Raw genomic sequence first — 144179 nt, 5'->3', positions numbered from 1 at the left:
GTAACTTGCAATCCTCTGATTGATCAAGTAATACACTGCACTACCATTGTAGTATGGTATATTATTGTCAGCATTATGCTGACGGGCAATCTGACAGGGCCAGCTGTGTGTTGTTGTGGGTGGGGGTTGGGGATAGGTTGTAAGTATTTAAGTAATGCTATGTTTTGTTATTTTGTATTAACTGGATGTATGGTTTTATAAACTTAACTAAAAGAAATAAATAATAAAAAAAAAAACAACTTACAGAATCACTGTCGACCCTGTCCGCCATCTTGGGACGATCACGTCACTCTTCAGGAGGCTGGCCTGACTGCTCCAGCCCTCCCTCATGCCGGCCCCTCTCCAGCACATCATCAGCTGCTCAGCCGTGATTGGCTGAGCATAACAGAAGCCCCAGACATCTTCTGGTATGCTCAGCCAATGACTGATGACGCGCTGGAGCAGCTGATGACGCGCTGGAGGGGGGCTGGCATGAGGGAGGGCTGGAGCAGTCAGGCCGGCCTCCTAAAGAGTGACGTGATCGTCCCAAGATGGTGGCCAGGGTTGAGAGTGATTCTGTAAGTATACAGTATCACACTTCTAGGTCCACGGTCAGGGGGTGGAAACATGGGGAAGGGGGCCATTCACATAAATAACACACATTACAATGTTGTATAACTTTGTAATGTGTGGTATTTAGTGAAAAAATGTATCACTGCCAAGGGTAAACTAAAACTTAACTTTTAATGTATCTCCAATAAAAATTGTTCACCCAATTGATGCAACTATAAACACAAACCAGCACCAAAACAAGTCGATTAATCAAAAAAGAAAAAGAAAAAATGCACTAAGGTATATACACACTGTCACAATCACATTATCCAACTGTGACATGTGACATCATGCCAGCTTGTTGGCTGGACTTACTCCACCACGACCCTGTGTATACAGGAAAAAGAGAGAGGGGACACTATGGATGGGGGTCCCTACTCCTACTTGTGGCGTGGTACTTGATGACTCAGGACAGGTAAGCTGGGGGCGTGTAGGGCATCTAGATTGGACGTGCCTAATTCACCCTATGTCTGATATGCTATTCTAACCTGCCCTAGGCAGAGTTAGTGTCCTTAGAAGGACGCCCCCCCGCACCCGATCCTAACCCTAATTCCCCTCGTACTGCCCCTAAATAGTGTGGCTAACTGTCTCACTGATGTTCCCTAGGCTGACTTATCAAGCTAGTGACAGATATAGCCTTCTCACACAGGATAAATTACTATGAGGGGTCAGAGAGAGAGAAGTGCGGGATATTCAAACAGATGGTTGTAAATGTGATAGACGCCTGGTAGCCTCCTTTAGAGCAACATGTCTATCACGGTTACAGATGTTTGGCATTAGACCCCCTACTAGGTCTCCTGATGATTGTTGGGGATCAAGAAACGTGTTGAGACCACTCTGCCATCCGGACCATTGATGAGTATTATTTTTCCATCAACATCTGATAAATAGTGTCCGGCTGACAGTTTGTTATATTTTTTTGCCTGAATTTATCATATAGGTCGTTATGCATCGGACTTTTTATGCTATGGCAAATTTCATCTGTATTTTGCACTAGTTTATGTGACATCTGATATCTTGAAAAAGTGGGATTCGATTACCGTGTCTAACCCCGTGTAAATATAATTTACATTTACAACCATCTGTTTGAATATCCCGCACTTCTGTCTCTCTGACCCCTCATAGTAATTTATCCTGTGTGAGAAGGCTATATCTGTCACTAGCTTGATAAGTCAGCCTAGGGAACATCAGTGAGACAGTTAGCCACACTATTTAGGGGCAGTACGAGGAGAATTAGGGTTAGGATCGGGTGCGGGGGGCGTCCTTCTAAGGACACTAACTCTGCCTAGGGTAGGTTAGAATAGCATATCAGACATAGGGCGAATTAGGCACGTCCAATCTAGATGCCCTACACGCCCCCAGCTTACCTATCCTGAGTCATCAAGTACCACGCCACCAGTAGGAGTAGGGACCCCCATCCAGTGGCGTAGCTACAGTGAAGGCAGGGAAGGCGACTGCTATGGGGCCCCTGCATGAAGGGGGCCCGAGGAAGCCTGCCCTGCCTTCATGGTAGGTACCCCGCTCCCCCAGGGGTCCAGAGATTAAGAGGGACCCCCACTGCACTGTTCAGCCCCCTCACTGTAGTGCCGGGTGAGCGGGCTGAACAGAGGAGCAGGACCTGCCAGACGGCACAGGAGAGGAATTAAGGACCTTTGGGTCACATGACCCTAAGGTCCTCAATACCTATGTGAAGATCAGCCCGGACTACAGGAGGAGGAGGGGGAAGCCTGGGAGCTGTAAGTGCTGTGTATGTGTGTCAGTGAGTGTATATATGTATCTGTGGGTATATGTATATGTCAGTGTGTGTATATATGTATCTGTGTATATATTTATATGTCAGTATGTGTATGTATCTGTGGCTATATATATGTGTGTGTGTATGTCAGCATTTTCTTTTATTTCTGGTTAGGTATTTCTTATTACACTGAGATGATTTCCCTGTGTACAGTCTATTCATGCTGTATACATCAGCACTAGTGTAATCACATTACAGCGTATATATGTGTGTATGTCAGTGGCGTATCTGTATATATGTTAATGGTGCCTCTGTGTGTATATATGTGCGTCATTGTCTGTGTTTGGCGGGGGGCAGGGGGGGGGGGGGTTTGTACAGGATTTATGGGGCCCCATACAGTTTTTTGCTATGGGGCCCCATGAATCCTAGCTACGCCCCTGCCCCCATCCATAGTGTCCCCTCTCTCTTTTTTCCTGTATACACAGGGTCGTGGTGGAGTAAGTCCAGCCAACAAGCTGGCATGATGTCACATGTCACAGTTGGATAATGTGATTGTGACAGTGTGTATATACCTTAGTGCATTTTTTCTTTTCTTGATTAATCGACTTGTTTTAGTGCTGGTTTGGGTTTATAGTTGCATCAATTGGGTGAACAATTTTTATTGGAGATACATTAAAAGTTAAGTTTTAGTTTACCCTTGGCAGTGATACATTTGAAATTAAAAATAAATAATAACAATATTACTGTATGGAGGTTCAGGGGCTTAATTACTGCATAGGTGTACAAGGGGCATTAATACTGGGGCAAAGTGGGGACATTACTACTATATGGGACACAGGGGCATTATGACTGTATTATTTAAGTATAGGGAACTGTTACTCTGGTGGGGCTAAGGGGGTATTATGACTGTATGGGGCATTAATTCTGTATATGGGCATAGTGAGGACATGATGCCCCCTTCACATGTCTGAAAAATTTGACCCATAGACTTACATTAGTTACAGACACCTTTCAGGATTTTTTCTGAAGGGTGTCCATTCCAGAAAATAGGTCAGGATTTTTTAAAATCCTGTCCTATTTTTGTCCGGAATTCCGGCATAGACACCCCCATAGAAGTCTATGGGAGTGCCGGAAAACCGGATGCTTTCCTGATGCACATTAGAAAAGCATCCGGAGTGCTGGATCCTGGCTCCTCGCAGGACCTCAGCTGCCCGGCCCCCCTTAACCCTCCCCCTGGATCCTGAAACAGCTGGATACTGGCTCTCTGTGTGACCTAAGCTGCCCGGATGCTTTCCTGATGCACATCAGAAAAGCATCCGGAGTTCCGGATTGGCAGCCCCACAGACGTCAGCGATGCCTGGCCCACCTCCTACCTGGTACTCAGCTCTGCAGCCCACCACCCTCTCCCCGGATCCTGACAGCTGGATCGCGGCTCCCTGTGGAACCTCAGCTGCCCAACCCCCCTTAACCCTCCCCCTGGATCCTGAAACAGCTGGATACTGGCTCTCTCTGTGACCTAAGCTTCCCGGCCCGCTGCCCAACCCCTGTTCACCCTCCCCCAGACCCTGCTAGCTGCTGCCCGCCCGCCACCTGACCCTCTATTTTGTCCCCCCCCGGCCTCAACTGCCGACTTCCCCCCCCCCCATTCCCACCCCCGGACCTTGGCAGCGTTAAAACTAGGTTGCAGAACTACAAGTCCCATCATGCCCTGCTAACAGTGCATAGTGGGAGTTGTACTTTGCCCCCTGCTGCCATCCATGTTGAAGGCCATGATGGGAGTTGTAGTTCTGCAACAGATAAGTGGATGACACATGGCATGAAGGGGAGACGGTGACACAAAAGGGACACAGTGGCACAGTACACAAGGGGAGGGGGCACGGTACTCAAGGGAGACATGGGGGCACGGTACACAAGTGAGTACTTGAAATGTATGTTAGCAAACTAGACCATATTGAACAGGGATGATTAGGGATCCCTAAAGGCATTTCCTGATACTTTCCTGATGATTTTCTGAAGGTGAAAACGGATTACTGACAGGAAATCCTGATGCTTTCCTGATGATTTCCTGAAGGTGAAAACGGATTACTGTCAGGAAATCCTGATGCTTTCCTGAAGCCTTTTGAGTTCTCTGATCAGATTTCCTTACAGTAAAAACTGACATGGACGTGTGAATGGGGCCCTACACAGGCACAGGGGGCATTATTAATTAGTGGGGGTACTCTTGAGGCATTATTAGTGAATGGTATTAAATCACTTATGTGTACTACAGAACTTCTATATTATATTAAAATCTACAACTGAGCGAGCACAAGGGAATACTTTTTTTGGGGGGTGGGGGGCATAGTTTGAGACTCATCCCTCAAATCTTTTTACATTAAGCAACGCCTCACCCTAAACCCCTTATTTAAATATATTTAAAAGTTACATTTTCTCCATAACTGCACAGTGCTCGGATATAATAAAGGTTGCATTATCCTCACTGCCCTATTAGAACCTATCAGCAGGATTGTCTAACCTGCTGATAGATCCCCTTTAATGGTTGGATAACCCTATAAAATTCTGTAAACTATCTAAAATTATACACACAAGGAAATACTATGGTATCCCCTCCGGCTTCTTCATTGATTTTTCCTGTTGCTAATTGTCAATATATCACAGCATGATTCCATCTGCCTATGCCTTTTCTATATAATAACAGTCACCCGAACTCCATGCTGTGGGTCTATGAGTCAGCATAAATGGCTCCTCTCACTACTTTTGAAGTATAAAGAATTGTATTAATAGTAGGAAAGGTCATACAAGCTTGTTTCTGTTAATAGCGGTTTATATTAAATTAATATCTATAAAATGCTGTTCTGAATAGGATATATATTTTAAACCTTAAAAACTGAGGGGTAGATTTATCAAAGGGTGTAAAATTTAGACTGGTGCAAACTGCCCACAGCAACCAATCACTTTAGGCAGTGCTGAAAGGAAAGCTGAGCTGTGATTGGTTGCTGTGGGCAGTTTGCACCAGTCTAAATTTTACACCCTTTGATAAATCTCCCCCTGAATGTGTAGAATAGTGTATGGCTGGGTCCTTACATTAACCTCTTAAAGGACAACTCCGGCGGGACCCCCCCCAAAAAAAAAAAACACAGACACACACAGACACCATACTCACCATCCCTCCGGTGACGATCGCCACTCCATTCGCCCGCCGTCCGCCTCACCGTCACCTGCGTCCGCCGTCCAGCGATGTCTCCTTCTTCCGGGTCCATGAGAGAGAAAAGGCTGCCAGCGCGCTTGCGCACCGGCAGCCTTTTCATTGGCTGGAGCGCATCACATGGCTTCCAGCAAGCTCAGCCAATCAGGGCTGAGCAAGCTGGAAGCCATGTGATGCGCTCCAGCCAATGAAAAGGCTGCTGGTGCGCATGTGCACCAGCAGCCTTTTCTCTCCCATTCACTCTCAATGAAGACGCCGAGGAGGAAGAAGACCCGGACCGCCCCCAGCTCTGACATCACCCGACACCAGAGAAGAGGACCGTGACGACCGTAATAGGTAATGTATATATTCTTTAACTTCCGGGGTAGGGGGTCGGGGGTCGGAAAGTGGGGGAAGGGGGCCAGACCGGGTATTTAACCACATTACAAAGTTATATAACTTTGTAATGTGTGTTAAATAAGCCAAAAAATTTTTTCGCCGGAGTTGTCCTTTAAGGACGGAGCCAATTTTTGTTTTTGCGTTTTCGTTTTATGCTGTGAAACCAGAAAAAATTTATATGCGCGGTGAAATTGAAAAAAAAAACGCACGTCTTTTTCTTCATTTTTTTTTGTTTTTACACCAATTGTCCTATGGGAAAACTAACATGTTATATATGTTCCTCAAGTCGTTACGATTAAAACGATATGCAACTTGCATAACTTTCATATTATTTGATTGCTTTAAAAAAATAAAACCTTCTACAGAAAAAAAAACTTTCCTTAAAATCGTTCTATTACCATGCTTATAATGCTTTTATCCTTTGGTCTATAGGGCTGATTGAGGTGTCATTTTTTGCGCCATGATGTGTTCTTTCTATCGGTACCTTGATTGCGTATTTGCGACTTTTTGATCGCTTTTCATTACAATGTTTCTGGATTTGATGCGACCAAAAAATGCACAATTTTTGCACTTTGGCGTGTCTTTGCGCTTACGCCGTTTAACGTGCGAGATCAGGAATGGGATAAATTAATAGTTCGGGCAATTACGCACGCGGCGATACCAAACATGTTTATTTATTTTTATTTCTAAAATGGGAAAAGGGGGTGATTCAGACTTTTAATAGGGGAGGGTTTTTTTTACTTATAGAAACACTTTTTTTTTTTAAACTTTCACAGTAATTTTCCCTGGGGGATTTCTAATACATATGTCATAAAGATCAGTGTAGCCGTATAACACCCCCCCGATCCATGAGATTGGTGCTCTATTGCTTTGACGAGACCATTGCAATAGAATACCGAGCCGGGATCAGCGTCATTACGACGCTGAGGCCCGGTAAGACCAAGGGATCCCCCCTCCGCCAGAGAAGGCTGCAAATAACACTGTTAGATGCAGCTGTCACCGCTGCATCTAACGGTGTTAATTAGCGTAGCAGCGATCGGACCGCTCCTGCTTATAGCCGTGGTCCCGTCAGAACCTCGTATGGGTAGGACGTCAGACAGGACACCTCTAACAGTTTTCTTCTCAGAAATGCTACACAACACTATGCAGTGTTAAAACCCATTCCAGAGAGGACAAGTCAGAGATAACCTCAACCCACGCCATGGACTAGGAGTGTCACAGAGCCGGACAGTATCCACAGACAGCAGTAAGCTAGGAACTGATCCGGACAGAGCAAAGTTGTGCAAAGCCTATTAACTCTATCTCGCAGTGTGGTTGTCAGCAGGGTACCCTCAGTATTCCGCTCACCTCGGGTAAAAAGGTCTGGGCCTTTTGTCACCCCCTAGGTCTGGCTGTATCTCTGCCATAAACCACTGGATTGGCGTCACATCCCACCATCTAGCAAGTGACCGGCCGATCCTCCGACACAACACCTCCGGTGGTCACCACATATATATATAGGGGGGTATTTAACTATCAGGGAGATTACTTACAGGGGGTATGGCTAAATGCCTAAGGGGTGGGAGCTAATTACTGTTTGAGGATCTAGTGTTACAGTATGGAGCAATACAGATGGGCACTTTGTATAGAGGTAAAGATGGTAGTGAAGTGAAGATCCTAAAATGTTTTGTCTGGCAGATTCTACGGGTACAGGTTATGGCTGAGATGTCTTCATGATGACCCGGCCAGATGAAGAAGAAGGAAAAGGTGAGCGACTCCAATCAGAGTAGTCGTCCCCTGTGAGTCATTGTATGTAATTGTACTGTAATCATTTACGTGGTGTGCAGAGCATACCATTAGTATCTAACTCTGTATGAGCCAATGTATGGGGGGGCTGCTGGTCTTTGTATCTTGTATTGTGTATTGTATTGTATTGTTATTTAGGATTGGTATGGTGGTATTAGTCTTTATGTGGTGGTAATGATGGTGGTCACGTTGTGGTGATAATGTGTTTTTATATAGTGGTTGTATTATTGGTCTGGATATACTTGATTTTAGTAATGGTATGGTGGTATCAGACACGTGATGAAGGAGTTGTGGTAATATTGGTTTCTTATATACTGGTATTGGTCTTGGTTTACTCAGTTTGGTCAGTAACAGTGTGACGTTATGGTGTGAATCCAGTTTTTGCTTCTGCAATATGTGGTGTTACCCTATAATGGTGGTTATGGGGGCGTGGCACGTTGCCTTGAATGTCCCTCTTTGCTCTCAGCAAATGTTGTTAGGTATGATATTCCATAGAATATACCAATATTATACAATATATAGGAAGTAATAGTCACTAATCCACAGCTAACCAAAGTCCTTTATAAGAGTAGAAATAATAAAAAAAAAAAAAATCTTCTACCATACAGTATAGTACCAGTTTTATACAGTCTAACCAGTGTAATAGTGCTACAGTGTAGTGGTGCTCAGTGAGTATACGCTTTTGTACAGTATACTGTTCTACACTTTGTGTCATGGTCGTTTCTGGAGGTGGACGGGCTGGGTGACCGCACAGGGCGCTGACAGCTTGGGGGCGCTGGTGGCACCCAGGGCCAGCCACCTGCCTTACCACCTGCCCCGGCCGTCCGCCTCATCACTGGCCCTGACCGCTGCTCCCCCCTCCCAGACCACGCTCCGCTCCGCCGAGCCCTCAGCACCTGTCAGGCCGCCGCCCCGCACATCCTCTCCCTCCAGCAGGCCGAGTGACGTCATATCAGTGCGCCTGCTAGAAGGAGAAAATGTGTGCGGGGGCGGCGGCCTGCTCCTCGCAGGCTGAAGATGAGACAGGGACCTGCTGTATGTTACTGAATTAAGGTGAGTATAATGTGTTTTGGTTTTTTTGGAGGGGGGGGGATGCAAAGCACAGGGGCTATTATTAATATGGCTACAGCATCGGGGGGATTTTTACTATATGACAGACTATGGGGGAGGGGCACAGGGGGATTATTACTATGGGGGGATCACAGAGGGAATATAACTAAGGGGCAGAGAACAGGAGGATTAATACTATGGGGGGGAGCACAGGGGGAATTATTACTATATGAGGGCACAGCAGGGGATCCTACATACAGGAGGCAACCCACATACTGTTGCATTTTTTTGTGTTTTTGTGTGTTTGCAACTTCAGCCATAGCAACGTGCTCCTGCCTAGTGTGAATGGTGTTCTAGGAGAGCTGACAAAATATTTTTTTTTTCTCTGTGTTCCAGATAGGGGAGTGACTGCCTCTACTTGGTCGTGTACTCCACCTACCCCACCCAGGTGGTGCAATTACTTGTGCCGGTATAAGACAGATCTTGCATGCCTAGAGCATAGGCGTATTTCATGCCATAGTACAGTGTAGGACTGCCCCGTTATGAGGCCACCGTAACGTGGTGGGGCAATTTACACCATTTTCATTTTTTTTTTGGGCAGTTGAGGGGGCTGCATTTAACTCTTTTCAAGTCTGTAGTGGGTCTGTATCTTGCCATTGCAGTGAGCTGTTGCATTTTTTTTGTGTTTTTGTGTGTTTGCAACTTCAGCCATAGCAACGTGCTCCTGCCTAGTGTGAATGGTGTTCTAGGAGAGCTGACCAAATTTGTCCTTTTTTTTCTGTGTTCCAGATAGGGGAGTGGCTGCCTCTACTTGGTCGTGCAGTCCACCTACCCCACCCAGGTGGTGTAATTACTTGTGCCGGTATAAGACAGATCTTGCATGCCTAGAGCATAGGCGTGTTACATACCATGGAGAGGCCATAGTACAGTGTAGGACTGAACCGTTATGAGGCCACCGTAACCTGGTGGGGTAGTTTACACCATTTTCAAATGGTAACCAAGAGCCTCATTATTTTTGTTAATATCACCGCTCTATGCCATAATACACACACTGCTTCTTCCTAGTAACAACCGCCGCTGCCCCCTCCCCCCTGCATCACTTGAGGGGGCGGGGGGCACTGTTTGCAAGATTTGCCCTGTAGTTCAAATTACCTAGAAACGGCCCTGCTTTGTGTAATTGTAGTAGGGATTAAAAAAGGAAGTTTACGTGATGTAGTCTCATAGAAATACAAAACACAGGCAAGACTAGCAAGAAAGGATGAGGATGTGAGTGAAGTGATGTGTTCAGTGGGTGTGGGGGAACGGCCCTTTGCCAGGATCCCTGGCTTTGTCTTGTAGTAAGCAGGGTGGCGTGATACACTGCCATTGAATCCACAACAGTGTAAACAGGTGGAAATTTACTAGAAAAAAAACTCTAAATATGTCATAGAGACGTGTCAAAAGTTTCGATCACTTGGAGTCTGAGTGTTTAGTGTGTAGACTGTGACTATTGACTATTATGGAACTCATTAACACAAGAAAAAATGACTAAATGAAGCCTAAAACCAAACTTTTAATACCGTAATAAAATGTCAAAGTTTAAAACGTGGTAGAAAGAATGTGATAATAACCCACAAACACCTATAGTGTTTTCATGTATTCACAAGGACTGATATGGACAAGGAGGGAAAAGGGGGAAGTGCACTCCAGGCTGTATACAGGTACACTATCCCTGCCTTTTAGGATGGTCACCTCCTTAATAGGGTGGCCCCAACCACGGAGACCCACATGAGACCCACATGAGCCCTTATTTTTTGCGTCACTAATTGTACTTTGCAATGACATGCTGAATTTTTGCATAAAGTACACTGCAGAACCAGAAAAAATTCAATGTGTGGTGAAATTGAACAAAAAAAACGCATTTTGTTTATTTGGGGATATTTGTTTTTACGCCATTCTCCCTGGGGTTAAACTGACTTGTTATGCATGTTCCTCAAGTCGTTATGATTACAAAGATATGGAACATGTATAACTTTTCTTTTATCTGATAGCCTGTAAAAAATTCAAACCATTGTTAACCCCTTCAAGACCAAGCCTATTTGCATCTAAAAGACCAGTGATGCTTTAACATATGCTAGCGATTCTGAGATTGTTTTTTCGTCACATATGGCACTTTATATTAGTTTGGTCATTTGGTCACTACTTTGTGTGTTTTTTGTGAAAAACATGAAAATATCATGAAAAATTAAAAAAAATTAGCATTTTATGAACTTTGAAATTCTCTGATTCTAAAAAAAGAAAGTCGTATCACATAAATTAGTTACTAAGTCACATAACCAATATGTCCTCTTTATTTTGGCTTCTTTTCATAAACATATTTTACTTTTTTAGGGTGTTACGGGGCTTAGAAATGTATCAGCAAATTACCACATTTTCATGAAAGTTTCCAAAACTGATTTTTTTAGGGACCAGTTCTTTTTTTAAGTTGATTTAGGAGGTTTGTATACTGGGAACCCCCATAAGTGACCCCATTTTGGAAACTAGACACCTTAAAGAATTAATCTAGGGGTATAATGAGCATTTTAACCCTACAGGGGCTGGAGGAAAGTATTCACCATTAGGCCGTAAAAAAATGAAAAATTAAAATTTTCCAATAATATATACGTTTAGATTAAATTTTCTCATTTTCAAAAGGAACATGAGAGAAAAAGCACCCCAAAATTTGTAACTCAAGTTCTCTTGAGTACTACGGTACCCCATATGTGGGTGTAAACCACTGTATTGGCACACAGCGGGGCTCAGAAGGAAGGGAGCGCCAGTTAGCTTTTCCATTGCAGATTTTGCTGAAGAAGTTTCCGAGCGCCAGGTGCATTTGCAGAGCCCCTGTAGTGTCAGCAGAGAGAAAACCCCCCATAAGTCACCCCATTTTGGAAAGTACACCCCTCAAAGAATTCATCTTGGGGTAGGATGAGCATTTTAACCCCACAGGTGTAAGAGGAAAGTATTCAAAATTAGTAAAAATGCAAAACTCTAATTTTTCCAAAAATATGTTCGTTTAGTTTGAAATTTCTCAATTTTTACGAGGAACAAGAGAAAAAAAGTACCCCAAAATTTGTAACGCAGGTTCTCCTGAGTAAAAAGGTACCTCATATGTGGGCATAAACCACTGCATGGGCACACAGCAGGGCTCAGAAGGAAAGGAGTGCCAATTAGCTTTTTCAATGCAGATTTTGCTGAAGAAGTTTCTGAGCGCCAGGTGTGTTTGCAGTGCCCCTGTAGTTCCAGCCGAGTAAAATCTCACCATAAGTCACCCCATTTTGGAAAGTGCACCCCTCAAAGAATTTATTTTGGGGTGTGGTGAGCATTTTGACCTCACAGGTATTAGAGGAAAGTATTCAAAAGTAGACAGTAAAAATTAAAAACCCGAATTTTTCCAATAATATGTTCCTTTAGTTTGAAATTTCTCAATTTCACGAGGAACAGGAGAGAAAATTCACCCCAAAATCTTTAACGCAGGTTCTCCTAGAACGGTACCGCATATGTTTGTATAAACCACTGTATGGGCACAGCAGTGCTCAGAAGGGAAGGAGCGCCAATTTGCTGGAGCAAAACCGCAGCTAGTAATAGTTATTAGAATAGCACAGTTACTAAAATAAAATAAAAAAATTAGATTACAGGTAATGTGGGGTGGTTAAGGACAGTCTGAGGTGGTTCCGGGTAATCTGGAGGTGGTTACGGGCAGTCTGAGGTGGTTACGGGTAATCTGGGGTGGTTACGGGTAATCTGGGGTGGATACGGTCAACATGGGGTGGTCATGGGCAACCTGCTGTGGTTACGGCAACCTGGGGTGGTAACAGGCAACCTGGGGTGGTTAGAGGCAACCTGGGGTGGTTACGGGCAACGTAGGGTGGTTACGGACAATCTGGGGTGGTTACGGACAATCTGGGGTGGTTACGGACAATCTGGGGTGGTTACAGACAATCTGGGGTGGTTACAGACAATCTGGGGTGGTTACAGGCAACCTGCTGTGGCTACGGCAACCTGGAGTGGTTACAGGCAACCTGGGGTGGTTAGAGGCAAACTGGGGTGGTTACGGGAAACGTGGGGTGGATACAGACAATATGGGGTGGTTACAGACAATCTGGGGTGGTTACAGGCAACCTGCTGTGGTTACGGATAAACTGAAGTGCTAATAGGTAATCTGAGGTGGGTACCTGAAATCTTGAAATCTGGCGTGGTTACGGGCAATCTGGAGGGGGTCACTGGCAATTTGGGGTGGTTAGAGGCAAGGTGCAGTGGTCAGAGGCAAGGTGCGGTGGTCAGAGGCAAGGTGCGGTGGTCAGAGGCAAGGTGCGGTGGTCAGTGGCAACGTGCGGTGGTCGGAGAGCATGGGGCTTTCATTCATTTTAACTTTAGATCACTGTGAACAGACATTAGTCTGTTCACAGTGATGGCGGCGGCCATCTTGGATCTGATGGCCGCCGCGGGGAGGGGGGTTAGTGATCGGGTTACTAGGGGGGCTGATCTGGGGTCTGATTTTACATATTTCATCTCCCCCCACCGTGGATTCACGGTGGGGGGAGATGAAATACAGCCACGGCAGCGGCCCATTAGTGACCACCGTTTGGCGGTCACTAAGGGGTTAATGGGGGTCAGCTGCGTGATCGCAGTTGATTCTCATTATCTCCGGTGCTGTACACAGATGAGAGCAGGATTGCTATCTCTGCAGCGATCCCGCTCTCATCATAAACCCCCGTCAAAGCAGGAACGTATATATACATTCCTACTGCACGGGGCATGTGCAATAGGAACGTATATATACAGATTGCTGACGTGAAGGGGTTAACAAATATGTTCCTTAAAATCGCTCTATTCCCATGCTTATAGCACTTTTATCCTTTGGTCTATGGGGCTGTGTCAGGTGTCATTTTTTGTGGCATGATGTGTTCTTTCTATTGGTACCTTGATTGCGCATATACAACTTTTTGATCGCTTGTTATTACATTTTTTCTGGATTTGATGCAACCAAAAATGCACAATTTTGCACTTTGGAATTTTTTTGTGCTTACGCCGTATACTGTGCGAGATCAGTATTGTGATTAATTAATAGTTCGGACGATTACGCACGCAGCGATACCAAACATGTTTGTTTATTTATTTATTTTTATTTATAACATGGGGAAAGGGGGGTGATTCAAACTTTTATTAGGGGATCTCTCATTGATCTATGCTGTATATAGTTATACAGCATATATCGATGAGATAGGCACTTGATTGCTTTCGGCTGCTGCAGCTGAAAACAGCCAAGTGCCGAGCCGGGATCAGCACCATTTTGGCGAAGACCACGGCAGGTATTAGACACGGAGATCGCTCCTCCGAGACAACGTCCTGGGGGGGCGATCTCCGCCACTAGACACCAGGGACGGCTGCATACAAGTGATTGGATGCAGCTGTCAACTTTGACAGCTGCCTCTGATTACTTAATTAGCGGGCACAGCGATTGGACTGTACCCGCTAATAGCCGCGGTCCCAGGCTACATGCGGCACCCGGGATTGAGGTGGTTCAGGCCCCGCTCACTGCGCGGCCCCGCTCTTAACACCACTTGCGGACGCATGACGTGCCGGTATGTCATGCGTCCTTAAGAGATTAAACCTGAAAGTACCAAAACACCACCATTAGGGGATAACGATTCCATTGATACTCTTGTTAAGGTAGTTGTACAGGCATTGGAGGCTGTGGATGTGGATCTTGAACGTGACAAATACTCTCTGATGATACTGACCATAAAGTTCTCCACTCTGATCCAACTGTGGTCTTTCAAAGAGAGCTAAAAGTCATATTGGATGAGGCCAAGACAAACGGCCTGATAGATCAAAATAAGTGGGCCTTTATGTATAATCATACCCCTCAATTGGCAACCTTTTATGGGTTGCCAAAAATACGCAAGGGGTTATCACCCCTCAAATGCCGCCCAATAATCTTCGGTATCAATAATATAATGCAGAACACTGTTATCTACCTTGACAAAATATGGAGAAATTTGTGACATCATTACCGCCATACGTGATACCACCGATTTGTTACTAAAACTGCAAGATATTTCCCTTGATCCAAAACATTGGTTTTGCTCAATTGATGTGGAAGCTCTCCATAGTTCTATACCCCATCATTTAGGACTCCACGCTATTGGACACTTCCTAAAAAGCCGTAGTGTCCATCTTCGGCCACATAATGAGTTTATTGTACAACTTCTTGAATTTGTCCTGACTCGTGAATACTTTGTCTTCTCCAAACGCATTTACAACCAGCTCAGGGGCATGGCTCTGGGTGTCCCTGTGGCACCCACCTATGCCAACTTGTTCCTGGGCTGGTGGGAGGGGACTATAGCGTTCTCTGACCTGTACAAATATTACCACGACTCCATAATATATTAGGGTCGTTATATAGATGATGTGATCATATTGTGGGCTGGTTCAGAGTTGGAATTTAATAAATTCATCAAGGACCTTAATATCAAATGGGCCTACATTTTACATCTGAGATTCAGAAACACAGCCTCTGTTTCCTTGATGTACTGTTGGAAAGGGGCACTGATGGCTTCATCCAGACCAGTGTGTATAGAAAACCAACGACAGGCAATAACCTGCTGAAATGGGATAGCCATCATCCCCTGGCCCTCAGGAGAGGTATCCCTAAAGGGCAGTACCTGAGGGCTAGGAGGAATTGCTCCTCCACTGAGTCTTTTAAAAAGGAAACCTCAATTTTAGGAGAACGTTTCACTACAAGAGGCTATCCTAAACCAGTACTAAAACAAGCCTACCAAACAGTTATACAAAGGGACAGACGAGATCTTATTGTTCCACAACGTAGGGTGGAAGAGGAAGGCAAGCTGCGAATAATCGGTACCTTTGACACGTGCCATAAGCAGATTAGGGACATTATCAGCAGATTCTGGACGATACTCACCTCCAATCCAATTGTATCAAAAATTGTCGATACAAACCCTATTATCCCCTATAAGAGAAGTAGAAATCTGGGGGATCGATTTGTGCATTCACATTTTACACCCCCTCCACCATCACCCATGTGGCTCAACATCAATACACCCTCTGGTACATTTAAATGTGGCAGATGCAAGTCCTGCAACTATATTAATGTGTCTAAGTCGTTTACTTCAAAAATCATTACCAGAAATTTCTGCAATAGGGAGTTCTCCAACTGTAGCAGTACCCATGTGATTTATCTAGCCACGTCATACGCGGGCAAGCATGAATTTTGTCGCTGGATATTGGAGCATGTTGGCGATATTACCCATTTCAGGGAAAAACCTGTGGCTCTCCACACGCGTTCACAACATGGCTCAACCCCTTTCGCCATCTAATTTCAGGCAATTGAAGTGGTACCATCTTCTCCACGTGGTGGAGATATAAATAAGATTTTGCTGCAGAAGGAGGCCAGATGGATTTACCATTTGAAAACGGTGTCTCCCCCTAGCCTTATTGAGGCATTATCGTTTGCCTCATTTATTTAAGATTTACATTGATATGTGGCCTCCATACCGTTAATATCTCCAGCTGCCTTACAACACTTGATTTATCGATTATCATTTTCCTATTATTTTTTACATTGGTTCAAGTTTGTGTTTATTTTATATCTATATATACTAATTTTGTACCATCTATAGTATTTGCTTTATTACATCCTTTACGTCCTCTTCATGTATTGCCATTCTTTTCCCTATTTATCCTGGTTATATTTATCAGATATACCATGGATGAGGGCGTCCACACCTGGCAACACGTTTGTGATTGTATGAATTTGTTCTGTTTATGGTTATAATAGCCCCATGATTAACATGGTTGGAGCGCAAGTATGCGTTCCACAGCAATAATGTGCGTTGCCAGAAGTTGAGGATGGAACGCAGTTTGCGTTCCAATTCTCCTGAGTGCGTTCCATAGCAGGAATGCGTGCCATGAAGGAATGCATGCCATGAAGGAATGTGTGCCATGAATATAGTGGGGAGAGAGCACAACTTGCATTTCAGCCCTCGAGCGGGCATACTGACACTGAAAGATGTGTTGTGATTGGATATAATTGGAGCGTAGCACGTGTCCCATTTCTCTCTCGTGGTATATGATCTTTTATCTCGAGGATTATAGTGGTTATCTCCTGTTACATAGAAGATTGTCGGCAGAAAAAGACCACTGGGTCCATCTAGTCTGCCCTTTTAGTATTTTCTTTCTTATTATCTTAGGATAGATATATGTCTCTCCCAGGTGTGTTTAAATTCTGTTATTGTAGATTTACCTACCACCTATGCTGGAAGTTTGTTCCAGGTATCTACTACTCTTTCAGTAAAATAATATTTTCTTACATTGCTTCTGATCTTTCCCCCAACTAACCTCTCACTGTGTCCTCTTGTTCTTGAGCTCAGTTTTTTACTAAAAACACTTCCCTCCTGAACCTTATTTAGTCCTGTAACATACTTAAAGGTTTCAATCATGTCCCCCCTTTCCCGTCTTTCCTCCAGACTATACAGATTCAAATCTTTAAGTCTTTCCTGATATGGTTTATGCCTCACACCCTCCACCATTTTTGTAGCCCGTCTTTGGACCCGTTCTATTTTATCAATGTCCTTTTTTAGATGAGGTCTCCAGAACTGGACACAGTATTCCAGATGTGGCCTCACCAGAGCTCTATACAGCGGGATCACAATCTCTCTCTTCATACTGGTTATACCTCTAGCTATACACCCCAGCATACGATTTGCTTTCCCCACCGCCTGATTGCACTGGTGACTCATTTTAAGGCTGTCAGAAATCATTACCCCTAAATCCTTCTCTTCTGAAGTCTTTTCCAACACATTATTTTACATTTGGAAACGTTGAACTTCAATTTCCACTGTTTGGACCACTTATCTAGCAAAGCTAAATCATTTTCCATATTACTGACACCTTCAGGAATATCCACCCTATTGCAGCAAACAGACAAACTTTACCTACCAACCCTTCTCCTATGTCACTTACAAACATATTAAAAAGAATAGGGCCCAGAACAGACCCTTGTGGCACACCACTAGTAACCAGTCTCTGCTCAGAATATACACCATTAACAACAACCCTCTGATATCTATCCTTCAGCCAACCAGAAATCCACTGAACTATCCAGGGATTTAGTCCAATTTTCTCCAACTTCTCTATCAGCTCTTTATGGGGAACTGTATCAAAAGCTTTGCTGAAGTCCAGATAGGCGATATCCACAGCACCACCTTCATCCAGCACTTTTGTGGCATAATCAAAGAAATCAATGAGATTAGTCTGACATGATCGGCTCTCAGTAAAGCCATGCTGGTTTGGATCCATCAAATTGTTGATTCTTAGGTGATCCATTTTCTTCTTTTTTAGAAGAGTTTCCAGCATTTTCACTACTACAGATGTCAGGCTCACTGGCCTGTAGTTACTGGGCTCTTCTCTATTCCCCTTCTTGTGGATTGGTATAACATTGGCTGTTCTCCAATCATCCGGGACATCTCCTGTTAGCAGGGATTGGTTATACAGATCTGTTGCACCATAGCAACGGCCATGCCCGGGAGGGAGCGGATCGCTTCATTTCCATTGATTATACTGTGGAACGCATAATGCGTTCCACTGGCCGGAAGTAGGTTTCTCCATTTCGTTCTACAGGTATACAGGTACCTTCAATAACTATACACTACAGGTATTCAACACCTTCACCAACTATATACTACAGGTACACAGAATCCCCAAACTATACACTACAGGTATACAGTGTCCCCCAACTCTACACTACAGGTATACAGCACCTTCACCGACTATATAGTACAGGTACACAGAATCCCCAAATGTTACACTTCAGGTATACATGACGCCTCAAACTATACACTACAGGTATACAGGACCCCCCAAACTATACACTACAGGTATACAGGACCCCCAAACTATACACTACAGGTATACAGGACCCCCCAAACTATACACTACAGGTAAACCGGAACCCCAAACTTTAAAATACAGGTATCCAGGACGCTCAAACTATAAACTACAGGTATACAGGACCTCCACCAACTATATACTACAGGTATATAGCACCTTCACCAACTATATACTACAGGTATACAGGACCCCCAAACTATACCGTACAGGTATACAGCCCCCCCAACTATACACAACAGGTATACAGGACCCACCTCAACTGTACACTACAGATATACAGCCACCCACCCCAACTATACACTACAGGTATACAGGATCTCTAAAAACTATACACTTTAGGTATACAGAACCCCTCCAACTATACACTACAGGTATACACGAATTCCACTGATTAACTCAGATGAAACAATATCTTTTAGACGATTACAGTTCCTGGTTAACCACCATTTGCAATGACAATAAACAAGGCCCAAGGCCGATCACTGCAGGTGGTGGCTTAAATCTGGATTCTGCATGTTTTCCACTTGGACAAATTGTATGTTGCTGCTCCAGAGTTGTATCAGGTAAAAATCTTTATGTCAATGTACCTGGCAATGTAACATGGCCAATGTTGCATATAACCAGGCTGTATATAACACTGCCAATGTTGTATATAACCAGGCTGTATATTACACTGCCAATGTTGTATATAACCAGGCTGTATATAACACTGCCAATGTTATATATAACCGGGCTCTGTATACAGTCTGATCACATAATATCTCAGTTTTGCTTTTAGGTATTTAGGGTGTTTAAAGTTTTTAGTTTATTTCTAATGTGCACAAGCTACAATATACATAAACAGTGCAGAACTGTCAGGTATATAGGGGTATATAGGGCTCCTGTCGATTTTCCCTTAAACAAAAAAGGGGGCATAGATTGGCCTCCTAGGCACCCTTGGAACAAATCTAATTAACATTCTGACACTTTATTCTCGGGCAGCGTCGGGTACATTTTCTAGTTTCTGTATATTTTCAAACAAATATATGGTGCAATTTTTTGTATATGTTATTATCCCTTATCTACTGGTAAAATAGATCAGTGTCTGATGGTTCCCTGATGAACCTGTATAAATTGGACGGGGGAACAGAATAATATACATAATGGTAATTGTCTGATCTTTTCATTGCACATAGATCACAGTGTGTAATTAGTGTGACACTAGGTGTTATTGTTTTCTCCCTTGCACTTATTTTTGGGGGAGGGACCGACACCGTGGTTGGGGATAGTGTACCTGTATACAGCTTAGAGTGCACTCCCCCCCCCCTTCCCTCCTTGTCCATATCAGTCCTTGTGAATACATCCCCTACTATAGGTGTTTGTGGGTTATTGTCACATTTTTTTGATCACATCTTTTACCACGTTTTGAACTTTGACATTTTATTACGATAATAAAAGTTAAGTTTTAGGTCTCATTTAGTTATTTTTTCTTGTGTTAATTACTTTAATCTGACTATAGGGCTAATTTATCGACGGTTGGCAGAAAACTGTGCTATTGTTTCTGCGTTGGATATACCGTTATGGAACTCATCTCCTGCAATAAGTGCCAAGCCTGTCATTTGCAATATGATAGATTAAGTGATGATCTAGCCAATGTTGGGGGTCTCAGAACTGAGACCCCAACCAATCAAACCTTTTGACATGTCTTTCTGACGTGTCATATATTTTTGTATAATGACAGTAACGCTTTAATGACCACTGGTGTACCTTTCATTTTGATAATGAAAAGGTCTTATTGTAGCCAGTCATTTTGATGTGGTGAGGCTAGAATAAACTGTCATGTACAGTGATTCTACACTCTGACTTCTGACTATGTCCTAATATGCTGCCCCAATATTAGGAGAAGAGGGCTGTTTCCCAAGACTAGATCCGGCTTTTCCTGGCACCCGGAATGGAGCAGCACGGAGATTAAAGTCAGCCGGCTGATAAGTCGTCTTCAGAGCAATCAAAGGGCTTGGTTTTTTTGTAATGTAAATTCGCCCATCACTACTTCTGTTCCCGCTTAGATTTGAAGACATTGCTAGGCTGAATTCACATGTGGGTGAATTTGCTATAGATTTTATCTGTGGATTTGTGCAGGTGATATCTGCAGCAGATTACAATACAATTCTTAAGGATGGCAGTTTAGAAATTTGTTGTTTGTTGTTATTAACCCCTAGACGACTAAGGATGTACCGGTACGCCCTGAAAGTTTGTGCCCAGATGACCCTGGGCATACCGGTATGTCCTTTCCTATGAAGTGCGCTCCGGAGCAGAGCACACTTCATAGGAGGTTAATGATAGGCTACAGCGCTCGTACTGCAGCGTCACTAACCCCTTAAACGCTGCGGCATTTAAGTTTAAGTGGCAGTCGCCTGTCACTTAAAGGGGTTGGCCACTTTATAGTTAAATTTTTCAGTGTACAGTATTGGTAAGTGTTCTCACTGTATATACTGACAGCAGCTCCCTGTGTACCTCATAGAGCTAAAATCAGACTCCCCTCCTCCAGGCTGGGCTGTCCTGCTCTGTGGTGTTTTGGTCCATAAGATTGCTTACATGGAGGATCATGTGACCATGCCCCGCCCCCCTATGTCCACCACTGAGCCTGTATGTGTCTATGGAGGACACAGGGGACAGGGCCTGGTCACATGCTTCTCCATGTCAGCCATTTTATGGACAGAAACAAAACAGTGCAGGGCAGCCCAGCCTGGAGGAGGGGAGTCTGATATTAGCTCTATGAGGTACACAGGGAGCTGCTGTCACTATATACAGTGATCACACTTACTAATACTTTGTACTGACCTGTTTTACTATAAAGTGGCCAACCCCTTTAACGATCGGACCCCCGCAGGGTCCTTATCGTTTTAACGGACTGCCGGAGGTCTCTCACCTGCCTCCGCACGGTCCGATCGTCGATCTGCTCACTCAGCCTGGCATAGCAGTGATCAGTGTGTATGATCTAATAAATGAATGTAAAAGTCCCTCAAAGGGACTTAAAATGTGTAAAAAAAAAAGTAAAAATCATTATTACACTACCCCAAAGCCCCTTCGCCTAATAAAAGTTGAAATCATCCTCCTTTCCCATTATATAAATAAAATATATAAAAATAAATAAACATATAATATATCGTAGCGTGCGTAATTGTCCGATCTATTAAAATATAACAAGCGTCATCACTAATGGCGAATGGCGTAAACGAAAAGAGGAAAAAGTGCCAGGATTGTCGATTTTTTTACATTATATTAAAAAAAAAGTTAATAAAAAGTGATCAAAATGTCCGATCTTCACAAATATGGTATTAATAAAAACTAGAGATCATGGCGGAAAAAATGACACCACATACAGCTCCTTAAAGAGAACCAATCACGGCCAAATGTTATTTTTTTTTTATTGCTCCATTTAATAAGGTTTCATTTTTAATCAATTTTTGTAAATATAATTAATCAATTTTTTTGCCGGGGTTTTAATATATTTGCATTTCCTTTCACTGTCGCGCGCCGGCTCTTTTCAAAAGAGCCGGCGCGCGACAGGAAACTCCCGGCATGCCGAGCAGCGGGAAGGGCTCCCATGAGCCTTTGCCCGCCGCTCTGTAAATACACAGTGATCCCGCGCTATACAGTGCGAGATCGCTGTGTATAAATGTCCTAACTGACAGTTTAGTTTATCTCTAAAGATACAGACTGCCTTTGCAGTCTGTATCTTATATTTTACCTAATCCATCCTAGCGGCGCACTAAGGCCGGGCGCGGCCATCTTGGTTATGTCCCTTGCGTTCCAATGGTGCGTTCCACCATCGGGCCGCAAGTGACGTCATCAAGATGGCGCCCAGCTTTACAGCACCGCTACAGAGGACTGGGTAAAGTATAAGATACAGACTGCAAAGGCAGTCTGTATCTTCACAAAGTTTATTACTGAAGATACAGACTGCTTTTGCAGTCTGTATCTTATACTTTACCCAGTCCTCTGTAGCGGTGCAGTAAAGCCGGGCGCCATCTTGATGACGTCACTTGCTGTCCGACGGTGGAACGCACCATTGGAACGCAAGGGACATAATCAAGATGGCCGCGCCCGGCCTTACTGCGCCGCTAGGATGAATTAGGTAAATTAGAAAGATACAGACTGCAAAGACAGTCTGTATGTTCAGAGATAGGCTTAGGGAGAGAGGAACTTTTACAACAGGGACAGTTAAATTTAGGTGATTGGTCCTCTTTAAGTGAAAAAATATAACTGTTATAAACATCAAAATAGGCCCCTTTTATCGATAGCTAATTAATAAAAAAAATATATAACATTAGAGAATCTGAGTAAACCTGCATATGGTTGTGTTCGGACTGACCTATAGAATAATAGTATCATGTCGCTTTTACCATACAGTGCATTACGTAGACACAGGAACCCTATAAAAGTTACCATTCTGCATTCTTTTTTTACGATTTCACCAATTTATATCTTCATAAATAATAATTTTGGAATTCTGTCATACATGTTATGGTAAAATGAAAGACACCATTACAAGGTACAACTACTCCTGTAAAAAACAAGCCCTCACATGGCCCTGTATATAGAAAACTGAAAGTGTAGAGCTCTTAGAAGGAAAGGAGGAAAAAAACAAAAACGCAAAAATGAATATTTGCGAGGTCCACTGGGCCATTTTGGGCCCGGTCCTCAAAGGGTTAATGAATTCCAGGGAACTGACTGTACAGGTTTACATCTGATATATAACATATGATAAGAAATAAGTACAATAAACATGAATGAAATACTGTAAATGACAGACTGGTACAGAGGGAGAAAGTAATCTGCTCTGGAGGGCTTACAGTCTACAAGGAAGTAGACAGTGACTAGTGAGAGTAAAGCTGTTCACATGGTAGTGCAGTAGCAACAGGGTTATTGTAGGTTGTAGGCTTTTCTAACAACATGGGTTTCCAGGTAACCTTTAAAAGTTGTAATTAGAGATAAGCGAACCTCGAGCATGCTTGAGTCCACCCAAACCCGATCGTTCGCCATTCGATTAGCGGTGGCTGCTGAAGTTGGATCCAGTGTTTTCTGCGCCAAGCTTAAAAATGTCTTAAAGATTTAGAGATTCTTGTGCCTAATCGCACTGTGTGTGTATAGTCCTGTACCAAGTACGCTTCACCTTGGTCAATCCAACATACAAAATAGAATGATCAGGACACTTTAGTCTTCAGAAACTTTTTTCTTATTTTACTTTTTTTCTTTTTTCTTATGCAATATAAAATAACATCTTGTACAAAAATGTAACATAACACATCACCACAGTGCGCAGGATTCGGGAGTTTCAGATGTTTAAGCCACGTTCTTGGCCGGCTCCATTCCTCCTCTGAGACTCTCACTCTCTTCAGACCGTATGACGACTGAGCGTGCTGCTACGTTTCGGGGTCCGCCCCCTTTCTCAAGCATAGTCCAGAGTGCACCCTTCACCAATTTATACTAGTAGATCATTTGCATATAAATTACTAAAAACAATCAGATACAAAAGTTGAAAGTTATACACTAATAAAGATGGCTACTAAACTTTACTGAAAAACTATGTTCTTTACTTTAGTAATCGCCTTCATTATTAAACGTCATATTAAAACATAATGACATACGCATTCATCTCACAAAAATACAGAGAAATTGCAAATCTCATTGAGTCCCTTGGGATATAGACTCTCTAGTAAGTATATCCAGTATGTTTCTTTCTGTAACAATTTCTTTTATCTCAGTTTTACTTATACCATGTACCTCCTCCAAAATGAGCCATATAAGATCATATACTTTATGATTAAATTCATGGAAATGACGTGCCGCTGATGTTTCTCCAAATTTTTTGGAATCATCTAACCCTTCATTCTTCTCTGATTTTTGTGCATATGTACGTATGGCAGACTTGTGTTCATTTAATCTCAATCTGATTTCTCTCGTAGTCTGCCCTACGTACACACGCCCACATGGGCAACGCAACATATAGACAACGTTAGCCGTCCTACATGTATACATGCCTTTCAACATGATTTTGTTTCCTTTTTGGGGATGATTCACACTATCCCCTTTGATGATACCATTACAATTCTGACAGGATAGACAAGCGAACGTCCCCTTGCGACAAGTTCTTAATCTCATTTGTCTAGTTTTTGATGGCCCTTTTATATCAGATTTCACTACCATATTTGCTATTGACTATCCTTTTCTATATACAAATAATGGTGGTTCCTTAAACAGTCTGCCATATTTGTCGTCATGTTTCAACATACTCCAATATTTTAAAATAGTTTTTCTTACTATCTTAGAGTGTTTATCATATTTGGATTGAAACATTATTTGTCCCTCTTTTTTTTATCTTTCTCCTGTGTCTTCATTAGTTTCTCTCTAGGTATTACTTTGACTTCTTCCCATGCTTTCTTTACTTCACTCTTTTTATAACCTCTTGCACAAAACTTTTCCACCATTTTAACCCCTTGTGCCTCACATGTTGTTTCATCTTTACAAATACGCTTAACACGCATTAGCTGACTTCTGGGAATTCCCTTAAATGTTATGGGGGCATGGTGGCTAGTTCTGTGCAAAAGGTTATTTCTATCCATTTCTTTTGTATATAGTTTAGTATCTATTTGGCCATTCTGTATTGTCAATTCTACATCTAGATATTGAACTGGAGTGTCAGGTATTTCTGCTGTAAATTCTATCAACTCATGTGCAGCATTCAGATGTTGATTAAAAGAATCAAGTTCCTCTCTTGTACCAGTCCATAACAACAGGACGTCATCCACAAATCTTAACCAAGTGTGCAAATGGATGCTATGCTCATGAGTTGAGAGACAGTCATCTTCTAGTGCAGCCATAAAGATGTTCGCAATACTCGGGGCCACTGGAGACCCCATTGAAACGCCTTGCGTTTGTAGAAAAAATTCTTCACCGAATCTAAAATAATTTTTTGTTAGTATAAGCTCCAAAAGGGATAGCAAAAAACCTATCGTAAAATTGTCCAATGTCGCATCTTCACATAATTTTTTACGTACTACTTCTAGAGCTTCAGGACATGGTATATTAGTGTATAAGCTCTTGATGTCAAGAGTGCCGACAAAAGTCACGTCTCTGACATCAAGAGCTTCTAATCGGACAAGGAGGTCGTGGTAACTTTTTAACCATTTCTTGTAAATATTGATCCACGTACGAAGCTGGAGCATAAAACAGGGAGTCTGTTCCAGATATAATCGGGCGACCTGGAGGATGATCTAGTCGCTTATGTATTTTAGGGAGTAGATATAGGACTGGAATCCTAGGATTTTGATTTATCAACATGGAACAGATTTCCCTGTCTATGATCCCCTGATCGTACGCTTCATTTATCAGATTTACTAGTTCATCGGAAAAATTCTTTGTGGGATCTGTAGACAACCTTTTATACACTACAGTTCAATATCTAGATGTAGAATTGACAATACAGAATGGCCAAATAGATACTAAACTATATATAAAAGAAATGGATAGAAATAACCTTTTGCACAGAACTAGCCACCATGCCCCCATGACATTTAAGGGAATTCCCAGAAGTCAGCTAATGCGTGTTAAGCGTATTTGTAAAGATGAAACAACATGTGAGGCACAAGGGGTTAAAATGGTGGAAAAGTTTTGTGCAAGAGGTTATAAAAAGAGTGAAGTAAAGAAAGCATGGGAAGAAGTCAAAGTAATACCTAGAGAGAAACTAATGAAGACACAGGAGAAAGATAAAAAAGAGGGACAAATAATGTTTCAATCCAAATATGATAAACACTCTAAGATAGTAAGAAAACTATTTTAAAATATTGGAGTATGTTGAAACATGACGACAAATATGGCAGACTGTTTAAGGAACCACCATTATTTGTATATAGAAAAGGACAGTCAATAGCAAATATGGTAGTGAAATCTGATATAAAAGGGCCATCAAAAACCAGACAAATGAGATTAAGAACTTGTCGCAAGGGGACGTTCGCTTGTCTATCCTGTCAGAATTGTAATGGTATCATCAAAGGGGATAGTGTGAATCATTCCCAAAAAGTAAACAAAATCATGTTGAAAGGCATGTATACATGTAGGACGGCTAACGTTGTCTATATGTTGCGTTGCCCATGTGGGCGTGTGTACGTAGGGCAGACTACGAGAGAAATCAGATTGAGATTAAATGAACACAAGTCTGCCATACGTACATATGCACAAAAATCAGAGAAGAATGAAGGGTTGGATGATTCCAAAAAATTTGGAGAAACATCAGCGGCACGTCATTTCCATGAATTTAATCATAAAGTATATGATCTTAAGTGGCTCATTTTGGAGGAGGTACATGGTATAAGTAAAACTGAGATAAAAAAGAAATTGTTACAGAAAGAAACATACTGGATATACTTACTAGAGAGTCTATATCCCAAGGGACTCAATGAGATTTGCAATTTCTCTGTATTTTTGTGAGATGAATGCGTATGTCATCATGTTTTAATATGACGTTTAATAATGAAGGCGATTACTAAAGTAAAGAACATAGTTTTTCAGTAAAGTTTAGTAGCCATCTTTATTAGTGTATAACTTTCAACTTTTGTATCTGATTGTTTTTAGTAATTTATATGCAAATGATCTACTAGTATAAATTGGTGAAGGGTGCACTACTGGACTATGCTTGAGAAAGGGGGCGGACCCCGAAACGTAGCAGCACGCTCAGTCGTCATACCGTCTGAAGAGAGTAAGAGTCTCAGAGGAGGAATGGAGCCGGCCAGGAACGTGGCTTAAACATCTGAAACTCCCGAATCCTGCGCACTGTGGTGATGTGTTATGTTACATTTTTGTACAAGATGTTATTTTATATTGCATAAGAAAAAAGAAAAAAAGTAAAATAAGAAAAAAGTTTCTGAAGACTAAAGTGTCCTGATCATTCTATTTTGTAAGCTTAAAAATGTCCCTGCATCGCCAACACTTCCCTGATTTATGTAGAGGCGCACTGCCTCTACATAAATCCCGTGCGCAACTGTGTGTGCGCCGAGGAAACTTACACCAGCTGAGAGCTGGCGTAGGTTTCCTTATAATTTTTCGCCGTGAAAAATGATAAATTAAGCGGACCCAGAGTCCGCGCCCGTTCCACCCCCTCCACACCCCCTTCTTGCCCCTGTGGCGCAGTGGGTGGAAAATTTACCAACTTGTATATGAAGTTGCCCGAAGGGGACATTTATCATCCAAAATGTATTTTGGCGGAAAATGGCCAAATGTGAATAAATTTATTGGCATTTGGCCATTTTCCGCCAAAATACATTTAGGATGATAAATGTCCCCTTTACAGTCCATTCGGGCAACTTCATATACAAGTGGTAAATCAAGCTCCTGAAATTGACAGTGTTTTCATCAGGGATGGGAGCCTTCAGCCATCCAGCTGTTGCTATACTGCAATTCCCATCATTCCTGGAAAGCCAGAGCCAAGCTTTAGCTGTCCAGGCATGATATGAATTGTAGTTCTGCAACAGCTGGTGGGCTAAAGGTTCCCCATCTATATCCCTACCAAAACCCCTGTAATGTAATAAGATGTAATAAGAAGAGGCTGACATGTTCCCATTTTAATTGCTGTAAGTGAATTCTGTTCCTACTTTATGCAAATAGAATTCTGTTTTCCTCTTACATTTTTACTATAATTTCATCATTTCTGCACAAGTAGGAACAACTAGTTTACTCTTATATAAATCCTCTGTATAGCTGTAATTACCTGATAAAAAGCACTCATTGAAGACACACTGTGATTAATATAGAAATGTACAGAACAGCAACATTTACAGCTTCACAATCTCTTTAGAAGAACCGCTTTCTGCACCTCCCTTCGTCTCAATTTTATTAGGATTTTGGAAGTCTAGAATAACAGTTTTTTAATGAACATTAACCATTTTAAGTCCAGGTTTAATTTCATGTTCTATTTGCCTTGTAAAAGCCATAACTTTTATTTTTGTGTATACAGAGCCATATAAGGACATGGCTTTTGTATGATCAAATTTATACCCTTGACCCCTTTCCTTTTACTATCAAATTTATAGCTAAATCCCAAAAATTATTCAAGTTTAAAAGTGTTTAAACTGACACGTTATGTGTGTTCGGTGGGTCACTATAACTGCCCAATTTATAGGGGTTTTTTTTATTACTAAAAGGGGGGGGGGGGATTTCAATCTGTATTATGAGGTGGTTTTTTAAAAAAAAATTATTGGAAAAAAGGGGTGGGGGTGGATTTCAATCTTTATTTTAGGAGGGTTTTTTTTTAAGTGTACCTATCATTTGATAGCATGGTAGGATTCTGTTAAAGGGGAACTCCAGGTAGAGGTTAAAAAAATTAAACTTCTGCAGAAACATAAAGCATTACTTACCTATCTATTCCAGTTTTGAAACTACCAAAAATCCATTTTTATTTTTTTTTCTGTTTTGTGTTTCTGCACTTCCTGGTTGAGCAGTTGTACACTGTACTACAGGTTCCAGAATGCAATGCTTTCCCTCAGCTGTTCATCACAGTCCCCCACCCTACCCATTCACCGCCCAAATCTGTTGCAGAACATCTAGGCTGTGTTCACACATTGCAGTTTCATTGTGTTACTGAATTATTTGCAGTACTTTATCATTTCATTTATCATTGTTGTCCCACCCACACAGCATTCCCAAAAAGTAAACAAAATCATGTTGAAAGGCATGTATACATGTAGGACGGCTAACGTTGTCTATATGTTGCGTTGCCCATGTGGGCGTGTGTACGTAGGGCAGACTACGAGAGAAATCAGATTGAGATTAAATGAACACAAGTCTGCCATACGTACATATGCACAAAAATCAGAGAAGAATGAAGGGTTGGATGATTCCAAAAAATTTGGAGAAACATCAGCGGCACGTCATTTCCATGAATTTAATCATAAAGTATATGATCTTAAGTGGCTCATTTTGGAGGAGGTACATGGTATAAGTAAAACTGAGATAAAAAAGAAATTGTTACAGAAAGAAACATACTGGATATACTTACTAGAGAGTCTATATCCCAAGGGACTCAATGAGATTTGCAATTTCTCTTTATTTTTGTGAGATGAATGCGTATGTCATCATGTTTTAATATGACGTTTAATAATGAAGGCGATTACTAAAGTAAAGAACATAGTTTTTCAGTAAAGTTTAGTAGCCATCTTTATTAGTGTATAACTTTCAACTTTTGTATCTGATTGTTTTTAGTAATTTATATGCAAATGATCTACTAGTATAAATTGGTGAAGGGTGCACTACTGGACTATGCTTGAGAAAGGGGGCGGACCCCGAAACGTAGCAGCACGCTCAGTCGTCATACCGTCTGAAGAGAGTAAGAGTCTCAGAGGAGGAATGGAGCCGGCCAGGAACGTGGCTTAAACATCTGAAACTCCCGAATCCTGCGCACTGTGGTGATGTGTTATGTTACATTTTTGTACAAGATGTTATTTTATATTGCATAAGAAAAAAGAAAAAAAGTAAAATAAGAAAAAAGTTTCTGAAGACTAAAGTGTCCTGATCATTCTATTTTGTAAGCTTAAAAATGTCCCTGCATCGCCAACACTTCCCTGATTTATGTAGAGGCGCACTGCCTCTACATAAATCCCGTGCGCAACTGTGTGTGCGCCGAGGAAACTTACACCAGCTGAGAGCTGGCGTAGGTTTCCTTATAATTTTTCGCCGTGAAAAATGATAAATTAAGCGGACCCAGAGTCCGCGCCCGTTCCACCCCCTCCACACCCCCTTCTTGCCCCTGTGGCGCAGTGGGTGGAAAATTTACCAACTTGTATATGAAGTTGCCCGAAGGGGACATTTATCATCCAAAATGTATTTTGGCGGAAAATGGCCAAATGTGAATAAATTTATTGGCATTTGGCCATTTTCCGCCAAAATACATTTAGGATGATAAATGTCCCCTTTACAGTCCATTCGGGCAACTTCATATACAAGTTGGTAAATCAAGCTCCTGAAATTGACAGTGTTTTCATCAGGGATGGGAGCCTTCAGCCATCCAGCTGTTGCTATACTGCAATTCCCATCATTCCTGGAAAGCCAGAGCCAAGCTTTAGCTGTCCAGGCATGATATGAATTGTAGTTCTGCAACAGCTGGTGGGCTAAAGGTTCCCCATCTATATCCCTACCAAAACCCCTGTAATGTAATAAGATGTAATAAGAAGAGGCTGACATGTTCCCATTTTAATTGCTGTAAGTGAATTCTGTTCCTACTTTATGCAAATAGAATTCTGTTTTCCTCTTACATTTTTACTATAATTTCATCATTTCTGCACAAGTAGGAACAACTAGTTTACTCTTATATAAATCCTCTGTATAGCTGTAATTACCTGATAAAAAGCACTCATTGAAGACACACTGTGATTAATATAGAAATGTACAGAACAGCAACATTTACAGCTTCACAATCTCTTTAGAAGAACCGCTTTCTGCACCTCCCTTCGTCTCAATTTTATTAGGATTTTGGAAGTCTAGAATAACAGTTTTTTAATGAACATTAACCATTTTAAGTCCAGGTTTAATTTCATGTTCTATTTGCCTTGTAAAAGCCATAACTTTTATTTTTGTGTATACAGAGCCATATAAGGACATGGCTTTTGTATGATCAAATTTATACCCTTGACCCCTTTCCTTTTACTATCAAATTTATAGCTAAATCCCAAAAATTATTCAAGTTTAAAAGTGTTTAAACTGACACGTTATGTGTGTTCGGTGGGTCACTATAACTGCCCAATTTATAGGGGTTTTTTTTATTACTAAAAGGGGGGGGGGGGATTTCAATCTGTATTATGAGGTGGTTTTTTAAAAAAAAAATTATTGGAAAAAAGGGGTGGGGGTGGATTTCAATCTTTATTTTAGGAGGGTTTTTTTTTAAGTGTACCTATCATTTGATAGCATGGTAGGATTCTGTTAAAGGGGAACTCCAGGTAGAGGTTAAAAAAATTAAACTTCTGCAGAAACATAAAGCATTACTTACCTATCTATTCCAGTTTTGAAACTACCAAAAATCCATTTTTATTTTTTTTTCTGTTTTGTGTTTCTGCACTTCCTGGTTGAGCAGTTGTACACTGTACTACAGGTTCCAGAATGCAATGCTTTCCCTCAGCTGTTCATCACAGTCCCCCACCCTACCCATTCACCGCCCAAATCTGTTGCAGAACATCTAGGCTGTGTTCACACATTGCAGTTTCATTGTGTTACTGAATTATTTGCAGTACTTTATCATTTCATTTATCATTGTTGTCCCACCCACACAGCACACTGTATTCTCTACCTGTGACGCTGATATTGGAATAAAGTAAAGAACTTTATCTGCTGCCGTCACCCCGTGTAACAGGAGCAGCAGCAGCAGACTGCTTCTATATGCTATGGGCTGTCCGGACGATCACCCGGGTAGCTGCCCCGCACCTCTCAGCGCCCCCCCCCCCCCCCCCCCCCCCCCCCCCCCCCCCCCCCGTACTCACCCGCTCGCTGCTTCCGCCGCATGTAATAGCAGTGGCATCGAGTGGGGAACGAAGGGCAAATGAGCGCTAATAGTGCTTGTGTGCTCCTCACAGTCGTCCTGTTAATTAGGGGCTTTAGAGTTTTTTTCTTTGTGTGTGAATTCGTCTGGAAGGACCAGCAGACGCACAATCTCTCTCTGACCTGATTTCCACACGTCAGACTGTGCTGCCAGGGAGCTGACACCCAGCTTCATACTTCTCCTGTTTTCTGTTGCTCGTGGCGTTAAGCCTTCAGGTGTTTCTCTTGAGGCTTGCTCCATGCAGAGCACAGGGTAGGGCTCCGTGGCTGCTATTGGTCTCCATCACAGCTCTCAGACTTCTTGTTCCTATCGGGCTGGGGCGGGTAGCATTTAGTCTGGACATTACTATCTGGAGTTGCTAGTGTATGTTTGGTCTCCAGCTACACCAGCGTATCCATTATACTGCCTGTTATTTGACACTTGGACTTGGCCTCTGTCTTATCCTTTTGCACCGCCAACATGTACTGTCTGACCTATTATTATATACCTGTCTGTGTGTTCTGTCTACTGCCCCGTATCCCTAGTTAGGCTAGGGACTGTTTCCCAGATGCTGCCCTAGGGTTAGCAAATAGGCAGGGGTTGCGGGTTGAGAGAAGGGACTGCCATCTTCCCGGACCCCAGGACTCCCTGACAGATATGTTGTCAAAATGCCAGAAGGTACACTGTCCTCTTCTAAGGTGAGCTGTCAACAGAACTGCTGGAAGCACTGTAATATGCATGGTCCGGGGTTGAAGTGGTCTCAATGCTGGGTCCCCAGACACTGTCAAGGTGTCATCACGTGTTGCTGCTCTCTGGAAGGGATGGTAAGGTGTGGTGCACCCTAATGGGAAATAAGTGGAGAGAGTCAGGTTTTGCAGTAAACAGTGTGCTTCTTAACTGAAGAAATTTCAGGTGCAACACAGTACAGACAAAGCACTGAGCTGGCTTCTCCAGTCTCTGACCTGTAGCAGAAGGTGGATTTTTTTGTGCAAGGGAAAGGCCTAAGCTAGTAGTCTTCTTCTGGGTCTCTGCAGGCTTGTGCTCTGGATGAAGGGCTGGTGGGTGCGTTAGAGTGGAGAAGCACAGCCTTAACAGATCTAATGTTTCTTTAGTCTGCTATAGACCTGTATTGAGTTCCCATAGAGGTCTATAAGAATAACTAAGCTGTTTTTTTCTAGACAAAAAACAACATTGAAAAGGTTAACATGTCTGTTTTTATCCCTACAAATGTTTACCTGCTCTGCACTTTATCACACAGCAATAGTGGAAAATAGTTTGGCTTAATACTAACCCCTCAGAGTATGGTGTAGGTATAGTGCAATTACATTACATACAAAGTTCAAGTGTGCACACCAGAACAACACAGTGCAAGTTAACCCTTGGAAGTACAATAAAGTGAGATAGTGTTGGCTTTCTATTATAGCAAATGTCTGCAAATGTCCATGATCAAAGGTACTCTTACTCCTAGACACTACAAATACATTTACAGTGCAGTCTACAGCGCTTCTGGCAGTCCTGTCAACCACTTTTCAGAAGGGGACAGCCTACCTGCCAGCTTTTTGATAATGCATCCTACCATGCCAGTGAAATCATATGCACACTTAAAATATTTTTAAACACTTTTTTATTTACACTTTTTAGGTCTTTTAGGGCAGTAAAAGGGAATCTTCCTTCGGCCATTCAGCTTTTGCAAAACTTCAATTTCTATGATGCCTGGACGGCCAAACATGTAGTCCAGACAAAAAGGTGATGGGCTCTATGAATATTTATCAAAAGAAACACAATGGTGCTCTTACTGCCACTACTTTTTGGGCATTGAAAGGGGCAAAATCAAGATATTTTAGATTTTTAGCACCTTATGGCCTTATTGAGCTATTTACCCAGTAGTTTGCCATGCCAGTCTGTGATGTTGGACATAGTATTACACAGGAAAATATTCTTCATATTTTTTAAATTATAGATCCTTCCTGGTGAAGCCATTGTGAAATGCGTTTTGGGAGCTCAGTCCTACATTTTCCATGTTTGTTATGCAGGGTATTTGGGTCTATGTAGATCATTTATGATTTATACACTTGAAGAGGGAGACTTATCAAACATGGTAAAAAGTGAAACTGGCTCAGTTGTCCCTAGCAACCAATCAGATTCCACCTTTCATTTCTCACAGACGCTTTGGAAAATGAAAGGTGGAATCTGATTGGTTGCTAGGGGGAACTGAGCCAGTTTCACTTTAAACCATGTTTGATTAATCTCCCCTTGGTCTTCACATTTTGGTATTAATCTGTCATGCCCATACCTGTCATTGGCGCAGTCCTCGGCTTGTGGTTTCCAGGTAACCTTTAAAGGTTGTGATGGTGTGTAAAAGCCTATGCAAGTAGGCAAGTCCAGGGCTCATGGTCCATGTCCTCCCCATATCCTTCCTGGTCATTCTGCAGCAGCCTAGCTGAGAGAATAGCTAGCCTAACCTATCCACATGCTGCTACCGGGTCGTTTCTCGGGTGACAGAGAAAAGTTAGAAACTTTCAGGGGGTCATGCCAGTTATACTTTAGGGTTAATCATTTTGATTCGAGATGGTAGGGCTAGTTATTTCCCTTCTACAGGGGGATCCCCAAGCTTGGGCCCTAAAATCTCCCCCCCCCCCCCACTCAGGCTAAGGAGTGGTTTAATGTGGACAAGTTTTTCCAGGCCCTGGGGCAATTTATTCACAGCCTGATCAGGTTGGGCTCACAGAGCCCCAGCTTTACCATTTGGCAAGACAAACGCCCAGCTGAAGATTACTGTATTGAATTCCGCTATTACAGTATTGTGTGATAACGGGTTGGTGCAAACCTGCTTTGAAGGCACTATTTAAAGCAAGGCCTCTCTAATAGTCTTAAAGATGCTTGATTAGATTGCCAAATGTTTTAATTAATCCTGTTTTAGTATTTTTGTGTTTTATTGTTGTAATTATATTGAACGTTCTAATTTTATTGATATAAATTATTTCTTTCTGAAAATTGAGGTCTGTGTTACTCTCAGGGGAGCTGTGTCAACTCTATCAATAGCTATATGAATGTATAAAAAATATTAAAAGTTATTTATGCAATTTTTTGTTAATTTGGTCACCTGGTCAAAATAATTATTATTAAAATATTTTTCAGCATAAATTTGTAAAAAAAAAATTAAAAACTTTTTTTTCAGATTTTAGGTATGACATGAGCCCGTGTAGTGTAGGCTTTTTGTTGGTTAGTCCAATTCATTAACCACTACCTTATTAACCATAATTGGTATGTGTTTTCTTTTTTGTAATGTTATAGATTAACATGTATAGCACCAATTTAAAATCTATGCCCAAGGGACCCCGCAACAACCCGGCAGGTTACTGTCTATAGGGGAAAAAGGTAAAGTCAGCCCATTAAAATAAAAGCAGGTGTGCCAGCATACCTGTGTGCCCAACCAGCACTGGCGTCACGACATAACACCAACAGGCAAGGCTATATCTCGGCCAACACCACAAAAGTGGCGTCACATTATTCCAGCTAACCTGTGACCGGCTGTCTGTCCCTGTTCACCAGCGGCACCCCTCCCCCTCTTACTGTGCAGTCACTGAATGTTGATAAGGCTATGCTAACAGGGATTGCTGTGTTCCTACGGATGCTGGGCAAATCTGCTGAAGCTAATACTGTGAATGCCCCTTACTAATGATGGAGTTGGATCTTTGTCAAGCGTGGGTTAATGCTGCAGTGGGTAAGGAGAGCGTTGCAATGATGTGGGTGACAGGAGTGATTTGCCTGTAGTGCCTATTCCCAAGCCTGGTGTCCCTGATGTATGCCTGAAGGAGGCTTTGTCCTGTAATATTTTACCTTTAGGATATCATTTAACCTCCGTTGTTAAGGATAAAATATGGTGGCTAGAGTATGTAGATTTATTTAGTTTTTAGGGGTATAGCGTGGTTAACTTTTGACGAAATGTTTAGGCAGAAGATGTTGGTATACTGTTATGTTACTGGTATGTTGAGTATTTAGGTATTGTTATTGATAGTAGCTGGATTTAATTTTGTCTGCCTGATGTAAAAATTAATAACATTTTTGTGTTATTGACATCTTTTTTTGGTTAGGAAGAGGGTGACGTTCAGGGAGATGCAGAGCCTATTGGGTAACCTTGTGTTTGCCATTCGGGTTATTTCAATGGGGAAAGACTATTGTATATGGCTACTCAGAGGCTGAAGTCGCTGAATTCTCATATACAGCTTACATTGTCTTTGAAAGATGATTTGTCTTTGTGGCATGCTTTTTTGTCAAATTTAAACAGGCGAGCGGTGTGGCAAGAAGACTTTGTGGAAGTTGGTGCTCTGGGCCTATACACTGACGCTGCTGGTAGTTGTGGATTTTGGGTGCTCTGGAACAATCACTGGTGCGCCTCTAAGTGGCATGAGTTTTGGATCACGGCGGGTGTAATATTGTTTTATTAGAGATATTCCCAGTGGTGGTTGCCTTTTCTTTTTGGGGTAATTGCTTTAGAAATAGAGATGCAAGATGTGAACCGGGGAAGGAACACTGGACCCAAGAGGCTCTGGCACAACAAACGGGCGCAGATATCTATATCTCCAGGTAGGTGGTCATCAGGTGGTGGTCGCAATAGACCAAATCTACTCCGCAGGTAAAGTAGGTGAATTTTATTGTGGAGATATAGATGTGGAGATATAGATATCTGCGCCTGTTTGTTGTGCCGGAGCCTTTTGGGTCCAGTGTTCCTTCCGCAGTTCACATCTTGCATCTCGTTATACCCCTTGGTTGGGGTCCTCCGCCCGGAGCAGCGATATTTTCTCCTCATATATGCTGTATAGAGTTGTGCCTAGACAATAGCACAACTCAATCAGGTGAGCCTCTTCCTTTATCATCGATGAAATCCCTTGCCGTACCTGATTACATCAGGAGGCGCCCCTGTCCCTTTTCTTCTCTCCCTGCTTTAGAAATAGACGCATTGTGGTGAATACAGATAATTGTGGTGTGTTGTATGTGGTGAACTGTCTTTCGTCTAGTTCGGATCTGGTAGTCAAATTGTTAAGGCATTTAGGGGGAGATTTATCGAACATGGTGTAAAGTGAAACTGGCTCAGTTGCCCCTAGCAACCAATCAGATTCCACCTTTCGTTTTCCAAAGAGTCTGTGTGAAATGATAGGTGGAATCTGATTGGTTGCTAGGGGCAACTAAGCCAGTTTCACTTTATACCATGTTTGATAAATCTCCCCCATTGTTTTATTATGTTTTCACTTTAATGTTTGGTTAAAGGCAAAATATGTGCAAAATAGGGGTATACATAATGACAAGCTTCGTCCTGTTACGTTTCCTCTACTTTAGAGTTTGTTGGAGGTTTGTGTCTCAGTGTGTTCGGATGATTACGAGGTACGTTTGTTTAGGGTGGCATTTTATTTAGCATTTTTTGGAGCTTTTTGTATTGGTGAAATTGTAGCTAGTAATGTTTCGAAATGGTCTCCTTTGGCATTGGCTAATGTTGGTGTGTTTAGGAACACAGTTAAATTTTCCTTAAAAAAAAAAAAAGGCAAAAAATTTTATTTTGCTGTGAATGACTGGTTTATACAGAAGTGTGGATCAGCAGAGTGTCTTGTGGAAGCAGGAGCTGAGAGTGCAGGGAGGAAGGCAGACCACAGCTAGCAGGATAAGAGCTGGAATTAACTAATACACAAAGGCCTTATACAAAGGCCATAGATGCCACAAAGTTTAGAATTTCTGTTTTATAGATTGAGTCAGAACACCCCTTTAATATTTTACTGTATACTGTCCTAGTATTGTATTTAATAATAGTGAGCATTCCTCTTGCATAAGATTCCTCTTGTAGTAGCTATACCCAGCAGGTTATCTTTCTGTGCCTTTGCAGTGAATTAGAAGCTCTAACTGCTACAGATATAGTAGGAAATATGAGGTGTAGATGAGGGTACTTCTACTTTACTATTATGTATGATAATTTAGACATTAAGAGACATATTTGTCATTCTTTTATGCCATTATTCTGAAGTATTTTGAGTTTTTGTGGAGGGCATAACATTTTTTGGACCATTTTATGCATCATTGCGCTATTTTTGTCTATATTGCCTGTATTTTCAATATTATATAAAGATAGGATATGCAAAATAGCTCTTACACCATTTAGACAAAGTGGTGTCCCTTCATTAGGTATACACTAAGGGTGAGTTCACACATAGTGGAATCGCAGCTGACTTTGCGATGCGTGTTTTAAGGGAAATCTGCTGCGATTCCTGTACTTCATCCCGCTGCAAGTAAATAAACGCTGTCCCCTTAACCGCGGCCAGGTGAATACTTTACCAGTCCTGGCTCCGGCCTGCTTCTGTGGCCAGTGGATTAGTGGATGCTGGGAGCCACAAAAGTAGACCGGAGCCCATTCACTGTGCTGCCACAAGTCAAGGGGGTTTACATACTGGCAGCGGGATGAAGATTCAACTGCAAGTATGTAATCCTGTTCAAACTGACAGTATCGTGAATCACAGCGGATTCTCTGTAAACACGCAGCATAAAACCTGCTGCGATTCCGCTTTGTGTGAAGCTACCCTAAAACGAGTTCAGATAGTTTATAAGAAAGAATTAAATCCAACATGAAACATTTATTTCTCATACCTAACAAGGAAACGTGTCACTTTGCTATATAGGAAAATTATAAAAGGTATTTATTCACTATTTCAGTATAGGTTTAAATCTCTTAATAAATTTTCTTTCTTTTTTTTTTTTTTTTATTTAAGAAGGCTCCACAATTTCCAATTGATTCAATATATGAATATAGACAAAAGGTAAACCCCCTCATGCTGCTTTTTTCCTTTAACAAAGTCAATGACAAAACCTGCCTACTGTTCGCAAGTGTTAGGGTTGCTTTATATTAAGGAGTATCACCCGCCCCCTAGTCTTTTGGAAATGAAAGGTATTGATAGCTGCATCTCACAATTCTCTAATCATCTAAATCAAAAGCTGAGAGAAGGAGGAGGGGGAGGAAAAAAGCAGAGGGAGGATGACTTGGTGGCAGTGTGGAGTGCAGTTACTAGCATCCTTTTCCACGCCTGTTTGAGTTTCAGTCTTTGTGCAAGCAGTGCCTCCTTTCAGCAAACCATGCAGCCTCCTCTATAACGCTGTGCAATGAGGGTGCTGCGTCTGTGCCCTCCAAGCAGCCTGGTCCAGGGGCTTGTGGCTTTGCTGGCTATCTGCATCCAGCCCCCAACCCTAGGATGGAATCAACAGGGTCACACTGAAGAGGATGTCTTCTTGCTCCCTATTAATTCCTCCAGCAGATCGCTGGCCAACCTGGGTTTTGATCTGCAAACTGAAAAGAGCACCACAATTGGGAGCGTACAAGAACTAAAGGTTACCCAGACAGGACATGCCAAGAGTCTGTCTTCTTCCTCTCCTCCTTCTGTATCTTCTTCCAGCAGCACATGGGATAACAGCAGAGAGACTTTGATTGTGTCTCCTCATATACATGAAGAGTTTCATGCCTCCCAGTCTCAGCATCAGGTGTCTACTCACTGCAACATCAGTGTGCATAGGCTGATGCTCACCTCACTTCTAGTCCGCTGGGGTCGCAAGCTGGGCTTTCAGTGTGACCTGTTGCTATTTTCTACCAATAATCATGGTAGAGCTTTCTTCTCAGCTGCCTACAATCGTGTTGTCTCCCCAGTAATTATTGAGCATCTTGGGGTCTCTGGGGCCCAGCAGGAATTTCGTCTCTGTGTTGGGTGTGGATGGTCAAGAAGCAGAAGAAGTGGACACCTTAGGCATCAACATGCATCTTCGGCTGCATCTTCTACATTTTCTTTCCTTTCATCATCCTCAACAGACCCTCATAATTCTGTACAAGGGGAATCCCTGAATTTCTGCTGCCTGGATTTTACTTTAGAAGAGCTTAGAGGGGAGCAGGGCTGGCGAATGAATAGGAAGCCCATTGAATCCACTTTGGTGGCCTGTTTCATGACTCTTGTTATCATTGTCTGGAGTGTTGCTGCCCTCATCTGGCCAGTGCCTATTATTGCAGGCTTCTTACCTAACGGTATGGAACAGAGAAGGACAAGCAGCAAATAGGATTTCCACTTTAAATAGCACTATCATTTATTACAGTAGTTATACTTTGTGTAATGTGCTGTGAAAAATAGTTTTGTATTACCTATGACCTATAACTTAATACGCTTTAGATAACATGTTGAAGGACAATCATCAGGTATAATCTATTTTGTTGGTTGTGTTTTTAAGTGAATGTAAGAGCATACACCATTATGAATGTAGACCTCTAAATAGACACATTGTATCTTAGAGTAAAAGGTTATTTGAAGCAATAGCTGAAGAATTGCAGACAGTAAACATTATTGCCCCATACTGTACACATCAAAAACTCCTGGAGCCAATGGTAAGAGGTGTCTGGTTTGTAGGGACAGTTTCAAGTTGGTTGTTGAAGTCAGTCAAAGGTTACAATGGCTTTCAATATAATCATATTTTACAGTTGTATAAATGTTAAAATTTGACATAATATTTAAATTTATAAATTTCATGACATATCAATTTTTTTTTACAAATTATTCATTTTACTAAATACCTTTAAATACATATTGATAGTAACCCTTCACAAGTGTACGCTCTCTAACCATACTGTATCTACGTTTTGTCTGTACTAAAAAGTTTGTTAACAATTACAATATAAATATTTAATGCAAACCATAGTTTGTCATCCAAAGTTTTCAGAACCTAGTTAGGAGCTTCCAAAAATACAGTAGTTTTAAAGTCTGCTTAAACATGCTACTCAAAGCATCTTTACCACAATATAAAGGTAGGATGCAATAGTACAGTGCTTTAGCTTTACTCTACATTAAGCATGTTTGTGGTGGGAATGGGAACATGTGTCAGATGCCCCCCAATAAGTAATAAGCTTGAAACTCTCTATTGTAGAGCATCAGAAAAACACCAAATATTTGACACTGCGCTTAGATTAAACATTGAGTTCTTCATGTTTACTGACAAATAGAGATGAGCGAACCGGGTTCGGTCTCAAGTCGATCCGAACCTGATCAATCGGCATTTGATTAGCAGTGGCTGCTGAACTTGGATAAAGCTCTAAGGTTGTCTTGAAAACATGGATACAGCCAATGACTATATCCATGTTTTCCACATAGCCTTAGGGCTTTATCCAACTTCAGCAGCCACCGCTAATCAAATGCCGAAAGTTCGGGTTCGGATGGACTCGAGCATGCTCGAGGTTCGCTCATCTCTACTGACAAATATTGCAGTCATTCAAAGTTTTTATAAAATGAAGTCAAATGTATTGGTAACAACATCCCCTTCAGTTGTGATGTTGTTTTTTTTTATATTTTTTGGGTATAATTCACATTGGACATAACTGTATTAGTGTGCTCACCTACTCCACGTGTGTATATTGTCCATAGTGTTCCCTAAATTCACAGGCGCGTGGAAGCCCCTCTGGCTCACAGGGCGGGCAGCTGCAAAGCATGAATGTAGAGTCAGCACTCCAGTAATAAAAATTCACCTTCTTTGTTCAAATGCCAACTACACTGCATTTAAAGATTTCAATAAAGAAGATAGATTTCATATTTGGATCTACATTTGTGCTATAGCATTTAAACATGCACATACCCTTAAAAGATGCCACCAGTGAACTTTAAGGTGCAAAGCTGCATACACACAACTACTGTATGTCCTAATATTAGAGCACTTACAGGTTGTGTCCTTGTAAACTGATCCTGACACTCCCTTCTCTGTCCTCTCTTGCTTTTAACTTATGGACAGTAGAATCTACATGGATATTACACTGGGCAGACTTAACTACATTGTTTCCCTCAGTACCATGTCAAATTGGTGGTTTGTGTGTCCATCAATGGTAGCATGATAGCATCTCTTACCCTAAAACTAAAGTGATTATGTTCTTCGGGCACTATTTACCCAGTACAGTAATCATATGCCTCTTGGTATTGCAGTCATTAAGCCTAACTCCTTACCTTGCCATTATAGAGATAGCGGACAACTGTGAAAATGAGTGAAGGTTTTTTAAACCTAAGGGCCCTATTACACAGAGCGATAGTTGGATGAATCAGGCTGATTCGGCCACTTATCGCTCTGTGTAATAGAGACAACGATCATTTGATGACAGTGATTATCAGCTGATTGTTTCTTTAGGTCCAGACCTGAAATCATCGGGCATGCACTGCTCAGTGTAATAGTGATCTGCAGCCAATGGCTGGTGTGTAAAAAAATAAATAAACTCCTACATACATTTCCATGCTCTGTGACCTGCTAGCTTTGGCCTGCTCCTGGCGCTGTCTGAAGTGACAGACCTTTCAGCTGAGCGGCCTGTGACTTCAGACAGTACCAGCAGGAGCAGGCCGAAGCTAGCAGGTCACGGAGCGTGGAAATGTATGTAGGAGGTTTTTTTTTTTGCCCTTGCCCAGTAAGTAATCTCCTAGATCGGCACTCACTTACAGGGTTATTGAGCAGTGTAATAGGGCTCTTAGAGGCTTTTTACACCAACAGATAATTGACAGATTTATCTAACAGATTTTTAAAGCCAAAACCAGGAATGGATTTGTAAGCAGGAGAAATCTCAGTCCTTCCTTTATGACCTGTCAGATATCTGTGTGTGTAAAAGGACCCTTAAGGACTATGTTAGTATTTTTCTTTACATGTGGGATTTCAGGTTTAATCTTTACACAGTACACTTGTCTGTTTTAGAGTATTGAATCTTACACAAGCACTGGCTGACAATGCTTTTCAGTTAGTCATTGTTACTAGGGATCACACATTTTACAGAAATGATTGGAAACCCCTAATAGTAGATTGCAAATTGCAAGTCAGTGGTCATGTTTCTTATGAACAGAACAATCTTCTCAGGATATTGTAACATTTTTAAGAAGCATTATAGAATCTTAGGTTGAGCATCTACACATATCAAGGAGAAGGTTCACCTGTAATGGAAATAGACTGAAGTCCATTCATGAAAATTTTTCTCTAGAGAACATTTTATCTCCAAGTACAATTCTCTTTAAATGTTGCCAACCCTCTTATTTATCAGACTAGCATATATCTCCTGTATACACACCACCTCGCCTAGCCCATTGGTGTGATGGTTGATTACTAATGTCTTCAGAAGACTATTACAAATTGATGTTTTAGGAGATTGATTTGGTTATGCCTTAATTCTTTAGGAATTAAGTGTCTCTTTAGCTGCAGACAAATAATGTGTCATTATGGCTCCTGGCATATTGACAGAGAAAACACATAAACATGTATTTTACATGTTTGGGGCTAACATTTGCATATATTTAAAGTGGAGCTCCACCTTTAATTCATATTGGCTATATATTCAGCAAATTTTGTTATTTTGCTACCTACAAGCAAGCTGCTGTTGACAGATCTTTTCATAATTGTAGTTTAATTATAACTTGTATGACTAACCAAAGCAGCTTAACAACTAATGTGATGCTTAATAACATATAAACACCCAAATGGCCTTAGTACTATTGCAGTCCCAAATGCTTCAGTTGATGATCCTCTATGTGTATTATAGAATGAAGTACAAGGCATACCCACAGTCTTTTTATAGCAGTATGCCAATGTGCATTCAAAGAACTAAATAAAGATGGATCTGTCAATGACAGATTGTGGATGGTTTCCATGTAAAACTGGAGATTTCTTTTCACTCTACACAGACCAAATAGCATGAAAAATAAAAACAAAAAAAGTTAATTCAGGTCTACTACAAAATGTGAGATTTTACGAACACAAAAGACGCTAAAGGTTAAATATATACCTAGCAGTCTTTCCCATTCTCAGGCTGCCTTTACACTTGGAAATCTGTGAAATATATCACATCCCTTTATAAATGCAGTAACAATTGAATGGATGGTTTGGTGAGAAGGTAAACAGGAATATATACAGTAGCTGTTGGTATGTCATACACAGGTGCCTGATGGTGATTCCTTTGTTGAAGAATGTGTAGGTGTAAAGGCTGATTAACTGTTGCAGAGGAAAAAAAATGAACTTTGCATCATAAGCAAAATCCATTTTCATGAATCATTTTGACATTTACTGTTGTACCTTACATAGGAGAAGACAATCAGTCATTCTGAGCTGCAATTTATGAAGCACAAACCCTAGTTAAAAGGTTACATTTGTTAGACTGCAATAGAGACTACCAGAGAAGTCAGTGACAATTACATCTGATTGTACATAAATACAGTAGTAGGGGGTAGTTTCATGAGACTCTGCTGAGTATTAAAGTGCAGGTCATTTCTCTTGCTTTTGAATAGTTATTGTATATCTACTACATTACTATATGCTTGAGTGTTCTTGGGGTGGTAGGTCCCATACAAGTCTGCTTATGGGCGTATTGTTATTTAAATAAAGACTTCTTTTTTTTTTTTTTTTTTTAAATAATGTGAATTCTGTTACTTTGTTTCTGGTTATTACTCTGAACAGTTGAAACTGGTTTTGGGAGGCAATATTAAGAAGAATAAAGAATGCCTAATTAGGGATGAGCGAATTTACAGTACTAGCAAAGTAAAGCACTTTGCTGACTCGGCCTGTCAGCTTGCTGCCTTTAAACTCGGTGCTTCTCCTTTGCAGATGCCTGGAAAAGCTGAATCCAGTCCTGGGAAACCAGTTTTTCCAGGCATCCGGAGCGGAGCGGCATGGAGTTCAAAGGCAGCCAGCAGGCCGATGGCTGACCCAAGCAAAGAATGTAGAAGTGTTAACATTCAGCATGATGAGGTTGGTGTTATACTCTTAAAAACTCTAAGTTAGCAATAGTGTAAAGCTAAGAAGCAGCGAGCTTTGCTTTAGTGGTCCCAGATGACCTGATGAATCTGACTGCCTGCAGTTTTCTCAAACAAAATTAGCTGTTTCCCAGGGATCTCAGGATCTCATTCTGAATCGAGTATCAGAATGTCCTTTTCCTTTTTTTTTCTCCAGTGCTGCATCAGTTTCCAAAGTAAGACTACGGATTGAGGGTTTTATCCTAAAAGGGACTGAATCAGATTTCTGTTGGAATCTCTACCCAACTGTCCACATCAAAGGTAAAGGGGTTATCTGGATACCAAAAAAGATTATATATCACTTAGGGAGCATGAAAAAAGTCATGCCCCTGCAGCTCTCAGTGTAATGCCATCTGGTCCCACACTTATCACTCTTCTTCCTACCTCAGAGGCGGACTCGTCTTAGCAGTGACAGCCCATTCTGTCAACCACTGGCTGAAGAGAGACACTGCTGAAATCACCGACTAGCTAAAAGAGTTATTACTGTAGAGACAAGTCCATGGTAAAGAGGGCAACATGCAGCTATAAGATATATATATATATATATATATATATATATATATATATATATATATATAGCAACATGTAAAACAATGTCAATTGACAACTGGATGTTTTCATGACTATTCTTGGGGGAGAATGGTAGAGAAAGGTATTGCCCTTTTGTTAATGGTGTATTTATACATTTTCAAGAGGAATAACAGAGGAATGACATAATGAAGGGTTCCAAGAAACAATGAATAAAGGATAAAAGGAGGCACTCACCAGCAGTGTATTCAGACCATCCGGCTTTTATTGCTGTGTGCAGGGGGTGCGGGGGAGACAAGGTGGGTGACCACAGTTTTGCGGCTTAGTGCCGCTTTGACGAACCCTCATGTGACTGGTACGTCACTTCCTTTTTATGTGTGCAACTTTATCAAACAATGTGAGTGACAAACAAACAAACATCAATTAAAATAAAGTACAAATTACACTGGCTAGCATATTCGGATATAGGGATTCATGCAATATTCACATCACTACGAGTATTAAGACCCAGGGCGCCAAGCGCATAATATTTAATGATCAGTTCAGTTTCTTTTTGGAAGAGCAACCACTTTCTATCACCCCCACCTTTTGAGGGAGGGACAATGCATAACCCAGCAAAATGTAACTGTGAGGAATCCCCATCATGTTCCTGCTGAATATGTCTGATGATGCGTGGGCTACCTTTCCCTGTCTGCACCGATCTGACATGCTCTGAGAATCTCCTCCACATGGGGCGGATGGTCTTCCCTATATAACAATGCTGAGGAATTATTGTATGAGAAAAGTAAGTATTTAGTAAAACAGACATGCCAGGACAGCCGACAGGTTCTCTAAGATTTAAAGATAAATGTAGGATTGCTAGATCTGTCACAGGAGTCTTCTCTATTGGGGAAAATCTGACAACATATTCTTTTGGGGTTCCTTGAGGACTAACTTTGAGAAAATACTAATGTTCCTGTTTACATAAAACATACAGCCCTGTCCTAGTTCATTTGGGAAAAACTCCTGGTAAAGAGCATGGATGGATGTTGCCAGACTTCTAGGGCATTTAGTATGAGGTATAGAGCACGGATGCATTTTGCCAGACTTCTAGGGCACGGGCGGATTCTTTCCTCCACCCAAAGAATGATTGAGTTCATTCTTTGGGCGGAGGAAGGAATTTGCCTGTGCATAGAATGAGGTCTATGGCGCCGACGGAGACGCGTGCGCCCACCGCTGTCCGCGAGCGGGCGCGAGCATCGGATTACACAATGGACTTTCCGTCCTATTTACTCTGTGTGCACATACCCGAAGTGAATAACAGGGAACCTCTTCTCTGAGAGTTGTTTTCTCTTCATTTACTTCTTGGTTGGGCTGGGGCCATTATGAGAACTTCTCAGAGCCATGAATCCACTGAATCTAAAATGAATGAAAATACACACAAAATATTCTTTATCCAGGATTTTTTAAGGATACAAATGCACAACGGTTTAATCACCCAATAAACGTGCTCATAGTCCAGATGCTGTATGGGAGGCCAAAGTCCTTTTGAAGCTCAATCAGAGCGCTATCATCTCCATGAAGGTGAACGGCGTTGCGGCAGCTTCTTGAATCTGCCAGACAAACATATTAGACTCCTCATCTCTCTACAAACTGCACATCTCTATTGGCCCCTTTAAGCCCTCATTTATTTGGTAGGCTGACTCTTTGTGATCCCCCTTATAGTATATGCCCCCTATCTGTGTAGCCACCTTGTAGATGGCCCCCTCTTTGTATTCCCTCTTATATATGGCCACCTCTGTGTATATTCCCTCTTATAGATGGCTCCTCTGTGTATTCCACCTTAAAGATGGTCACCTCTGTGTAGTTCCCCTTACAGATGCCCCCTATGTTGTCCCCCTCTGCCCCCTTATAGATGCCGCCCCTGCATTGTCCCCCTTAAAAATGGCCCCCCTGTGTTGTCCACCCCCCTCATAGATGGCCCCCTTATGTTGTCCCCCTCATAGATGGCCCCCTTATGTTGTCCCCCTTATAGATGGTCCCTTCCCTTATAGATGGCCCCCATGTTGTCCAACCCCCTAATAGATGCCCCCCTGTGTTGTCCATCCCCCTTACACATGGTCCCTGGTGCCTGCGCTGCCCAGGAATAGGACAGGACGCTTACGAGGAGGGGGAGCAGTGCGGTGGCAAGAGGGGCCCCCCTCCCCATAGGGATCTCGCCTTATCCCCAGGCAGCGCAATCATTGTAATTGTAGGCACCAGTGAGCTCAGTGTGCACCGTCGGCCGAGGCTCCAGCACAGGAAGTGCGTGTTAGAGACGCTCCCTGTGTCGGAAGTAACACCCCAGCACTGAGCTCACTGGTACCTGCACTGCCCAGGAATCTCCCGGACACCCCCACCACTGACCAGACCACAGTTGCAGCACCTGGGAGGCCCGCTCACTGCCGAGTACAACAGGCTATATCAGCTCCTGGGGCCCGGGCCCCCTGATGCAGCAGTTCCCATGTGTCTTCTGGAAGTCATTTTGTCACAACTCGAGGGAAAATACCTGTCCCGGCTGCTCTACTGCCCGCTCAGCCAATCAGTGACTGGAGCGGCATCCCGAGATGCCGGAGCCCAGCGGGGGTCACATGGCCGCTCCTGCTATTCACCGCAGGCAAGAGGAGGAGTAAGTGCCTACTTGTAAGCAATTTCCCCCTCCCCCTGCAGGCTGCAGGGTTTTAGCAATCACCGAACTTCGCCTTAAGGTCAAAGCATGCCAATTTTCAGAGATATTACTGATAGTGGTGAGTAAACTTGCCTAAACTGAATGCTTTGCATTTGACTCTTGATAGCTGGAGAAGTTGGATGCAGCCCTAGCACTGCCAGGAAAACATGGATACAACCAATGGCTGTATCTATGTTTTCCAGGACTCCCTAGGGCTGCATCCAACTTCTCCAGCAACCAGGAGTCAAATGCCGAGCGTTTAAGTTTGGCCAAAATCAAACATTCAGCAAGTTTGCTCATCAGTAATTACTAATCATTACTATGCTAATAATAAAAAAGATTTTCTCAGCACAATACTTTTATCAAAATCTCCAGCTGTTATGGAGCTTGATTACTCTAAAAATAAACTATTTAAAAAAATACATAAATAAACGTGACAGGAACTGAGCATAAATGACGGACTGTCCATGAAAATTTCATATACTGTAAAACACATAAACTGCAGTGTAGCCTCTAAAATCTATTTGTATACAGTATTAGCATTAGAAAATGTATAGTCAGGATGTAGTATAGCACCCAGTGAAAGCAATAATTACTGGATACCTATATATCTAGAAGGGATTAAAGGGTGAAAGGGGGGAGGGGTAGTACAGATTTTACACATACACATAGGTGGAGAGCAAAGGCTAGCACACCTGCTTGAAGAACTACTGTAGCAAAATTGCTGAAAAATTTATGCTGGATGTGACAGAAAGCTGTCTGGATATGGCCTGTGTAGCTGCAGATTGGTCAATGCTTGCCTATCCACTACCACAGGCACCTACATTAGTGACCATAATATTATAAAATTTCAACTTGACAAGGATGTCTAGTGGAGGATCCAAAAAATGGAAGTTAAGAATGGCACAACTCACTCAGCAAAACTGCTTCGCTGCCTATTTTTTTGTAATTTCCATGACTCCCATTAATTTATTTGCTGTTGCATACATTGTATACTCAACTCCATAGAATATCAATAAGAGATAAACAAATTGTCGAAAGCAGCCAGCCTTTCAGCATCTCAACGGCATCTGGCAGCTGTAACCGGGGGCTCTTGTTCCAAGGTAGGAATACAACTTTATCCTCATTGAATTTGATAATGTCTTCATAAATAATTAATGTAGGATTACAGACACTAAAAGGGATATTTTTCACAGTAAGTGGTTCACATGTTTAGGGAATAAAAGAATCAGGGACAGGAGAGAGACAATGTGGATAAATAAAACTGTAAAAGGGGCCAATAAATAAGAGAAAACATTTAAGCTACCTAAAGGGGTTATCCAGCACTACAAAAACATGGCCACTTTCTTCCAGAGACAGCACCACACTTGTCTCCAGTTTAGGTGTGGTTTGCAATAAGCTCTATTCACTTCAATGGAACAGAGTTGTGGTGATGTCAGCGGCCGAGCTGCGCTCCGCTCTCTGCTCTGACAGTGCCGACAGCGTCCCTGGCGACCAGCCTGGACGGCTGCTGAGGGCGCGCCGACGGCGTCCCTAGCGGCAGGCCAGGTTGCTGAGGGGAGTGTCAGTTCATTCTAGTTATCTGCTGCAGCCAGGGCTTCCCTGCCTCTCTGGCTGAGTGGCACAGCTGTGTAATCAAAGGGAGATTGACAGTTAACACTGCCAATCAGATAGTCCTGTTATCCTGGGATTAGGAGCCCAGCCCCTATAAGTATCATCCCCTATCCCAGTACTTTGCCTGCGATAGAGCCTAGTACTCCTAGTGTTTCTTGACCTCGCGTTTTCCCTGACTTAGCTATTCCTGTTTACCCGACCTTTTGGCTTGTATTTTGACTTTCCCTTGGACTCCTTTTTGTACCTCGCCGCTACACTGTTGCTGACCCGGAATTCTGACCTCGCTCTTGTTGTGTGTGTCTGTCTTGTTTTGTTTTGTGTTGCACCCTAGCAGTACAGGGACTGCCGTCCAGTTGTCCGTTTGCCACCTAGGGCATCTGGGGCAAGTAGGTAGGGCCAATGGGGCAGGTGTCAGCTTCAGGGCTCACCTGTCCTTGTGTCTCCCTGTCCCTATCCTGACAGGTGACCTCTGGAGGTGTTATGTCGGAGAAACGGACAGATGCCAGCTCTGCGGTGGTTGGCCGAGATGTATCCGAAACCTCGGGTGTTGTGTCGTGACGCCAGTGCTGGTTGGGCACACAGGTATGGTGGCACATTCTGAAAGTACTTGTGTGCAGCAGAACATACAACTTTGCTTTGATAGGGTACGTTATACTTGATAATACACTAGATAACACAGGATCCAGATCTGTTGTAGGAGTGTAGCAAAGGGTACAGTCCTGCTGAATGAGTTGTGTGTTGAGAGATACAAATAATCAGAGGAGCACAGAGGAGGATGTCGTGAGAGTCCCAACCCAAGCAGTACTGTGCTCTGCCGGGAGGTGCGAGGATGAGGTAGAAGAATACTTAAAGAGTCACTGTTGTTAACTTTTTTTGCAGAAATCAATAGTCCAGGCGATTTTAAGAAACTTTGTAATTGGGTTTATTAGACAAATATGCCATTATCTGCATGTAAAAAGCCTTTTCCCAGGTCCCCCCTCCTCCTCTCCTTTCTGTCATCCACTGCTCAGAATCAGGAAATCTCAGCAGTTTTTTCATCAGTCGGATCTGTCTGTTCTATGAAGAGGGGAGGGGGAGGAGGAAGGAGCAAGATTAGCGGATAGCTGAGAGCCGAGAACAAAGGATAACACAGTGGGGGAGCTATTCAGAGCCCTATTCAGAGGTCAGAGAGGTCAGTGGTGACTGCAGAGGAGAGAGCCTATGATGTGAATGTACATTAACTCTTTGTTGTCCTGTTTTGCTGCCTCTACTTTCTCTCTACATAGGAAAACCATAATGACAGGGGGAGAGCTTCAAACTGCTTTTTCATGATAAAAATTCATTTTTCGGCCAATAAAACCCAATAACAAAATTTCTTAAAATTGCCTGTACTATTTATTTCTGCAATAAAAATTTTAACGACAGTGACACTTTAAGAAAAAGAAGAGAATACCTGTGCCCGTGTTTTGACCTTTAGGTCTTCACACCACCTAATGCCCTACCAGTGTCAGGGGACCCATCCTAGAGGGTGACACAAGGCCCCAGACCTTGTTACCTGGGATGAGCGGAATGCTGAGGATTTCCTGCTGACAAACGCGCTGCGAGATAGAGTTCCTGGGCTCTTAGCAACTTTGCTCTATCTGGATCAGTACCTAGCTTGCTTTGGCTTTTGTGGATACTGTCCAGCACTGTGACTTTCCTAGTCAGTTTCCAATGATAGCGACATCTAGTGGCGAAACTTTATCACTACTTAACTTACAAAAGGTACAGGCTTTTGTGAAGGGTGTAACCAATAGCAACACCCGTAATGGGACACCACAGTTACAAAACCCCACTCAAACTGGAGACAAAAGTGGTGCTGTCTCTGGAAGAAAGTGGCCATGTTTTTGTAGTGCTGGATATTCCCTTTAACCCAGCTTCATGTTATTTAGGTTGCTGCATAGCTGGTCCTTGTGCCTGCAGCCTTTTAATTAACATAGTAAGATTCAACATCTCTGCGTGCTTGCTTGTATGTAGAGCTGTTTGCACAATCTGGGTGTCACACTAACAGCATGATCCTGTGACAGGGGAGTGAAAAGATCAGTTCCATGTCACTAAAAATTTAGATGGTTTCAGGGGAAGCTTGTGACATCTTTCCTTCATCCCTAACTTTACCGATTACTGGCAACAGTCATTTAATGGGCTATTATCATTAGCTCACCATCATAAATCTGTACATGGGAAAAGCATGAAAAATTAGCTTTCTGTTAAATTGTGCTCCAATAATAAAGAAAAAGTAAATTTTTTGAGTAAATAAAATAAGAGTGAATAAATAAGAGTAACTAAATACATATAAATCATCCCAAAGAAAGTGCACACCTCTCCAGGCATTAACACGTTCTATCAAGTGGGGTGTACATTGCGTCAAAAAAAAAAAAAACACCACCAATCTGATTTTGCTCTTTTACGGAAAATATTTTGTAACTGGTGATATCTCACATACGTAAACTTACTACTTTTCATTGTAATCCTCCTCGGCTTCAACAAGACATTGTACAATGGACACATATCTGGTAATAGTATGCACAGGAGAACTAGAGCAGACATGTCAAACTCTGGCCCGTGGGCCAAATCTGGCCCGCAGAGCCATTTTTTTTGGCCCGCCTAAGAAATCTCTGATTACCATGCAGTTGGCCCGCCGAAGTAAATTATTGGCCCGTTCAGAATGGGAAGAAAAGATCCTGTGCTGCCATTGGAGCATGTCCTGAACTGAGCCCGCCCTCCCTGCGCAGCAACTCACCATTCCCGGGTCGTGGCCGCCAGGAGTCAAGCACAGGTATGTCTCCCTCCTCACAGACCGCCTGGAGATCGCCCGATGTGCATGAGGGGGGAGACAGTAGGTAACCCCCTCTCCCCCTCTGCCACCGGAGCTGACCCACAAGCCCCCCCCCCCCCCCCCGGAGCCGTGAGGGGGGAGTCAACAGGTAACCCCCTCTGCCACCGAAGCCGAAGTGGAGCAGGACAGATCCGATGGGGAGAACATTGCCACCTAACTCGCTCGCACGCCACCCTCCAAACCCCTCCTGTGGCGCTCATCTGCTTTACCTCATCCGAGGCTCCGGAGGCATACGACGCAACGCCCGCTCCTGTCCCCCGCCTCCTCTCACACTGACATGGGCACTGATGACAATCACGCTCATCACTGTCCCCGGAACCTCGGATGAGGTAAAGATGATGAGCGCCAAGGGCGTGGAGTGTGCTGGTGAGTTAGGTGGCAATCCCAAAATACAACACTCAAGGAGGCATCCGGTATTATGCCATCCAAGATGGCTCTCCCTAAATAGATATTACACTACCCCAACCAAATATATACCCCCCAGTAGACCCTGCAGCCCTGACCTAATGGCAATCAAGTTCACGTAGTGTGTGTGTTGGGGAAGAAGGGGGGGCTTAGACATCACAGGAGACAAGTGCTTTATGAGAAGGCCAAATCAGGAAGTGAAAAAGAAATGAAGACACCAACTGGAGCTTCAGGGACCTGCAAATAGCAGGAAATTCAAACGGAGACAGACTCAGGAGGGATGGTAAGTGCTTACCACACTAAACTGTTTGGGTATTGTATATGTTTTGTACTGTATGTTCTGCTGCACACTGCTTATTTGCATACACTAAAGTATCTTGTCAGTACAAGGGTTAACAGTACTGCTGTCATGTGTATTGAAGTGAGATGCTTTGGTCACATGATTATAGTTACATAGTACAATTAAAAAAAGACACATGTTCATCAAGTTCAACCAAGGAGGGGGTGGATGGAGGGATGATGGGTAGATTCTATACATATGGATTTATGCTATTTTGGTCTAGGAACTTGTCTTTTTTGAAGCCCTCCATTGTTTTTTCTGTGACCAGATCCTGGGGTAGACTACTTCACAGATTCACTGTTCTCATGGTATAGAAGACTTGTCACCACTGAAGATTGAACCTTTTTTTCTCGAGGCAGAGGCAGTGCCCCCTTGTCCTTTGAGGAGGTTTTACCTGGAACATCTTTTCCCCATACTTCTTGTAGGGGCCATTTATATATTTAAATAAATTAATCATATCTCCCCTTAAATGTCTCTTCTCCGGACTAAACAAATTTTATTCTATTAATCTATCATCATAACTAAAATACTCCATTTCCCTTATTAGTTTAGTTGCCCGTCTTTGTACCCTCTCCAGCTCTAGAACATCCTTTTTATGAATCGGTGCCCAGAGCTGAACCGCATACTCCAGATGAGGCCGCACCAAAGCTTTATAGAGCGGTAATATTACATCCCTGTCCCGAGAGTTCATGCCTGTTTTAATGCATGACAATATCCTGCTGACTTTAGAAGCAGCTGACTGACATTGTGTACTGTTCTGTAGTCTATTATCCACATTGAACCTCATTTGCCAAGTGGACGCCCAAACACACACACAGTGTGTCTAAGTCATCCTGTAACATCTGAATATCCTCCATATACTGTAATGTACTATATCCTTCAAGCAATTAAGGCAGTCCCTTGCCCAGTCCTTGCTAACCTAAAAAATCCAGTCTAACCCAGTCTGAGCCTGGTCTGGCCATTTTCTTAGTAGGCCTCGGGTCATAGACATTGACAGTTCTTCACATTACAATTGTTTCTTATTAATCACAGTGAGTCAAACTGTTAAGATCCTTGTAAGCAGAGTGTAGTCTTATTGGACTGAGCTCCCTTTAAGTAGATCTGTAACTAATAGCAACCAAGCTATATTCCTACCAAAGTGCCTTACAGCCAAAGTCTTCAGTTAACCTGACAAAGCCCAACAGGCAACAGTGCACACAGTTTCACATCTGTCTGCTTTATTAGGAACCACCTAACAGTACACCACGCAGTCTGTCACACTGGTAGCAAGTTAAGGTTCCTACCCAGCAATGTCCAGCGGTACTTTTATGACAGATTTTTCCATGAAAAAGGACCCTACAGACGTTATCTCTCGGCAGCTAAGGAAATTCTGTTTCTAAAAATGACTAAATTCACAAACCAACACATTCTAGGCTTCTGCTGATGTGGCAGAGGACTAGATGGACATCTGCTTCCCTTCCAAGACTCCTTCAGCTGGCAAGGTCTAGACTCTAAATATGGATGTTGCCACCCTGTCGATTAGTGATAAATGGCCTATATTAGACATATGTTATCAATCATTATACTCCTTTAAGGCTTTACAAATTGTGTTATTGTAAATTTTGATTTTTCATTTATGCAAGAGGTGCATTTACATATCACAAAATATCAGTCCAACAGTTATGACTGAATGTGAGTATGTGTGATTACTTCTACATTATCACTAGCATAGATATTATATTATGAATGAATAACTTAGCAGTTTAGAATCATGCATGTAGTTATGCACTGATAATTCAAAGTGCCATCATTTCTTAAGCCAAGCATTAAAATGACCCATTACATCTCTAAACTTTAAAAAACAAAATAATAGAAAATAAACAAGGTCTCACCAAAATAAGGAAAATAAAGAAAAATTAATGTCTAGAATCCTGATGCTTTGTAGCAGCGAATTATAATGGGGGCAAAATGGGCTACCACTCACAGCCCTGTTCTCCAGGGGTTGCCAGGGCAAAAAAGTTTTTGTCCCCCAATTTGCTTGCTTGCTAATAGGGAATCCAGAACACTTACCTTAGATCACAGAACAAGGAAGCACTGTTTTTAATTGTTTGTACACATGCCCATACAATTAAGAGGTGTTAGTGAAGGCCATTGTTAATGTTGGACCTGTAGCCTATACTGAGTGAAGACCAGAACCACCGTACCAACGCAGTGACAGAGGAGGAGGAGTTGGCCTTTTTCGTATTTTCATATGTTAGCACAAAGTGGGAAACGACCAAAGAACAAAGCTGCCTATTTGAGGGGTTGACTACCTACTTGTCTATTGGGACATATGGAAGGGATGATCTACCAAAGGATATCTACTAGGGAGATACCTACTTAAGGACATACCTACTGGGGGGGTGGACGCTACCTATCTGCCTAATGGCGAGGCTACCTACCTAAGGACATACCTACTTATTCGAGATAGACTATCTACTTAAGAGCATACCTGACTGATACTACAGAACTACATGCCTACTAGAGTGACACATCTACCTAATAAGAGAACTAATTAACTATTGTGAAGGACATACCTGCATAGTGGGGAAACAGTGTACCTACTGGGGAGACATACTTAGCTAATGGGTAAACTATTCTGGGGAATATACATACCTAATGGGGCAGCTACCTGCTTACTATAGAAGATATACCTACGTAATGGTGGATCTACTAAACTGCCTGTTTTTACTGTGCGGGATGCCAAGGATGAGATTATTACAATTAGGAGGACTATAGAAGATGAGTTGGTGCAGACGCGGGGAGGGTGCTGGGAAAGTGTACAGACTAATGAGTTTGTCCGGTCATGGCTCAAAGAAGTAGTAGTCTAAACCGGATGGAGAAGAAAAGGAAGCAGGACAAGTCTGTTTAAAGAAGACATCAGCTGTGAGTCACCAGATATACCTGGAATAATTATACAGTCTGCAGAGCCTGAGTAGAGCTGGTATCTACATTGTAAGGAGGGAAAAATGGTCTCTGCACATTGGTTTTATTCAGTAACAGTATGGTGCATTAGTCAGTCTTTATGTAATGGTAGTGCGTGTTCCTGGTGTTCCTGTAATATTTGTCACCTGTATATGTATCATCTTACGTCTTGAAGATTGACAATTGCCGTATTTTGTCGATCCGTCTCAGATAAAAACATCCTAGAAGAAATCAAAAATTCATATATATAGTTACATAGTTACATAGTTAATACGGTTGAAAAAAGACACATGTCCATCAAGTTCAACCAAGGAGGGGATGGATACAGGGAAGGGGGAGGGGTGATAGGTTCTATACATATGCATTTATATTATTTTGGTCTAAGAACTTGTCTAGCCCTGTTTTGAAGCCCTCTACTGTTTTTGCTGTGACCAGATCCTGTGGTAGACTGTTCCACAGATTCACAGTTCTCATGGTAAAGAAGGCTTGTCGCCTCCGGAGATTGAACCTTTTTTTCTCCAGGCGGAGGCAGTGCCCTCTTGTCCTTTGAGGGGGTTTTACCTGGAACATCTTTTCCCCATATCTCTTGTAGGGGCCATTTATATATTTAAATAAGTCAATCATATCTCCCCTTAAACGTCTCTTCTCCAGACTAAACAAATGTAATTCTTTTAATCTCTCCTCATAACTAAGATGCTCCATTCCCCTTATTAGTTTAGTTGCCCGTCTTTGTACCCTCTCCAGCTCTAGAACGTCCTTTTTATGAATCGGGTTCCAAAACTGGACGGCATACTCCAGATGAGGCCGCACCAAAGCTTTATAAAGCGGTAATATTATATCCCTGTCCCGAGAGTCCATGCCTGTTTTAATGCATGACAATATCCTACTGGCCTTAGAAGCAGCTGACTGACATTGTGTGCTGTTCTGTAGTCTATTATCTACAAGTACACCCAGATCCTTCTCTATCAGTGACTCTCCCAGAGTAACTCCCCCCAGGACATATGATGCATGTGGGTTATTAGTACCCAGGTGCATAACTTTACATTTATCCACATTGAACCTCATTTGCCAAGTGGACGCCCAAACACTCAGTGTGTCTAAGTCATCCTGTAACATCTGCACATCTTCCATAGACTGTACTGTACTACAAAGCTTGGTGTCATCTGCAAAGATAGAAACATTGCTGTATACATTGCTGTATGATACTTGGTATCAATAAAGACTATAATTTTCGCGGACATAACATTTCCCAACTACAGTACCAGTTTGTAGTGAAAATGGGAACATCTAGGTAGGATGGGGACAGTAATAAATAAAATAATTATGCTGTGAAGCTTACCGGATCTATACTCTCCATAACTTAGAGCAAGGTGGTCTAAAAAGGGATTATAGAAATATCCACCTTGCCGTTTGAAGGTCTCTCCCATACAAATAACTATAAGATGCATTTCTCTTTCAGACACACCAAGGGTGTTGATTACTTTTCTCTGATCTTCCCGATGAGCATATATACTTTATTACTATGTAACTAATCACTGTGCTGTTTATTTGCTATACGTTGCTATAGTAACTAACTCACATTTATGTGAGACATTTGTCTAGTTTTTATCTTGCCTTTGTTGTAATTGAAGGCAGCTGTTGAGAATAAAGCCTGAAGTCTATTACTCTGCTGTGGATAAAACACTGAACGGTGCAGCAAGCAAGCAAGCACCAGGTGTACCTCATCATACCCCAAGTAAGCAGGATGTAAAGAGATGGACTGACACCAGAGGCAAGTTCTTCTAAACCAACTTTTTATTCAACGTACTAGGAATAGAGATGAGCGAACCCGGTTCAGGTTAGAGTCCATCCGAACCCGAACGTTCGGCATTTGATTAGCTGGGGCTGCTGAACTTGGATAAAACTCTAAGGCCCCGTTCCCACTGAGCAAGACTAGCGGAATTCCACGGCGGAATTGTCCGCCGCAGAATGCCGTTAGCCTCCCGCTCATAATGGGAGTCTATGGGAGGCGTGCGCTCCTGCCATGTCCGTGCTGAAGAAGAAACATGTTCATTCTTCAGCACGGACAGGGCAGGAGCGCGCACCTCCCATAGACTCCCATTATGAGCGGGAGGCTAACGGCATTCCATGGTGGACAATTCCGCCGCGGAATGCCGCTAGTTTTGCTCAGTGGCAACAGGGCCTAAGGTTGTCTGGAAAACATGGATACAGCCAATTACTATATCCATGTTTTCCACATAGCCTTAGGGCTTTATCCAACTTCAGCAGCCACCACTAATCAAATGCTGAACGTTTGGGTTCGAATGGACCTGAGCATCCTCAAGGTTCGCTCATCTCTAACCAGGAACAGAACTACAGGCTTTTCAGTGGTATGGCTCTGATTTATCTGACAGAATTTTGAAGCCAAAGCCAGGAATGAATTTAAAAAGAGGAGAAATCTCAGTCTTTCCTTTATGGCCTGTTCTCTGTTTATAGTCTGTTCCTGGCTTTGGCTTCAAAAAAATTGTCAGATAAACCTCTCTGTCTCTAGTTTATTTAATCCAGGGAGCAGGAAACTTGCCCATACCTGACACCAGACCTCAAGAAAACTACATGCAGTGTGGGTCTAGAAGGGGTCCCTCTCTACCTCAGTATCACAGTAAAAAAGTACAGTGGTTCCTTGGATTAGGAGCATAATTTGTTCCGGGACCGTGCTTTCAATCCAAATCCACTCTTAAACCAAGGCAAATTTTCCCATAAGAAATCATAGAAATGCAGACAATTGGTTCCACACCCCAAAAATAATGATTTATTATTCTGAATAACATGTAAAACAAATGAAACAAACATTCAGAAACAACAGAATATGTGATATTCTAAGTTACTGTACAGTAATGGAGCGGATGGGAAACACATGGGCCGACAGAGACTGCAGGGAGCAGGAAGGAATGAGCAGGGCAGATGTGGGCACATAGAGGGGTTACAGCTATGGAGAGATTACCTCCACAGTCCTGTCGCCTGATGTAAGCCCCAGCCTGAAGTGGATCTGCTATGATTTGGAAGGTGAGGGAGACTTCCTAGGTCAGAGTACAGAGCTGTAGACCCTGCTATGCAGACCATGCCCCTCCTTCACTTGCGCTCCCACTCAGTACAGGGAGCTCTTAAACCGAAGCAATGCTCTTAAACCAAGTCACAATTTTGAAAAACTGTGAGCTCTTAAACCAAAAGGCTCTTAAACCAAGTTACTCTTAAACCAAGGTACCACTGTATTGCCTTTTAAAATTTACACTTTATTCACTCAAAAATTACCAATAGCCACAATTAACAACAATCAATTTATCACATAGAACCAAACACTTTTCAAGGGTTTTATCAATATGTTAGAGTTATGTCGCATATCAAACAAATCCTAATTAGACAATCATTCAAGCTAAGGCAGGATATACAGTTCGAAGCAATAAATATGCAAAAGTGAAAATATAAGTTGAATCCAGAATAAACAACTGAGGGCGATGAATAGTGAAGAGACAGGTTGACCAGTTCAAGGGTAAATCTCACAGGTAGATAAATGATAGGGAGGCGAAACTTCAAAAATATACCTACAGTAGATGTCTTTTATCTTCTATTAGCTACCTGTGTACATGGGATAAATGCTTTAGTCCATCTCTTATAACAGCCCCTACCTGAACTGAGATTTCTTATCTCCTCTCTCAAGAATGACCCTTTCCTGGACTCAAGTTGGATGGCATAGGGATATGTAATAAAAAAAAAAAAAAAGTATGAAATAAAAAAATTGACACATGATACATGGCATGTCTAGGCAATAAAAATAGTTCCTCAGTCATATAACAGACATCAACCTTCTACAGGACCTATTACTCAATAAAGACACAGAGATTAGTACATTTGTCTTCCTTTTTTTAGGATGTTTGATCTAATTACCTCAATCACTATGAAATTGATGGCTTTTGAGTTCCCATTCAGAACATGTCTGGCTATGGGGGCGTCAGTTTTGTTGGGAATATCACCCAGGTGCCCCATATTCCATTATCTTTTGGTTTTTCCAATATAGCTCATGGATAGAGCATGTACACCAACATAGAAAGAACACGCCACTGGTCTTGCAATTTGTGTCAAGTGCCTTATAGACATGACCTTTAGTCTCATAAATGTCTTATCTCTATTGATGGTGGAACATGCTATACAATTCTCACCACATCTGTTTGTGCCAATAGGCTTTTCCTTCAGTCATAAGCCCTGTATCGCTAGTGGAGTGTAATAATTATACAGTGTAATGACTATGAGTCTGTTTCTAAGGGACCTGCCCTTGCCATACATAATCCATAAATTGTCTGAAATAACATTCTGTGTTATTTCCAAATGCGTCTTAAAGGGGCATTACCCTCATTGCCCTGCATCCCGACACCCTCCCCCCGCCCCTGGAGCTTATCAGCCGTGGCCCGGCATCCCGACACCCTACTCAGGGAGACTTGGTGAGTGAGACTAGCTAGCATTTTATTTTTTTAGCTCTTGGGGGGAATACACCTTTAGGCTGGGTTCACACTACGTATATTTCAGTCAGTATTGTGGTCCTCATACTGCAACCAAAACCAGGAGTGGATTAAAAACACAGAAAGGATCTGTTCATACAATGTTAAAATTGAGTGGATGGCCGCCATATGACAGTAAATAACGGCCATTATTTCAATACAACAGACGTTATTTTAAAATACCAGCAAATATTTGCCATTAAATGACGGCCATCCACTCAATTTCACCATTGTGTGAACAGATCCTTTCTGTGTATTCAATCCACTCCTGGTTTTGGTTGCAATATTAGGACCACAATACTGACTGAAATATACATAGCGTGAACCCAGCCTTAGGGTGCGTTCACACCTACAGGATCTGCAGCAGATCTGCAGCAGATTTGATGCTGTGTTCAGTTATTTAAATAAAATCTGCTGCAGAAAATCAGCTGCAGATCCTGTAGGTGTGAACGCACCATTAAAGCTCTCCCAGTGTTTATGTAAAATATCCATAAGATGGTGAGAATGTTCATCGTACTCCAATCATAAGAATAAGATGTGTTTGCTCATTCTGTCTCCTTTTCCTGGATACTAATAGCCCTGACCTCTCGGATGTCTGGCATGCTTGAAGGGTCCCTCAAGTAGCCCCCCCCCCCCATTCACACACCAGGGGTCCTAAAACATCTTGGGTATGGGCCATCCGAGTTCCATCTTGCTCAAAAAGAGGTTTGATACACAACAGTATGGAACCTATACATTTTAATGGAAACTACAGAACCACTGTCATTACCATCATACTGTTACTGAATAAAACCCTATACTAAGACCACTATTCCCCTATACAGTGACCATCTCTACATAGGCTCTGTAGACTAATGACGACAGTGACTTATATCTAGTGACTCACAAGTGACGTTTTCTCTGATTAGAGACGCTCCCTATGCATTTTTTTTTTCTTTTCCATCCAGCTCATGCCACAAATCTTCTCTGCAGAATCTGCCAGAACATCATGCTCCAGCATCTATAGCATTAGTCCTTCTCTGTGAACCAGCGCTGCCCCCCCCCCCCCCCCTAAAGGGAAAAAAAGGCCAGGATGTAAATATAAAACTATAAATAAGATTTATTGTAAAATAATGCAGGCTTTTTGGGAACACTTTCCTTCCTCAGATATACAGTACATCCACATAATCTTATAATAGTTATGCCCCATGTAGCAGACAGGTTATCAAACCTTCTCCCCAAACACTATGAGGGTGGGGGTGAAAAACTAACTTTGGTGAATACATTTACACCTAAAGGGGTATTCTGCCCAGAATTTACTTTTAATATGTTGCTGCCAGGGCGCAGAACATAAACAACCTATTCTTACCCCTCTGCACTCTCCCAGTGTCCACCTATGTCATCTTTTGTCCCCAGCTGAACGATCCCACCTCCGCTTCCAAGATGGACTCATCTGGCAGTGACTGCCGCTCAGCCAATCACTGACTGAGACAGCTCAGCGTCACGGCCAGTTATTGGCTGAGTGGGATGCCAGACAAGTCTGTCTCAGAAGTGGAGGTAGGATTATCCAGCCAGGGACTAAAGATGATGTAAAAGGACACTGAAGCAGTGCAGAGAGGTAAGAATAGCCAGTGCAGTAGAAGCCCAGTGATTGCTAAAAGCTATCAGCCTGCAGGGGGAGGGGGGAAAATTGATGGCAAGTAGGCACTTACCTCTCATTGTGCCCCTGCTGGGATCCATGATCTCTGGAATGTCCACGTCACAACCTGCCTGATGGACTGGCCGCTTAGGCAGTCAGTCCCTGATTTGCTAAGTTCAGCCAGTTCAGCAGCCGGGACATGCATCCCCCCCACCAAGTTGTGATGGTATCACAACTCGGGGGTAAAATGGCTTCTGGAGGGGATCCCATGGCCACTCCCGCTGCTCACTGCAGGAACGAGGAGAGGTAAGTTCCTACTTGTCATCAATTTCCCCTCTCCCCCTGCAGGCTTTTAGCAATCCCTGGACTTTTTCTTTAAATAAAGATAACCATATTGGATGTCCAGTTTGCACATCATTACCTATTAAGTAGGATAGTTCAATTCTATAAGTGAACCTTTATAGCTCCATTGTAGCATCCTACAAGTATATCTGGGTCTCTTATTTTTCTTGGGCCACTGAAGTAAGTGCAAGCTGTAGTGCCTCTACCCTGGTCAGGAGCAGATCAACCAATGTTATTCTCCTCTTTGGTACACAGTTTATGCAGAAATCACAGACCATGTCCGACACCAGCTTTGTATTATCACTACATTAGGATAACACTCCACCACAATGTTTTCATCCATAATTAATGTCCAATGACTACTGTTTAATTTACAAAATAACTCTATTATGTGTAGCTATCGGGCATCACTATTCGCCTTCCAAAAATGTCCTTCAGTTGCTTTTAGTTGCCATGGAAATCTTCATAGAGACTCCTGAGAGAAGTGCAGACCATGTACAGTAATATCTGCTACAATGTCATTAGAAATCTCTATGTGATGAATTAGTTTATTAAGATTACAAATCACTAAAGAGTCTTAAAGGAGTAAAACTAGTCTACAAGGACAAAGTATTGGGGATACACCTCCAAGGCTGCACTCTCACGTCCCATAAATTACGAGCCCTACGGACGGGGAAGCCCTGCCATGCACTGCTTCCCTGCCTGGCATGATATTGCTCTACAGTGCCGCAGAGATTCAAACAGTTTCCCCACTCCTGGCAGATATTGACACGTCATGCTGGGCGGGAAAATAGTCCATGAAAGGGCTTCCCCGTCTGTAGGGCCTGTAATTTATGGGACGTATGAATGCCGCCTTAATCAATAACTTCAGATGTTTTTTTTAGTCCCATTGCCACAGGTGTATCAAATCAAGAACCTATGTGGTGGCTGACACACTTGTGACACTGTGTGTGTTGATGTGCCGCTGTACAGATCAGCCAGTTATGGTGGTTGTCGTGACGCCAGTGCTAGTTCAGGACACAGGTGTGATACCTGTTTTTGTGTTGTGGCTGGCTGTACTCCCCTGAAATGGTCAGTGACCTGCCTGGCTGTGATGGGTCTCTTGGGCTCTTGTCAAGGTTGTCCTGAGTGGCAATTGACCCATCTGGACTATCCGGACTTCCGCCACCCACAGAAAGGGGAAGATTAACCCAAGGTGTGCAGCTGATGTGTATAGGTGCTGGTTCAGATGGAATGATGAGTCCCAGTGAAATAAATAGAACAGCTTTACTGTACAGTCTCTGAACAATATAAACACTCCGTCAGTAGACATAATCTTGATACAGACTTTAGTGCTTCACTGGATCTGTGCTGTGGAGATACTTGAATGAAAGAGGTCGTTGTAGCTGTACTTTTGAGAGTTTAGAGTAGAGTGACTACCTTCTGCCCTACAGTGTCGAGGTACTCCTTCTACTAGGGTGATTCAAGCCCCAGCTGTGGTTACCTGAGTAAAGCTAAGTGTCTGAGGTTCCCCCGGTGTCACCTGCATTGTGAAATAGGATACGTAGACCCTCTGGTAGCTTTGTCTTATCCAGGCTAGTTCCTCAGTGTTTTCAGGATATTGCCCTGCACTTTGTAGAGTGGTTCTCAGCGTGGGCTGGGTTTATCCCTGACTTGTCCTCCTTGTAGTATCTAGTACTGCATAGTAGAAATAGTTGATAGACTAAGGAAACTGAGTGTCTCTGCCTGCTACATACGCATGTATCTCTGACCAACTCACTAACAGAACTGGACTGTCCCGGACAGGGGTCATAGCAAAGCCAGGCCCTGGCTTAGCTACAGCAGGGACTTCTGCTTTGTGTGTTCTCCTCCCAAGAGAATCTGTGTAAGACTGATGCTACACTTCCTCCCAAAAATTGACTATTTCCTACAGGGATGTGTAAAAGACCCTGTGAGTGGTAGAGAAGAATGTGTGCAAAGGAAAGAAGAGAAAGCATAGGCTAGAAAAGAAGAGTATCTCCATTGGTCAATAAAATTACATAATACATAAGGAGCAGTAACCCTTTGCGTACTTCAGTTGTGCAATAGAAAAGAGCATACATAAAAAACACTGACATCCAGTGGTGAAATAATAAACTACCTTAATCACCACTCAGCTTTGAGTAAAAGGGCTTTTGCGACAGGTGTGAAACACAACACCCGTGATGGGACACCACACCTACCAATGCAGTCTGCCTTTACAAACATTTGTGATAGACTGGGTCAGTCTACAAAACTCACAGAATTTCAGCATGGTACTGTAATAGGATGCCACTGCTGCAACAAAATGTCTACCCTTCTAGATTTTTCAGAATTAGCTGTGACTTAAAGCTGTAGGACCCAAAGCAACTCAGGACAAATCACGTAAAGTGCTCTGCTGACTCAATAACCTTAATTTGGCATTAACCCCTTAACCCATTTTGATGTTATGCTATGTCATCATGGCTTAAGGGGGTTACAATGAGGGCTTAAAGTAAAAATGTATACACATACACACACCCACAGTTGTGCTCAAAGGTTTACATACAGAATTTTTGCTTTCTTGTCCTTTTTTCAGAGAATATGAATGATAGCATAAAGACTTTTTTTCCACTCATGGTTAGTGGTTGGGTAAAGCCATTTTTGTCAAAATTACTGTGTTTCCTCTTTTTAAAGCAAATGTACCAGCAGTACATTCGCTTTAAGATTTTCACGAGGATAGAACGGCGTCGGCACAGGGAAGCCTTGGTCCTTTTTTTGAACCGTGACCTGGTTCCCGCATATGGTACCTTTCTTTTCCCAGGCACCAGCTGGGGGGGAAGCACTGGAGGCAGGCCAACCTGCCCCCAGTGGGAGGAAACCCCCGCTCCTCTATGACGCAATTCCATTATAATCAATGGAGCCGCATCATAGAGAGGTGGGGGTTGCCTCCCACTTAGGGCGGTTCCGCCCACCTTCAGTCCTTCACCCCTGATCGGTGCCCAGGAATAGAAAGGCACCATATAAGGGAAGTGGGTGGCGATTCAAAAAAAGGACCGTGGCACTGGCTTCCCTGTCCCGTTGCTGTTCTATCCTTGTGAAAATATAAAGGATAATGACAACCAAAAACATCCAAATTTACCCTAATCAAAAGTTTACTTACCCCTGTTCTTAATACCGTATCGTGTATTGCACCCTCCAACATCAATGACAATTTGAAGTCTTTTGTGATAGTTGTGGATGAGGCTCTTTATTTTCTCAGATGGTAAAGCTGCCCATTCTTCTTGCCAAAAAGCCTCCAGTTCTTGTAATTTCCTGAGCTGTCTTGCATGAACTGCACGCTTGAGATTGAGTGGCTCAATGATATTGAGGTCAGGAGACTTTGATGGCCATTCCAGAGCCTTCACTTTGTTTTTTTGTAGGCAATGATAGGTCGACTTGGCCTAGAGTTTTGGTTTGTTGTCATGCTGGAACGTCCAAGGACGTCCCATGTACAGCTTCTGGGATGAGGAGTACAAATTTGCCTTCAGTATTTGCTGATAATGTGCTGCATTTATCTTTCCTTCAACTTTCACCAAGTTTCCTGTGCCGTTGTAGCTCAAACCCCCTCAAAACATCAGTTATCCACCTCAGTGCTTTATAGAAGGAATGGTGTTGCTTTCATCATAGCCCTTGTTGACACCTCTTGGCTGTGGCCAAAATTTGGATTTTGGCCTCATCACTCCAATGACCTTGTTCCAGAAGTTCTGAGGCTTTTCTCTGTGCTGTTTTGCGTATTGTAGGCGAGATACTTTATGGCATTTGTGCAGTAATGCAGCCAATTTTTCTTCAATTGCCTCCTTATTGTCCATCTTGAAACAGCCACACCGCTAGTTTTCAGAGAGTCCTGTATTTCAGCTGATGTGATTTGTGGGTTTTTCTTTGCATCTTAAGGCTATGTTCACACTGCGTATCTTTCCCGCCGTAGTGCGAACCGCGAATATACGCACGTAGTTTTGAGGTTGATGCGTTCGCTTGAAAGTATACGATATACGGCCGCACAGTGCACACTACGTATGAGCTTACAGCCGGATCGTATACGGCGCCGTGAAAAATGAACAAGACCATTGTTTGAGGACGGAAATGTTCCAACTCACGGCTGTGGATTTCTATGCGGTCCCATACGGAGTACTTATTTCAGCCAAATTGAACGTGATTTTTAGATCCAAAAGGTTCTGTGTGTTTTATTGGGCTGGGCGAAGATTTCCAAGTAAATGACCTGTGTCAGATCGCTTTGAAACAAGCTAGGGAAGCATAACTCTACTATGGGCGTATGTTCGCGGTTCGCCCGCATGTTCGCAATCCGGCCGCATGTCTATTTTTCCCACGGCCGTACTTTCAGCCGCACATTTACGGCTGCGTACGAACTACGGCCGTAAAGATACGTAGTGTGAACATAGCCTAAACAATTTTCCTGGCAGTTGTGGCTGAAATTTTTGTTGCTCTACCTGAGCATGATTTGGTTTTCCATTTGTTAATCACAGTTTGAACACTGCTGATTGGCATTATCAATTCCTTGGATATCAGTACGAAGTGAAGGTTCTAGAATTGCTATCTCAGTCTCCTGACCTCAGTATCATTGAGACACTCAGGGGAGATCTCAAGTATTCAGTTCATGCAAGACGGCCCAGAAATTTACAGGAACTGGAGGCTTTTTGCCAAGACATGGACAGCTTTACTATCTGAGAAAATAAAAACTCTCATCCACAACTCCCAGAAAAGACTTCAAGCTGTCATTGATGTTAGAGGGGCAATACACGGTATTAAGAACTGGGGTATGAAAACTTTTGATCAGGGTCATTTGGACGTTTTTGGTTGTCATCATGATTTAAAAAGCAAGAACACAGTAATTTGACAATAAATGGCTTCAGCCAATCAGTAACCTTGAGTGGAAAAAGTTTTTGTGTTATCACACAAAAAGGACAAGGAAGTTAAAATTTTGCTGGGGTATGTAAACATTTAAGCACAACTGTACATTCATCTTTTTTTCAGTTATCATGCTATAAAACAAAGCTATAACAACCTGAAATCCAGGTCCAGTCTCTAGAAGGCAGCTTCAAGAAAGGCTAAAAGACTAAACTAATAAAAACTGGCCATTACAGAGAGTCACGTCTCAGTGCGTCCAAACATAGGAAGTGCTGTGTTTTCCATGATAATCATAATAATTAATGTAAATTGCAAACTTGCTTTATATCAGCGCAATGTGATTGCCATAAAAAAGAAACCAATAGAAAAGTTATGGCTCGTGGGGTAAAAATGGTCTATGGTTTTACATTCTCGCAACAGATTTTTATTCAAGAATGTAGTGATGCCCTTGTTTAAAAAATCATAAGCACCTGATCCTTACCTGATGGTGGGACCCGAAGACTAAAGTAGGAGCACACCAGGGGATTGCGGGCAGGTAAGGATTGGCTGCCTATTATTTTTTAACCCCACAGCAGTTAAATAATTATTAACCAAGACAGTCGCTACATTCTTGCAGCGGAAGGTAAATCTGCTGTGAGAATGTAGGGCCACAGACTGTAATGGTACGTAGTATCGCATTGTGAAATCTGCTGTGAACTCTGTGTGTGAACAGTAATTGACTAAATGATCTATAGTCTACCTGCAAAAAGTGACATTTGACCTGCCCATCTGTTGGTGATCTCTATTTGGAGAGCGTAATGATTTTCCTGCAACCACATGCAGGACTGGCAGCTGTTTCTGAAAATGTTTAGAATCCCTTTAATAACAATAAACTTTTGTTATGAACAGAACAAAGTGTAGTTGTGTATAATAACCAGTAGATGGCACCAATTTGCAGCTTCAGGTTTTGTAAGTATTTCTTAACCAACTCATGACCACATATTATATTATTATTATTATTATTATTATTACTATTATTATTTTATTTTATTTGTTCTCCTTTAAAATGATAGGCTATACCAGAGAATTTTGTGAAAAGGAGGGACAAGAAAAAAAGTAACAAAAAGCAACATTGTTTAAAAAAACAAAAAACAAAAAAAAACTATTCAAAACAAAAAGGGTTGATTGATTAATGCTGTGTAAAAGAAAAACTTTGTTGCCCATAGAAATCACAGCCCAGATTTGATTTCTTAAGATGCTGTGTTAGGATATGTTCACACAAACTGTATCCGCTGTGGATTTGCTACCCACTTACTTATAGCATATGGAGTTTAAGGAATTTAGTGGTGATGTATTGCATTACCACTTACCTTCTTAGGTCATGCATTAGGTAGTGGTGCAATATATATATAATATATAAAAGATTTAACTATATAAAATCAAAAAGCTTCTGCTCCATAGCTGTAGCATGGGCTGGGCAAGAAGTATGCCTTGAATACTTCCTTTCCATTGTGCCAAAAAGTCAAATCTGCATCACCACCTCTTTTGGAGTTAGACACTAAGCAACGATCCTCATAGATTGCTGCCTACTGTCGCCTCTGTCTATTAATGGATAAGTCGGGTGAAAATTTTTGTTAAAGTATTGTACAGCCCCCCAAAAGTTATACAAATCACCAATACACATTTATTACGGAAAATGCTTATAAAGCGCTTTTTTTCCCTGCACTTACAACTGCATCAAGGCTTCACTTCCTGGATAAAATGGTGATGTCACAACCCGACTCCCAGAGCTGTGCAGGCTGTGGCTGTTGGAGAGGATGATGGCAGGGGGACACTGAGGGATACAGGGACACTGAGGATCGCTCTGCCAGCATCCTCTCCAGCAGCCACCAGTCTGAACACCATTTTATCCAGGAAGTAAAGTCTTGATGCAATAGTACGAGCAGGGAAAAAAGCACTTTATAAGCATTTCCTGTAATAAGTGTATATTGGTGATGTGTTTAACTTTTGGGGGGCAATACAATACTTTTATAAAAAGTTTAGCCGGACTCCTCCTTTACGTCCCTGCTTACTGTAAAGAAACTCAGCTGGGTCCTTGTACCTTCAGCTGCACTGCAGCCTCAGACTTTTGTTGTCTTGTGGGCACGGAGTGACACATGATCAGGAACATAGACCCTAGTTCTGGGTAAGTTAGCCATCCAGGTGACCCCTTAAAGGGGTTGGCCACTTTAAAGTAAAATAGTTCAGTGTACAGTATTAGTAAGTGTACTCACTGTATATACTGACAGAAGCTCTCTGTGTACCTCAAAGAGCTAATATCAGACTCCCCTCCTCCAGGCTGTGCTGCTCTGCTCTGTGGTGTTTTGGTCCATAAGATTACTTACATGGAGGAGCATGTGACCATGCCCCAGCCCCCAGTGTCCACCACTGAGCCTGTATGTGTCTATGAAGGAAACAGGGGACAGGGCATGGTCACATGCTCCATCATGTCAGCCATTTTATGGACTGAAACAAAACAGAGCAGGGCAGCCCAGCCTGGAGAAGGGGAGTCTGATTTTAGCTCTATGAGGTACACAGAGAGCTTCTGTCAGTATATACAGTGAGTACACTTACTAATACTTTGTACTGACCTATTTTACTATAAAGTGGCCAATCCCTTTAAGAATCCTAGTGCTGGCAGCAGGGTTCTTGGCTTAAGTGTGCTCAGCTGATTGCTTACTGGTTTAGAATACCTCCTGCATCTTTTCCCCTCTCTCTCTCTTGTAGCCTCACTAAGTGTTTTCTAGCCCAGCATGGCTAGCTCTGGAATTTTTTTCATACAATAAATTAAACTACCTCACTCTCTTGAATGACACTAGTCTACTCTCCAACTCCACCTCAAACTAGACACTGACTACTAGTTTTAACTCTTATACCCCTAGAAAGCCCTAAGATGGGAAGAAACACACATTGTGACATAAAACAAGGCCTCTGACAGGCTAGGAGTGAGGGGAGGGCCCTGCATGAGGTACCCTGGACAGGGATATACCTACATATGCTGCTTTAAGCAGTGGATATCCGCTCTGGGACACTGCATGTCTATCACATGATCACTAGGTCTGTGGTGTCCTACCACGGATGTTACTGGTCTATACACCCCTTGCAAAAGCCTGTACTCAAAGTAAAAGTGGCAATGAAGTTGTACCTAAGTTTTACCACTAGATGTCGCCACTATTTGTATATAAACTTGTATATTGCACAGCTGTAGTGGACAAGGGGTTATTGCTTGTTGGTAATCTGCGCACCAATAAGAGCTTTTTTCTGTTCTCCACCTATCTCTATTCTCCTTTTTTTCTCTGCACTTTCTTCTCCACTTTTCACAGGAGGTATTACATACCCTGTAGGAAGTTGTTACATGGGGGAGAGGAAGTGTTAGGAAGTCTTAGTCAAGTCTTGGTAGAGAGAGGACGCACAACAAGACGGTCCCTGCTGTAGTCCAGCTGGGCACTGGCTCTGCCAGGTCCCCCCACCTGTAGTCCCCCCACTTGTGCTTAGAAGCTACTACTCCGCTCTTCATTCTGCTAAACAATATTACTTTACCTCTCTCATCTCTTCTCTATCCCATAACCCAAAACGTCTCTTTGATACCCTCAACTCCCTCCTCAAACCCAAAGTTCAGACACTCGTAACTAACCTCTGTACTGAAGACCTAGCATCCTACTTCAAGGAAAAGATAGATACTATCCATCAGGAGATCACCTCCATGTCCCCAAGTAGTGTTGATCCCATTCCCTCTTGTATTTCCTCCTCTTCCCTCTCAGTACCTGAACCTGTAACAGAGGAGGAAGTCTCCAGACTCCTCTCCTCCTCTTGTCCCACCACCTGCCCTAGTGACCCTATTCCCTCACACCTTGTCCAGTCTCTTTCTCCTGTTGTCACTACTTACCTTACTAAAATCTTCAACCTCTCCCTCTCCTCTGGCATCTTCTCCTCGGCTTTCAAACATTCAATTATCACTCCATTACTGAGAAAACCCTCCCTAGATCCATCCTGTGCGGCCTACTATCGACCTGTCTCTAATCTTCCTTTTATCTCCAAACTGGAACGCCTGGTCTATTCCCGCCTAACCCGCTACCTCTCTGACAACTCTCTCCTTGACCCCCTTCAGTCCGGTTTCCGTCCTCACCACTCTACCAAAACTGCCCTTGCTAAAGTCTCTAATTATCTTCTCTCCGCCAAATTTAAAGGTGACTATTCTCTGCTCATTCTCCTGGATCTATCTGCAGCTTTTGACACTGTAGACCACCAGCTCCTCCTCTCCACCCTCCGCTCTATCGGCCTCAAGGACTCTGCTCTTTCCTGGTTTTCCTCCTCTCTGACCGCTCCTTTAGTGTATCACTTTCTGGCTCCACGTCATCTTCTCTTCCCCTTACAGTCGGGGTTCCTCAGGGATCGGTCCTGGGCCCTCTCCTTTTCTCACTTTACAATTTACCCATCGGACAAATCATCAGCAAGTTTGGTTTTCAGTACCATCTCTATGCTGATGATACCCAGCTATATACCTCCTCCCATGATATCACCCCCGCTCTTCTAAAGAACACCAGTAACTGTCTGTCTGCCGTCTCTAACGATATGTCCTCCCTATTCCTAAAACTAAACCTTGCTAAGACTGAGCTTCTTGTATTCCCTCCCTCTGCTAACCGCCCCCCACCTGACATCTCCATCTCTGTCTGTGGTGCAACCATAACCCTTGCTTAGCAAGTCCGCTGCCTTGGGGTTATGTTTGACTCGGATCTCTCCTTCACTCCTCATATTAAATCTCTTTTACGTTCCTGTAACCTGCATCTAAAAAACATCTCTAAAATCCGTCCCTTCCTTACTGTTGAATCTGCTAAAACTCTTATTGCCGCTCTGATCCATTCCCGTCTTGACTACTGCAATTCCTTACTAATCTGCCTTCCTTCCTCTAAACTCTCCTCTCTCCAGTCCATTCTCAATACAGCGGCCAGGCTCATCTTCATGTCCAGCCGCTATACCGATGCCTCCCCCTCTGCCAGTCACTACATTGGCTCCCTATTAAACACAGGATACAATACAAAGTCCTCCTGCTCACCCATAAAGCTCTCCACAGTGCTGAACCTCCCTATATCTCCTTCCTCATCTCTGTCTACCGTCCTACTCGTGCCTTATGCTCCTCTAATGACTTACGACTAACATCCACCTTGATCCGCACCTCTCACTCCCGTCTCCAGGACTTCACCCGAGCTGCACCAGTTCTATGGAATGCATTACCCAAGACTGTCAGACTCACCACCAATACACAAAACTTCAAACGTGCCCTCAAAACACATCTGTTCAAGCAGGCTTACCAGGTTCCCTAATTTGACTGCTACCCTCAAACCCCCCCCCCCCACACACACACACACACCTCCACCACGCGCGCACACACACACAGACACATACATACACACACGCCAAGCATTTAAGCACTTAGACCTGTAGCAGACAGGCATTGGCTGGTGACAGGTTTACCCACCCTTACCTGCACTGCCTTATTTATAAAGATGGCCGGACCATAAGAACAATGATGCACTTTGCCCCTCTGCCATTTTGTTTCGCACCCCCTCCTGATAGTGTGTAAGCTTATGCATGCGAGCAGGGACCTCACTCTTCATGTATGGGTAATTATATGTATATCTCTGTAATGTCTATTTTTTGTCTATGTATGCACCCCAGAATTGTAAAGTGCTGCGGAATCTGTTGGCGCTATATAAATAAAAATTATTATTATTATTATTAGTCTAATGTGTGGTAGTGGACAGATGTATGGGAAGCACAGAGACACTTTTTTTCTTCAAAGCAACACTTATCCCTATTATGCAGTGCTAAACTACTCAGGAGAGGACAAGTCATAGATCACCCCAACCCATGCCATGAACATTTGTAACAGTGCAGGACAGTGTCCTGAAACAAAAGGAACTGACCCGGATAGAGCAAAGTTGCAACAAGCCTATGTACTCTATCTTTCAGCGCAGGTGTAACCAGGTAAACTTGGCCACCTTGCTCAAATCAGGTAACAAGCTCTGGGGTTTGTGTCACCCTAGGAGCACAGGCCACCCCACACTGTAGAACAACTGGTGGTAAAGCGACAACAAAGGTCGAAACATGGGCACAAGTGGACTTCTATTCTTAAGTATTCTTCAGTATTCTACTTCTTTTTCTTCTAAAATTCCAGCAGAGCACACTTCTACTCTGGGTTGGGACTCTCAGCACTCCGCTCTACTACCCTGAACGCTCAGCACAAACTCCTCTCTACTGCTCTACACTCACTCTACTTCTCAGCTCACAACCAAGTCAGCACAGCTCTTCTGCTCCAAAAGCTCTTAACGCAGATTGTGTCTAGTCAAGTCAGAAGTCTATTATCAGCTACTGCATTAAGTATTCCCGAAGTAAAGAAGATTTTATTTATGGTAACAGGACTCCGGCACCTACACAGTAGTTACACCATCCTTGGGTCATCTCCCCTTTCTGTGGGTGGCATACACCACAGGTCTATGGTGACAATGTGGGCACAGGAGCAGCGTCTGCAACAACACCAACAGGTGCTGGCTGTAACTAATAGTAGACATCCCTCTGTATCAGCTAGCATTAAAGAAAACTTTGATCTCTCTTAGAGAATATGTCATCCAGCAAAGTTAGAATGAGAGAGCTCCACGTCTGTCATGTCTGTGTGCCTATTAGCAATGGCAGGGCCTAATTGGTTGCCTGTGAATGACTGGGGTACCTTGGGCCCACCAGGGAATTTGATTCTAGGGGTCCCACCCTACAGTATATACTTCAGATATAAACCTTTCACATTACTATACCGACTGCACAGAGCTGTGTATGTGACTAGTGATGCTTGCTCACTGCTAGTAACTTGTTAGTCACTGCAAACAACATAGTGTACCACTTAAAAAGTCCCATAAAACTAACAAATCTCAGGCAGTCAGGGGTGTGTGGGAACATAATAAAGAGAGTATACTTACCACTTCCCGTGCCCCTATAGCGCTTCCCTAACTATATTTTACAGCCACCGGCCTCCTTCAGCTCCTCCAGCTGTAATGTCATGGAGCGTCTGATTAATCACTGCTCAGCAGTGGGTGTTAAAGCTTTGGCTGTCCAGGCATGATGGAAATTGTAGTTTTTCAACAGCTGTAGAGCCAAGTTCCCTACCCCTGCACTAGCCTAAAGTTTAGGGCTGAGGAAAACTTGAACTAAACGTATAGTCTCTAGATGAAAGTCCCCGCACATGGGTCCTGGCCTCTAGGCCAGGTCCTGGGAGGTACTGCAGCAGGAACACACTCTCTGGCAATTTACTAGACAAACACTACTGCCCTTGTGTTCCACCACCCCTTTAGGGAGCTCAATGATAGGGGGAAAGTCACCATGTGACACAAAATAGGGGCTTTCATAGGCTGGAAGATAGGGGAGGGCCCTGCATGAGGTACCGTCGACATGGATTGGTCTCAATCAACTTACAAATATCGACATGGGTAAAACATACAGTAAATTGGAATAACAGTTAAACCTTCTAGTAAATCTCCTTCAACTGTGTACATAGACAATGTAATAATCAGTGACATCAAGAGCACAGACAGAGGGTAGTACCGACTTACACATGAGCTAAAGACGTCATTGGCACACCTGCTCTGGGACATTGCAAAAGCAGTAATTTTTACAGCTTGTATGCTGATATTATTGGTACTGGTCTCAGAAAACTGGATTTGGTCAGTAACAATATGATGGTAATATTTAATCTAAATAATTATGCAACCATGACCCCTTAAAGGGATTGTCTGTGTTATCTAAAATTAAATAAATACAGTCTGTTATGGTCATTTAAAAAATACTATACTCACCTGTTTGATCTCTGCTGTGTTCAGACTATTGCTGCTACTTCGCTCCTACAATTGGCCTCCTGAGCTGTTATACTACCAAGGGAAATGCCTACCATGGGGGGCACTATGTACTTGAGGTGTAGGATGCTAGGGGAGATGCCTACCATGGGAGGCACTATCTACTGGGAGAATACAAGGAGAGATGCTTAACATATGCTATCTACTGGGCGGAGGGCTAACAAAGAGAGGGATTATGTGTGATAAATAGATACTTCTAGCCGGCTGATAGTTTGCCTTTAAATACAATAGTGATACAGCTACCAAATAACACCGGAGCAAATATTGTAACCATACATATTACTGTAATACTGGTCACTGATCAAATCAAGTAAAACAAGACCAATATTACCAGTATACAAGGGGCAAATATTACAAATACCCCATGACCACTACTACTACCACCATATAGTTACTGACTAAATTCAGTATACCAAGACCAATAATACCAATAATCCCTAGCTAACTAGGGAGAAATATTACCACTAATGCCACCACTCCCCTACAGAATGACCAATATCACCTCATACAGTTGCAATAGAGAGGTACCCTGTTTTCCCAAAAATAAGACATCCTTTAAAAATAAGCCATAGTGAAGGATTTACAGAATAGCTTAAACTAAGGCATCCCCCTGAAAAGAAGGCATCACCCGAACGTAAGACCCCGGCCGTCACTCTTCGCAACCAAGGTTATGTCTGGTTATGCTGGTTTGTGATGACAACTACTGTACAGTATATAATAAATGTAAATTTTTTTGTTCATTTTGTTTTGTGAATTCTTCATGGAAAAAATAAGACATAGCGCATATTTTGGAGCAAAAATGAATATAAGACACTCTCTTATTTTCAGAGAAACACAGTTGATACCAGCTGTCCAGATTAGTGATTACAGTACAGTTACATTTAGGGACTCACAGGGGGCTTCTTCTCTGAAATGGAGAAGTTCACTTTTCTTCATGACTTGTGCCTGTAGAATCTGCCAGACAAACATTTAAGGCTCCTCACTAGCGATAAGCGAATTTACAGTACAAACGAAGCAAATCGCTTTGTTAGTTTGGCAATCTGCTTGTCAGCCTGTTGGTTTTGAAGTTCATGCCACTCCGTGCTGCTCCACTCCAGGTGCCTGGAAAAGCTGCATCCAGTCCTAAGAAACTTCTTCTAGGACTAGCTCTAGCTTTTCCCAGCACCCAGAGAGGAGCAGCATGGACTTCCAAGGCAATTGGCAGATAAACTGATGGCCAAGCTAACAAAGCAATTCGCTTCGCTTGTACTGTAAATTTGCTCATGTCTACTCCTCACTCATGCACATTGTCATCCCCCACATCTGTATTGCCCCCTGTGTACCCTCATATAGTAAAGTCACTTTGTGCATCTATAGTACAGTTATGCCTCTTCTCTCTTTATAGGTAGGCCCCCCACTAGGAAGTATCCTTCATATGGCCTATCCCCATGCCAGGTTGTTAGCCAGGTAGCTAACTGTAGTTAAATGCCCCCCCCCCCCCCCAGTAAGTAGTATTCCCTACATTGGCATCTTCCTAATAGCGAGCACTTCGCCCTTCCCCCCAGTAGGTGTACGCTGTATGTAAACTCTCCTGGTAGTTAGTACCCTCGCAGTATGTAATATCCCCCAAAATAATAGGCATCCCACTGTGGGTGATTGCCCTGTTAGTTAGTTTACCCTCCCCCTTAAATAGCATTTGCCCCTCAGTGGATAGCATCCCTGAATGTAGGCATCTCCCCTGGTAGTTATCCCCTCCCCCCATGTAGCAATGTAATAAAAGAATTTTAAAAAAGCCATACTCACCTGGCTTGTACTCTGCAGTCTTCTTTCCTTTCTCTCCAGAGTCTTCTCTCCTTGCTCTGCAAGCGCACTCTTCACTTGTGCACCGGACCACTGAGGAAGGGTGGTTGACAGAGTGGGGAGCCAATGGCTCCTTGCTCTGTCATCACAACACAGCTTTTAACTGAAAGCACTCATCAGGAGTGCCTGCAGTTACAGGACCACTTGCAGCACCCGAGAGGCCCGCTCAGCCACCGGGTGCTGCAAGTGAAGTTGGCTCAGAGGGCCTAGTCCATTACAGTTTCCAAATCTGTGGCTCTGCAGCTGTTGCAGGGCCGTATTTGCCACTATGCACCCGTGGTCCGGTGCCTAGGGTGGCGCCCTGCGGGGCACGGCACCCGCAGGGAACAATATTTTTTTTTATTACAAAAAAAAAATTTTTTCCTCCCCTGCCGCCCGTAGGCACCGGACCACGGGTGCCTAGTCCGCCCCGCCCCGGGAGAGGGTGCTGTTCGGGGGATGTGCAGCTTCTGGTGAGCTTCCGGCGGGCACACACTGCCTCTATCACAGGCCTGAAGCTCACAGCTTCAGCCCCGCAGTCCTTCTCTCCGCTCGGCAGTGACGCACGTGACGTCATCGCGCCGAACAGGAGAGAAGTTCATGCACCACGGGGCTGCAGCTGTGAGCTTCCGTCCTGTGATAGCTCACCGAACCTGGACTACCTCACCTGCCTCTGCTCCCCGGCTGCTGCCTCTTCCCCCAGTATCCCCCCCAGCCTCTCCCCCAGCATCCCCCCAGCCTCTCCCCCAGCATCCCACCAGCATCCCCCCAGTCTCTCCCCCAGCACCCCCCCAGCCTCTCCCTCTGCACCCCCCAGCCTCTCCCTCTGCATCCCCCCAGCCTCTTCCCCAGCATCCCCCCAGCCTCTCCCCCAGCCTCTCCCTCTGCACCCCCCTGCCTCTCCCTCTGCATCCCCCCAGCCTCTCCCCCAGCATCCCACCAGCATCCCCCCAGCCTCTCCCCCAGCACCCCCCAGCCTCTCCCTCTGCATCCCCCAAGCCTCTCCCCCAGCATCCCCCCAGCCTCTCCCCCAGCATACCCCCAGCCTCTCCCCCAGCACCCCCCCCCAGCCTCTCCCCCAGCACCCCCCCCAGCCTCTCCCCCAGCCTCTCCCCCACCATCCCCCAGCCTCTCCCTCTGCACCCCCCCAGCCTCTCCCTCTTCATCCCCCCAGCCTCTCCCTCTGCACCCCCCCAGCCTCTCCCTCTGCACCCCCCCAGCCTCTCCCTCTGCACCCCCCCAGCCTCTCCCCCAGCATCCCCCCAGCCTCTCCCTCTGCACCCCGAGTCTCTCCTCCTACACCCCACGCCTCTCCTCCTGCACCCCCCCAGCCTCTCCCCTAGCAACCCCCCAGCTTCTCCCTCTGCACCCCCCAGCCTCTCCCCCTGCACCCCCAGCCTCTCCCCCCTGCCTCTCCTCCTGCACCCCCCCAGCCTCTCCCCCTGCACCCCCCCAGCCTCTCCCCCTGCACCACCCAGCCTCACCTCTTGCACCCCCCAGCCTCTCCCCCAGCACCCACCCCCCCAGCCTCTCCCCCAGCAGCCCCCCAGCCTCTTCCCCAGCAGCCCCCCAGCCTCTCGCCTAGCAGCCCCCAGCCTCTCTCTCGGCACCCCTCCAGCCTCCCGCCATGCACCCCCAGCCTCTCCCTCCTGCCTCTCCTCCGACACCCCCCAGCCTCTCCCCTGCACCCCCAGCCTCTCCCCCTGCACCCCCAGCTTCTCCTCTTGCACCCCCCAGCCTCTCCTCTTGTACCCCCAGCCTCTCCCCCAGAAGCCCCCCAGCCTCTCCCCTAGCACCCCCCAGCCTCTCCCTCTGCATCCCCCAGCCTCTCCTCCTACACCCCCCAGCCTCTCCTCCTGCACCCCCAGCACCCCCCCGGTGTCTCCCCTAGCACCCCCCAGCATCCCCCCAGCCTCTCCCCTAGCATCCCCCCAGTCTCTCCCCCAGCACCCCCCCAGCCTCTCCCCCAGCACCCCCCCAGCCTCTCCCTCTGCACCCCCCCCCAGCCTCTCCCTCTGCACCCCCCCCAGCCCCCCCCCCCCAGTCTTTCCCCCAGCACCCCCCAGGCTCTCCCTCTGCACCCCTCAGCCTCTCCCTCTGCATCCCCCCAGCCTCTCCCTCTGCATCCCCCCAGCCTCTCCCTCTGCATCCCCCCAGCCTCTCCCTCTGCATCCCCCCAGCCTCTCCCTCTGCATCCCCCCAGCCTCTCCCTCTGCATCCCTCAGCCTCTCCCCCAGCATCCCCCCAGCCTCTCCCTCTGCACCCCCAGTCTCTCCTCCTACACCCCCCTGCCTCTCCCCTAGCAACCCCCCAGCTTCTCCCTCTGCACCCCCCAGCCTCTCCCCCCGGCCTCTCCTCCTGCACCCCCAACCTCTCCCCCCTGCCTATCCTCCTGCACCCCCCCCCAGCCTCTCCCTCTGCACCCCCAGCCTCTTTTTTCCCTCTTTTCGTGTACGTCGTTCACTGATCACAATGACACTTGTTATATTTTAATAGATCGGACAATTAAGCACGCTACGGTATATTATATGTTTATTTATTTATTTTTATATGTTTTATTTAAATAATAGGAAAGGGTGGTGATTTAAACTTTTATTGGGGGAGGGGCTTCGGGGTAGTGTAATAGTGTTTTTAACTTTTATTTTTTTACACATTTGAAGTCCCTTTGGGGGACTTTTACATACACTAGTTTGATTTCTACACTGATGATTGCTATGCCATAGGCATAGCATTGATCAGTGTTATCGGCGATATGCTCATTGAGCCTTCCTGTGCAGGCTCAGTACAGCAGATCGCCGATCGGACCGCACGGAGGCAGGTGAGAGACCTCCGGCGGTCCGTTTCAACGATCGGGACCCCCGCAGTCACACTGCGGGGGTCCCGATCGGTAAGTGACAGGGGACTCCCCCTGTCACTTATACTTAAACGCTGCGGTCGCGCCGCGATCGTGGCGTTTAAGGGGTTAGTGGCACGCAGTAGCGCGATCGCTGCAGCGTGTCATTACCGGTGAGGTCCCGGCTGCTCATTGCAGCCGGCCCCCACCTCCTATGAAGTGCGCTCCGCTCCGGAACGCGCTTCGTAGCGGGAGAAACACCCAGGACGTAGAGTTACGTCCAGGGTCGTCTGGGGACAGACTCCCATGACGTAACTCTACGTCCTGGGTCGTCTAGGGGTTAATAGTAATGCTACCACACCACGGCCTATGCAGCATCATCCATTCCTCTCAGTTGTACTTAAGTTTTCCCCAATCCTGGTTTTATCCAGAGAGACTGTTGCTATTGACAACCACCGTATTAATAAACGTACAACCACCATTGTTTCTGAACCCTGGCATTTGTCTAGTTATTGGTGCCTCGACTAAGGACAACAAAGAATTGTTGGGGCCCCGCATGGTCAGGTTCCCGTGGGTAAGCCACCTCCCCTCATGCCATAACCGTGACCTAACATCTGGCAGGTGGCTACCCGGGTCCTACCTACCACTAACTAACTACTACTACCCCCAGCGGGCACCCCCATCGCACAGTGTTCTGGAAAAACTGTTAGTAAGCCAAAAAACAAAAACCCACCCCTGATAAAAAGATTTAGAGGGATATTTATTAAACTAGTGTAAAGTAGAATTGTCTTAGTTGCCCCTAGCAACCAATCAGATTCCACCTTTCATTTTTCAAAGCATCTGAATGGTGGAATCTGATTGGTTGCTAGGGGCAGCTAAGACAATTCTACTTTACACCAGTTTGATAAATCTCCCCCTTAGTGTTTTTGGCCCACACTTATCCTGGCACTTTTGTTTCCCATACAGGTTGCTTATGGTGTATATACACACTAAGAGATTTATCTGACAGATTTTTTTAGGCCAAAGCCAGGAACAGACTATAAACAGAGAACAGGTCATAAAGGAAAGACAGAGATTTCTCCTCTTCTTAAATCCATTTCTGGTTTTGGCTTCAAAATCTGTCAGATAAATCTCTCTGTGTAAACGCACCATAACTCTGTGTTAGGGTGCCTTCACACCTACCGGATTCACAGCGGATCTCACTTCTGCAGATTCGAAGCGAGAACCGCTGCGGATCCGGTATCAATTCATCCCTATGATAGCACATATTCGCAGCGGGATTAACATCCTGCTGTGAATATGGGCTTTAACTCCCTGGTGCCCACAGCCCCGCCGTCGCATCCCCCATCCCCGGCGGTGGCACATCCCCCCCATCCCGGCCACATCCCCCCATCAGCCCATCTCCGGCCCGCCGCCGCGAGCATACATTACCTGCTCGGTGGCGCGGCTGCAGTGAGACTCCCGGCTCCGGTCCCGCTCAGCTGATCTGAGCGGGAGTGGAGCCGGGAGCCTCACTGCAGCCGCGCCGCCGAGCAGGTACTGTATGCTCTCGGTGGCAGGATGCGGGCAGGGGCGGGCTGGGGGTGGGCTGATGGGGGGATGTGGCCGGGGATGCGACGGAGGGGCTGCAGGCACCAGGGAGTTAAAGCACATATTCACAGCGGGATGTTAATCCCGCTGCGAATATGTGCTATCATAGGGATGAATTGATACCGGATCCGCAGCGGTTCTCGCTTCGAATCCGCAGAAGTGAGATCCGCTGTGAATCCGGTAGGTGTGAAGGCACCCTTATACTGTACATTGTATATACACCCTCTGATCCGTCAAACACACCACATGAGTAACATAGAACCCTTAGATAGATAGATATGACTACTTTACAAATAACAAAGATGCCAAAGCACTATACATTATATACAAATACAGAACATTACATAGAGATCACAACCATACACAGCAGCCTCAGTTCCTACTGTCTGGTACATGTGTCTAATAACAATATATTATATATCAAGATCCTGGATCAAAGCCAAATACAGCAGCTGATTAGTACATTAGTACATGTACATATAGAAACGTACAGTATGCATTAACAGCATATAGATTTATACTAACACATACTAACAACTAGAATATCTACAAGTACACATACACAGTGTACTAGGATGTTATTATAGTTACGTATATTGCTATATATCTATCTATCTACACACACGTACGTTATACCTGTTCTTAAGTGTTTATTCCAGGGCCACAGGGTAGAAAGTGACCCCAGAGACCAGTTGGTCAACATTTTCCATTCCTCCTACTGTACAGCGGGGGAACGGAGAATGTTGACCAGCTGGTTACAGCCTCCTACCTGGATTCAAGGCCTTTGAAATGCTAATGTCCAAATAGCCTCTGAACACACCAATAGCTGAGTAGATGATTATGACTGTATATTATATTTATAAGTGATCATGTACACAATATTCTCCTGTAAAAACCCAAAATGTGGGGAAAAAAAAACACAAATAAAAATGCATTGTAGGTATAGCAATTTATATTTCTAAAATGACTTCTAGCTAACATCTACCTGCTGTTATTCTTACTATAATGCTGGGTTCAAACTACGTATATTTCAGTCAGTATTGTGGTCCTCATATTGCAACCAAAACCAGGAGTGGATTAAAAACACAGAAAGGATCTGTTCACACAATGGTGAAATTGAGTGGATGGCCGCCATTTAATGGCAAATATTTGCTGTTATTTTAAAACAACGGCTGTTATATTGAAATAATGGCAGTTATTTACTGTTATATGGCGGCCATCCACTCAATTTCAACATTGTGTGAACAGATTCTTTTTGTGTTTTTAATCCACTCCTGGTTTTGGTTGCAATATGAGGACCACAATACTGACTGAAATATACATAGTGTGAACCCAGCCTAAGGGTGTGTTCACATGTACAGGATCTGCAGCAAATTTGATGGCGCAGATTTGAAGTTGCAAATTCAAAGCAAATTGGCAACTTCAAAACAGCACCACCAAATCTGCTTCAGATCCTGTCCGTGTGAACACACCCTAAGAATGCAGTACATTCCTTCCCCTGGCAAATTCTGGGGGGGGAAAAAATCACACAAATGAGAGCGGTCAATTTGTATGTATCAAGTTGATAACATATCACAAATGTACATACGTGTTTGCTTTCTCATGGTCTCTGAACACACTATGTTTCTGCTACATTAAGACAACAGTTCATCTGTTGAAGTGGCAATGACCTGCCCCAGGCTTTACACTGCAGCCACACAGCAGCTGTCAGTAGCTTTTGTTCAGGCTTTACCTGCAAGCACCTTAGAGGTAATAAGGAAGCACTTGGAGGACCCGCCCTATGTAGTGTGTAGTTGGGAGTGTGTAGGTTTGGATTTCATATGCATTTCCTGTAAACTCTGGGCTGCGTCTGGCTGAAAACTAAGGCCAAGGAAGACACTTCGCAGCTACAAATGTGAATTCCCAGGGAAGCACTGAAGGCAAATGTATGAAGATAATCTTAGGGTATCGAAAGAAGTAAAACAAACTGCATATGGGGCAGCAGGAGGACTCTCACAAAGGAGGACAATTCAATACATTTAGTGGCCTGGACTATACAAAGCGAACAATGCTGCTCTTAGGATATTTGCTAGCCCTTCTGCTTCCACCACTAACAGGTAGGGGTCTATGTGATCTAGATTTTTCTTCTCCTTACTGACTTATTCTTAAATTGGCTGGGACAGATGGGGTCAATAACTGGGGCCATCCTGTATGATGCAAAAATGTCTTAAAGGATGCCTTAGACATAATGTGGTTATTTTAGCAGACATTTAATAAGTAATGACCAACTGTTCTATGATTTGAAGATTATTCCAAGGAAAAATCGTATTGATTTTAGAATCAGAATTATGATATAATCATTACCAATTCTTTTATTCTACTGTAATTCATCCTGCTCAAACTGTACAACTACAAGTGCAGATATTGCTTTAGCTTTATTTTTATCTTTTGTCACTCCTCCTGTCTAATAAGACATGACAATAGCCTTTCATGTAACAATACAATAAACCTAAAATAGAAACAATCTTACATGGGACGGGGGTTGTTCCAGCATGTATACCACCTTTCTGGTATACAATAGTGTACTGTGTGCCTCTCGCCACTTTTCACTAAAAGAGTGGGATGTTAACAGGAGGGAACAGGTCCTCATGCAGTCTGGTTTATTTACTATAATATGTGCCAGGAATTATGCCTGAAATCCATGCCAACTGCTATTGTACGGACAATGAAAGGTGCGGCAAAAGCATTAGCCAGCACTCAATGTTGATGTAAGGAATATCGGTCTTGATAAATTCGCTTCAAAAATCTGTCAGATATCTGTGTGTGCAAAAGGACTATTAGAAATGGCACAATGGGGCTGTGAGGCTGGAATCACACATGGCAGTTTTCTGGAAAACTGACACTGCAGTTTTGTGCCAAAACCAGAAGTGGATTCAGAAAGGATGGGAAATATAAGGGAAGGATGTGTACTTCTCTGTTCCTGCTAGATCCACTTCTGGTTTTAGCACAAAAACTGCAGTGGCAATTTTCAAAAAAATCTGCTATCTGACTTTAGACTTTTGTTACATCTCAGTTGCAGTTATAATACAGTGAAACATCATATGTTAGTGATCACATGCAGAATGTTTGTGTGATAATTGGGTCAGTGTAGCTCAAATTTTGATAAATGTGCCCCTATGTGTTTGAATGTTGGGTAAGGCTGACTGCAGATCACAGGATCCTAAGAACCCAGTTTTGAAGTACAGATTTAAGAATTCTATTATATTTGTGTACTTCTCTGAGCATAGTTTGCATTCTCTACCCCAGTAAAGCTTTGCTCACATCTGCATTGTGGTTTTTGTTATAAATGAAAACCATAATGCATTACGAAAAACATTGCGTGACAGACACCAGGCTAAGAGTATGGTTTGATGTCAGCCATTCTGTGGCCTGCTGCTGGGGATGTTGAGTAAACGTTACCAACTGCTTTGCTATATTATTAAACGGGTGCGTATAATAAATCTATAGTATCTGTGTAATTACTATTTATGCATTTGCCTCATATGTTCTTGTAACTTTATCATGCGTAAGACCAGTACATATGTCTGTGAAGCTGTATAGTAGTGTTAATGCACAGCAGCACATAGTCTCTGTGTGTTCTACAACAGGGATGGGGAACCTTCGGCCCTCCAGCTGTTGCAAAACTACAATTCCTACAATGCCTGGACAGCCAAATCTTTGCTTAGCTTTGCTTTGGCTGTCCAGGCATGATGGGAATTGTAGTTTTGCAACGGTTGGAGGGCCGAAGGTTCCCCATCCCTGTTCTACAACCTCACCCAAGATGACTCATTATTTGGCACAGAAGGTCACAGTTAACCTCTTTTTTTTTTTTGTTGTTGTAAAATAAACTAATGGGTGAATTTATACTGGTGAGTAAATAGTTGACATTTTGATTTATTCTATCATTTAGAGTGTTTAATATTTCCCCTGGTTTATATTTTTGCTGGTCTTTTGTCTAGTCACAGTTTTGCCTATCATTTTCTGATAAGGCAGACAATGGTTTTGAAACCCAACACTGGTGAGCTATGTCTTATTTATCAAAAAAGAGATATTCTAGACTAAGAGGGCATTCACACAATCCGTGCAGAGCCTGTATGTATTGATGATGTGCTAAGGAACAGAATGTGAAGCTCCTGGCATTATGATTCATTATGATGCCCAAAACGGTTTAAATCTTCGTGCTACAGTATTGACACAGCTGCACGGGTTATATACGGGTCAACATAGGTCATTCTCAAAAATCAAGGCTGTTGGGGCAGGGAAAAGGCGCTCTAGACCATCCTGATGACTCTTGTTTCAGGCAGCATCAAAGTGATAAGGGGTTTCCTTCATTATCTCTGTGACTTCACATTCTGGTGTGTTTTGACATCTTTGGATACCTCTGCTGGTCTTATAGCTGAAAACTGCTGTCTAAAAATTGATCCTGTCAGGTGGTTCTCATAACACTGAGCTGCTGGGTCATGTTGCTACTTGGTCCTGCTGGGAGTATAGTCTGGAAGGGTGCTAAGCTCAGTGCCTGCTTAGGCCTCAATTACACAGAAGTATATTTTTTGCGGACCATATTTTAAGTCCTCATTCCGCAAAAATGTATCCATAGTGCATCTGTAGTTTCATCTGTATTGTCCGTATGTTTTTGCAGATCCGTAAAAATGGATTGTACTTAAAAAGGAGAAATGGTCAAAATTAAGACATTACTGAGGTAGCATCCGCAAATAATATGGATTCAATAGACGTCTATTGGTGTGTTTGTGCTGCAAATATGCTCTGCACCAGGACATGTCCTTCTTTTTGAGGCATGGATCCCTAAAATTTGCGGATGTGTGAATAGGCACATAAAAACCAATAGTATATAAATTTGTCCAGAATTGCAGATCTGCAATTACAGACAATTCTTGTGGACGTGTGAATAAGGGTGCCTTTACACAGAAAGATTTATCTGACAGATTTTTTAAGCCAAAGCCAGGAATGGATATAAAATAAATTGAAATCTGTAGTCTGCTCTGGCTTTGGCTTCAAAAAAATCTGTCAGATAAATCTCTCTGTAAAGGCACCCTAAAGGTGCATTTACACAGAGATTTATCTGACAGATCTTTGAAGCCAAAGCCAAGAACAGACTATAAACAGAGAATAGGTCATAAAAGAAAGACTGAGATTTCTTCTCTTTACAAATCCATTCCTGGCTTTGGCTTAGAAAATCTGTCAGATAAATCTCTCTGTGTAAACGCACCATTAGGCCTGTAGGAACCAAGAAGGGATAAAGTGGCTGCTGTGCCACATTCCTCTGCACGTCCATTAAGCACCACAAGATAAAGTAGAATCATGTGTTCTCATTTACTGTTATTCCCAAGTAAAAGAAAACTGACAACAAGGGATTGAATCCGCTGTGATTCCGCTATGTGTGAACCCACCATTACTCTATAACTCTAGTCTGGAGGCAACCACTAGGTCTCAACTCCTGCTCCATACTGCCTACATGTGTGTTTTTTTGCTTCCAACTTTGAAGACAAATGCAAGAGTTGTCAAAGGCATGTAAACTTCTCAGACTGTGGTAGAAATATGAAAATTGCTTTGTAATTGGGCACTATGGCCAATGAAGCTCATTATTCCCCACGTTTGTAGACTTTAGCATCAGTTTGTATGTTCCAAGCACCAACTTCTTAGATAGGGTTGTATTATTAACCGCTTCAAGACCAAGCCTATTTGCACCTAAAAGACCAGGCTCATTTTTCAAAATCTGACCTGTCTCACGTTATGCTCTTATAGCTCAGTGATGCTTTAACGTATGCTAGCAATTCAGAGATAGTTTTTTCGTCACATATGGCACTTTATATTAGTGGCAAAATTTGGTCACTACTTTGTGTGTTTTTTGTGAAAAACATCAAAATATCATGAAAAATTGAAAAAATTAGCATTTTATGAACTTTGAAATTCTCTGCTTCTAAAAAAAGAAAGTCGTATAACATAAATTAGTTACTAAGTCACATTACCGATATGTCCTCTTTATTCTGGCTTCATTTCATAAACATATTTTACATTTTTAGGGTGTTACGGGGCTTAGAAATTTATCAGCAAATTACCACATTTTCGTGAAAGTTTCCAAAACTGATTTTTTTAGGGACCAGTTCTTTTTTTAAGTTTATTTAGGAGGTTTGTATACTGGAAACCCCCATAAGTGACCCCATTTTGGAAACTAGACACCTTAAAGAATTAATCTAGGGGTATAATTAGCATTTTAACCCTACAGGGGCTGGAGGAAAGTATTCACCATTAGGCCGTAAAAAAAATGAAAAATTTAAATTTTCCAATAATATATACGTTTAGATTAAAGTTCCTCATTTTTAAAAGGAACATGAGAGAAAAAGCACCCCAAAATTTGTAAGGCAGGTTCTCTTGAGTACTACGGTACCCCATATGTGGGCGTAAACCACTGTATGGGCACACAGCCGGTCTCAGAAGGAAGGGAGCGCCAATTAGCTTTTCCACTGCAGATTTTGCTGAAGAAGTTTCCGAGCGCCAGATGCATTTTCAGAGCCCCTGTAGTGTCAGCAGAGAGAAAAACCCCCATAAGTCACCCCATTTTGGAAAGTACATCCCTCAAAGAATTCATCTTGGGGTAGGATGAGCATTTTGACCCCACAGGTGTTAGAGGAAAGTATTCAAAATTAGACAGTAAAAATGAAAAACTCTAATTTTTTCCAATAATATGTTCGTTTGGTTTGAAATTTCTCAATTTCACGAGGAACAAGAGAAAAAAAGTACCCCAAAATCTGTAACGCAGGTTCTCCTGAGTAGAACGGTACCTCATATGTCAGTATAAACCACTGTATGGGCACACAGCAGGGCTCAGAAGGGAAGGAGCGCCAATTATCATTTTCTGTGCAGATTTTTCTGAAGAAGTTTCTGAGCACCAGGTGCATTTGCAGCGCCCCTGTAATGTCTACAGAATAGAACCCCCCCCCCCCTAAAAGTCACCACATTTCGGAAAGTACACCCCTTAAAGAATTCATCTTGGGGTGGGATGAGCATTTTGGCCCCACAGGTATTAGAGGAAAGTATTCAAAATTGGCCAGTAAAAATGAAAAACTTGAATTTTTCCAATAATATGTTTGTCTAGTTTAAAATTTCTAAATTTCACAAGGAACAGGAGAAAAAATGTACCCCAAAATCTGTAACGTAGGTTCTCCTGAGTACAACGGTACCCCATATGTGGGCATAAACCACTGTATGGGCACACAGCAGGGCTCAGAAGGGAAGGAGCGCCAATTTGCTGGAGCAAAACCGCAGCTAGTAATAGTTATTAGAATAGTGCAGTTACTAAAATAAAATAAAAAATTAGATTACAGGTAATGTGGGGTGGATACGGACAGTCTGGGGTGGTTCCGGGTAATCTAGAGGTGGTTACGGGCAGTCTGAGGTGGTTACGGGTAATCTGGGGTGGATACGGTCAACATGGGGTGGTTACGGGCAACCTGCTGTGGTTACGGGCAACCTGGGGTGGTTACAGGCAACCTGGGGTGGTTACGGGCAACCTGGGGTGGTTACGGGCAACCTGGGGTGGTTACGGGCAACCTGGGGTGGTTACAGGCAACCTGGGGTGGTTACAGGCAACCTGGGGTGGTTACAGGCAACCTGGGGTGGTTACAGGCAACCTGGGGTGGTTACAGGCAACCTGGGGTGGTTACAGGCAACCTGGGGTGGTTAGAGGCAACGTGGGGTGGTTACGGGCAACGTGGGGTGGATACGGACAACCTGCTGTGGTTACAGACAATCTGGTGTGGTTACAGGCAACCTGCTGTGGTTACAGGCAACCTGGGATGGTTACGGGCAACGTGTGGTGGTTACGGGCAACGTGGGGTGGATACGGACAACCTGCTGTGGTTACAGACAATCTGGTGTGGTTAGAGGCAACGTGGGGTGGTTACGGACAATCTGGGTTGGTTACGGGCAACCTGGGTTGGTTACGGGCAACCTGGGGTGAATACGGACAACCTGCTATGGTTACAGACAATCTAGGGTGGTTACAGACTACCTGCTGTGGTTACGGGCAACGTAGGGGGGTTATGGACAATCTGGGGTGGTTACAGGCAACCTGCTGTGGTTACGGATAAACTGAAGGGCTAATAGGTAATCTGAGGTGGGTACCTGTAATCTGGCGTGGTTACGGGCAATCTGGAGGGGGTCACTGGCAATTTGGGGTGGTCAGAGGCAACCTGCGGTGGTCAGAGGCAAGGTGCCTCACTTTTTATCCCCTGTCACCAATCATTCATGGTGACAGGGGATAAAAAGTGCCTGGAGCACATGGCACAAGCGATCATCGGTATATAATATATACCGCTGATCGCTTGTACCGGGACCCCACAGGGGGGGTCCCGATGACTGCCCCATGCTCTCCGGTGGTGGAGAGCATGGGGCTTTCATTCATTTTTACAACACGATCACTGTGAACAGACATTACTCTGTTCACAGTGATGGCGGCGGCCATCTTGGATCGCAGCTGACTCTCATTGCCTCCGGGGCTGCAGTCAGATAAGAGTCCCTGTCCCTGCAGCGATCCCACTCTCATCATAAAGCCCCCTCAAGTCAGGAACGTATATGTACATTCCTACTGCACGGGGCATGTGCAATAGGAACGTATATATACAGATTGCTGACGTGAAGGGGTTAATGTAAAAGGTAAAAATGTCATAAGTTAAAAAATGAGGATATTTAGCAGTGCCAAACACAATACAATTCATATTGCCAGTCTGTCTGTTCAAGTAACAGGAGTTTCTTGAATAATTCCATCCTGCCATACAGTATGTGTGAACAGTGATCCTGACATTGAGAAAACTTTCTAAGGGTCCATTTATACAGAAAGATTATGTGACAGATTATCTGCCAAAGATTTGAAGCCAAAGCCAGGACTGTATTTGAAAAGAGGATAAATCTTAGGCTTTTCTTTTTGATCTGATCTATGGTCTGTTTCTGGCTTTGGCTTCAAATCTTTGGCAGATAATCTTTCTGTATAAATGGACCCTTAGGACACAGGCATTCGACACTTTTGACTTTGTTTAGTTAAAAATACCCTAACCCAGTAGTCATAGCAGCTCCTCTACCTAACATTAGGCTGTGTTCGCTCTGTTTTGACCTTTTAGGTGTTGATGAGCATTTTTATGGACATTTTATTCAATCCAGGTCTTTTTTTCACCTTCAAACAACTTTACTTAACTTATAGCCTATGTGATTCCTATTCCGTTTGAGTAAAGCATTTACCAAATCATTTACCTAAAATGAGACTTTGCCAAAGCAAAACAAATCTAAAGTTTTGGCCACTAGGTGTCTCACTTCAAACAATCTGCTGTCCACTGCCTGTTGTCAAGGGAAATCCATCTCTGGTAAGAGTATGTTCACACTACCGAATCTGTGAGGAATTTCAAGCGAGTTTGCGCCGCAGACTCTGCTTGAAATTCTGCCTGGACCAGCTCAGAACTAGGAAAAGGAGACTGAACAGATAATAAAAAGTATGGAGTAAATTGTTAATCTCACTATGGGAAACAACACATCAAAAGTTATGTTGAAGCAGAATACCCCTTTAATAGTGCTTGGGTATATTCACATGTGGCATATCTGTATCAGATTTGTTGCTGTAGATTTAATGCTTTAATGGTTTATACTGAGGCCCAGAAAACCCCTTTTAAAATCTTGTCGTCTTTACCCAAAGGTATGTTGTTCTTTTCAATTTCCAACATCGACTTTTAGGGATCAGACTCGCACCAAGCTCTTTTGTACAGTAACATTTTATATCCATAACGTCTGGCCAGCAATGCCATTAACCTCCTAGATGACCCTGGACATACAGTTATGTGATGGAAGTCTGTCCCCAGACAACCTTGGACGTAGCTGTACGTCCAGGGCATTCTGTGTCTTCAGGGGTTAATAATTACCTTTTATAGTATAGATGACTGCTGTTTCTCACAGCACCCATCCTTTACTTCCTTGCAGCCGCAGAATCGCAACCCCCCTCCCTACCTCCATGATCGATGTGATTGGCTGATCAATTCAGACAAGCCAATCACATCGTTACCGGTGAATTATGGGAATTAAACCGTGATTGGTGCTGTCCGAGGCAGCACCAATCACGGTTGTTCAGGTGGGGGAGGGGGGAGAGGATCCCCTGACCCTGGGCAACCGATCGCCCGGATTGGCCGGGTGCCACTGACCGGCCAATTCGGGGAAAGGTAAAATATTGAACCCTCCCTGCTCGCGTCCTTTCTGTCAGGATCGGGGAGCAAAGAGGGTCCACGTGAGTTTCTCTGCCCCCCCCCCGCGCCCCTCTGTGTGCCCCCGTGCTGCCTGTGTGTGCCCCTGTGCCACCTGTGCTGCCTCGTGCTGCTATCTGGTCCCCCTGCCTGTCCATTCCTCTGCCCCTCCTCCCCTCTTAATCATCCTCTCATGTGTGTCCCTGCGCCGCCTGTGAACAGGGAGATCCTGCTAGCAGTCCCCCTGCCTGTCCTTTCCTCCGCACCCCCCCTTTTCCGTCCTCCACCCCTGTGCCAGCCTCCCCCCCCCCCCCCCCCAATTTGTGCCTGGCTCTGGCTCAGAACCCCATCTCCTTTTTTGGGGGGGGGGGATCCCACAGATGAACCTCAGTTTATGCAGCAGAAATGATATAGGCAACATACATGGCATAATTAGTGGAGGGCAGACTTTCCATGTCGGCATCACATACCAATGTGGAAAGTTATACAGGCCTGACAGTTGAGCTTCTACTTGCGTGCCACCGCTCTCCCTGGCTCTCCGCTCAAATAATTGACATGCCAAATCTTTGAGTGGAGGTGCGCAAGCCCTCCCATAGACTGGTTTACATTGGGGCAGGCGGGATTCCACGGTGGAGAGCTCCACCGCGGAATTCCGCTGATTTTGCTCAGTGTGAACGTACCTGTGGTGTCCCACTAGGAGTGTTACTATTGTTTACACCTTTCGCAAAAGTCTGTACTTTTTGTGGTATTATTGGAGCCAAAGTAGTCTTAAGAGATGACCACTAGATGTTGCTATATTATGTATTGAAGTGTAGAGGCTGCACAGCTGAAGTCTCAAAGGGTTATTGTTTTTGTGTGTACCAGAATCTGTGGACCAGTAGGATCTTCACTTTCTTCTGTCCTATCACCTCTTCTCTCTGTTCTTCTGTTGCACTCTTTTCACCCAACCACAGCACGCCTTACATGCTGAATAGGAAGTTAGTCCCTTGAGTGAAGGAGGAGTCTTAGTCAGGATTCTGTGGAGGAAAGACGCAGACCAGATTGCTCTCCACAGTGGTCCTGTCCCCTTGTAAGGAAGAGGAGTAGTGTTAGTCAGTGCCCCGCATGGGTAGGATGCAGGAAAGTGCTCTGCTACAAACTTCTCTCTCAGTGCCTATGCCTCGTAGGATGCAGTGTTAAACCCCTCAGGAAAGGACTAGCCAACAGACAACCTTAACCCACGCCGTGGACTAGGAGAAACAACAGTGCAGGACAGTATGCACTAAAGAGCCAAAATGCTAGGAACTGATCTGGGTGGAGCAAAGTTAGTGTAAAAGTCTATGAACTCCATCTCACAGAGTGTCAGCCAGGGAACCCTCAGCACTCTGCTCATCCCAGGTAACAAGGTCTGGGTCCTGTGTCACCTACTAGTTCAGTTCAGCCAACGCTAGTGGGCATAAGGCGGTGTGAAGACTCTAGAAAGGTCGATACACAGGCACAGGTTTTCTCATTCTTCTCTAAAAGTATTCTATATACTCCAACATCCTGGCAGAGCACATTACTACTTTGGTTGAGACTCTCACGGCACCCTCCTCTCTACTATGCTACCTGAATACATGTGATTATTCACTACCACCTACACTCACCGGCCACTTTATTAGGTACACCTGTCCAACTGCACGTTACCACTTAATTTCTAATCAGCCAATCACATGGCGGCAACTCAGTGCATTTAGGCATGTAGACATGGTCAAGACAATCTCCTGCAGTTCAAACCGAGCATCAGTATGGGAAAGAAAGGTGATTTGAGTGCCTTTGAACGTGGCATGGTTGTTGATGCCAGAAGGGCTGGTCTGAGTATTTCAGAAACTGCTGATCTACTGGGATTTTCACGCACAACCATCTCTAGGGTTTACAGAGAATGGTCCGAAAAAGAAACAACATCAAGTGAGCGGCAGTTCTGTGGGCGGAAATGCCTTGTTGATGCCAGAGGTCAGAGGAGAATGGGCAGACTGGTTCGAGCTGATAGAAAGGCAACAGTGACTCAAATAGCCAACCGTTACAACCAAGGTAGGCAGAAGAGCATCTCTGAACGTCGAACTTTGAGGCAGATGGGCTACAGCAGCAGAAGACCACATAGGGTGCCACTCCTTTCAGCTAAGAACAGGAAACTGAGGCTAAAATTTGCACAAGCTCATCGAAATTGGACAGTAGAAGATTGGAAAAACATTGCCTGGTCTGATGAGTCTCGATTTCTGCTGTGACATTCGGATGGTCGGGTCAGAATTTGGCGTCAACAACATGAAAGCATGGATCCATCCTGCCTTGTATCAACGGTTCAAGCTGGTGGTGGTGGTGTCATGGTGTGGGGAATATTTTCTTGGCACTCTTTGGGCCCCTTGGTACCAATTGAGCATCGTTGCAACGCCACAGCCTACCTGAGTATTGTTGCTGACCATGTCCATCCCTTTATGACCACAATGTACCCAACATCTGATGGCTACTTTCAGCAGGATAATGCACCATGTCATAAAGCTAGAATCATCTCAGACTGGTTTCTTGAACATGACAATGAGTTCACTGTACTCAAATGGCCTCCACAGTCACCAGATTTCAATCCAATAGAGCATCTTTGGGATGTGGTGGAACGGGAGATTCCCATCATGGATGTGCAGCCGACAAATCTGCGGCAACTGTGTGATGCCATCATGTCAATATGGACCAAAATCTCTGAGGAATGCTTCCAGTACCTTGATGAATCTATGCCATGAAGAATTGAGGCAGTTCTGAAGGCAAAAGGGGGTCCAACCAGTTACTAGCATGGTGTACCTAATAAAGTGGCCGGTGAGTGTACACAGCGTATACACCACAACCTTGGGACGTTTCCCCTTTCTGTGGGTGGCGGGCCCTACCATTCGGGAGGGTCATTACACTGCTCTGGCCACCTGTGACTGTATCATCCGTGACTAGACTATCCCAAGGGACATAGTAGCAACCCAACAAGACACCGACCACAGAGGAAAAAGGTACAACCGGCCTTACACCTCAAAAGCAGGCGTGCCATCACACCTATGTGCCCACCTGGCACTGGCGTCACGTGACAAGATATCAAGGTCCGGCTGTCTCTCGACCATCCACCACAGGAGTGGCGTCACACTTCCATCTAGCAAGTGACCGGCCATCCCACCTCTATAACACCATCCGGCGGCACACCACACACCCTTAGGGTAGATTCACATGGAATGGATCCACAGTGGATTTTCTGCTGCCAATTCGCAGTGATATCGTCTGCGGATTCCCCCCTGTCATTTTCAATTAGATTAAGGGGGCTGACTGTTACATACACACAGCATGAATGTCAGTCCGCTGTGGGTATGTAACAGTCAGCCCCCTTAACCTAGCTAAAGAAGACAGGAGTTACTGCGAATTTGTAGCATAAAATCCACTGCGGATCCATTCCGCGTGAATCCACCCTAAGGGTATGTTCACACGGAGCAAAATCAGTGGAATTCCGTGGAGGAGCCCCTGCCTGCCTCAAGTGTCAAACAGTGTGTCTATACATGTTTAGTGGGAATGTTTTTTTCTAAGCCCTTGTGAAAATGAAAAATTTAAGGTTAGACCAACATTTTAGTCTAAAAAATTTAATTTTTAATTTTCACGGCACATTGTTCCACATTTGTATCCGTCACCAGTGGGGTCCATATGCTCACTATACCCCTTGTTACGTTCCTTGAGGGGTTTCCATAATGGGGCCACTTGTGGGTGTTTTCCACTGTTTTGGCAGCACAGGGGCTTTGTAAACTCAACACCGCTGCGTCCTCCAATCTGGCCAAACAGAGCTTCCAAAATCCAAATAGCGCTTTCTCTTTGGAGGCTTTCCTTGCGCCCGCTTAGCATTTAACGTCCACATGTAGGGTATTTCTGTACTCATGGGAAATTGCTCTACATGTTTAGCATTTTTTCTTTTTTAACCCCTTGTAAAAAAGAAAAATTGAAGTCTAGACTAACTTTTTAGTCTAAAAAATAGTTTTTAATTTTCACAGCACATTGTGACTGCCACCAGTGGGGTCCATATGCTCACTACACCTCTTGTTACATTCCTTGAGGGGTGAAGTTTTCATAATGGGGTCACTTGTGGGGGGGTTTCCACTGTTTTGGCATTACGGGGGCTTTTTAAACTCAACATGGCCTCCGTCCTCCATTCTGGCCGAATTCAGCTTCTAAAATGTAAACGGCGCTCCTTCCCTTTTGGAGGCTTTCCTTGCGTCTGCTTGGCACTTTACATCCACATGTGGGGTATTTCCATACTCGGGGGCAAATTCTATACATGTGTAGGTGGTATTTTTTTCTTCTAACCCCTTGTGAAAATAAAAAATTTAAGGTTGGACCAACATTTTAGTCTAAAAAATTAAAATTTTTCATTTTCACAGCACATGGTTCCACGTTTATACCTGTCACCAGTGGGATCCATATGATCACTATACTTCGTGTTACATTCCTTGAGGGGTGTAGTTTCCATTATGGGGCCACTAATGGGGGGTTACCACTGTTTTGGCAGCACGGGAGGGGCTTTGTGAACTCAACATGGCCTTCGTCCTCCAATCAGGCCAAATCCAGCTTTTAAAATCCAAATGGCACTCCTTCCCTTTGGCGGCTTTCCTTGCGCCTGCTTGGCACTTTAAGGCCGCATATGGGACATTTCTATAAACTGCAGAAACGGGGCAATAAATATTGTGGTGCGTTTTTCTGGTAATAGGTTTTCTATTATGAGAGAAATTGGATTACAATATAATTTGTGCACAGAAAATTTAAATTTTCAGTTTTCTTACAAATTTAGCTTTTATTTCTGTGACTCACCTAAAGGGTTAAAAATAATTTTTAGAAGTGATTTTGAACAGTTTAGGGGGTGCATTTTCTTAAGTAGGGTAATGTGTGGGGGGTTTCTAAGATATAGTCCCCCTTAAATTCAGTTCAAATCTCAACTGGTCCCTAACCAAATCTGATTTTGAAATGTTTGCGAAAATTTAGAAAATTGTTGCTAAACTTTTAAGCTTTGTATTGTCTTTAAAAAATTGAAAGCAAGTTTAAAAAATGCTGGCAACATAAAGTAGACATATTGGCAATGTTATTTAGTATCTAATGTATGCGATATAACTATTTTCCTCATAGGCAAAAAAAATTTCAGAGTTAGAAAAATGAAATTTTTCTCTAAAACTATCCACTCAAATTTACCGGTAATATAAAGTAGAATATGTCATGAGAAAACAATCTCAAAATCATTAGGACATTAGGATATGTAAAAGCATCCCGAAGTTATTAATGAATAAAATGAAACAGGTCAAAATCATAAAATTTGGCCTGGTCCACTGGGTCATTTTGGGCTTGGTCCTCAAGGGGTTAAAACTGATAAGTTTCTTCAGTTTGTATCCTGCATCATCATCATCATCATCTCCTCTACACATCACCTATGGTAACAGTACTTCCTGTGTATTTGAGTGTACATGATGATGCCCTTGGCAAGTTCCTCTTGATCAGTGATCATCTGAAAATTCCTCTGTTACAAGTCATTGCCTGACTAGCTTAAAAATATGCTGACTTTTTTGACACTGACAGATGAATTTGATTTCTTTCTACAACATTTGATGTAGGATTAGAGGTGATTAAACAAAATTATCCTAGTATTGCTTATCATTTCTGTAACATTTAATATTTCTTTTACTGCATAACTAATTGAGGCTTGGTTCACACTGCATTTTTGCAGTCCATTGAATTGAGGGGGGGGGGGTATATGCATCACATAGATAAGCCAGGGCAATTAAAAAGAACTTGTTGTAAATTAAAGCTTATGTAGAAGTCCAAGATTCTTGGTCGGTTCAGTCTTATCTGTGGAGTGTGTCCATGTAGTGGGTCATAAATCCAGGTGGCAGGTTTAGTCCATGTGTTAATGACTGGAATGTTTTTATCAAATTGAATTCCCACATTTTCCTCCCTCTGTCACTCTGGAAGTGACCTTTGAGGACCATAACCTTTAAATCTGTTATTCTATTGTCCAGTCCTGAGAAATGTTGGCCTACAGGGGTGTTGAGACTTCTTTTTATTGTATGTCTATGTAAGTTCATTCTAGTTTGTAATTTCTGTTTTGTTTCCCCAATGTAAATCCCTGTGGAGCATTGTGTACACTTTATCATGTAGACCGCATTGGAGGATGTACATGAAAAAGGGTTGGTGATTATGTTGTCCCGCTGTGTATTGGGGATGCGGATTGTTTGATTGTAGTATGTGTGGACATGTGCTGCATTTTCTGTTGTTGCAGGGGAAGGTGCCAGTCTCTGTTGTTGATGTCAGAGTGCTTTTTACAAGGAGGTTTCTTCTTAAATTTGGGGTCTGTTTGCATGAAAGAAACAAGGCTACCATCCATTAACTATAGATGAGCAGATCCGCAGAGCCAAAAGAATTCCAAGACAAAGCCTCCTGGAATATAAGCAAAAGGAGGAGAACAGCCGGGTACCATTGATGGACCCCATTTTTTTTTTTTTTTTTCAAATATAACCCATACAGTGCTCTATTTAGGTGGCTTCTTACTGTAGCACTTACCCCTCCTCACTCCTGGCTGTATGGCTCAGCATCCTCCTCTGTTCTGCATATGATGGTCACTAGAGGCTGCAGTCCAGAGGAAGATGCCAGGCCCTAGAGATAGGACGGGGAGGGGTGTATTCCCACTTTGTGTTTATGTTAATAATGCAATGCGAGAACACAGCACTTCAGTACTTTCTGTGCTCTCTTGCCCACTGTGTTAGCCACCACAGCAGCATATGGAGTTGTGAATCACAGGCAGAACCTAGACATTCAAGTCTAAGTCCCATCTTCAGTTCCCAACCATGTACACTAGCTGAAGCAGTAAGGAGCAACCAGAAAGTATTTAAAGGCTGTGTAGAATATATAGCGGATATGATACATGTGAACATACACTAAGGATTAAAATACACAGCTGTGTGCAGCCCATGATATGGAATATACAGTATAGCCTGTGTGCAGCATATGACATATATAGGCTATATATCATATGCAGCACACAGGCTATATCTCATACACTGCTCTCTGGCTATATATCATATGCTGCACACAGACTATATTCAGTATATACCATATGCGGCACACAGGCTAAATGTCAGGCTATCTATATCATAAAAATCAAAGTCTGTCTGTCTGTCTGTCCTTCTGTCTGTCACCTATAGACTTCCAAACGCCTGAACTGTTTGACCCCAAATTTGGCACACAGATACATTGGGTGCCCGGGAAAGTTATTGCGAAGGTCCCGTCCCCGCCAGATTTACAGGATGGGAGGGGGAGGGGAAAGAGAGGCGCCCCATAGAGATGAATGGGAAAATCTCCTCACTGCAAACACAGGTGATATAATTAGCTGCAGCAGACACGGCAGTTGGAGCCTTAGCAACCAATAGGATTACTGCTTTCATTTTCACAGGGAGCAATGGTTGCTAGGGCAGCTGCCTCACAACATCCACAGTAATAACTGGTAGACCCCCTACTCCATCTATACAGTACATGTATATACAGGACCCCCTACTCCATCTATACAGTACATGTATATACAGGACCCCCTACTCCATCTATACAGTACATGTATACAGGACCCCCTACTCCATCTATACAGTACATGTATACAGGACCCCCTACTCCATCTATACAGTACATGTATACAGGACCCCCTACTCCATCTATACAGTACATGTATACAGGACCCCCTACTCCATCTATACAGTACATGTATACAGGACCCCCTACTCCATCTATACAGTACATGTATACAGGACCCCCTACTCCATCTATACAGTACATGTATACAGGACCCCCTACTCCATCTATACAGTACATGTATACAGGACCCCCTACTCCATCTATACAGTACATGTATACAGGACCCCCTACTCCATCTATACAGTACATGTATATACAGGACCCCCTACTCCATCTATACAGTACATGTATATACAGGACCCCCTACTCCATCTATACATTACATGTATATACAGGGCCCCCTACTCCATAACACTGCCATACCAGACCTGACCAATACCGGCAAACTGTGACTGGGTAACACCGCCACACCAGACCGGACCAATACTGCCATACTGTGACTGGATAACACCATCATATCAGACCTGACCAATACCGCCATACTGTGACTGGATAACACCGCCATACCAGACATGACCAATACCGACACACTGTGACTGAATAACACTGCCATACGGGTAAATACAACCCTGCAGGTATACAGGACACTACAGGTATACAGGACCCCAAAACTATACACTACAGGTGCACGGGACCTCCACAAAACTATATACTACAGGTATACAGGACCCCAAAACTATATACTACAGGTATACAGGACCTCCACCAACTATATACTTCAGGTATACAGGACCTCCACCAACTATATACTACAGGTATACAGGACCCCAAACTATACACTACAGGTATACAGGACCCCCCAAACTATACACTACAGGTATACAGGAACTCCACCAACTATATACTACAGGTATATAGGACCTCAAAGCTATACACTACAGGTATACAGGACCTCCACCAACTCTATACTATAGTTATACAGGACCCTCAAACTATTTACTACAGGTATACAGGACCCCCGAACTATATACTACAGGTGTACAAGACCTCCACCAATTATACACTACAGGTATCCAGGACCCTCAAACTATAAACTACAGGTATACAAGACCTCCACCAACTATACATTACAGGTATATAGCACCAACTATATACTACAGGTATACAGGACCCCCGAACTATACAGTACAGGTATACAGGACCTTCACCAACTGTACACTGCAGGTATACAGGACCTCCCTCAACTATACACTACAGGTATACAGCCCCCCAAATACACACTAGAGGTATACAGGACCCCCCCAACTATACACTATAGGTATACAGCCCCCCCCAACTATGCACTACAGATGTGCGAGACCCCTAAAAACTATACATTGTGGGTATACAGAACCCCTCCAACTATGCACTACAGGTATACACTAATTCCACTGATTAACTCAGATGAAACAATACCTTTAGCTTGGCCTCCTGGGCACCTTAGAACAAATCTAATTAACACACTGACACTTAATACCCAGGCAGCGCCGGGTACATTTTCTAGTATATCATATGCTGCACACAGGCTATATCTCATACACTGCTCTCAGGCTATATATCATATGCTGCACACAGGCTATATATCATACACTGTTCTCAGGCTTTATATCAAATGCTGCACACAGGCTATATATCATACACTGCTCTCAGGCTATATATCATATGCTGCACACAGGCTATATACAGTACATACCATATGCTGCACACAGACTATATACAGTACATACCATATGCTGCACACAGACCATATACAGTATATACCATATGCGGCACACAGACTATATACAGTATGAAGCATATGTGGCACACAGGGTATATACTGTATATACCTCTGCTGTAATGTCCTCCATAGTATATACCACCTGCTGTAATGTCCCCCATAGTATATACCCCTGCTGTAATGTACCCCCATAGTATATACCCCTGCTTTAATGTGCCCCCACACTACATACCCCTGCTGTAATGTCCCCCATAGTATATACCCCTGCTGTAATGTCCCCCATAGTATATATACCCCTGCTGTAATGTCCTCCATAGTATATACCCCTGCTGTAATGTCCTCCATAGTATATACCCCTGCTGTAATGTCCTCCATAGTATATATACCCCTGCTGTAATGTCCTCCATAGTATATACCCCTGCTGTAATGTCCTCCATAGTATATATTCCCCTGCTGTAATGTCCCCCATAGTATATACCTCTGCTGTAATGTCCTCCATAGTATATACACCTCCTGTAATGTCCTCCATAGTATATACACCTCCTGTAATGTCCTCCATAGTATATACACCTCCTGTAATGTCCTCCATAGTACATATATACCCCTGCTGTAATGTTCCCCATAGTATATACACCTGCTGTAATGTCCCCCATAGTATATACCCCTGCTGTAATGTCCTCCATAGTATATACCCCTGCTGTAATGTCTTCCATAGTATATACACACCTGCTGTAATGTCCTCCATAGTACATATATACCCCTGCTGTAATGTTCCCCATAGTATATACACCTGCTGTAATGTCCCCCATAGTATATACCCCTGCTGTAATGTCCCCCATAGTATATACCCCTGCTGTAATGTCCTCCATAGTATATACCCCTGCTGTAATGTCCTCCATAGTATATACCCCTGCTGTAATGTCCTCCATAGTATATACCCCTGCTGTAATGTCCTCCATAGTATATACCCCTGCTGTAATGTCCTCCATAGTATATACACCTGCTGTAATGTCCTCCATAGTATATACACCTGCTGTAATGTCCTCCATAGTATATACACCTGCTGTAATGTCCTCCATAGTATATACCCCTGCTGTAATGTCCTCCATAGTATATACCCCTGCTGTAATGTCCTCCATAGTATATACCCCTGCTGTAATGTCCTCCATAGTATATACCCCTGCTGTAATGTCCTCCATAGTATATACCCCTGCTGTAATGTCCTCCATAGTATATACCCCTGCTGTAATGTCCTCCATAGTATATACCCCTGCTGTAATGTCCTCCATAGTATATACCCCTGCTGTAATGTCCTCCATAGTATATACACCTGCTGTAATGTCCTCCATAGTATATACACCTGCTGTAATGTCCTCCATAGTATATACACCTGCTGTAATGTCCTCCATAGTATATACACCTGCTGTAATGTCCTCCATAGTATATACCCCTGCTGTAATGTCCTCCATAGTATATACCCCTGCTGTAATGTCCTCCATAGTATATACCCCTGCTGTAATGTCCTCCATAGTATATACCCCTGCTGTAATGTCCTCCATAGTATATACCCCTGCTGTAATGTCCTCCATAGTATATACACCTGCTGTAATGTCCTCCATAGTATATACCCTTGCTCTGATGTGCCCCAACACAAAACAACACCTCCTACTCACCTGATCTGGGCGGGGGATGGCTCTCCTCTCTTCTGGCTCTATACTGTATCTTCAGCCAGGCAGCCGCTGTGACAGATCCTCCAGCAGGCTCCATGATGTCACCTCCTGCTGCTGCTGGAGAGATCAGATTTCCATGCTCAGGTCCAATGCTGTCCTCTCCTCAGTGAGGCGGGGGAGGGGGGAGTGAGGTCATCGGCAGGAGACAGACATCCTGACAGGAAGAATCCACTGGGGGCCTGCCAGGGGGGAGTCTGAGTTTGCCGGGCGGAAGATATTTACACAACATTAACCCTACACCTCCCTCCTTCCCTGGACAGCATGTAGTTTGTCCAGTGCTGTGTCCAGGTACTGTTTTCACTCCCCAGGTACTGTTTTCACTCACTTCTGGGTTCCTGCTGGTGGGGGCCCCCCCTAGTGGTGGAGGCCCGTGGGCAGGTGCCCCTGTTGCCCCCTCTTTAATCCGGCCCTGGTCACCTATAACCCTCACATGAAGACCCTAAAAAAGATTGCGGCTGAACTACAGCCAATATTCCAGAGGGACAACAGACTGAAATATATTTTCCCAGAATTACCTCTTCTTTCATTCAAACAGCCCCTGAATTTAAGAAACCTTGCAAAAAGCGCTCTGACATCAACAGAGACTGGCACCTTCCCTTGCAACAACAAAAGATGCAGCACGTGTCCCCACATATTGCAATCAAACACAATCCGCATCCCCAATACACAGCGAGACTATACAATCACTGCTTTTTCTGCTTACAATCGATGCTTTCTCATGTACATCCTCCAATGCGGTCTTTATGATAAAGTGTATACAATGCCCCACAGGGATTTACATTGGGGAAACAAAACAGAAACTACAAACTAGAATGAACTTACATAGTAATACAATAAAAAGAAGTCTCAACACCCCTGTAGGCCAACATTTCTCAGGACTGGACCATAGAATAACAGATTTAAAGGTTATGGTTCTCAAAGGTCCCTTCCAGGGTGACCGAGAGAGGAAAGTGTGGGAATTCAAATTGATAAAACCCTTCCAGTCATTAACACATGGATTAAACCTGGCACCTGGATTTATGACCCACTACATGGACACACTCTAGAGATGAGACTGAAATGAACAAGAACCTTGGACTTCTACATAAGCTTTAATTTACAACAAGTCCTTTTCATTGCCCTGGCTTATCTATGTGATGTATATACCCCCTCAAATCCAACCCCCCCCCCCATTCACAGATGTTGCTTGTAACATCCCTAAAATGTTGTGCTGTTTCTGTAAGTCATTCATTTGTGAACTTGTCTGATGAAGGGATTTTTTGAATCCCAAGGCTCACAGCTCTAACATTTTTTTTTTGTTGGCCAATAAAGGTATCACTCCTAAAAGTATTTACCACAAAAGGTGAATATGGGCGTAATTGTCATTAGGGGTTATCCTACAAATAAATATTAGTGTACAAGTTATCAACTGGTGTTATTTACAACGTTCTCCCTATTGTATACTTGTTGTGGCAGACCCTGCTCTGCTGGCCGAATTTTTGGTCTCTGCGACTATTAACACGCATGAGAACGTAGTGCGCGGAACCCTCATTAGATCAGTATGGGAGTCACATACATTACAGTCATAGTCATAGCCATATAGACCCGAACGTCTGCCAGCAGAGTGGGATTCACTGCTGAACCGGCAGAGGCCCCTCATGACAGTTGCACTTTTGAAATGAATAGGAAATATAAAGAAAGGGCTGATATTCTCCTTGCTGAATCCACTTCTGCTTTTGACTTGTTTTTCAATAAATGTGTTGACCCCTGTACCTGTACATCATGGAGTCCCTAAGGGGGACAGAGGGGGTACACACTGCGACTCCGCTCTGTACCAGGCCACTCCCATCTATTAGCTGGCGCAGCTTGATAGACATGTAGGCTAATCATTTAAATGCCATCCTTGGCAGTTTTGTGGTGGGATACTTGCAGGGCTGGGACTCAGTGATGCTATGGCACTGATCCCAGCTCGTTAGTCGTTTACTATGGGCTGCAGCAGTCATTAGTAATTAAGTACTGATTGCAGAGATCAAGGCAGTGCATATGAACTGCATTGATCTCTATGAGCAATCAGTGCATTGCTCATTGAAATAATTGAAATTAACAAAATGTGCTAAACATGGCTGCCAAGGTGGCGGACACACAAGTCACCTTACAGTACAGTCACTTGGTAGGAGCAAGGGATTATCCATACTCCCTAACACCCGTTTAATCAGCTGCAAACCCCATTGTGATGTCAGCACCCACCTCCCCCTCTATATAAGGCGATTGGCTTCCTGGAGGCGGCCAGTCGAGTGTATGTGTAGTGGAGAGCAAGATCGCAGCAGGGAGAGAAATACAGAGATATAGGGACAGAGATGAAGACCTCCTCTCCAATTTCCAGCAGGTATAACAGGCGCAGCTACTCCCAATAGATGATGTGTAAAACTACTTTATTAAAATTAATAAAAACATGTATAAAAGGCTCAGCATTACGCGTTTCTAGACCGGGCTGGTCTCTTCATCAGATGCTGGGACAGAGAGAAAGGGATAAGAGGCTGGATTGTCAGTAGATTCTGGGTAGATTGTGGGTTGTTTTCTGTGGCAGCTGGGAAGCCAGTGTCCATTATCACAAGTTACTGGGTGCTGCTTTTGTGCATTATACCAACTTTCTGGGTGTGCATAAAACAATGTCAGTGAGTGCTGTTGTCATTATATCAATTGTGTGTGAAGTACACCAAAACAGTGGGTGCTGTCATAGCATTATACTAAGTGAGATGCATGAGGTAAACCCAGTGTTCATGCTTAGTTGGATTACTGGATAGTCGGTTTATGTAAACCTTTACAGTACTGTCTTGAAAAACGTGACAAAAATACTCAAAAAAAAACAAACAAAAAAAAAACGCATTCAAATCCCCATCAAACCCCTTCAAACCTCTGTACAAAAAGTATTCAATCCTTCCCTGCTCTCCTGACTGCTTTGTGGCCTATAAACCCCTGGAATCTCAATGCTACTGTACTTTCCAATCACTGACTGTCCTGACATTCCTCCAAAAGATCTTCAGGGCAGAGCGGCTGAGACTCTGGGGGAGCGCTAGGCTTGACATAAGCTCTCTTGCTGATGGTCCTTGAAAGCCTACTTGCCACAGAGACATGACAAAACACAGCGCAGAGGAAATGTACTGCCCTTGGCACATATTGGTGTTGGCACTACTAGGACTCTTCTGATGGGTGCTGTTCTGGGATTGACTACTGTCTGCCGTCGAGCTTGAACTTTGAAGGATCTTTTCCAAAATACCAGCCTGCTAGTATTCGCCTGACCAATGGGTCTTACTGGGAGCTGCAACTTTCATCCAAGCCTGTTGGGATCGCCACTACGATGATGGCCCATCAGTTCAACTCTTACCAGACTGCAGCTCATGCTCAGTCACTCTGTGTCCACATTAAAATCAAAATGAAATAAATTAAAATTAACATTAAATTGGCACTTATATTGGTGCTACTCGAACTAACCGAATACAAAGGGTGCCACACAAGGGGAGGTGAAAGGGTACTTATAGGGGGACTGGAACGTGTTAAATTTTTAATTAGAAAGTTTATATATTTTATGACGCTGTTTCAACAAGGTCCTCTGCTATCCATGGCGTAAAGTGAATGAAGGACTGGCTGATTGACTTTTTTTTTTTTTTTTTTATCCATTTTCCAATTTTTTTACAATGTAACAACAACAACTTTAAAAAAAAAATGCTACTCTGTAACAGTCCCACTATTGTAGCTACATTAGTTTGGCTGTTTAAAGATTCTTAAGTCCGATCGTTTGGCATTTGAATACCAGTGGATGAAGAAGTTGGATGCACCCTTAGGGCTACATGCAACTTCTTCAGCCATGGACATAGGCAACAAACAATTACTGTGCATTAAAACATAACACTGCATACTTTGTGATCTTTCAAGATCACAAGGAGGGGGAAGCTAATCTCTACGTTTCAGCTAATGTATTTTCCTATCTAAAGGAGACCTCTTTTGCTGTAATGCTGTGCAGATCACTTTGCAGCATCATCCTGTTTCATCATAGACAGAACAGGAAGTCTCCCCTTAGTTTTAAGCTCAGAAGTAAGAAGGCAAACTGCAAGATTTGAGGATTATTTTAAAATATAGAAAGTAAAATGGAAAATAAAAATCTAATTCTCTGATCACTTTTCAATTAAGGATTGTGCTTCCCTCAAACTATTTAACATGGAAAACAAAAAAATTCATGGACAAACATTTTTATTGTCTCAGTGGTTAACAGTCAAATAAAAACTACTTTAGCAGCCAAGCTTGTCTTGTCTGAGTTTTATTACATGTATTTCACAATCGCTTGTCCTGTGTTTGAATATATGCTTTTTTATACACAACATGACAGCTAAAGGTGGTGTATGAGTTTACTTTATTTAGTAACATGAAATGGCCAGCTACTGATAAAAACTTCATTTTAACAATAACTTTATTTCCTGATGATAGATTTAGGGTCCATTTACACAGAAAGATTATCTGACAAATTATCTGCCAAAGATTTGAAGCCAAAGCCAGGAATCAATGTAAAAAGAGGAGAAATCTCAGGCTTTCCTTTATGACCTGATCTCTGTTTATAGTCTATTTCTGGCTTTGACTTCAAATCTTTGGTAGATAATCTGTCAGATAATCTCTGTGTAAATGGGCCCTAAAAAGGCATGTATGCTGATATTCAGGTGGTGTTAACTAGTGTTGAGCTGATCTTTCAAAAGTGTTCGAGTCGGCAACTGAAAAACTTTGCATTTGATTACCGGTGGCTGCAGAGATTGCATGCCACCCTAGGGCTGCCAGAAAAACATGGACATGACTGTAGGTTGTATCCATGTTTTCCTGGCAGTCCTAGGGCGGCATACAATCTCTGCAGCCACCAGTAATCCAATGTTGAGTCTTTCAGTTGCCGACTCGAACACTTTTGACAGATCAGCTCAACACTAGTGTTAACAGCAAGGCCTCAAAGGGCATGTATCGCCTTGATTTTTGTATTGCTTTGAGCCATGTAGTAAAACATGGTTTTCTCTTAACAATTTCTATTTTATGTAATTGTTTTTAATTCATTTTTAATACATTGTCATGGGGTGCCTCCGTCTTGCCTGAGCTTCTTTTAGCAGCTTTTAGAGAGATGCTTTAAAGTAAACCCCATAGAAATACAAAACAGGAGCTGTCCCATTGATATGAATTTGAAAAATTTCTGGGCATGTTCTGTGACCTTGGCAGAAGTCATTCCACAGGAATGGAAGGCTGAGCTGAGAGCTTCATCTATTGTCTTCTCTATCACCTGGTGTCACCTTTTACTCTAATGCTGTACAGATTACTTCCAGCCGCCCCCTCCTTAAAGTGAATGCACCAGCACATATGCTGGTAAGAGTTTTTCATACTCACAATCAGTGCCACTGCTCTGATTTCAGAAGTGCAGTTCTTGATGTCTAATGCACTGGAGGCAGACCCAGCACCCCCAGCACACGTTCTCTCCTCCTCTTTGGCGCACCTCACATAATTAGAATTGGGCTTGTCCTTGAGATAAGAGAAGATATTGGTGAAGTGGGAGTGCTGGACCCACCTTCAGTGCACCAGATATGTGGATTTACATATATGGAAAAATGGCCATAACTACAGAACCAGAGGAGTTGCACCACTGATTTGGTATGAAAAAATACTACCGGCATATGCACTGGTATATTCACTTCAAGGCTATGTTCACACAACATACTTTTTATGAAAAAAACATCTTTTATGTAAATTGAAACCAATGGCTGTTGTTGAAATATTTCCATTGAAGTCTACGCAAACGATAATTGTTTACACAATGTCAATTATTATCGGATGTTTTTTGTTGTTTACACACACTACTTTTTTTTTTACTTGTCCTTTGCATTTAAGTCATTGGAATTTTATTACGGAAACACCCAAACGGGACATCAGTGAATCCTGAACTAAAATAATGTCAGATACAGGAACATGCTAAACAATGGCCGTTGTTTTGAGTGCCAAACAATGACCATTGTTTGTACAGCATGTGAACTTAGCTTAAAGGGGTACTCCAGAGACAAAAAAGTTTTTAAATCGGTGTCAGAAAGTTAAAATCTTAAAAATCTCTAGCATTCTATCCAGTCTGACATGGTGCTGTCTGTTTCCACCTCTGTCCATGTCAGGAAGTGTCCAAAGCAAGACAGGTTTTCAATGAGGATTTGCTACTGAATTGTAAAGTGCTGCGGAATCTGTTGGCGCTATATAAATAACAATTATTATGATTTATTATTATTATTATTATTATTATTATTATTATTATTATTACTATTATTATTATTATTATTATTATTTTTACTGCTCTGGAAAATTCCTGTCACAGACAATAGTGGCAGCGAAGAGAACAGTGTCAGACTCTTAAGAAAACTCCAATTCCTGCAGAAGATACAGCAGCTGATAAGTACTGGAACACTTGAAATTTTCAAATAGAAGTAACTTACTAATTTGTATATGTTTCTAAAACCAGTTGATTTAAAACAATCTTTATTTCTCAAGAGTACCCTTTAACATCACAGACAAAACAGGAAGTTTTAGCTCAGTGGGATTATTTTAAAATATACATTTAATAATCAATTGTTATGGCATTCTGTGGCTTCATTAGCTGTAAAAAATGTATCACCACAGTACAGTATCACCAGGGTGAGCTTCTCTGCTGTTTAGTTTGCTTCTCTCCACCCCGATCCAGCACTGTCATCCATGCCCCCCTTGTGGAGTTGCGAGTGGGTTTGGTTTGATCCTACGGAAGCAAGTGTCAGACTGAAACAGGGAAAAGGACTCAAGGTAGAGAAGCCCTGCTTAAATGACACTGTCCACCAATGCTTCAAAATTTTTTCTTTTTACAGCTGAAGAAGCCACTGAGAGCACTAACAATAGTAAATCTGCAATGCCGCTGTTGTGCCTGCTGTTGCTGTTAAAGGAGAATTGCAGTGACATTTTTTATTAAAGTATTGTTTTGCCCCCAAAAGTTATACAAATCCCCAATATATGCTTATTACGGGAAATGCTTATAAAGTGCTTGTTTCCCTGCACTTACTACTGCATCAAGGCTTCACTTCCTGGATAACATGGTGTAGCAGGGGGACACTGAGGAACATTGGGCACTGGAGGGACACTGGGCATCTCTCTGCCATCATCCTCTCCAGCAGCCACAGCCCGCACAGCTCTGGGAGTCGGGTCGTGACATCACCATTATATCCAGGAAGTGAAGCCTTGATGCAGTAGTAAGTGCCGGGAAAAAATAACTTTATAAGCGTTTCCCATAAGTGTATTATGGTAATTTGTATAACTTTGGGTGGGCAATACAATACTTTAAATAAAAATTTTTACCAGACTTCTCATTTAACATCCCCAGTATTTTTAGTGGTGACAGTATCACTTTGGAGCATTTTAGTACCCTTCTCTTTCAATCAAAAATGATGTTTTCTTTACAATATGCAATTGTTTCTCTTCTCAGAATCTGTTACGATCTCATTAGCATCCACAGACAATACAGTTATTAACATAAAACGTATTGATAACACATCACCACCATGTTACATCTGTGCTCCAAACTGTAAGGAAATGAGCCTTGAGATATCCAAAGGGAAAAAAGTGGATTACACCTTCAGCTGCAAGACGCCAGAGATGTATTTTATAATGGAGATCAACAGGACTATTGGTGAGTTCAGGACTATATATTTGTATATACAGTACCAATATTATAGTAGGGCAGGGTACAATAGGGTATCCACAAAGGGGTAGTTTAGGGGAAGGGGTCACCCATTTTAGTGCCCTAATACACCCTTTGACAGTAGGGGTAGGGACTGACTCTTGGTATAGGGGGGTGTCTAGGGAGAGTGTTATCCCAAACATTGCTGACAGTCACACTCTGCAATCTCTCACAGTAAACTGACTGTAACAGCACAGAGAACGGCTGAGATTGAACCTTGTCCTCATTGCTAGTACAGAATATGTCAGAATTTGGAGCATCTTGGAAACGAGTGGGCTTGTACTTCATTATAATTGATACTGGTTTTGCTGTGATAAAAGAGAACACGTTGGTCACTGGTATAATTACAGTTTGAAGTGGGGACTATTACTTTTTGGTATTTTATATTGTGGGGTTTTATATTTTAATTTATCATAATAGCTGTTTTCCCCATATTTTGGTGTACAATAGTTACAGTTAAGGGTTACTCCGCATGTACGGATCTGTGATTTTTAACTAATGTGTAACCCAAAAATCCACTATGTCAATTATTTTCTTTTAATTCATAAAGAAATGATCTGCTAAGCTTAAAACATATTTAATTTTGTTTTCTGTATTATCTAGATTGCAGCTTAAGAATGTGTCCTTCAAACATTACTTTACATCCTTCAAACTTAGATGGCTTAAATCGAACCTTCTTTTGGAACATCTTGACCTCTAAGAACAATGGTCTTGTACTAGGCTTCTCTACTCCATTGAGACAGATACATCCTTCGAGCCTGTGTTCAGACCTTGTTAGCTTCAATGTCAGCACATATGTTCGTGACTCATCCTATAACATTGGAACCTTCTGCAGGAATGGTACTATAACACGTATAAAAGTTCAAGAAAGAGGAGTTATTTCTTTAAGTCTGCCATGGAATGTTACCATCAAAGATCCCGGAATTAGCATCACAAACAGGTCTTCCATTAAAAGTAAGTGTTAAAAGAATTGGTTTTTACTGTTCATAATATTTCTCAATGAATTTTCTTAATGTCGCTTTTTTATATTGTATTGCATTTGTATTAGAAGCACATGATTGTTGTGTTCCAACCCTAGCTTCTTGCCCTTACAAAGGTTATGTCTGGTATTGTAGCATACAATTCTTATATTTCATATGAGTTGTGCTTCAGTACCAGATACAACCAATGGACAGATGTGGTGCTGTTTTGTAGAAGCAGAAAGCCATGTTCTTCCTATTCCTTCATCACATCTTTTATAAAGTGTTAGTGTCATTTAAATAAACTTTTGGCATGTTGCCCATGTAGTGGCCTAGAGCATGACTGTGATTTGTGGTATTTTCCATATTTACCTACAATTTTATTTACTGTCACCTTGGGCCACTGTTGAATGTTTCACAAGTCTCACAGTAAATTACCAGTTTCTCCTCCTGCTTGTCTCCCTGTTTCTGGTATCCTCTGCCTACACCATCTTGGGGATCCCACATTCCACCAACCAGGCACAGTACCAGAGTGCCTCAAAGGACTTGTTACCACCCCACTAGTGCAGCCCTTTTTTAGACAACCTTTGTAATAGCTCTGGATAGTACCTTTTTGAGTCCCAACATCCACTCTCTAGCCATGTATGGAAAAACTACAACCCTTCTGCTACTGAGATCCATGCCAAGCTCTTCCTGACATTAAACTCAAACATGTCAAATATTTAGACCACATTGGGCCTCAGTCCTGAGGCGCGCTACAATCATGAGTCATAGCTGGGTAACCAGTGGCGCAGCTATAGGGGTCGCAGTGGTCGCCATGGCGACCGGGCCCCTACGCTAGGGGGGCCCGCACGGCCCCCCTTGCCACTTGTTTTTGAGCATCCCGAGAGGCTGCGGCCGCGCAGCTTCTCGGGATGCACTGATCACTTCGATGTTCCGACCGCACAGTGAGCGGGCGGAAAATTAAAGCGATCAGAATACAGGAGCAGGACCTGTCAGCGTCCTCCTCCTGTATTCCCTCCCATAGGCTGCCGGCACTTCATACCAGCAGCCTATGGGACGCCGGGACGTGACCTCTCCGGCAGGCGTGATGATGTGACGTCATCACGCCTGCCAGAAGTCCCGTCCCTGCGGCTCGCAAGATGGAGCCCGAAGAGGAGGAAGAGCTGCTGCCTGCAGCCACAGCGCGGATTAGGTATGATGTTTGTTTTTTTAGGGGCACCTCTGGGGGCATTATTAGCTCATGGGGGGCACCTCTGGGGGCATTATTAGTATATGGGAGCACCTCTGGGGGCATTATTAGTGTATGGGGGCACCTCTGGGGGCATTATTAGTGTATGGGGGCACCTCTGGGGGCATTATTAGTGTATGGGGGCACCTCTGTGGGCATTATTAGTGTATGGGGGCACCTCTGTGGGCATTATTAGTGTATGGGGGCACCTCTGTGGGCATTATTAGTTCATGGGGGCACCTCTGGGGGCATTATTAGTATATGGGGGCACCTCTGGGGGCATTATTAGTTCATGGGGGCACCTCTGGGGGCATTATTAGTGTATGGGGGCACCTCTGGGGGCATTATTAGTGTATGGGGGCACCTCTGGGGGGATTATTAGTGTATGGGGGCACCTCTGTGGGGATTATTAGTGTATGGGGGCACCTCTGTGGGCATTATTAGTTCATGGGGGCACCTCTGGGGGCATTATTAGTATATGGGGGCACCTCTGGGGGCATTATTAGTTCATGGGGGCACCCCTGGGGGCATTATTAGTATATGGGGGCACCTCTGGGGGCATTATTAGTTCATAGGGGCACCTCTGGGGGCATTATTAGCTCATGGGGGCACCTCTGGGGGCATTATTAGTTCATGGGGGCACCTCTGGGGGCATTATTAGCTCATGGGGGCACAGCAGGGAATCCTACATACAGGGGGCACAGCAGGGGATCCTACATACAGGGGGCATCCCACATTCCTACTCGCTTTACTGCACATAACACCAAACAGCGCAGTTACTATGGGAGCCTACAGGAGGGAGAAAGGAAAGGAAGTTGCTAGAAATGTGCAGAGCCTAAATTGTTTGTCTCGCAGGTTCTGAAAAGATGAAACGTATCTGGAAGGAATCATCATGGAGGACTGGGCCGGATGGAGAGGAAAAGGGAAAGTGACGCCTCAGATCAAAGAAGACTTCACCTGTGAATCACTGTATGACACTTTTCTTATTTTGTAGAACATCATTTAGTAGGGGTGCCCTGAGGTGACAGCTACTACATTATCTGTACTCAGAGATATCACTGTGTTATCTGTGCTGTTACATAGGACTGCAGGTGACATCTAGTACATGATCTATACTCAGCGATATTACTGTGTTATCTGTGCTGTTACATAGGACTGCAGGTGAAATCTACTACATTATCTGTACTGAGAGATACCACTGTGTTATGTGGTGTTACATAGGACTGCAGGTGATATCAGGTGATTTCTCCAGGTTGCAGAAGTTCAAACTTCATCGTGCCCTGCTGACAGTTTATTATGGGAGTTGTAGTTTTGCAGCATGCGGCTCTTCAGGTTGCAGCACTACAACCCCAATCGTTTCCAACTGGCAGTTTATGATGAGAGTTGTCGTTTTTCAGCTGGAGAGTCAAAGATTGGAATACAATGGTTAGACAATGACACAGTACAGTCCATTAATTATAGGGGGCAGTAGTACAGTACATGAGGTGGAGGCAGTGGCAGTGCATTAGAACATGGTGGCACATTAGAGTAATTGGATATAACGTTAGATATGACTTTGCCTGATCGGGTGAGATGGGGGGGCCCCAAGCTAACATTTTGCACCAGGGCCCATCAGCCTTTAGCTACGCCCCTGTGGGTAACGCATATGGTAGCGCATGCTACTGCCTGGTTGGCCATCTAATCAAAACGGTTATGTGTCAGGCTCCACTACAGTCTATGGATCAGACTCCTGTAATCAGTTGGATTGAGTGGCTGGGCTGGGAGTGTAGCAGATTATCTTGTGAAAATTGTTATATCAATTGAATTTACGTGATAATCTTTCAATGTCTATGCAGGCAATGATCAAATGACTAACTAAAATTTGTTCATTGATTGTATCTTTTGAGCTAACCATAAAATCATAGTTAAAGCAACTCTGTACCCACAATCTGACCCCCCAAACCACTTGTACCTTCAGAAACCTGCTTTTAATCCAAGATCTGTCCTGAGGTCCGTTCGGCAGGTGATGCAGTTATTGTCCTAAAAACAACTTTTAATCCGGCAGCGCTGTGTCTAACGGTCGGGGCTTACATTTGTATATGCATTAGGCTGGCACACCCTCTCTGTCCTTCCTCCCCACCCTCCTCATCATTAGGAATGCTCCAGGCAGATTGCTTCCTATTGCCCACCTGTATGTATAATGAACATGGGCTGGATCGTTAATACACCTGTGCAAAGCTCAAACAGCAGTAAATGTTCCTGGATCATTCCTAATTATGAGGAGGGTGGGGAGGAAGGACGGAGAGGTGGTGCCAGCCTAATGCATGTACAAATGTAAGCCCCGGCCGTTAGACACAGCACTGCAGGATTAAAAGTTGTTTTTAGGACAATAACTGCATCACCTGCCGAACGGACCTCAGGACAGATCTTGGATTAAAAGCAGCTATCCAAAGGTGGTTTGGGGGGACAGATTGTGGGTACAGAGTCGCTTTAACTTTCGGTGTATGTACACATCGTTCATTATAAGGATCGTTCACATAATAGAGTATGCAACAGATCAGCATTGCGATCGTGACTCGCAACTATCTTTCTGGGTATTATGGTGAATGATTTTTAGGTCGTTTGCAAAAGTGCTCGTTTGCAATCGTTAATCGAAGAATACAAAAACCGTGATAGTTGCGGGTCTTGGAACCCAGTAAAATACAAATGTCTGACATGTCTGGGCCTCATGTCAAAAGTACTGATGACAATACTGCTTTAAGAGATTTTCTAAAGATAAAAAAAAGAAAATTAAACTAACATGTTAATATAAAAAAAACTTTACACTTCACTATAAGGGAATCTGTTACGTAGCTCTTATATAAAAAGGTGACATGTGTCTCCTTGATCTATCTGGCTGTGACTCCAGAACATGGAATGGTTAAAATTATATAGTAAGAAGAGTCAAAAAAATGATTTCTTGAGCTCCTGACCTCGCTTGGGACTCAGCTTCCAGGTGTCAATAAAACAGGAAGTCGGGGGAGAAGAAGCACTTAACTTGCGGCTATTCACCGCAAGTTAAGGACCTTGGAAAAGCCTCTTGGACTGACTCTCTTTACCAGATAGCAAAAGTATGGGGGAGATTTATCAAAGGGTGTAAAATTTTGACTGGTGCAAACTACCCACAGTAACCAATCACAGCTCCGCTTTAGGCAGTGCTGAAAGGAAAGAGGAGCTGTGATTGGTTGCTGTGGGCAATCACAGCTCCTCTTTCCTTTCAGCACTGCCTAAAGCTGAGCTGTGATTGGTTGCTGTGGGTAGTTTGCACCAGTCTAAATTTTACACCCTTTGATAAATCTCCCCCTATGTCTCTACTTCCTGGAAGCACAGCTGGATATGTAAAATGTACCATGTTTCTCCTTGTCCTAACAGCTATCTAACAGTATCAGCAGTTTGAAATATAAATTACAGCTGACAGACTCCCTTTAACTTTTAGCATTCTTCACTTTTCCACAGCTGTTTGCATTCTGATCCTCAGCTGCCTCTCTTCATGCTTGTATAGTGATTTGACATCATATTGATGCCATGTTATCTGAGCAGAGCCTGGTTCAGCACAGTGAGCTGTATCCCTTGAATAGATAAGTATAGAGGGGTGTGTATAGACACAATTATGGAGAGATCTATGAATTAAGCCCAGCAGGGTAGGAAGGAGTTGCCAGGGAGTGCACAGTATTTAGAATCTGATTTTTTTTTTTTACTGATTATCAGCTAATGAGGGTTCCAAGAATTGGATCTTTTATGTGACCATATAAATTATCATCCGATACACATTGCTCTGTGTAAACAAGTGAACTTCAACCCTTAATAATCAATATAAATGGGCGCATTATTAAGGGTTAAAGAAAAAACGTCTAAATCTTATGATCAGAAACTGGAATTAGAGAGTGGCAATACCACAGAAGAGTTGTCTACACCAGGACATCCACGCCCAATCCTCTTTTTACCCCCTACACCATAGGGGCCATCATATACAGACTTTTTTTTTTTTTTTTTTATTGTTAGAAGATTTTTAAAAAAATCCAAAATAAAAAGAGTCATAAAAAAAACAAAAGAGAAATATTATGGTATTTTCCAAGAAAACACCCAAAAAGATTTCGAAAGGGAATATCAAAGTATGATTGAGGAGTATTTAAAAATAAGCATTTTAAATAAAAAAGAAAAATGTTTTTTGTTTTTTGTTTTTTTAAATTGAAGCACCCAAAGACCCCATTTTTCTATCACCTTCCCAATGTGTATAAAAATCTAGTGCATCCTCTTGGTAGACCCATCATTGCAGGTATTGGAAGTCTTACTGCTAACCTCTCTCTCATTTTATTGATTTGTTTTTACAGAAATTAGTGTTAGAACTTCTCTATCATCTAGAAGATTCCAGTATACTAATTAGGGACCTGTATGGAATCAAGTGGGGTGAGGACTATCTTTTTCTCAAACTTGATGTCACATCTTTATACTCTAATATTAAGAATAGGTTAGGGCTTGAAGCTATGCATTGGTTTTTAAAGGAAAGTGGGTGTTTTAGAGATCCTGAAATCCAGTTTTTAGTACAGGCAATGAAATTTATTTTAACACACAATATTTTTTATTTCAATGGTCGCTTGTAACACCAGATGAGGGGACCATGATGGGGACTCGGGCCACACCTGGTTACGCTAATTTGTTTATGGGGCGGCTCAAGTCCTCTTTTATATACAGCGTGCCCCCCCCCCCCCCCAGTTTGCTGAACATAACAAAAAATAAATAACATAACATAGTAAATTTTACCGAATTAGGATAAACTGCACTAACTAAACAGACTCAGACCAGAATTTAAAAACCTTGGGGGAGATTTAAAACCTGGTGTATAGTGAAAGTGGCTCAGTTGCCCCTAACAACCAATCAGATTCTACCTTTCATTTTCCAAAGAGTCTGTGAGGAATGAAAGGTGGAATCTGATTGGTTGCTAGGGGCAACTGAGTCAGTTTCACTTTACACCATGTTTGATAAATCTCCCCCATTGTTTTTATGTTAAAGGGTACCCCAAAAAAGTTATTACAGAAGCTTATAGCAGAAGCTTAGGAATCCAGCAGGAAACATGTTTGAAAACAAAATCAAGGGGGAAAAACGCTACAGAATTATTTATGAATTTTACAACTGGTTTTAATGATGGTAATTGAGCAATAAGAGAGATTTTAAATAAATACTGGCCCATATTAAAGACTGACCAAGTCCTAAAAAAACTTATACCAGAAAAAAAATTACTTTTAGAAGGGTAAAAACAATAGGAAATTTGGTAGCTCCGAGTTGGGTTAGCACAAAAGAGGTTAAGGAGGCTTAAAATCAAAAGACGCAGAAGAGTGGAATTTTAAATGGGGCAAAAAAAATCTGTTGCTGTTGCAAAAAAACACCTGATGGTCTGTTACAGGGAAGGGCTTTTTTTCTTCTATAAACAGCACCAGGACTGTACATCTGCATTCATCATATACCTGCTTAACTGTGGATGTGGATGTGAAAGGTCTTTTTAAACAGTGTTTCGGGGCATGTAAAAAGTGAGCATGGGGGAAACTTAAAAGTATCAGGATTTTTCCCATTGAACAGGTTCCAGATCCGGCTGCTGATAGGTTGTCCCTTCTGAATAAACGTGAATCCTTTTGGATATACCATATGAACAGTGTAATACCAGAGGGACTAACTGAAACGATCAAACATTGTTACTAGAAAACACATTCATGTTTATTAGAAAAACAGAAACATGTATAGAATACAGTCAAGTACAGCATTAATTTACAAAACATCTGGAATTGTGCAATATCCAAGTGATAGAGAAGCATATAGTAAGTTAACATTGGAACTATACCCCCAGACTATGAAGGAATCAGAGCCGGCAATGGGGAATAGTAGGTTACGTAGAGGGTCTACTGCAAGCTCCACATCGCTTCTGGTCTAATCTGGAGTGAAGTCGGAGTACAAGAGACATACCAGATTTGTACACTAGTGAGTCTATACATATGGTATTTTTAATTCCAGAGCGAATTGGGCTATATTTATAACTTGTAACGGAATGTAAGCTAATAGTGTGAAAATGGGTTTTATTCTTTCTTTGATCTTGGGGAATTGTATGTTTTGTAATTGTGTATGTCTGTTAAGACTCAGAGGATTGTGACCTGGAAGGAAATGTGTTTCTGGGGTCAAGTGGGCATTATTTAAATAATGTTGTTTGTGATTACTGTATGCTTGAAAAAGCCTCTATAGTAAAGTTGAGCCGAAATGTTTGGCAAAGAATTTTTTTTTTTTTAACGTGCTGGTTTCCATGACCTATCTTGTAGTTGCTGCAGCGGTACAGCAACACTGCTTGTCTGAAGCCACATTACTTACATTTCACCTGTGCTCATCCTCCTAAGGTGTTCTTTTTAATTGTCAGTCCTGGCTAGTATTGTTGCTGTTTATTGTCTGACTCCTTGGGGAAGCCAGGGTCTGCTTATTTGAGCTGCAGTGATTCTACATTTACCAAGCCTTCAGTAGAGTTGAGCCTATCTGTTTACACAACTGACAAAGGTGAGTGCTTGCGACTTGGTGCGTTTGGTGGATGGTCATAGGAATTTATTGTACTACACCAGAGGATGCCCTTTGCTATTTTCTTTCCTTTTTAAAACATTGCATAAAAAGTGCCTAAAACATGGGACAATCTCATGACCATTCCCTGGATTGACACAATGAAGGTTTCCTTTTCAATGACAACTAGTGGAGACCTTGAAGCTTATGTGGTTCTAATACACAAACAATATTAGAAAGATTTATAACATTTACTCATACATGTACAAGCTTTAGAAATATCTCTGTAATGCAGTTCAGTCATTGAAAACATTGCTGTAAATCTGGCTTTGGTGAGAAGCCTTTGGACCGTGCATGTCATATACGGTACTAACAGATTTTTTGTTCTTTACAGGACTAAGTATTGTTGAGTCCACTTTCCTTCGGGAGTCAGTTGTATCTCTGCTGTCTGCAAACTACCCAGGTCCATTTCCTCACAACGAACAAATGACCTGGAAGTTCATCTTTCCTGAAAACCATGCGGCCAGTGTCCAGTTTCTGAACTACACTCTCCCCGTGTGTGTGAAAAAGGATGAGCATGTACTGTACTACCTACCCAAATCCACATTGTTAAAACTGACAGATAAGCAGCCAGCCAATATACTTGCTAACTTTAATGTATCCTTGCAAAACTGTGAGGTAGATAAACAGATGAGCGGTCACCCCGGCCTCAGCCTGAACTTTAGTGTCACCATTCAAAAAAGTCAAGGAAGTAAGTTTTGTTTTTCTTGTTAAACATTTTAGTTCTATTCCTTTTATTTATTTGGTTTTGGTAAAAATATATGTGAATAAATCTAAATAGGCCCAAACCTTTTGTATTTATTTATCAAATGAAATCTAACATTGTCAGATGATATGATGTTACATACAGTAACTACTGTATTCACCAAGCTGAAACACCCAATTTACAATTGTTCTATATGTGCCCCATGAACAACTTCTAAGTGTCCACACTGTAGAGCAAAAAGGACTCTATAGGTTTCATAGCTTTTGTGCCCAGGGCTCCATCTGCATAGGGCTCAAGACTCTCATGATCTTTATACATGGAAAAAATGTTAGAGCATTGACTGACAACCACTGATTTCAGTACATTCATTTCCAACCCAGTCACGTATCCAATGTACATTTGGAAACAATAGAGTGAAGAGGAGGTTTTTCTTTTAATATGGAAAATGCCTCAATTTCATGGCCAGTTGTCTCGTCCTCCATGCCATGTGAGTTGTATTCTCCTTCCTACTGAATATATCACAATCTACTTCAGATAAGGTAACTTTTTGCTCTCCTGAGTCCCCCTCCTCTCCGGGTCACATCAGCAGGCACTTCTGTGTTATAAACAATGCTGCATAAGAATGCTGCAAAGAAAAACAATTGTTTTGGTGTCTTAGCTCTGTATTTTGTAGTTGCACTTTCTGGTTGAGCAGTTTCTCAGTACTACAAGTTCCAGAATGCATTGCTTTCCCTCAGCTGTTTATCATAGTACTACCACCCTGACTACTTCCCTCCCCCAGCATTCCTGCCAGTTCCCCACCTAAAACTGTTGCAAAATATTTAAAGGTACTTTTAGACAGGGCGATTGTCGACAAAGAGCATTTTTTTTAACGCTCCTACAGGTGATAAACGGCCAATGTGGCAGTGATCAGCCAAGTAGCGGGAAAATGCCTGATTCTCGGCTAATCGCATCTTATGAGCTGTGCTAAAATATATCGCTATCAGCTGCACACCTTCCTGTGTAAACAGGGGATGTGTGGCTGACAGCAATATATTTAAACAGCTGCACGAATGATGCAGGGATCAATTGGCAGCTTGGCAGCGCAACTGATTGCGCTTTCCAAAGGCACTGCTAAAAGGACCTTAAAGCGACTCTGTATCCACAATCTGACCCCCCCCCCCTCAAAACCGCTTGTACCTTCGGATAGCTGCTTTTAATCTAAGATCTGTCCTGCGATCTGTTTGACAGGTGATGCAGTCATTGTCCAAAAAAACAACTTTTAAACTGGCAGCCCCATGCCCAACGGGTGTGGCCTAGATTGTGAATGCATTAAGCTGGCACAACCTCTCTGTCCCTTCTCCCCACCCTCCTCATCATTAGGAATGCTCCAGGCAGATTTCTACTATGTGTCAGCACAGCACATGGGCTGGATCGTTAAGGCACCTGTGCAATGTTCATACAGGAGTAAATGTTTCAGTGACATTCCTAATGATGAAGAGGGTGGGACGGAGGGGTGGTGCAAAGTTAGGGCACAGATACTCCCGTTTGACACAGTGCTGCAAGTTTAAAAGTTGTCTTTTAGGACAATAACTGCATCACCTGCCGAACGGACCGCAGGACAGATCTTGGATTAAAAGCAGCTATCTGAAGGTACAAATGGTTGGGGGGGGGGGGGGGGAGTCAGATTGTGGGTACAGAGTTGCTTTAACTTCACCGCAGACAATTGCCTAGTGAAGTTGCAGCACCAGTTTTTTTTCTTTGTTTTTACACCTTGTCTGCTAAGAGAATGATTCAGAAGGTGGGCTCAAAAAAAACAAGTACCTGTATTATTGTATGATTTATTTTTCAGATACACTGTACCCTCTGGATTTGACTAATGAAAAAGGTCTGGTTGTGCGTATACAGAAGAAATCATATGGACGCACATTTACTCCTGTTTGTGTCATCTGTAAGGGACCTACAGACTGTGATTCTAATCTTGTGCTTGAGGGAGGGAAATATTACAGAATTTCCTTTCTTTGTGACAACCTGAACAGTCTGATGGTAACAGCAGAAAAGGAAATAGGTAGGAATATGTATATGTGCCACATTGTACTTACTTTGTTACTATTTTTCCTTATACTTTTCCCCTTTAAAAAGATATATATTTTTTGGTATATGTGAAAGAGAGTGTGGTGGTTATTGTGTATTAGCCCTGAAGTGCTAGGTGCTGTCAATTACCAGAGCTGGAAAGTTGATAAAACAGCAGACTAATTCAAGGGGCTTACACCATCGGCTATAATCTCATAAACAGCCCCTAATCCAAGATGGTGGAAGCACCTAGGCAATGATTTGGTGTGGGCCCTCTCCCCAGTTAGTCATGTATATGGCTATATGTTCCCAGCGGAAGGGGGGTTAAGGTGGCCAGCATTTACATACTTATGTAATTCACATTTGAAACTGATTTCACTGCTGAACTTGCAGCATGAAATCCGCTGTGAATATGGTATGTGTGAATCTAACCCTTCTGTCAACTGTGGTCTATGCTCTTTCTGTGCTGATATTTGGTCTTTTCTCTGTTAAAAACAAAGAAAGTCCCAGTCCTTTGCAGGCTTTCAGATATGTATTAGTTGATTGACAGCCATTTCTGAGCATGCACAGAGTGGGACAGGTGCTCACTGCGCATGTGTACAGCTGCTGCGCATATGCATTCAGTAGCAGAGAATTCTGGGGGTGCTCGCATTGTATGGTCTATTACTAAAGGCCCTATTCCACCAACAGATCTGCCGACAGATTATCTGCCAAAGATTTGAAGCCAAACTCAGGAACAGACTATAATCAGAGAACAGGTCATAAAGGAAAGACTGGATTTCTCCTCTTTTCAAATCCACTCCTGGGTTTGGCTTCAAATCTTTGGCAGATAATCTGTCGTCAGATCTGTTGGTGGAATAGGGCCTTAAGAATAATCAAAGGGTTATTCTGGCTGAATTGTTGCGTAACAAAAAGCATTGTCTCCTGGTAAGCATGCATAATATAATTAATTAGATGATTAGCAAAAGTTAATAATATAATTAGCCTAACTCAACTCAAGAGACCTAGTGTGAGCGTGCAAAAGATTGGGACTTTCTGTGTCCTTAATGATCTCTCTTTTTTTGGCCAAATATTGCTAGGTTCCTCCATTTGTTGCAAAACCAATTCCCATCATACCTGGACAGTTTTTACACACACAAACTTTTGCTTATATTACTAACTTGCATTTGACTTTACCTGCTGTCCAGAGTATATAATGTATCCTCTTTGTCTTTTATTGTGTTATTAGAATGCTGGAATCTGGCCACCTGCAACATAAGTAATATGCCCCTGACCATTCCTCGGAACTTTGTTGACTTTCCTGTACAGCTGGAGAGTTTCACCTGGAAGTTAATAGCTCCGGAATACATCAGTACTGAAATAGTATCAACCTCCACATACCTACAACAGAGTGTTTCAGATAAACCTTGCAATTCAACGTCTACAGGGTTTGCATATGACATCTTGAGTTCCACTAACAAAAACTATTTTAAACTTGGAACTTTTTGTCCCAATGGATCAATTGAAAAGATTCAAATGCGAGACAATGTTACTATAATCCTTAATGTACCAAGGAATGGAAATCCACAAAAACTACTGACACATGACCTCTGTGTGTCTTTTGTATCATTCATTAAAGGTATGGTGCTGGTTGTAAGTGTTGTGAACAACTCAATAATGCTGATTTCATTGCACACATCTAGTATTACACTTAGGCCCCATTGACGTGATGTTTTCAGGCTACATTGCCACTATACTTTAGGATTCAGACATATACTACTGCAGTGCATCTGTAGCGGCTAACTGACTATAATGGACCAAACATATTTTACTAGAAAGTACTTTTAACCGGTTTAAAAAACATATCCATTAGTAAAGTCACTTTTTCTTTACACACTACTTGGTCGACGCTGGTGATGGAATCCTGGTGGCGTGGTCCTATTTCCAAAACGCTGTCCAGTTTCAGGGCTAGGTGCCATTTTGTTCTTGTGCACTGGCCCAGCTCTATGCACTGCAGGTGGGCCCAGGACCCCCAGTGTGATGATATCCCCTCCCCTCACTGACGCGGATCTGTTGATTCTAATGGAGGCTCACCACCGAGGGGAGGGGATATCATCACACTGGGGGCATTGGGCCCACCTCCAGTGTATAGGTGCTCAAGAACAAAATGGTGGCAAGTGTTGGAACCAGGCAGCGTTTTGAAAAAAGCACAGTGACACCGGGATCCCTATGCCAGCACCGACCAGGTAAGGGGAAAAAAACTCCTCCCTAATGGTACATTTGCTTTAAATTATCACAAACAATGTGCTCAACTAAGCATTTAAACCCTGGTGTCTATGATAAAGATTATCTTCTATTCATTTACAGTCATAACAGTCTTTCTTCTCCAGAAAAGGTCACAGAGCATGCCTAAAAATGTTTCACATGAATAGTCAGGTACAGACTATTGTGCTTATGTCTATGGGGCTTGTTGTAAAGCATCTCTCTAAATGCTGTTAAAACAGCTCAGGCAAAATGGCCAGCCCCATATTAATGTACAAAAAAAAATTACATTTGGGGGGGAAAAAATCAGATGAGAAAAAAAACTATATGTTTCAGTATCAGGTTCTAATGAAGAAATAAAAATATAGATGATCGCTGTAAATGATGCGCTATTTGCTCTTTTTTTTTTTTTTTTTTTTTTTTTTTTTTGGTAAATATTGGGCATGTTAATTATTTAGATGGTCGTAATTGGTTACCACCATTATTCTATGGTATGTGTGCACTGCCATCCAATTCCTTATGGAGCACATTATTGTATTAAAAATACTGCCATATTTTTACCTGAAAATTACAGCTGGATTGTACTTTTATTTTACAGTTTATGAACACCTTATACTGCCTGGCTTCTTAATAATTAAAATTTGTATTCTTTTCAGAGGAGTGCATATTTACTGTGTCTCCAAAAACTCAAGATGCTATTTATTTACAAACGCCACACTGGGATTACGGGCTTCCAGATTATGTGTCTGTTTCATGGGGTATAAATTTACCTAAAAAACAATCTGGAAGGCTAAAATTTGGAAAAGACAAGATGGATATATTGTGTGAAATGGGCCGTGCATATGTCAATATAAAGGAACAGATAGATGATGGGCCAGGCATTGTACGAAGAGAGGATCAACAACTACCAGGACCATTGGATATGTACTCTGCATTCTGGGTTAACATCTCCAACTGCAAACCATTGACAGGAACAAAGAAGCTTCAATTGCAATTGTCTATTACCTTCAATCAAGTTTCTCCAGGTGAGATATCTATATCATGTTGATTATTTTGTTTAAGGCTGGAGTTCACACGTAGCATTTAGTTTGCATTAATGATGCGTTTTGATGCCATTTTTGCTGCAATTTTGACTGAATCGCAGCAACAATTGTGCTATTTTACAGCGATTGCACAATTTGTGGGAAATTATGGTAAAAAATGAATCATTAATACAAAATAAATGACACTTTGAAACCTTAATAGCTTTTCAATGTTACAAATAATTCCCTCCCATTCTGAATGCAAATGTGGAAACCAAGCCAAAGGCTTTATTAAAAAGCGAAGGGATTTTGTTGTGTTTGGTTGCTTCTGTGGCTGCTATTCCTGCTCCCTTGGGTTATTTAATGGATTAATTTACCTTATGCAGCTGCCAGTTATACTGTTAAACCAATCGGTGAACCAAAATTAATAAAAATAAAAAAATAAAAAAGACAGGAGCTACATGGTGATTTCTGGTCACACCACCAGGAGTCTCCATGTTGCACTACCCATCACACAACCCCTTTGCTCCTACACATAAATGGTTGTGACCCACAAGCTGCTGAGATCTTGCAGTAACTGAAAATCCATCTAGTATGGATTTTCTTCCAACTACGAGGTCACTGCAGCTTGTAGGTTGCAGCACAACTCTATTTATTTATAAAAGTGAAGGGGTCAAGATTTCTCACAGTGTGGTGCTGATTGATAAATCCTGGTGTCCGCTAGTAGTTGGCTTTACCTCTGCCAGAGTTTGCACAAGAATATGATGTAATTTGTTTGGCGCACCTAAAGCCACACGTGTTTACAGATGCCCCATTTTCGTTCTTCCAATCAGTAAAGTGTTGAAAACACATAGTAAAGGTGGGGAAAGTCATTTTATTTTGTGTTTTGGTGCAATTGCCCCCAAATTGTGCCATAATTCTGGGGCATTTTCAGGATCAGTGTGTTTGTGCTCTCTTGTCATGTCTTGCCTTTTTTGGCAAAGCTAGCATTTTGTTTTGGCTGCCTATCTTTTAGCATTTGCTTTTAGTTTTCTAGCCAACGATTGCCTGAGCCCTTAGCCCTGATTAGTAGCTATTCATTTGCTTTTGACATTGATGGAAACTTTTATCTGTTTTTCATTATGCATATTCTACCTTACCATAAAGTCCTGCAGGCATTTAATTTGGATTATTGCCACTATGTCTGTAATCCATCTGTCACAAGGTATCTCTGTCAGGTGTCACACTCTGGGATGATGAGTGACATTTTGCACTTTTACCACTTGGTGTCTCACTTTCTCCTACCATATTGCACTGCTGGAGGTCCGGAAGGGTTAATTCTGTTCTCACTTTCCTTGTGTTGTCCCATTAGTGGCTTAGGTGCCCTACCAATAGAGAGTTTGTCCATATCACCCCTATTTAAGTCTTTGAGTTCCTGGTGGGAGGGTTCTTGAAGTCTTCTTTAGTGGATGGTGGTGAGAGGAAGAGATTGAAAACAAAATTCCTGCTGAAGCTTATATCCTGGCTTGGCCTAAGGGCCAGGGTCTTGTCAGGGGCCACAGATTACAGAATCTTATGAGAGACTCTCTAGTAACAAGTATGCAGTGCTAAACCTAGAGGTATGGTAACTATGGCCTAGGAAGAACCTTGTCTATGCTTGGGGTAACCTATTCTACACTTATTCAGGACAGTCCATCTATCCAGGATTTGGAGCAAAGTGCCTAAGCCGATGAACTCCATTGATTCCTGCTTGACACAGATTCCTGCTCATCACACACAGTACCAGTTGCCCTGGCAAGGCCCAAAGACAGTCCCTTAACCTAACTGTGCTGAAGTAACATATACTACCTACACCACAAGAGAGTGCAGCTAATCTAATACTACTCTGAGGACTGCAGACTGGGATTCTCTGTAGCAAAGTACACCCTCTGTTCCCAAATGTAGAAGATGTTTTAGAAAACCTTCAAATATTTCACTCTCAATAGAGGTAAAACGTACAGGCCTTACAGGCAAAGTTTTGGACCTTTTGACTATTGGCACCACAATTACTATGTTCAAGTCTTATTGAACAGTCCATGTTGTAATAGAATCCTTAGAAATTAGAAATAAGGGTCCGTCTATGACAGTAAGTCCTGCAGAATTCAGAGCTCCTGCCAGATTTTGTGTGTCAATATGTTTTTGAAGTGTCACTAAGCTTCTTGCTGGATTAAGCAGTTTATACACAGATCTTTACATGGGTATATATCCAACTTTAGAAGAAAAAAAATCCTATACCTATTTTTCTTGCTCCCCTGCTGCTACAGCTGTCAAGGCGTCAGTTCCTGATGCAAAGCTCTTCCATGGAAACTGGAAACCTGTCATGTGGAAACCTAAGAGTCTGTCTATACTTTTTGATGTCCTGTCTATTTTTTTTTTTTTGTTTTGTTTTTTAACGAGGAGTAAAAGTCCTCTCCACTTTTAGGGTCTTGCAATAATTGTAAAAATAATTGCATTTGGTATTAACTTTGCTGGACCTGTAGGTTTCTTCCTCCCAGCTTATACTGGGATAGTTGAAATCTCCCATAATAATTCCTTATAACTAATTAATTATGAATTGCAGCAAACAACAACATTTATTTTCCAGCTTATCCCCTTTGTCGATCCAGTAAGGAAACACTGGTGTAAGGACCAAAAAAACTAGAACAGTGGTGTCTAGCACAATGGTGACAAACATGAATTTCCACTTTTATTAGTTAAAATTTAATCCATTGACAGTCACAGTACTCTGCAAGGTCATCTAGAACATTTTAAACAAAGCTGTGTTCAAAACCACTTTACTCTGGATGCATTCTGGGCCTTAATGGACAATTTTCATTGACTTTTTAAGAGCTGGAGTTTTTCACCAACATATATAAATGCAGAGAGAGTTTCGTAGTCAGCTCACCTTGTTTGAATGTAATTCATGGACTTGAGTCTTTCTGGAGGAGGGTGCACGTAGAGGTAGGACACCGGCTCAGCGTAGTAATGCCAATAGTGCAGGGGAAAACAAGGAACTTCTTCCATTGCATTACATTGTGCACTTCTGAAAAATGTTTTGCAGCTCCAGAGGATTGTGTAAAACCTTTCTTTTGGGCTTCTGATAAATGTTCTCTTATTCGGGTCAATTTGCGACTTGTGCACCCTAGGTACAAAAGATGACATAATGTGCACTCAATGATATATATCACATATTCACTGTTGCAGTTGATGAAATCCCAGGAAGCTGTGATTCTCCGTTCTATTGCTATTTGTATAGTCTCTTGTTTTTCTTGCAAATGGGCACACCCTGCATCTTGTTTGGCTGCACTTAAAGGGGTACTCCAGCGTGGCGGCACTTTTGCGCTGGGACCAGAGCCGAGGTGGCCGAGGGAAAAGACGTCCACTCACCTCCCCGGTTCCAGTGGCGGGTCCCGCATCGTGGCGCTTCGGTGCCCGGTTCCCGGACGCTTCTGGGTGTCTGACGCGGGCCCGAGACGTGACGTCAGGTCCGCTCAGCCACTCAGTGAAGGAGGCAGGATCTTTTGTACGTAGGGTGCACAAGTCGCAAACTGAAGACCCGAATAAGAGAACATTTATCAGAAGCCCAAAAGAAAGGTTTTGCAAGGTCCTCTGGATCAGAAGTGCACAATGGAGATATAACCAATTTCTGCTTCTATGGAATTAAGAAAGTCGAAAGGCCCATACGTGGGGGAAACTGGAGAGACAGACTATTACACATTAAAGCAGAAAGCATTTTTAGGTTAAATACTCGCTTTCCGCATGGTCTAAACTATAGGAATGACCTGTTGTATCATTATATACATTGAACGACATGAACATGATCTCTGGATTGCCATATTTCCCTATTGCCATATTTCATTAAGGTTCATGTGCAGAAGTGATTGACATTAATATTATGGCTACTTACATAATTCTTTAGCACATATCCTTTTCCTTTCCTTATATGACAATATGTATATGCATATAATTTTTGGTATGGGTCCCCCCACCCCCCTTTTTCCAATTAGGTGACATAACACAATCATGTGACCATACATCACCGGAACTGGGGTAGAGTTGGGCGGCGAGTAAAATGTTTTTAAACCACCAGTTGTATATGTGACCGAATACACCATGATTAAGCACTAAAAGTGTGAAACGCGTTGGTACGGTTCTCCCATGTGGAGTAAAACTTTTTAATACTTATGAATTAAAGGATTGCTTTTATCTACTTTCATTTGGAGTGCTGTAAGAAGTTCCTTGTTTTCACCAACATAGCCTCACGACAGCTTGATATTTATGTTGTACTTTTTATGACCCCCATTTTGTTCATATAATGTATTAACTTTTAATGAAGGGGTAATGGCTTTTTTAAATACTTTTAAATTTACACAGTTGACTGTTAAGTAAACATTTACATTATAACTATACTTTCTGAGAGGGTATGATTGCAGTAATGGAAAATTTCATATTTTTCACTTTGGAGCAATAGACCGATATACTTTATTTTTATTCTAAAGCTGAGATGAGTTTGGGCTTGTTTCTGCAAAAGAAAATTTGGGGGTGTATATAAAATCCCTATTGGTTTTGTGGGAGGCAAATCAACAAAGTACAGAAATTCTGACATTATTATTTTTTTTACAGCATTCACCGTGAGTAAGAAATATAATTTTGTAGTTTGGGTCACTCCGTGTTTTTGTAAGGGGATCTTTGAAGGCAGAGGAGGGGTTTGTTTTTTTTTTAATTATAGATTACTAAACTTTATTTTCACTCTGACATGAGATGAATTCATTGATTATATGGACTAGTGTAAGATTGGGATGCACTGTAAAGTTTCTAAAACCGCCATTAAATTTATGGCCACAATGTCTTTCCCCAATCCTATTTATTAACATTCAGTCTCGCTAGAGTAGATTTACAATTTTCTCATTTAAGACAATATAACTTGTTCTTGCTTGTCCAGTGATATTCATATGTCTTTAAGCAACTTATAGTCAAAAATACAATAATTTAAGTTGTAATATTTTAAGATTTGCTGCAGTAGTAGAAACACAAGTCTCAGAAAAAAGAAAGGGTCTTTATATTATTTTTTTGGTTTTAAAAAAGGGCTAGGTCTTATTTGCGTGGTAGCTCTTCCTGGAGGAATACAGTTATGCCCCTACACTGTAACCCTACTCCTTAAACTAATTAGCTGCTATACTGTATGTTAGGCTCCTATAATGTAAGTTCTCCTTTAGTTAGGCCTTCATACTCTATACCTTGCTCCCCCTCTGTAGTTCTACCACCATACTGTATAATCCTTCCTCTGCAGGTAGTCCACCCCTCCCCATACTGTATTCATTCCCCCTCTGCAGTAAGGACCCTCATACGGTATACCTCCCTCCCAGGGGGACCACAACACGTTGCTCTTCTCCTCGTCCTCACTACGTTGGTACTTAATGAATATTTTCGTTCAATATACAATTTAATTAAAGACCCTAATGATATGCTCTGAAAAACATGATTAGCCATGAAACTACTGTAATATAATAATCCTTCTATGTAACTTTCTTTTCTATTTCTACAGTTTTAAAGATTATACTGATATCCGTAGCTTCAGCAGTTGCTGTTGTTTTGGCAGTAATGGCAGCGGTTTGCTGCATCAAGAGAAAGTAAGTATGTTTATTGTGTAATGTCCACAGAAAAGAATGAATACTTCAGAACATTCCAGAACCTGCATGCTTGTCAGTGTAGATCTATTATGTCATAATGACAACAGCAGGGTGAGGTGTTTCAAATTATACAGTATAACGTATAGACAGTAAACCAAGCTAGTTCATCAACAGCATCAAACATACAAAAGAGTTAGGGTAATGGGCAGGGTCGTATTTACAGCTCCTGCTGCCCTAGGCACTAAACCTAGAAAACGTCCCCTTTTCAATCACTACTTATCATGATTTACTATTATACGAAAATCATATTGATATTCAGTTTTAGGGCTCGTCCCCACATGCAACTGCAACCAAACCCCATGCGGTAACCAATAGCCGCCAGGCCAATAATCCAGGCAACAGCCCACACTTACTGGGAAGGAAATGGACGCATGGTTTCGGTCTGAATCTTTTCTACACGTTTTAAACTACTTAAAATATAAAAGTTTGTGCAATAAATGATCTGCATATTGTCTGTAGCGATTCCCATCACAGTATTGCTAGGCAATAGCTTCAGACAATGCATACTTAAATATAAGAAAGAACATGTGTGGTCAGCGCTCAGTCTATATGTTCATGCTTTCTTGTACATTCACAAATATGTTGAGCACGAAGGCAAAGCCCCTGGATTCCAGGGTATTCGTACAGAAGAAAAAACAGATTCCGTCAGCTCTGTTTAAAATTCATATATTTATTGTTGCAATTCTTTAAAAAGTGACGCGTTTCAAGCCTGACCGGTTCTCATTCATGGTATTTGTGCAACATATATACTGTACATAGACGAAGTGTCAGTGCACAATCTTAGTAGACAAACAAAATTAGAGTAACATAAAAAGCAAACACAAAAGTAACACTGGGGAAAGCTATAATGCCACAGACAGTTGCATAAAATGTATACTGGACCATGATATGAAGTTTGCTGCTGGGTGTATATAGCAATGGTCACTCTACCCCAACCAGTAAACAGACACATGTCTGTATATCAGCCGAGAATGAAATTGGACAAATCATGAAATCATGAAACCATGATGCCAAACCATGATATGATTCCCAGACTGTGGTGAATAGCGTGCAAATGGTAAACATACCTCATCATATCATATCATATAAAGTATAGTAGTAAGTAGTAGATAAGCAACTGTCTGTGGCATTATAGCTTTCCCCAGTGTCACTTTTGTGTTTGCTTTTTATGTTACTCTGATTTTGTTTGTCTACTAAGATTGTGCACTAACACTTTTGTCTATGTATATATTGCACAAATACCATGAATAAGAGACGGTCAGTCTCAAAACGCGTCAATTCTATTTAAAGAATTGCAACAATAAATATATGAATTTTAAAGAGGGCTGAAGGAATCTGTTTTTTTTTCTAATGCATACTTAAAGAAGAGTGCTGGGGAGGGGGAGGATTTAAGAAGTAACATGCTCTGACCTCCCCAGCTTCAGCGCTGATCCTGGTATACCGCAGCTCCAGTCCCCAAGTCCCAGACGCTTATGGGTCTGAGTGGGTAACTGGGACATGAAGTGCCAGGACCGCTCAACCAGTCAGCAGTCATTGAGGGGTCCTGCCTTGGCCACTTACTTGCTGAGCAAGCCTGAGGTGGGACACCGCTACGGCATGACTGGCATGAATGGGCCTTGCACGTCACATCTCAGGTCCCTGTGCAGACCCAGAAGCGCCTGGGACTGAAGCTGCGGGATACACCAGCACCAGCGATGGAGCGGGGAAGGTGAGAGCATTTACAAGAGATCTGAACAATACCACCATACTATGATTGGCTAACACCTCCATACCAAACCTAAACAATACCACTGTACTAACACAGACATAGCAGACCACTATATTGTGGTGTCTTTTGTGCAATTATGTGTAGTTTTAGTACCATTTTGGGGTAGATGAGAATTATTTGTCACTTCTTATTCAGTGTTTTAGAGGATTTGATATGCCTCCTAAAAAATTCTGGCACTAAGTATTTTATTCAAGTTCACCACTCGGCATCAATACTGTTGTATTTTCATACACTGGATGTTTCCACATGTGGTGCTACCAAAAGTGGGAGTTGTATCCCTACATTGTCACAGCTCTTGTAGAAGTAAAACCCACATTTATGCCGCTGGCTGTAGTTCTAAGCCAGTAACCACCATGCCCCCCCTTATCAGCGACAGTGTATGTACTTACAGAAGGAGCTGTCACTGTCTGCTATCTGCCAGGACCTCAGAGTGACCAATTACTACAAGTACCATGCTCACAAGGGGCCAGCCACCTAAACTCCACTGTCAGCATAACGGCTCTGGTCTGGGTGCTGACAGGTTCCCTTTAAAGGGAACCAATCACGCCCAAATTTCCCCCATTGATAAGGAAATGTGCTGGTACATCACCCAGCACGCTTCCCAAACATCCCCCTGTCCCCTCTGTCCCCGCAATCTTACATATTTGACGTCCCGCGCCGTATGCTAATCAGCCCCAAGTAGTCATGGTGGGCTGAACTAGTTATGGTCCTGGGCGTAGTTATCCGGGTCCTGGGCGGTTCCAGCGCTGTAATCACGCCCAGAGGGGCGTGATTCAAAGACCTGCGCTCCTTCAATGCCATCTCTGGCTTGCATTGCACGTCAGCGGCATTTGCGTTCCACGACAGCGGCGTGTCGCATCTTTCGCATGCCGCGCATGCGCAGTATGGCCGGAGGAGACACTGACGTACTGTGCGTGCACGATGTGCCGAAGACGTCGGCGAGCCGCCGTCATGGAACGCAAGCCAGAGATTATGTTGGCGGAGCTCAGGTCTTTGAATCATGCCCCTCTGGGCGTGATTACAGCGCTGGAAGCCGCCCAGGACCCGGATAACTACGCCCAGGACCATGACTAGTTCAGCCCACCGTGACTACTTGGGGCTGATTAGCATACGGCACAGGACTTCACAAATGTAAGATTGCAGGGTAATAAAGGAGGAGACAGAGGGGACAGGGGGATGTTTAAGAAGCATGCTGGGTGATGTATCAGCACATTTCCTTATCAATGGGGGAAATTTCGGCGTGATTGGTTCCCTTTAAATAATAACCAATAATTTTGATTTTACTTCCTACATTCAAAAGGCTTGCTTTAGGGGCAAATAAAGCACTCTATAATTCTTGTCTGGTGCTATATTGTTGCTGAGATGTATTTTTACTATTTTCATGAATTTCTGAGCTGGTGGAAATTTAAATTAACCATTAGCATGAATGCTGGTTGGGAAACCTCAAATTATCATGTAGTGAGCAGCACACATATACAATTTAATTACAAACTTGAAGTGCAAAAACATAATAGCAATAGTCTCATCCTAAAAAGAGTTAGTGCTAGAGGGTTTGGCTACCCGAGCCTGCTCAAGTTAGGGTGACCTTTGTGTTATTCATTGTTTGTTTGTTTTTTATAATTTCATCCATACATAATATGGGTATAAATGCCAATATTTAGTGAAACAAAAAATATGTACCCATAATGTATTACTTTCATTTGGTGTAAGCAATTTTTTTTCTTTTCTAAGGAAAAAGCGTGTTGAGACTCCTGTGGGTATATACAATTCCAAGGTGAACACAGAGGCACCTCGACGCCAAGCATTTTTCAAGAAGGGAAGAAAAAGCAATGAGTCCCATATCTATGCAGTCATTGATGATACAATGGTCTATGGCCACCTATTACAAGACAACAATGGAACGGATTCAGAAGTTGATGTGTACCGACCTTTTGAGGGCCCCATGGGTGATGTTCCACCTGTTCCCCCTATTACTTTTCCTAATGGAAGCACCAAAGATGATGTAAAGGAAACAAGTATCAAAGAAGATGTAAAAATTGAAAGTATCAATGGAGATATAATTGATGAAAATCTCGCTCTTTCAATGAAAGATAATGAGATCTATGTCTTCTCTAAATCAATTTCAAGGCAACCAGTGGAAAATGAGGATACTAGTATAACCTACATGGATGACTCAAGAAGTGGAACTATGTCATCTGCATAATATGTCCAAAAAGACATGTATATAAATATTTTTATTTTTTATGCCAATGGAGACTATACATGCGTTCTATCCATTGAGCATCAGAGTAGAGCAATGACTCCTGTGTGCTGCTGTCTACAGTCTTTACAGAACAGCTCTTTTAGTAATGTGAATAACTTATGCATCAGCAGCTACAAAAGACTACTTGCAGAGGATACAATCCATGAGGAGAAAGGCATTGTATATTTTTATCTTTAATTTATAGAAATGTGTCTTATTACTGCTAGTACATTACAAAAAAAACTACTTTTTTTTTAACACAGGCTTAAATGAGCATGACTATTTTCCTCCAAAAATTGTGCCCCACCTTTCCACAGGTTTTGCCTGGTATTGTAGCTCAGCCCCATTGACTTCAACCATTGAACAGGTATAGCACAGTTAAAAAGGTTGTCCAGGCTTACATAAACATAGGCACTTTCTTCCAGAAAATCTTGCCCTCAGTTTGGGTGTGGTTTTAGAAAATCATTTTGCTTGCTTGAGTATACCATTAAAAATTAAGTACACTGAGTATAACATTAAAGTGACTCTGTACCCACAATTTTCTCCCATCCCCCCCAAACTGCCTGTACCTATGGATAGCTGCTTTTAATTCAAGATCTGTCCTGGGGTCCGTGCAGCAGGTGATGCAGTTATTGTCCTAAAAACAACTTTTAAACTTACTGCCCTGTGTCAAATTGGCGTGGCCTAAAGTGTGTATGCCCTAGGCCTGCATCACCTCTCCATCACTCCTCCCTGTCCTTTTCACCATTAGGAATGCCCCAGGCAGCAGTTTTCCTTTTTATCACAGGTGTCTTAATGATCTAACACATGTGCAGTGTTCAGACAAGTTATAATTAGGAGAAATCCTGCCCAGGGGCATTCCTAATGATAAAGAGGAGGGACGGAGGGGCGGTGCAAGCCTAGGGCATAGACACTCTAGGCCACGCCAATTTGACACAGGGTTGCAAGTTTAAAAGTTGTTTTTTAGGACAATAACTGCATCACCTGCCGAACGGACCCCAGGACAGATCTTGGATTAAAAACAGCTATCTGAAGGTACAAGCGGTTTGGGGGGGCAGATTGTGGGTACAGATTCGCTTTAACACTTAAAGTAGTCCATTTAAAGGATTCCAGAGACAATTTCATTCTGTAATAGACAAATTAAAAACCTTTTTGGCATGAACCATTTGTTGGATAAGATCAATCATATTTAGGTTAAACAAAAAGTAAAAGAAAAAACTACAACAATGAACATACCTCTAGGGCTCTACATGAGATGGTAAAAGGGTCCATTTAATGACCCTATCCACCACTGTTCCGCTTAGCTGTTCAGTTTTAGCATAAATTGAATCTGACGTATCTGTCCAACGCTTAATAAATTTCTATGTATTTTTATTGTGCTCCACTTGTCATAGCTGTGCTTTGTTTGCATGTATTCCGTCAGTGTTGTTTTTTTTTTTTTAACACAAAAAAAAAATCCTGCATGCACCTTTTCTTCCCTTGTTCAAAAAAAACAACACGAACAGAAAGAGCACTGACAAAAGTCAGTTTGTTTTTAAAGCCCAAATGCAAACGGACCATTAAAAAATACATCTGTTTTGTGTGATTTTCTGCTTGGAAACTAGTATGGCTACAATTACCTATAAAAAAGCTTGTGTAACACTGACGTTAAATGTTTCTCTAGATGTGAATTTGTTGTCTAAAAAATATTAAACATTGCAATATGTTTACATTCTGCTCATTTATGACATTTTGCGACCAAACCTCCAGTTTCCTGGTAAAAAGCATACAGACAACTGTTGGCTTATTAATGCCAATATGTATGTCACTGTGGAAGACTCTCCAAATGGTCTAACTACTCTTGTTTTTATTTTCCTAGCCTGTTTTGCATGTAGAACTTAAAATGACTGTACCACCAGGCCCAGGCTGAAGCACTGGAGGCGGGCCGAACCACCCTTTAGTGGGAAGAAACTCCAGTCCCTCCATGACATGACTCCATTAGAATCAATGGAACCCTATCATAGGGGGGAGGGGATTTCCTCCCACTAAGGGTGGGTCGGCCTCCAGTGCTTCAGCCTGGGCCTGGTGGTACAGTCACTTTAATGTACATCTGCTATAGAAATGCAGTTGATGTAAACTAGGGAGTTGGGAACTAGAAAGAGCGTGACATGGGAAAAAAAGTCCCTTCTTCCCTGCCTAGAAAACTCCTGGTAATATTGTGTGCCACTATTCTCCATGTAGAACATGCCAGACAATGACTGCTGTCAATGTTATTGGTGGGAATCACCAAAGAGGTATTTCCATCTCAACTAATATAGTTAAACTTTTAGGGCTCATTAAGTCGAATACCTTCATTTAGCAAACTGGTCTCCATCTCCTGATATCCCCGCTCTATTCCTCCCATTGTTGACAGGACATTGTTTAGACACTCTAAAAGCAGTGGTCTGGCTGGTATGTAGGTGTATATACCCTGTTCTCCATAATTAAGCCCTAGCTTGATTTTGCAGGTTTTACTTAGTTTTACCTAGGATGAAGATATAAGTTAAATGACTGAACTACTCATTAGGCTGTTGGGCTGCCCTGTAACATAGTGTCATCCTGAAGTCACGTGAATTTTTTTTTTTTTAACCATAGGTATATTGAGAATACATTGCAATAATCCCTAACCTAACCCTTGTCGCAGCCTTAGCCTTGAACATCATTTGTTCATTTAGCCTTATTGTGTCAGTCTCATTCTGTTCTGTAAACCATGTATATGTTGTAAATAAACCTATTTAATGTAGTATAAATTGATCTCTCTTGTGTAATTGTAAATCAAACATAATCTGACATTCCAGTCATAAATGCACTCTGGTCATGCCTTGAGATCTCCCAGGACAAACATTAGTTAACTTGGGAAACTTGTGTACATATCATAGTGAGTACAACTTATAAGCATTTTTTATATTGCTCATTTAAAGCATGGTGGTAATAAAACATGTATTTTATTTATATTGTTATGCTTTATTTTTTTACACTATTATGACTGAGACAGTCACTTATGAAGAAAACAGCCCCCCCCCTTCACAGATTTACCGATATGCAAATGTCCACAGAGCCTCAGTTACAAGTCTCAAAACACAGGAAAGAAATCCCCTCTACTGTATTAATCCTTATGCAGTGTCTTTCAGATCATCAAATCAGGTCTCCTATAGTGGTAGCAATGCTTAGCAAGAATACTGGGCTATCAGGTTCTAGAGTCTTACTGCAATTGTTTTCAGGTGACTAATGGGTCACTGAGGTGACTTCCAATAGACATGCGTAATGTTAACTGATGAATAGTTCTCAACACAATTTTTATGAGTAATCCAAACATTTCATAATCACTGAATTACATGATAGTTTTTATTTCTGTTTAGATTCTTTTAGTATAGAATACAGTAATTCTGCAATCCTGTAGCATTATTGAATTCTGTCGCATTGTGTAGCATGGAGAAGGAATCCGGATGTCTGGGAGCAGCAGTTTAGCAGGGTCTTTTAGGACCAGAAAAAGGTCATACTTACTAATAGAAGGGAAGAATTTAGGTCCTGGGAGGCCACCTAATCTAACAATATGAATGAAAGCAGATAATCCAATTTAAATCAGGTAGAATTCCCCAGTAGACTGATGCCCCTAGGAGAGAGCAAATTCCGCCCAATTAGGTAGGTTATAGGGAAGTAGGTAATTTCCCCCCCACAAGGTAGATGCCACCAGTAGGCCAGTAATTTCCTTTCCTTTAGGTAGATACTGCAAGTAAGCTAAGGATCTCATTAGGTAGAGACTTCCATTAGGTAGTAGACAATTTTCCATATTGGGTAGATGCCACCAGTAGCAATGTAATCGCCCATTAGACTAATAGTCTCCCCCCAGTAAATTTACAATATCCACCATAGGAAAATGCTTGCAGTGGGAATACTCTCCCCCTCATTATGTCGATGCAACCAGTAAGTAATCCCACCCCCCATTAGGTTAATGTCTCCAGCAAGTAGTCTACCCATTTGGCATTTGCTGTAAATAGAAAATCCAATCCATTAGAAAGCTGCCCACAAAAACAGAAAATAATAGAAATCCTACTTACCATCTCTCAACTCCATCACTGAGGCTAAATTTTTTTTCCCTCCTCGCTCTGTGTCCCCTGGAGTGGCACAGGCTTTTCCCTTCAGGTGGTGTGATGAAGAATACATGTACTGTACAGGAGCAGGGTCTCCTTTTTTACCACAGAATTTCTTGGGCCTATGCAATACTGACTGGTCATGTGTACATGTAGGCAGCACCACTTACTTTACGTTCTTATGGGTAAAAAAAAAAAAAGTGTGCCCTACCCCCAAATTTTTCCACCCAGGGCAACTGCCCCACGCTATGCCACTGTGTACGTGCGTGTACTGTGTTTCTAGCTGTGGGACCTCCCTCAGGACAGCATGGTGGTTCAGTGGTTGGCACTGTTGATTTTTAGAGCTGGGGTCCTGGGTTCAAATCAGTGGCATAACCCCCAATGCATCAAGGGGCCTGCTCCTGCAATAGACTGAGCCATTTGAGCCTACATCGTTTGCAGGCCGAATGGGCCTCCCAGGTGCTGCAGATGTCTATTTAACTGCAAGGGTGCAAATACCAAGGATAACCTCTTCATGGAATTTGTCCGGTTTTCTCCCGCAATCCAAAATATACTGATAGGTGAATTTGGAATTTAGATTGTGAGCCTTAAAGGGGAACTCCGGATAAGAAAAACTTTTTTTCTATTAAAAGTACATTAAAAGTTATAAAGATCTGTCTTTACAATGTATTGCCATATCTGTACGGTTCTGCCACACTGGTAGCTGGAAGAAAACTGGCCCCTGTGCCAATCCACACTGTCTCCTGTTCCCACTGTTCTCCCACCTTAGGAGACAAATCTTCCATGCCTCTGTCTCACATTGTGTGTGTTTGCTAGGCACAGGCTGATGATGCAGACAGGGGGCAGGACGTGATTCACCATCTCAGACAGAAGCAGGGTAGGTGCACACTGAGCACTGAGCACAATGTGCACACTGAGCAATTCTCAAGGAATTGAAGCAGAAAGTTTTCAGGCAGAATTCAAGCAGAATTTAAGCCCCCCCATTGATTTCTATAGGATTCCTCTAGCAGATCTACAGCAGAAAATTCTGCTCGGAAATTCTGCAGTGTGAACAACAGAGCAGAAAACCCATTGAACACAATGGGACTTTGCTCTGTACATATTTTACAGGAGGAATTTCAAGCTGAAATTCCTCTTCAATTCCTCACCTAATTCCTCGCCTTTTCCTCAGTGTGCACATACCCTAAAATTCTGCTTGCGTTCTGCTTGAATTCCACTCGAATTCAGCTCCTATTCTGATCGGAGCAGAATAGAAGAGGAATTTCAAGCAGAAATCTTCAAGCAGAAATTCCTCACATTTTGCTCAGTGTGCATGAGCCCTAACAACGACTTGTGGATGTCAGGCCCTCATACCATCTTTATGGGGTTTGTTTCTGACAGTATAAGCAGACACATGGATGTTAGTGGCCTTCTGGAGGTCATTTTGCAGGGCTCTGGCACTGTAAGGGTAAGTTCACACTGAGCAAAATCATCAGAATTCTGCGGCCGAGAGCTCTGTCTACCTCATTGTCAAACAGTGTGTCTATGGGAGGGCTATAACGCCTCCGCACAAGCCCTCCCATAGATGCACTTTTTTGACACCGCGGCCGGCGGAATTCCGCTGATATTGCTCAGTGTGAACATACCCTCACTTCTATTCTTTCTTGCACAAAGGTTAAGGTAGCAGTCCTGCTGCTGGGTTGTTGATTTCACAGACGTGTAATTGACTTGGAGTTCCATTGTATTGTTTAGGTGTTCCCTTTGTTTTTCTGAGCAGTGTATTACTTTTGTGTAACAATGAATCTTTTTTAATAGTAAGGCTATGTGCACACACAACATTTTGGTTATCATTTTGGCCCTTTTTGCTCAGTATTGTTACCAAAGCTTCAGTAGAATAGACAGAGGGAAAAATTATATTGGAAAGATTTGTACTAGAGATGAGCAAACCTTGAGCATGCTCGAGTCCATCTGAACCCGAACTTTCGGCATTTGATTAGCGGTGGCTGCTGAAGTTGGATAAAGCCCTAAGGCTATGTGGAAAACATGGATATAGTCATTGGCTGTATCCATGTTTTCCAGACAACCTTAGAGCTTTATGCAAGTTCAGCAGCCACCGCTAATCAAATACCGAACCCAGTTCGCTCATCTCTAATTTGTACCTCTTTTTCTGTGTTTTGGATCCACTCCTAGTAATACTGACCAAAACATTGGTCATTTACAGGTACTCATTGAAAATTTCCCTAATAAACAATATAGTATTTCCAAAATGGACACACCTTTTACTAGACAGATGTGCAGTTGACACTGTCTGTTAGAATATTATGCGTTGCTATTTCTGAGCATGAGTCTGACTAGAACTGCAGCCACTCCCAAATCTTGGCCTCATTGACTGATAATTCCGCCAGGAACATTTTTGTTCCTTTAGACACTATATTTTTTCAGTGTAGAATCTGGTAAAATTATTCATGCAGCTAGGCCTGGACTTGCAAGTTGCTGCTTGAGTCATGAAGACAAATTGTGCTTCAGAGCCTCGTCATTGTTGTTTCCGTAATTCAAATGACTGTAACATTCATATCCTTTAAGAAAATGTATGTCAACATAAGTAAATAAGCAGGAATTTAACCCTGCATTTGTCCAAGAGTCAAAACTGTTTGTGTAGTAATACTGGACAGGAAAGCTTCTCACAGTTACTACAAATTAGATGGAGGCACTGATGTGCTCTGAACAGCCCATTCTACTGCATCCAAGAGAACCTCTATAGCATTAAGAACTGCAGAGGCCAGAGAAGTAACTTAAACTCATTGTCATGTTCTAGGAACCAATCCATGACAATAGAATCATTGTGGCATAGTTTATTGTCCTGCTTCCAGGACAGTATGAACTTGGTTAGGCCCAATACTTAGATAAGCCACTGTTGGCACCAGCCAGGAAGGTTTTTTTTTTTTTAAATCATGCTGCTTGTGCAAAATTCTGCCCCTCCCATAGGTATGATGCAGCACAGTGCTCCTTTAACTCCTTTGGGGTCCTGCCTGCATTTTTGTGTAAGGGGAACAATACACAGGCTCTCTACTAGTAAGCTCATCCACTAATTGGTATTCAGCCTGTGTGTTCAGCCTGTGTTCACTCAAAGGCTTATGTTCCCCCACTGTATTCTTTCTCAACAAGAGGAGCCATTTAATGGCAAATAATTAATGGTAGTTTTAAAATAACGGCCATTAATTGGCGGCCATCCACTCAAATAGCCTGTCTGTGTTTTTAATAATATTCTGATTTTGGTTGTGAAATACTGAGCAAAATAATGGGTGTGGCCATTTACTATCATGCAACAGTTAGTTGGAGCATCAGCGTTGTATTTGGCTTTAGTTTGCTTGACTGTGTGCAACTTGTTTGAATGATTCTTGAAATCCTCCCCTGGCTCCTTTCGCTGGATGTTTTTCCTTGATCACACCATTCTGAGTATCTTCCCACACGGTTGCTTGCATCAGAAAATCGTACAAGGTTAGTGTTTTTTAAAATACTAGATTTTCTCACTCTAATGTAAAAACTTGGGGAGGCATTTATTAAGTCCGGCGTTTTTTACGCCGGACTTAAAAATGCCCCCGCAGCTCCGGCGGTACGGGGATTTATGTAGAGGCGGACTGCCTGTACATAAATCCTGTGCGCGCCGGTGCGCACCGCCGAAAACCTACGCCAGCTGAGGACTGGAGTAGGTTTTCGGCGTACATTTGGGCGGAACGGATGATAAATCGCGCGGACTCTGAGTCCGCGCCCTCCGTTCCGCCCACTTCCCGCCTACTTTCCGCCCCCTTTCCGCCCCCTGGCGTACTCGGCGGAAAGTGCCGATTTGCGATTATTTTATTCGCAAATCGGCCATTTGCGTATAAAATAATACGCAAATCGGCACTTTCCGCCAAAAATCATCCGTCCGCCGGATGATACATGTGGCCCTTGGTCTCTAAATTTCATTTGCCACTCTGGATCTTTTTTTTGCATGAAAATTAGAGATATGACCTTAATCATTAAAAGGAAGGTATCTCCTATTGTTTAGTATAAAGTGTTTATACAGTCATGTGTTACTCCGGTTCCAAAATCCTCTCCTCTTCCTAACCCAGACAGTAAGATGGCATGGAAGGAAGTAACATATGATTGTAGGATCAAACTGCAACTATAGTCTCTAACCTAAAATCATGATTTTGGTGACTTCCAGTTCCAGCGCGCACAGGATGGCAGCACTGTGAAGGAGCTCCCACAGTAACTCGCTATAGACTCTGCTCCCAGCTGTTACCCGTTACCACGGTAAATACCAGAACACCTGACATACTCCTCTACCCGTTAGGGACATGGAGAAACAACAGCGGCGCGCTGGGGAGCAACACAGAGCCCCTTCTTCCTCTATACCTCTCCCACAGAGGGAGAAAACAAAATCCAAGATGGCTGTGTCTCCTCACACAGCAGCGCAGCACATCACCGCAGGGGACACAAATATAAATCATTCACCTCCTGCTTCTTCTGAAATGGTCACAAATG

At 42.8% G+C, this 144179-nt stretch overlaps 2 protein-coding genes across 2 annotated transcripts; both read left to right on the top strand.

The window, feature by feature from the left end:
• The first annotated feature begins 39123 nt into the window (after positions 1-39123).
• TMEM158 (transmembrane protein 158) lies at positions 39124-44617 on the top strand. Its single transcript, XM_069958382.1, has one exon. The coding sequence runs from the start codon at positions 39358-39360 to the stop codon at positions 40294-40296; it is 939 nt and encodes a 312-aa protein (XP_069814483.1). The 5' UTR covers positions 39124-39357; the 3' UTR covers positions 40297-44617.
• A 39144-nt stretch (positions 44618-83761) lies between these two features.
• Positions 83762-137463, top strand: CDCP1 (CUB domain containing protein 1). Its single transcript, XM_069958381.1, has 9 exons — positions 83762-84022; positions 110796-110999; positions 111654-112004; positions 120181-120537; positions 122384-122599; positions 123833-124222; positions 125502-125870; positions 131410-131494; positions 135054-137463. Exons 1-9 carry the CDS (start codon positions 83899-83901, stop codon positions 135523-135525), a joined length of 2568 nt encoding a protein of 855 aa, XP_069814482.1. The 5' UTR covers positions 83762-83898; the 3' UTR covers positions 135526-137463.
• Positions 137464-144179: the final 6716 nt, after the last annotated feature.

Source organism: Dendropsophus ebraccatus, chromosome 2 (assembly GCF_027789765.1).
Source record: "Dendropsophus ebraccatus isolate aDenEbr1 chromosome 2, aDenEbr1.pat, whole genome shotgun sequence".
NCBI lineage: Eukaryota > Metazoa > Chordata > Amphibia > Anura > Hylidae > Dendropsophus > Dendropsophus ebraccatus.
The sequence above is the reverse complement of the archived record's forward strand: the minus strand, read 5'-3'. Positions and strand labels throughout refer to the sequence as shown.

Coding starts and splice junctions, on each gene's coding strand:
- TMEM158 (XM_069958382.1), top strand. CDS start 39,358: ATGAGGGTGCTGCGTCTGTGCCCTCCAAGCAGCCTGGTCCAGGGGCTT.
- CDCP1 (XM_069958381.1), top strand. CDS start 83,899: ATGGGGCAGCAGGAGGACTCTCACAAAGGAGGACAATTCAATACATTT. Junction 112,005..120,180: donor AAACAGGTCTTCCATTAAAA/GTAAGTGTTAAA, acceptor TGTTCTTTACAG/GACTAAGTATTGTTGAGTCC. Junction 120,538..122,383: donor CATTCAAAAAAGTCAAGGAA/GTAAGTTTTGTT, acceptor TTTATTTTTCAG/ATACACTGTACCCTCTGGAT.